Below are 101,663 nucleotides of genomic sequence, written 5' to 3'. Positions count from 1 at the left end.
TGTCTTAAATGTAATATTTCTCATTAATTATAGCCCCATTGCTGTATTTTAGGTACAGTTTGAATGCAGGATGAAGGTTTTACAAATAAATCTTATCTGCAAATAAATCATCAAAAAAGTAAAAAATAAACATCTAATCTGCAATATTTGACCTACTGAATGAGATGTAAAAGTAACTGGTCACCTTCAAATATAAAAATAATATTTTCATATTGTACATTTATGGGAAGTAAATTTCAAATGCAGGCAAATCAAAGTGACTAGCTGTAAAAAACTCTTACTCTGCCAGATAATTGTATGTAAAAAAAAAATGAAATGAACGTAACCTGCCTGAACCCTGCTGCCACCCTCAGCCTTCATGCAGGAGTGTCCCTGGTCTGGACTGGGCATTTGGGGCTGATGTGTCTGCGTTGCCCAGCAGAGAGCTGTAAGATCCTGATATAACTGAAATGAGGAGGCAACAACACTCTACACTGCGGCACCACCATCTTCAAAAGCAGGCGTGGTGGTGGTGGTGGTGGAGGGGGGGGTCGGATCAAGTTTGCTCTTTTGTTTGCTCTGTTTTAATGAAGCTTTGAAGCCTCTCCACTCGAGCAACACAAAGCCTCAGGTTCATCCTACTGAAAGTGACTTATATTCACCCTCCTGCCCCCCTGTTTAGCATCCCAAAGGCGACCACAGCCGACACCATTGTCACACCAGCCTCTGAACAAATAATTGAGATGCACCAGTGGAGGAGATGCGTGGTAGTGAAGAATAAGAAAACATTTGGGTGTCATTCAAAATACACTTAAAAATAATTACTCTTATTTTTTATTTTTTATTTGGTATTGTTCTCAAGCTTATGCTGAGTTTTTTATTCTCAAACTCCTCCTCGTCACGTTAGGTCTGATATATACACAGGAACACACACACTTGTTCTCTGTAGGATGCTGGTAATTTCTAGTTAAAGGGAACTGAGATTTGAGAGTGTGTTTGTGTGAAAAGCTATTCCTGCAGAAGTATGTGTGTGTGTGTGTGTGTGTAAGTTTCTTTAATTCCCTGATCAGCAGGTCTCAGTGTCTTTAATCGCCCTCACTGCATTAGCACATAATTAAATGCCACTAATTATGACACAATACGAGGAGTAATAATGCAGCCATTACTACCCTCCATGATCTTCAGTCTTCACAACAGCAATGTTATATGCTTCTGGAATTGTAATATCACAGGAGGTCTCCTGATGGGCACATGTGTTTACATGCAGTGTAACAGGAGTGTCTTTTTGAATGTAAAAATATATGTCTCATGAATTTACAGGCATAAAATCATATCGTCAAGCAGCCTCAGTGCTGCTATTCAGGTTGCCCTCTTGGAGATTTTAACATTACATATTCAGTTCCATATTTTTAGATAAATAAATGTAGTCATGTTAGATTTAATTCCTTAAAGTAAATTTGCTTGAAGTGCATACTTTTCTTTTTTCTGAGGCAAAGACACTATGGGAGGCATGAGGCTTGTTTTTTTCCCTGATATGAATTATTTTGAACTCATTCTAACATAAATTGGAGATAAAGCAGGACTGTTTTTCATTGCTGTTTTGCTCCAAAACATAAGGCAATTAAAAAGAAAAGAAAAGAAAAGAAAACCATCAGATTTTTAACAGTAATGAAGCAGTAGGTAAATTATGTGTCATGTTCATTCTTATTTTATTTAATCAGAGTTATCAGTGCTAATGTGTATTTCGGTAAAATGTGTAAAAAATGCAAAAATATTATTAAAAGCTAAAGTTCGAGGCATTATTATTATTATGATTATCATAGTAGTTGTAGAAGTAGAATTATGTGTATATTTTCACTCGCATCTTTTCTCCCACATCATTTGTATTACAATATATCTATTTTAAACTAGAAATATTATGTTTTCAGAACGAGACCCCGAGTCTCATTCAGGTTATCTAAATAAATGAAAGTAAAATTAAATAAATAAATTTAAGAAGCAGTGGAGAAACTTCTAGATTTGCTAAGAAATCGTAGAATTGTCCAGCCAGCAATGCTTATTCCAACCGAGTACATAGTCGTACTACAACTTAGATTTGTGCAAAAGATGATTGCTTTACTGTTAGAGATATTTGCAAGGAGTGTAACAACTGCTGTATATATGTGGAACTGCTGTGATTTCTGTTTCCAGAGCATCACTCAAGGTCTGGACAGCATTAAGGTAATTTCTAGTGTTGTTACTTACAGCAGTAAACAGAGATAACACATAACACATTTACCAACAGCTCTGTATTAATGATTTTCATTCTGGGCCATTAAGAAATGGAATATTCTTTCAAATAGTTTGAAAACATCTGAGGATCTTGATCTTTTCTCCTCAACAGGTAAAAGAAGACCTGCTCATAAATCAGAATGATTAAATAGATAAAATGTATATATGTTAACTGTGGCTTTGTTTTTGTACTTTTGCATGTATTATTAATATTGTTTTCAAATTGTTTATAACTTTCATCTCCCTTAAGGACTGCGGATGGAAATCAAACTCAACAGCATTCAGACTGTTGTGTTTCTAGGAAAGGATACTGTGAGGTGCTTAAAACACCTTTAAAATTAATGCTCTTATTGTGAACGCTTGAAGGAAGTTTTGTCTTGGTTGATCTGTTGTATTGACGTTGGAGACAAACGTACCGCTTCAAGTAGAAAGCCTTGTATTATGATTATTTTAGCTCTTCTGTCAAGTAAAAGTAGACGAACGGCTAAAATGCTGACTGTAAATCTGACAAGCAGACAAACCAGATTGTTCTGAAGACCACAATCATCTGGATGAAAGTTAACTTACTTTGCACTGAACGCGAGGCAGGTAGCCGGACCTGATGGCAGGAGACTACTGATGTTGTTTCCTTCAGCATGGAGGACTAAAACATCTTCAAAAAGCCTTTTGTGATTAGTTATGAAGTCCAAAATAAAATTAAGGCTTCATGCTCTTTGCTTGTGGAGGTGATTCCTGCTTGGGTCTGTGGCTGTGTTTGATGAACAAAAGTAAAGAACGAGTTTTTCTTATCACTCAGATCTTGTGGGGTTTTAAATGGTTATTTTAAAGCGGTCATACTAACCGACAGAAACATTATCATGGAAAACATTGAAACAAATGTCAAGTTGATCCTTAGTCTGTTGAATTGATAAAGCAGCAACAGCAGTCTGAGGGCTAATTCTTCACTTCTTTCTAATTTAGTATGATGACTCTCCTGCATGTAGCACTTGATGCATGGTGCCTTTAATATCTTTCCAGATCATGACAGCTCCAACAGAAAGCTGTTGTGATTCTCTATCATGGTGATTCATGAATTCAAAACCTGGTTTAGCAAAAAAAAAATAATGTTTTTTATAGTAATGAGAAAGTTGGCCCATGCGTCCGTTCTAGTGAAAATCTAAAGAATGTTGTAATTTTGGTGAAAATAAAGAGATCTTCTATGATCAGGGAAGCTCTGGTGCCACCAATTACCTGAAAATAATATGAACCAACTCATGGAAAAATACTTCATCATGTAAAATTAGGGTTTAAAATGAATAATATGAGGATTATGAATGAATAAAACATCTATGTCAGAGGTTTCACTGTCCGCCCTCTGAAACATAATGCGACGGTCATGCATAGATGATGGTGCATTAGTGGTAATTACCCACCCTTCGTAAGGGCCAGGGTGGCAAACTCTACATGCGTTTTTCTTAATGATCAGCAAGAGCTGGCCATCATGATGAGCAGCTTAATTCATCTGATCTGATCTGCCACTCACATCAACGTTCGTCTGCAGGAGCACACATACTTCAATATTATTCTTTGTTCCAGGCAGTAATTTGAACATCAGATGAGGGAAAAATTTTCCTATTTCTTTAAACCTATAATTGTCATAGTTTAGTCTCAGGCTGACAGACCTCAAAACATTAAAAAAAAATCTAAAGATAAAGCTGTAAAATTTTTTTTTAACTTTCTCAAGGTTTTAAAGAAAACATATTTTAAATTAGCAAAATTGGAAATGTGTGCATAAGTACTCGATATTCAGTTCTGGATAAAACACAAACTGTGTATTTGTTTCTGAGCAGGTTTCTGCTTAGATTTAAATGAGGAAACATTAAACCTACAATATCAGATCTCTTGTTTTTAGAGAATACTCAACCTACGTTGAAACAAAGCAAATACAGACCAATTTGAACAATATCTATAATAAAAACAAAATGCAATGGTTGAGGATTTTAAATCTCTGTCTCTTCAAAGTAAAATAAGGATGATGTTAATCAGTTGGTCATGTGCATGCAGACGTTTTGCAAAGTGGGAAAGTGCCGCACTGATTTTAGCACAAAGGCTGGAGCGCCCCATACAAGCAAGCCCAGGCTTTTTCACTTTTCGATGTCCCTATTAAAAAGGATGAAGAATAAGAAATGTTGTTTTCTCTTGTAATAAACACAAAATGCTCACAGAAAAGTGAGTTTGTCCAGAAATCTTGGAAGTTTTTTATCTTTTATTTAATACATTTTTTTTTTTTTTTGCAAACAACCTACAAGGGTTGGACAATGAAACTGAAACACCTGTTATTTTAGTGTGCAGGTTTCATGGCTAAATTGGACCAGCCTGGTAGCCAGTCTTCATTGATTGCACATTGCACCAGTAAGAGCAGAGTGTGAAGGTTCAATTAGTAGGGTAAGAGCACAGTTTTGCTCAAAATATTGAAATGTACACAACATTATTAGTGACATACCAGAGTTCAAAACAGGACAAATTGTTGGTGCACGTCTTGCTGGCGCATCTGTGACCAAGACAGCAAGTCTTTGTGATGTATCAAGAGCCACAGTATCCAGGGTAATGTCAGCATACCACCAAGAAGGACGAACCACATCCAACAGGATTAACTGTGGACGCAAGAGGAAGCTGTCTGAAAGGGATGTTCGGGTGCTAACCTGGATTGTATCCAAAAAACATAAAACCATGGCTGCCCAAATCACGGCAGAATTAAATGTGCACCTCAACTCTCCTGTTTCCACCAGAACTGTCCGTCGGGAGCTCCACAGGGTCAATATACACGGCCGGGCTGCTATAGCCAAACCTTTGGTCACTCATGCCAATGCCAAACGTCGGTTTCAATGGTGCAAGGAGTGCAAATCTTGGGCTGTGGACAATGTGAAACATGTATTGTTCTCTGATAAGTCCACCTTTACTGTTTTCCCCACATCCGGGAGAGTTACGGTGTGGAGAAGCCCCAAAGAAGCGTACCACCCAGACTGTTGCATGCCCAGAGTGAAGCATGGGGGTGGATCAGTGCCATATCATGGCATTCCCTTGGCCCAATACTTGTGCTAGATGGCTGCGTCACTGCCAAGGACTACCGAACCATTCTTGAGAACCATGTGCATCCAATGGTTCAAACATTGTATCCTGAAGGTGGTGCCGTGTATCAGGATGACAATGCACCAATACACACAGCAAGACTGGTGAAAGATTGGTTTGATGAACATGAAAGTGAAGTTGAACATCTCCCATGGCCTGCACAGTCACCAGATCTAAATATTATTGAGCCACTTTGGGGTGTTTTGGAGGAGCGAGTCAGGAAACGTTTTCCTCCACCAGCATCACGTAGTGACCTGGCCACTATCCTGCAAGAAGAATGACTTAAAATCCCTCTGACCACTGTGCAGGACTTGTATATGTCCTTCCCAAGACAAATTGAAGCTGTATTGGCCGCAAAAGGAGGCCCTACACCATACTAATAAATTATTGTGGTCTAAAACCAGGTGTTTCAGTTTCATTGTCCAACCCCTGTACAATCAGATAGACATTCTTAGTTTTGAGTCAAACCTTAAATATAATTTGTACATTTAATTCTATTTCAAATTGAATCAGTTTATAATCTGTGTTATATAACAGTCAGTCAGTCAGTCAGTCATTTTCTACCGCTTATTCCATAGTGGGTCGCAGGGAAGCTGGTGCCTATCTCCAGCAGTCTGTGGGCGAGAGGCGAGATACACCCTGGACAGGTCGCCAGTCCATTGCAGTGGTATATAACATGTTTTTGATATTTTATTTTATAATGTGTTTTTGTAAAAACAATCATGTGTTTTTTTCCATAGTTATAGCTATTAATAAACAGCAGCATGAGAAAGTATTTTCCCCCAATCATCGCCATCAAATACATTTTAATATCGGACTAAATATTGGACTATCCAAAAAACTGTTTTTAAAATGATGATTTTGGTTATTAAGGGAAAAATCTAATAGCTGGAAGAAGTTATTTCCCCCTAAACAATAACTGGCTTTGCACCTTTGGGTGGCAAAAACTTCCATCAAGAATTTTATGCACAGTAACTGGCAATGAGTCTTTACATCAATGAGGAGGAATTTTATCCCTCTCTTCTTTGCAGAATTGTTTTAATTCGGCCATATGGCATGATTTTTAAACAGAACTGCCTGTTCATGGATATGCCGCAGCAGTTAAGTCGAATTTTAATCCAAACTTTAACTAGGCCCTTCCAAGACTTTCAGTTCAGCTTTTTTTTATCTATCCCGAAGTAGACATGCAGGTGTGCTTTGGATCATTGTCCTGCTGTATAACCCAAGTGGCCTTTGGCTAAAGGTCCCAAACTGTTGTTCGGATATTTTCTTTCAGGATTTTCTGCTAGATAATCCTGATAATTCATGGTTCCATCAAATATGGCAAGTTGTCCAGATCCTAAAACAGAATGTTCAGACTATAACACCACCATCATGTTTGTATGTCAATATGACATTCTTTTTCTGGAATGCTGCATTAGCAGATGCAATGGGACGCACACCTAAAAATCATCTTTTGTCCTGCAAGTCCACAGATTATTTTACTGAAGGTCTTGCGCCTGTTGATGACTTTGACTCTGTAAGTCGGCCAGCGATCAGGGTTGGGTATGGCTTATGACATTAAACCAAAACCATGGTTAATCCGGGCTAACTTGTGATTTACCAAGGTTGAACAAATTTTTTACACTGGGCCAGGTTGGTAGCTTTCTGCCCCCTCAGTAAATGAAATTCTCATTTAAAAAAAAAGTTTTTTGTATTTATCCACAGTTATAAATGATCTGAAACATTTACTGTACGTGTGACAAAAAGTAAATACACTTTTTCATGGCTCTCTAAAGCTATGCGGCATCTGAAGAACTCAAATACGGGAAGCAGGCAGCCAGCATATGGCTTCCTCTGTTCTTATCGTGCTGTAAAGGCCACCTTTGAGGTCATCTGGCACACACCAAATGAAGTCAGCATCAACCAATGAGGCACGAGGTACATCTAAATAAATTAGTGTTTACGTTCCAATGAGGCTCATTTTTCAGATGAAAATAACAACCTTTATGTCCACATTTCTATATTAAAATGTTTTGTTTAAATGTTGTGTTTTCATTGCCTGTAAGTGGAAAATCACTACAATTAACAGCAATAAAGGTATGAACAAATCAGTGTACTTAATCTATATTGTGTTTCACTTAGTAAATTTAGTTACTGAAATAAATTTACTTTTTAATAATATGGAAATTTATTGAAATGCACCTGTATCTGAGGAAAATTTAATCAAGTTATCAAGTTGGTGAGCTTTCCTTGGATCGGTCACTCTGGACATCTGCATATTGCCATAACGTTCTTCTCTCATCCATCAGCTTTTTTTAATTCTAACTTTGACCTCTCCAGACGTTTCTGATATCCATCCTCCAATATATATCCTCTAGAGAAACTCTGTCCCTTTTCCTTCTTTATAACTTCACAATGATTCACTGATCTGGAGTCAAAATGTATCCATCCCTGTGTCTGAGGACAGAGCAGAGACGACGTACTTCAGAGCAAGGTCCCCCTGATGCAGCACATATCATCCTCAATCTGCCACCCATCTTTATTGGCTCAAATTATTACACCTAATTAGCCATTAAATCTCTTTTTGTATCAATGAAATCAGGTCAGTGGTTCAGCAACGCTGGCCTCCTTCCCAGTGTTTCTCCTCCCTGACTTCTTCACTTTTTCTGCACAGTTCTGGGAGTTCAGCGGCCAAAAACACTTCAGGAGTTTCAGCGGAGGTTAAGTGCTCTGTGAGAGAATAATTGTAATCTCATTCGAGTCTGCTATCAGACTAAAGTATGCCATCAGCACTCTCACAGTTACATTTGAGTCTTTTCTCATGCACACCATGTCAAAATGTGAACTTTTTTTATAACAATGCTTTGAGTTGTTTTTGTTAATTTTGATATCTTACTAACAAGACAGATAAGAGCAGCAACAACCAAATATTTAAAACATTTGTCTGTCTAAAATCTAAAAAAACATATTTGTTATTTCTGTGGAATTGCAGACAAAATCTTTAAATTATATATGCAAAAATCATACTCATATTTTGCCATTTATTTGTTAGAAAGGCAAGTTAAAAATCTTGTATCCAGCAAATGTTACACAACCTAAAATAGTGTCAATTACTATGCTCTAATCTCTTTATGGTGTCTGTACTGTGAAGATACATTACACTACTAAAAGTATCCCACCCCAGTGGTGCCATATAGGGGGAGAAAAGTTAGGACAATTCCAAGGGTTCCTGACTGACAGGGGCCCCAATAAATAGGTCAAGATTAATAAACATAATCAAGTATAGATATAATAAATGTAATGATGTTTTAGTTTTTACTTGTTTTTGGCAGTAAAGGTTAAATGTCCCCAGGACGAAAAAGTAAACATTCATATTGACCAAACACCCCCCTGAATCTGTTTTTTCCTGCCTTAGAGCACTTGACCAGAAGTCAAGAATGAAAGTGATTTCAATGCTGCCAAGAAAAATAATAAAATCAAGTTTTAAAAAAATTAAGGAGAAAAATGAGAAAGAGGAAGCTAGACTTCAGGGTTGTCATATGATCCAAAATCCCCTGTCCCAGCCATTCAAATGATCCAAACCCACCTTGTACTCGTACTCTTCGTCTTCCACTTATCCCTTACCGGGTTGCTGGGCAGCAGACTAAGCAGAGACGCCCAGACCTCCCCCTCCAGCTCCTCTGGGGGAAGCCCGAGATGTTCCCAGGCCAGCCAAGAGACATAGCCGCTCCAGCGTGTCTTGGGCTGTCCCCTGGGCCTCCTCCCAGTGAGACGTGTCTGGAACACTTCCCAGGGGAGGCATCCTAAAGGCATCCAAAATTAATGCCCCAGCCACCTCAACTGACTCCTCTTCATGTGGAGGAGCAGCGGCTCTACTCCGAGCTGGCCAACCCACCCAAACCCAGCCACTCATCCAAATCACTGAGTTCAGGTGTTTGAATCAATTCCATGTCCACAGGTGAATCAGATCCAGCACCTAGTCATGCAAACTGCTCCTATAAACATTTATAAAAGAATGGGTTGCTCTCAAGAGCTCAGGGAACTCCAGGGTGGTACCAAACCCTAACCCATGGTTATAACATGCCGCCTGTGCATTAGATCCAGTTGTAAAATTGCTTCACAAGCAAAGTATTCCAAAGTCATTTATTGGTTGAATTGTAACAAAGTGGAAATGACTGGGAATGACAGCAACTCAGCCACAAAGTGAGAGGCCAGCAGAGGCTCAGGCACAGAGTTCAGAGGTCACCAACTTTCTGCAAATAGCTGCAGACCTCCAAACTTCATGTGGCCTTCAGATTTAGATCAAGAACAGTGCATAGAGAGTTTCATTGAATGGGTTTCTATGGCTGTGCAACTGCATCCAAGCCTATCATCAACATGTTTAATTAAAATCTTCACATGTGGTGGTGTAAAACATGCTGCCACTGGACTTTATAGTGGAGTCATGTTTTCTGGAATGACGAATCATGACTCTCTCTGTCTGACAGTCCAACAATGAGTCTGGATTTGACAGTTCCCAGGAGAACTGCACCTGTCTAACTGTATTGTGTCAAGTGTAAAGTTTGATGCCAAGGGGATTAAGGTGTGGGGCTGTTTTTCAAAACTGTTTCAGTACGCAAAGACCTTTCGGACATTTTCATTTTCTTAGCTTTGTAGGGACAGTTTAAGGATTGTTCTTTCAATTCCAACAACTGCACAGAGATCTGACCTTGATCGGATGGAAAACGTATGGGATGAGCAGAGACTGCTGGCCAGGCATTCTCTTCCTACAAGATGTCTGACCTCACAAATGTTCTCCTGGAATAATGTTAGAAAATTCAGTATTCAGTATTTCAGTAAAATCAGTCCTGCAGTATAAAGCTTTATTTAAAAACATAATGAGTTTAACTTCAGCAGCAAAGAGAAAATGCATGAAACTGGGCAGAGCAACTGATTTTACTCAGAGAGAATACCTAAACATATTTTTTTCCTATTGGGCATTTTAACTATTTAGAGAAAATGTCTCCATTGTTAAGTTTTTGTGATAAACGGCTGATAGTTCACTTTTAGCCCGAGGCCAGCGGTTATAGTAACAGGATGAAATGACAGCCACTATAAGGGAAGACATGCTTTAGTCTTGATGTACTTGAGCAATGATGAAAGTGGCTTTTACATCTTAGCAGACATGAAAGCATGTAAGAAAAGAAGACAGTTTTTCATTAATCTGATGAAGTAGTTGGAAATATGTCACTGTTCTCTGTCCTCAAGACCTTTCGATTATCCTAGACAACCGAATGCTGAAAACGTGACAGCATTTCAATCTCTCCTCTAAATGCTGTGAAGCTCAAAAGGGATTCTCTGGAGCCACAAACCAAGAAGCAGTCGCTGCAAAATGGACCAGTTGAAAAGAGTTACCTCTCAATGCTGTTGTACATGTGGACACATACAAGAGCTCGGTGTCACAAAGACTGAGAAACCTGAATCTCAACTCTAAAAATTCAAAATGACTGTTTCATTCTGTGGTTTTATTTGAAGCATTTATATTTTGCACTAAATCTGACAAGGGTAGAAAGTTTATCAGTTTTTTAAAATCATTTTAAATTGTTGATGGTATTAAAGATCTTTATTTTTAAATTTCATCTGAAATATTCAGCAGTAACATGGTAACTGCAGAAAGATAGTAATAAGTGAAATCTGGCGATCAGATAATTTATGTTTTTAAAATGTTCTTATTTGGAAGATTTGGTGTTTGAAAATGTATTGAAAAACAAATCCAAATAAATAAATAAAAAACACTAAAAGTTAATCTGGGGATCATTGTATTAGAAAATATAATCAACTCCCTTCACCTGTTTATAAATTAACAAATTCCTTTAAAGAGGCCTCATATTTTAAACAACTAAATGTTCAATAAATTTAGTTGACTAAAACTTAAATGTCTACAGATGGTTAAAATGTGACTAAAACTAAATAACATTTTAGTTAAAAGACCAAATCTGAAACTACTTTAGTATTAGTTGTCATTAACACCGAATCATCCATCCTATTTCTGTACTCAGTGCATATATAAGCCTTTTAATGAGTGAGCAGTCCATGAGCTGTCATCACAGAGCACTTATTCCCAAAACCCATGTTTTTTGGACTTTTTGAGGAAAATACACAGAAAGAAGGAAGAATATAAAAGACATCATTTAAGGTATAATTTCAATCTTTGTTTAATTTTCTGAATCCAATCCAAAATCCAAAATCTTGTTAAGAGAGTTAAGAGAATACCCTATATTATGATTTATCCAAATTAGGCCTAAAACAATTCAGAAAAAGCATCAAGTTATTGTTTTAAAAATGAAGCGCTTGGCTGCAGTGTACTGTTCTCTCGTTAGCGTTAATTGCAGCTTTGACAGCAGTTAAAGGCAAGGTCTTCTTCTGACTCCTAATCATTTATCTCTCCATTAGAGATAGACCACTCCAAGTTTTTATTAGTGTAATAAAGTTGATCTTCAGCACCACAAAAAGCCTCCTGACCCAATGATCCTCTCAAGTCCCAGACTGAATGTATTCCTCGTCTTTATATTTCTCATATGTCTTACACACACACACACACACACACACACACACACACACACACACACACACACACACACATGACATGCGATGTATCTTAAGCTTAATTAAAATCGTTTTATGGTATTGTTTTCATTACAAAGTCAGTGATCCACACACTTCTAAGTTTTACTCCAACATTTAGACTGACCTAGCTCTTCTAATGCTACTTTGTAAAGGTACAAAACGGAAAAAAAAATAAAATAAAATAAAAAAATATATATATATATATGTCTTTATTTTCCCACAAATGTGCCTTATCACTCCGCCTGCGCCCTCTTGTGGATGAAGTGAGTCATTCAATGAAAGGAAATTCTATTTGAAGTTTAATCTTTCCTCGCAAGTGGACATGGCTTTGACTTGATATTAAACCACTCCTATAGGTTTATATGTTGTCTTTAGGCTTCCAGGATGATACCAAAAATCATAAACATACACCACCAGTCAAAGGTTTAGACACACCTTTGTCATTTAATAGCTTTTCTCATATTTGTATGACTTTCTACATTGTAGATACATAGAGAAGACATCAAAACAATAAAGCAAAAAAATATATAAATATGTAGCAAACAAATTGTGAAATAACTCAAAACATCTTTTACATTTTAGTGTCTTCAAAATTTGCTTTAATGGTTTTCCAACAGTCTTAAAAGACTTTCCAGAGGGAAGAAAAAAATAAAGACAAACCACTAAATGAGAATCACAATCAGTCAAACTTTTGACTGATTGTGTATGTGGGCTAGACTAACCCATTTAAATATCCAGTTATTTCATTGTTATTTGTTATTCAAAACTATTGCCAAAGGCATATAAAAGTCTGGACTGAATTTAATCTTAAAGGGAATCAGTTTATCCTTTGAAGATATGAGGTGGAATGCTATTAAATATATATTGAAAGCCATCACTGTATTTTTTTCATCTACTTTAGGCCAAATGTGTCACGGTGTGACATTTTGGACTTTGGTTTTGGTTTCTTGTGATGGTTTATTTTGTCTAGATGTTACTATTTTTGTTTTTTGTATCATGTTTATTAGTTTGTTTTTCTCTACCACCTCCTAGTGTTGTTGGTTTCCTCTCGCCCTTGTTCCTTTAGTGTTGTCTTACTTAGAATAGTTTCATGATTATTGTGTTTTTCATAGTTCTGTATCGTCCTTGGATTCTCTGTGTTTATTTATGTTAGGTCAGCTTCAGTTTTTGTTTACATCTTTGCTTGTCCTCACATTCTCTGCCTGGTTCTAGTTTATTTAGTCAGTGTGGTTTTAGGTTTGTTTACTTTTGTATCAGGATTCCTCCAGTTTTTTCCGTTTCCTTTAGTTCTTGGTTTATCTTGGTCTATAGTTTTCGTTTAGGTCTGTTTCACAGTTTTGTTAATTAGTCCCTTTCCTCATGTCTTAGTCTTATTAGGTTCACCTGCTCCCTCTGTCTCCCTGCATCCATGTCACACCTGTTCCCTGTTTCTTTGATTATCTGCCCTTTGTTCTCCTCTCATGTCTCTCTGTATATTAGTTGGTCTGTGCTCTTTGTTCCCTGCTGGTTCCCCCTGTTCGTCACAACCCCGTTCCCAACCATGACAATGCTTTGTTTTTGCCTCGTTTTGGAAACCTTTGCTATGTTTTTGCCTGGAGTACCTGCAGTGTCTTTGTAAGTCTTTGTATCCTGACTCTGATTCGTACCTGCAGTGTTTTGCTACGTTTTTTTGATCTTTGTAAATAAACTGAAGAATTACTAAGATGCGGCTGCCAAGCTCTAGTCTGTGTTTTGGTCCGACCCAAAATCAGAACGTGACAAAATGTATGTTAATGTTGAAAGGTTTGTCTGACTTGAAGTGTTTCCATGGTTTCCATAGGTCTAATAGATTTTTTATATTTCAGATTGTTTGAGTTTGTTTTTTGTGAATAATGAACCTTGTTTACCAACTCAAAGCCGTGTCCTGACTTCAGGTCAGCAGTGTGCCTCATCACCAGCTGTTTAAAGGTTAACGGCTCTTTGAGGCACTGGCTGTTGGCCCGCGTTGTTCAGGTCTTTGAACTGACTTTGAACAAGAGATCAGGTCTCTGAAAAACATTTTATATCAATGTCATCATAACCACAACAAGACATGCTGAATACTTCTGTGCTAAAAGCAGACAGTTTTGTTCTGACAAAAAAAAAAAAAACAATCTCCTTTAAGCATTACCAAGACATGGCCCTTGACTTTGACAAAACAGCAGACCATTAGAAAGGCAGCCCTGGGGCTAACTGTTGAGGAGCTGCAGAGCTCCACAGCCCAGGTGGGAGAAAATTCTGCCAGGACAGCTTTTAGTCATGCAGTGTACAAATCTTGCCTTTGTGGAAGAGTGTCAAGACGAAATCTTTAAGGGAAAGCAGTAAGACGCAGTAAGTGGACATGTAGAAGAAGGTACTCTGGTCAAATGACTTCAATGAAAACCACTTTGTATGATGCAGAATGAACCCTGCATATCAAACTCAATAAACCATTTCCATGTGCCATGGAGTTTCAAGGAAACTAGTCAGAACTGATGGGAGGGATTTCTGCAGAACCAGGAACTCGATGCAATCAGCTAGGTTTCCTTAGAAAACTTTTGACCACTTGTCATCAATAGCCTCAACCTGACTGCACTGTTTATAAGATCAAAGAGGAATCTATGTAATGGGCTTTGTATATCACTGGTTTTAATTTATTACATTTTTCTATATATGAATTGGATCTGTTGGTCTTGTAATGACACTTGTTTTGAATCGGCTCTAAACGAATGTATTGAATTGAATAAAGATTGGTGGAGTTAAATACAGGGCAATTCTTGAAAAAAGACTTGTTAGAAACTGCAAAAAAACTTGAGCCTGGGGCAGAGGTTGGTCTTCCAGCAGGAAAATGAGCCTAAACATACAGCCCGAGCTACAATGGAATGGTTTAGATTAAAGGATATTCATGAAATGAAATGGCCAAGTCAAAGCCCGATTGAGTTCAGATCATTTTACGAAGAAGAACAGGTAAAACTTGTAGTCTCTATATGTGCAAAGCTGCTAAGAGACATTCCCTAAAAGACTTGCAACTCTAATCGCAGCAAAGCATTGACTCAGGGGAACTGAATTCAAAAGCACACCATAAACCTTCCTCTGCTTCACAAGTATACACTACTTTCTGCTGGTCACAAATTTTAACCAACATTTATTACAGTTTGTAAAAAGAGTGTGTAAAAAAGTTTATTACTATAATTATTAGGCCAGTGTAAGCGCTGCGAAGGCCCAATGTAATTGTAGTGTTTATCATTTTTCTACACCAAAACGAAGCGCCATTTTGAAGGCCTAAACATATATGAAAACTCACAGATTTTGCACGCATCAGTCCTGGTGTAAAATTACGTTAAGGATTTTAAGAGTTTAGAAAAGTTGAATAAAAATAGCTCAACAGCGCCCCCTAAACTAAACTATGGTCCACTTGTATAACGTAGAGATTTGAAATTTGGTACACAGGTAGAACCCTCCAAACCAAACAAAAAAGTCAAAAGGAGGTATGTCCCATCACCAATAGGAAGTTGGCCATTTTGGGTCAAAAGTTCATTTTTGACATTTCATACATGTAGAACTTAGACGAATTCCTCCTAAGGATGTTGAGCTATCGGCTTCTAATTTAGTCAGTATGCCTTAAAGGCACAGAGGATTAAAAGTTACCAAAATCGTGAGTTTTTGAGCATGCTGAAGGGGCGGGGCTAGGTCTCAAAGTTTGCCTTTTCGCCAAAAAAATGCAAACAGCTCTAACTTACATATAGGACGGCTGAATTAGACCAAACTGGATATGATTGATCCCTATCAGGTAACCAACAATCCTATGTGGTCAAATGATGACATCATCAAAGCCAAGCACCCTAAGAGCAGGAAGTCACTTTGGAAAGGTCCCTCTCTGACCCGCTGACCCAATCAACTTGAAAGCGTGTCAGATGAGAGATAACAAGTTGGCCTCACTTGGTTTGGAACACAGAAACTGTAGGCTGGAGGTTGTGGCCGCAGTGGTGCAGCAAAGTGCAATGTTACGCCGTTGCCATACGTTTGCCTTTAATTTCCACATATTTGATCTGATCTGCACCAAATTCAATATTATGGATCTTGGTCTGGCCTCCAAAAGATTTCCAGTGATTTTTTTTTGTGGGTATGGCCTAATTCCTCTACAGCACCCTCTAGAATATTTAAAAAAAACAACCCCAAGCCATGTTTTGATCGAGGATTATGAAATTTGGTACACATATGCAACATCTCAGGACCTGCAAAAAAGTCTCTGGGCACCATGATCCAAAACCCACAGGAAGTCAGCCATTTTGGATGAAAGCCACCATTTTCTCTCATTTACACACGTATCTGAGCAAACTCATCCTACAGCTTTTGACTTGCAGACTTCAAAATGACTCAGTACACTCCTAAGGCATTGGGGATTAAAAGTTATCAAGCCTCAAAATCTGACTTCTCACCATAAAAACCAAAATTGTTATAGCTCCTACAAGGAAAGTCACAGAGATACAAAACCTTTTGAGATTGATCAATATTAGACCTTGAATGATATTCAATGGTCACATGCAAATATAATTGAAGCACCGCCCCCTGAGAACAGGAAGCCTAATGTTTCACTTTGGAAGGTCCATATTTGATAACCTTTACCTAATCAACGTGAAACTGTCCCCAGTGACAGATAACATGATGGTCTACGTAGGTCTCCAACACTGAGAGGTTTGGCCGGAGGGTGTGGTCATGCCGGCGTGGCAAAGTCCGATGTCACACCATGGTCTTACGCTTGGCTCTAAATGACACATGCATGGTCCAGTTTACTCCAAACTGAATATAGTTGATCTTTGTCAACCCACAAACACCTCTACTGGATTACATTGAAATATAGATCAACGGCGCCCCCAAGGAAACTTCAACCGCTATGTTTCCCTCATACATCATCGGATCCACTTCAAATTTGTCATGCATCATCGTGGACAAATGCTGAACTCGTTGGCAAAATCAATTAATGACATCACTTTAGCACCACCCACTAACATCCAAGTGAGTGCAGCTTCCACTGGGAAGGTCGGATTTCAGCCAAATTTTGAAAGCTTCTTGTCAAGTCATGACACAAGCTGAGCAATGCTAAGCTACGCGGGCCACCCAATGCTGCTTGCAGCTTTAATTTAGCATTATTGTCAGGTTTAAACAACCTAAAACTAAGATAAATCCATATACAATTATTCCAACAATCATTATTCCAAGCTCCTGTATTTTTTGCTATTAATTCATTAATATTTCCTCATGGATAAAGGGTACATGACTAATAGCATTTTTTCCATAACAATCAGCAACTTCAAATGTTTTTAGTGCATGCAGAAATATGGTCTTACTCTTTTTTCTTTTATATGCTGACATGGGTTCTGTTTATAATCCTGTGAAGCACTTTGTGGTACAAAACACTGTAAACGTCACCATTTTATATAATACTTTGTGATAATACTCATTTTCATTCTCCAAAGCACATTGAAGCATTGATCTGAAAAGAAATCGAATTCAGCAAAGCTGACGTAGCAAAATACACTTCAATGCACCTGATCTAATCTGACACCCACTCAGATTCACACACTTACAGACAGACCCTGTGAGGCAAATTGGGGGATGTATGCCTACTCAATATTTTCTGATGCATGGGGGAGCTGGCAAACCAGTGACGCACTAACTCGGACTAACCTTTAAAACCTGCCCCATGCGTCACACACATGCAGATCTCTGCTCAGCGAAAGGCGCATCTCAACATCACAGGTGGGAGAATAAAATTTGTTGCATTTTTTGGAAAACCTATGAACAAATATTTCTGTGATTTTGCCTAAATAACATGCTTTATATTTATCTTAGAGGGAGTAACGTGATTTGAGAACAAAGTCTAAATCAACTATGTGGGTCCTTGGGAAGGTCAGGGAGAGCATGGAGAGCATTCCTCTGGAGTTGGATTCTTACATTGGAATGAGGGATGATGATGCTTTATTCTCCTCAAAGACCAGCCTTTCTCAGAATCTCCACGCAAACATCATTACTCCCAACAACATCCCTGAGTTCTGCCTGCCTCCGCAACTTTGCAAGAGACATCCAAAGAGTGAAAAGAGTGAAGACCCATCAGTGCCTCAGAAGGCTCCAAGACGACCTTTGCCATTCTCTGCAGAGTGCTACGGCCTGGCTGGGATGTACGAGAGCCTGAACACTCGAAGGAAAGAGTCTTTGTTCCATTCACAAAGGCCTGTGTACATGTTCGAAAGACGCATCCCTACCACAAAGCACAGACAGATGGAGACAACCCCACAAAAGAAAACTTTTTTAGAGTTCCTCCCATTGTTTGCATTCAAAAGTCTATCAGAAGCAGCAAGCACAGAAGCTGAAATTCCTTCCAGTTCCAAACCACCCAGAAACGTCCAATCCAGAAGCCAGCATCTTAAAGAAACTGCATCCTGTCCTTCATTATTCGATATCATGGAGAAGAGCATAAAGGCAAAGAAATTAGGTTTAAGTTTGCCAACTTTTTCCTGGAGCCGGTCAACCTCGGAGAGAAATCCACCCACCCTGTCCCCACCTGTCCTCCATTCACTGGACTTCCTCCACTGCCAGGAGAGACTTCACCATGAACACATCCTTTCTTTGCAGGGCCGAGGCAGAGTTCGCTTTTCCACTGAGCACACCACATTCTCTAATGGTACTTCCACTATCAGAGTGCGTGTGGTGTCTGTGGAGGGCTTGTTGGATCAAACTGAACAACAAACCCTGAACTGTGCTGTTAATCTGTGCCTGATACCGGGGAAGCTGCAGCAGCAGGAGAGCGCCATCATCAGGAACTGCCGTTGCCCTGTTTTTAATGAAGATTTCTACTTCACAGAGCTGAGTCACAAGGATCTGCTAGAGCTGCAGCTCAGGTTAAAAGTGGTAGATAAAGCTGCAGCAGGAGCTTTCAGGAGGGGAACAGTGATCGGGATTATCTTTAAATCACTATCCCAGCTGTTATCCTCTGAGGAACAGGTGTAAGAGCAGATATGGATCCCATATGTTTAGGAAAAACATGAGATCCTATTTTTTTCTGTGATGACACTGTCATTGAAATTTTGTTACTGCTTTTATCACTTTTAGTCGTACATAATCACTTTTAATTATAGCTACTCAAAAGGTAACATAAACAAAATGCTCATAATTGCTCAAATACTAGATTTTTCTCAGGAGATCAAAAGACTCACAGAGGTAACACTGAACTGTATGTCTCCAGGTGGGGACACAAATCTAAAATCTGCTGCTCGGACTTTATAGCTGACAAGATTTTTCAAAAAGAACCTGATGTAAACACAATGCTGCAAACAGGGTGTTTGCTTTGTTTTAGATATGAAAACAACAAAAATGCTGATTTGTTTTGCTATGTTTGTGATGTTATGCTTTGTATTATTTCCTAATTTCTTTCATGAATGTGCACAAGTAAGTAATTTAACATTTTGTAGCACTTTTGATATACACACGTGGACAAAATTGTTGGTACCCCTCGGTTACTGAAAGAAAAACCCACAATGGTCTCAGAAATAACTTGAATCTGACAAAGGTAATAATGAATAAAAATTATATGAAAATGAACAAATGAAAGTCAGACATTGCTTTTCAAACATGCTTCAACAAAATTATTTAAACAAATAAACTCATGAAACAGGCCTGGACAAAAATAATGGTACCCTTAACTTAATATTTTGTTGCACAATCTTTTGATGCAATCACTGCAATAATATGATTCCTATAACTGTCAATGAGACTTCTGCGCCTCTCAGCAGGTATTCTGGCCCACTCCTCATGAGCAAACTGCTCCAGTTGTCTCAGGTTTGAAGGGTGCCTTTTCCAGACGGCATGTTTCAGCTCCTTCCAAAGATGCTCAATAGGATTTAGGTCAGGGCTCTTAGCCATTCTTGGGTGTTTTTAGCTGTGTGTTTTGGGTCATTATCCTGTTGCAAGACCCATGACTTGCGACTGAGACCAAGCTTTCTGACACTGGGCAGCACATTTCTCTCTAGAATCCCTTGATAGCCTTGAGATTTCATTATACCTGCACAGATTCAAGACACCCTGTGCCAGATGCAGCAAAGCAGCCCCAGAACATAACAGAACCTCCTCCATGTTTCACAGTAGGGACAGTGTTCTTTTCTTCATATGCTTCATTTTTCCATCTGCGAACATAGAGCTGATGTGCCTTGCCAAAATGTCTCATCTGTCCATAGGACATTCTCCCAGAAGCTTTGTAGCTTGTCAACATGTAGTTTGGCAAATTCCAGTCTGGCTTTTTTATGATTTGTTTTCAACAATGGTGTTCTCCTTGGTCGTCTCCCATTAACTCCACTTTGCCTCAAACAACATCGGATGGTGTGATCGGACACTGATGTTCCTTGAGCTTGAAGTTCAGCTTTAATCTCTTTAGAAGTTTTTCTGGGCTCTTTTGTTACCGTTCGTATTATCCGTCTCTTCGTTTTGTCATCAATTTTCCTCCTGCGGCCACGTCCAGGGAGGTTGTCTACAGTCCCGTGAATCTTAAATTTCTGAATATATGCAACTGTAGTCACAGGAACATGAAGCTGCTTGGAGATGGTCTTATAACCTTTACCTTTAACATGCTTGTCTATAATTTTCTTTCTAATCTCCTGAGACAACTCTTTCCTTCGCTTCCTTTGGTCCATGTTGAGTGTGGTACACACCATGTCACCAAACAGCACAGTGACTACCTGTAGCCCTATATATAGGCCCACTGACTGATTAGAAGAATGTAGACATCTGTGTTGCTAATTGATGGACACATCTTGATTTAACATGTCCCTTTGGTCACATTATTTTCAGGGGTACCATCATTTTTGTCAAGGCCGGTTTCATGAGTTTATTTTTAAAAATAATTCCGTTGAAGCATGTTTGAAAAGCAATGTCTGACTTTAATTTGTTCATTTTCATAGAACTGTTATTCATTATTACCTTTGTCAGATTCAAGTTATTTTTGTGCCCATTGTGGGTTTTTCTTTCATTAACCGAGGAGTACCAACAATTTTGTCCACGTGTGTAGTACAACTGTCCATCTGTTTTCTATAATGGTTAGGGTGAGGTATGGCAGAACAGTTGGTAGCACTGTTTCCTCGCAGCAAGAAGGTTCTGGGTTCAAATCCTGGCATGGGGTCTTTCTGCAAGGAGTTTGCATGTTCTCTCCCATGCAGGAGTGGGTTCTCTGATGGGAATACCACAATCTAAAAACATGACTGTTAGGTCAAACCTTGGGTATGAGTGTGTGAGTGCATGGTAGATTGTCCTGTGTGGCTCTATGTTGCCCTGTGATGGACTGGCAACCTGTCCAGGTTGTCCCCCGCCTCTTGCCAATTGACTGCTGGAGCTAGACAACAGCCCTCCCTCAACCCTGCAAGGATAAGCGGGTATAGACGATGAATGGATCTTTTCTGTTAAAATGTGCATTGTTAAATCTGTAGAAAACATTTTTTTCTAAGAAAGATCCAGTGTCTTGATCCAGTGTCTTAGATTCCAATCAATTGCCTAGCATTCTTATAAGTTTCTTTGTTTATCGATTCGATATCAGTATAAGATATTATGCAAACCATGATCTGATTAGACAAGAATCTTGTTGATTCTTGTCTAATAATTAATAAAAAATTTAGGGTTGGAATATTTTATCTCAGAACAAAAAAAAAAAAACTAAACTCTTGAAATAATGAATTCATTCCAAAGTTTATTAGAGATACATGGAAAACATTCACCGGATTGTGCAGCTCGGCTGGCAAGGTGTGGTCACAGAAAATGTATGCTTGTTACTTTTGTTTTTTGTTAATAAAGATGATGAGTATTTTTAAATGCTGTAAGTCTTTTTTTCACAACTGATGCATAACATCCCATGTCACTTCTTACCCTCTCCAGTAAACGGTGTGCATACTTCAATCTTCAGGCTTTGTTAGTGTAAGGCAAGCTTGTTTACCATATAATACCAAAAGAAGGTCTCTAACCTCTTACAGATCACAGTTCTGCTATAAACGGAATAATGTGTATAACAAAGCATTTCTGACATGAGAATGTGCATAAAATGAGTGTAAAGCAAGTTCTCTATCTCTAGTAATACATATGGAAAAATATGGAAATATAGAACTGCAACACTCAATATTCACTTGTCTTACTTTGTGGGCCTGCTTAACTAACTAACTAACTGAATGTAACTAACTAACTGAATGACTGACTAAACAGAATGAAATTTCCTGAAACAATAGTTCAATACATAATCAGCTATTTACTAATACAATCACTGACGCAGAAATCATAACATCAAATTTACGGTTATTTGAATGTTGCTTCAGATAACTCCAGTTTTAATTCTGACAACAGGCCTCCAGTTCTCAAAATCAGTGGCATTCGAATATATGCTACATCGACCTGCCATACAATGTTCTCAATCAGCATTTACGGCGTGACGCAACCTGCTCCCTGCCCGCTGCTATACGTCTTACTAAATCCGACGTGGAGCTTCAAGAAGTCCACAGGATGTAAACATGGTGATTCACAGATGAAAACAGCGTCAAAATGATCTTTGAAAGTGTGGTCGTTGACGTCCTCAATCGGTTTTTAGGGGACTACGTTGTGAACCTTGACAGATCGCAGCTGAAACTTGGCATATGGGGAGGTAACCGAACTTGTGTTTGTCTTTGACCAGCCACCTAGCCCAGCTAGCATGCTACATGCTAGTAAATGTTAGCCACCAGTCCTATGTGCTGGGAGGCTTTCCCAGCTGTCAGTGTCACTTTTTACCTCGTTTATCATTTACCAGTAGTATATTATCACTGATGTTTTAGATGAAATAAGAAGCGTCTTTATTTCTTTTTTAATGCAGACATTGTCTCGTGTTATTGTATTTAATTCGGGATATACTTTGGTCTTAAGTTTGTGGGAACGGATCAGTTAATGGTCCCGCCCTTCTTTAGAGCAAGGTTAAGGCTAGCCTTAGGTTCATTACGAGTTCTTTGACAGTTACCAATAACCTGTCGGACACATGATAGGATTAGAAAATATGTGTTTACAGCTGATTAAATGATAAATTGTTGGCTGCTGCAGACATGATCAGATGCAGAAATACAATTTTTGATGTTCTAAATATTTTTACTCTCCAATTAGATAAAGCCTGTATCTTAATTTTGATCTGCGTTCATCTGATTTGGATTTGCATGTAGGGATGAAACCGGATATTTACATAAGATGTGTCAAAAGACACAGCCGTTTGCTTTTCATCGTCTGACAATGAATCAGACAACTTGTTAAAATGCTGTTAGAAGTCACCAGAATCACGTCTGCTTGCTAAATGTGAGAATGGCAGATTTTTTTATCTTTTTTTTTTTTTTTTTTTTCAAAGTCAGAGGTTTACATACACTCAGCTTACTATTCGCTAAACCCATTTGAGAAATAATGATGTCATTACTTTGTAAGCTTCTGATTAAAACATTAATCACATGATTTGAGTTCCATCTGTGAAGTTTTTATTGCACGTCCTAAACGCACTAAAAATATATACAAGATATCATGAAAGAACTGAGGAACTCTTGCAATGTCTTGGGTTTCCATCTGCCTGTCGTTGCCAACGCTGTCTGTTCAAACAATTACACCCAAGTTATAAACACCACGGGAATGTCCACACATCATACCATTCAGGATAGAGGCAAGTACTGCGTCCCATGGAGGAAGTTGCTTTGAGAAGAATTGTGTAGAACAACCCCAGGACAAATACAAAGAGCCTTGTGAAGATTCTGGCAGGAGCTGGTAAGAGAGTGCCATTATCCACAATGAAATCAGTCTTGTACCATCATGTTCTGAAATGCCACTCAGCAAGGAAGAAGCTATTACTCTAAAATCATCTTGAAAAGCCATAGTATAGGTTGCAAATGCAATTTGGGACATATGTTTTGGTCTGATGAAAGTAAAATTGAAGTGCTCGGCTGCAAAGACCAAGCCTGAGAAGACCATCCCAACTGTGACGTACAGGAGTCGTAGAATCATGTTGTGTGGGTGTCCAGCAAAACAAGGGACTGGTGCAATTCACAAAATGGATGCCATCATGAGGAAAGACATTATGTAGAAATATTTAAGCACCATCTCAAGATATTAGCCAGGAAGTTAAACCTAGGCTGCATAGGGTCTTCTAAATAGACATTTAGTTACTAAGTGGCTGAAGAACAGCAAATCTTCACTGGTTATCACAAAGCCCTGACCTCAGGTCCATAGAAAACTTGTTTGCAGAGCTGGAATGGTGTCTGTCAGCAAGACAGCCAAACAACCTGACTCAGTTTTGTCTGAAGGAAGTGGGCAAAATTCAAGCAAACTACTGTGAGAAGCTTGTGTTGACCCATAATAATACTGTTTTAAAAGGCAAGTCTACCAAATAGTAAAGAAATGTACACATTACAAACTTCTGAATTGTAAGAAAATAACTATTAGCAAACAGTCTAATTAATAATAAAAGACTAATAGAGGTTTATACTGATTTAATGTCAGACGGTGAGAGATATTTTTATACAATGGATGTAAATATCTGTTTTATCAATGGTTGTGGTCCACAGTTTAGTGTATAGGACTAGAGCAGCAAATCGTGATTAAATGTTATGTCCGGGTATTAGAGCGTTTATTTGAGTCTCGTATCAAAACAGCAATTTTGTGCGTCTACATGTAAAATATTGCTGTCATTTTAGGTGATGCTGTTCTGAAAAATCTTGAAATAAAGGAAAATGCCTTGGTGAGTTACAGCTAAATATGTGACTGAAACCTGCCCAATATGACGCTCTCACATGGATGATATCGTTGTGTGTAATGCATATTTCTATTTCTGTATTGCAGAGTCAACTTGATCTCCCTTTTAAAGTGAGAGCTGGTCACATAGGTAAATTTGCTTGCCTCATGTGATTCTGTTGTAATCCTGTTTTCTTTTTGAGATGAGCATTTTCTTACTTTGTGGTTTTGGTAATAGGACGTCTGGAGTTAAAGATTCCATGGACAGACATCTACACCAAGTCAGTGGAGGCCACGTTAGATGGTGTCTATCTGCTTATCGTCCCCACAGCAAGTAAGATCCTGAAGTACTGGAATCAATACACAGTGAAGCATACCATCGTGTTATAATAATAATAATTATTATTATTACATCTTTTCACTACTAGATTTTTCAAAGGGGTTTACTCAAAAAAAGACACATTAAAAATAAATATTGAATAAAACTAAAAATAAAGGGCAATTAGCTAGCAGCTATAGAAAACTGATGCTTTACAGACCAAATATATATATCATACAAGACAAAAGCAGAGAAATAAACAAAATAAAATTAAAATACAATGAAAATACAGTCTAATTAAATCAAAAAAGTGAGTTTTAAAAGATTGAAAAAGGGAGGAGTAGGCATGAAGACATTAAAAACAAGTAATGAAATATTTAAATCATGTCTAGCTACAGGAAGCCAGTAGAGGGATTTAAGTGTTGGAGTAATGTTCTCTCTCCTTTTGCATGTATGTATGCATGTAGAAATTCAAACAGTGGTATCTGAACTCTATGGAGGTTTGCTACAGATGTCTTAGACCAGCAAGGATGACATTGCAGTGGTCCAGGCTATGTTTAAATCATTCTCTTGTCTCTTTTTTTATTTTCAAGTAAAGCACTTTAAATTACCTTGTGTATGAATGATGCTGTAAAAATACATTTGCCTTTACACAGTATACTCCAGACCTTGATGATGTTGTGCATGTGGCAATATGCTGCATTGAATACATTACTGATGTGGCAAATAAGGCTAAGGTTACTTTCAAAAGTGAATCTAAGGTTTCTGACCTATTTTTTTATCCTTTCAGAAAATAGATTTTAAATACATTATTGTATCCTTCTTGTGCATTTTATTTCCAATACAATCATCTCAGTTATGTCTTTAACTGTAAAAAATGTATGTCGTTAAGGCAGTTAAGCAAAGACCTAACAGATCCTGGAAGATGGGAAGTTAGAGATAAATATAATTGTACATTATCTGCTTACTGATGGAAGCTACGTTCTTTATTACAACATCCAGATGGAATAAACAAACGTTTAAAAAGGTTGGGCTTTGTATAAAGCCCTGGGGGACTCCACAGGAAATATGGAAATGCTATGAGAAAGATTCAGCAAGTGCAATGAAGCACAGAGGTTCTGTTAACAAAGACGATTTACTACTGTGTCAGAGAACCTGTCCTGCAAGATCAACCATGTCAAAAAAAGCACTAATATCCAGTAGCCTAACAACATTGAGATTAGCAGAATTTTAATGTATGTTTAAATTATTAAACAGTTTAAAGAGACCTATTTTCAAGCTGATGCTAAGATTTTCATTGTCTAGATTGCTTTCTGTAGAAGCAGCCTTAAAAAACAGGATTGTAGCAAATCACAATAGATTATTTGCTGTAATAATAGATTAATATGTATACAATCTGAAAATACAGAAACATCGATAATAATATATCTGGACCACTCACATAAACAAATGTTTGTTCATATTACAACATTTTACAACCAGTTTATGTTTTAGTATCAGGTTTTAATAATTAATGAACCCTGAAGATTTTAAAACATCATCTTCAGTCTGATGTATAGTTATGTTAATCAAGAGGTACAGCCCCTACTTGTGCCAAAATAGGCCTCTGACTAATTTATCCTTTCAGTACAGTTTTAGTAACGCATGACATAGCCTTTGCTTCCCCTTGTTTATATTAGCAAAGGGTGTAATGTTTTTGTTTTGTGTCGCTTTGATTCCAGGTATAAAGTTCGATGCAGAAAAGGAGGAGAAGCAGCTACAGGAGGCTCGTCAGAGGGAGCTTCAGCGAATTGAGGAGACAAAGCTCAAGGCTGCAGAGCAAGGTCAGAGTTCAGCTTTGATTCTTAAAGAGAGAGGGGGTGTGTGTGTGTGTGTGTCCCCAACAATTTTTATGTTTTGTGTAAAAGCATTTTCAACCGTTTCAGTGACATCCTTAGCTAAGCTTTGAAAATGAATGGAAAAAAACAGAACCGTTCTGTTATGATGTAGCTGGATACGAGTTCACGTGCAGCCCAGAGCTTTCCTGCTCTATTGTCTTTAGCATTTCAGATCAAATATGCACTGAGCGTGAAAAATACTATTCTTTATTTAGTATTTTGGAAAAAAAAGACCTAAACAATTATGTGTTTATTTTTTTGAAATATTTCTGTTGAACAATAGGCGACATGGATTATACCTTTTAATCATTTTCTTAGCCACTGATAAAATTTTTCCTTGTACAGGTCCTTCTCAAAATATTAGCATATTGTGATAAAGTTCAATATTTTCCATAATATCATGATGAAAATTTAACATTCATATATTTTAGATTCATTGCACACTAACTGAAATATTTCAGGTCTTTTATTGTCTTATTACGGATGATTTTGGCATACAGCTCATGAAAACCCAAAATTCCTATCTCACAAAATTAGCATATTTCATCCGACCAATAAAAGAAAAGTGTTTTTAATACAAAAAACGTCAACCTTCAAATAATCATGTACAGTTATGCACTCAATACTTGGTCGGGAATCCTTTTGCAGAAATGACTGCTTCAATGTGGCATGGCATGGAGGCAATCAGCCTGTGGCACTGCTGAGGTCTTATGGAGGCCCAGGATGCTTCGATAGCGGCCTTTAGCTCATCCAGAGTGTTGGGTCTTGAGTCTCTCAACGTTCTCTTCACAATATCCCACAGAGTCTCTATGGGGTTCAGGTCAGGAGAGTTGGCAGGCCAATTGAGCACAGTGATACCATGGTCAGTAAACCATTTACCAGTGGTTTTGGCACTGTGAGCAGGTGCCAGGTCGTGCTGAAAAATGAAATCTTCATCTCCATAAAGCTTTTCAGCAGATGGAAGCATGAAGTGCTCCAAAATCTCCTGATAGCTAGCTGCATTGACCCTGCCCTTGATAAAACACAGTGGACCAACACCAGCAGCTGACACGGCACCCCAGACCATCACTGACTGTGGGTACTTGACACTGGACTTCTGGCATTTTGGCATTTCCTTCTCCCCAGTCTTCCTCCAGACTCTGGCACCTTGATTTCCGAATGACATGCAGAATTTGCTTTCATCCGAAAAAAGTACTTTGGACCACTGAGCAACAGTCCAGTGCTGCTTCTCTGTAGCCCAGGTCAGGCGCTTCTGCCGCTGTTTCTGGTTCAAAAGTAGCTTGACCTGGGGAATGCAGCACCTGTAGCCCATTTCCTGCACACGCCTGTGCACGGTGGCTCTGGATGTTTCTACTCCAGACTCAGTCCACTGCTTCTGCAGGTCCCCCAAGGTCTGGAATCGGCCCTTCTCCACAATCTTCCTCAGGGTCCGGTCACCTCTTCTCGTTGTGCAGCGTTTTCTGCCACACTTTTTCCTTCCCACAGACTTCCCACTGAGGTGCCTTGATACAGCACTCTGGGAGCAGCCTATTTGTTCAGAAATGTCTTTCTGTGTCTTACACTCTTGCTTGAGGGTGTCAATAGTGGCCTTCTGGACAGCAGTCAGGTCGGCAGTCTTACCCATGATTGGGGTTTTGAGTGATGAACCAGGCTGGGAGTTTTAAAGGCCTCAGGAATCTTTTGCAGGTGTTTAGAGTTAACTAGTTGATTCAGATGATTAGGTTCATAGCTCGTTTAGAGACCCTTTTAATGATATGCTAATTTTGTGAGATAGGAATTTTGGGTTTTCATGAGCTGTATGCCAAAATCATCCGTATTAAGACAATAAAAGACCTGAAATATTTCAGTTAGTGTGCAATGAATCTAAAATATATGAATGTTAAATTTTCATCATGACATTATGGAAAATAATGAACTCTATCACAATATGCTAATATTTTGAGAAGGGCCTGTATACATATAAAAAATATATTGGAAAAGTCTAAATTCAAAACCAAAAAACTATTTTGGTTCAGGCAGTGCTGATTGACGACTTTACATATTTCACCAGCATGCGGGTGCTTTACTCTTAACAGCTACTAGTTTTAATTTAAACTGTACATATGTCTTTTGAGCAGCATTTTTCATATTTCTTTTTAAATTGAAATTTTATATATAATAGTAGCAGTTAAGCGCTAATTTAAAGGAGAGCAGTGTGTGATTCCTGGTTTGCAAAAATATCGAGGTAGAGCAAAATTATCTTAAAGAATGTGTCCATGCCAGGGAGCAGGTTTTCTCACATTGAGCTTTGAACTTCCTCAATAAAGCTTATTTTTGAGTCAATAAAGGATGGAGCCATCACTGCAGGGCTAGGTATGTTTGATTACCTCGAGTTAAAATACCTCGACCTCATGGAGTAATTGTATTTATAACAAAAATGTAAAGTAATGTAGAGCATGATCTTAAAGATTTTTAAAAGCGATAGTTAAAACAAATATTCACCATACTGCTACTAAAATAGCAGCAATGATTGTTACTTATGATAGTTTTATGTATTAAGTTTATTTATCATTTTGATAAAAAAAAAATTAAAGACCAAATACATTTGGTAGTAGTTTATTGCAAATAATGTTGTTTATTTCCTTATAGAGTAATACAAGTATAGCATGCTAATATAGCTGGTTAATTAGTCAGGCTATCTGCTCAACCAGAGGCTGCAGTCAGCTGTTTAACAACCTGAGGCCTGGCAACCGTATTTTTAAATCGGTGTTACCTTCAGGGTACGTTTCCATATGATGACTATTTGTTATTTTTGGAACTGGAGATATTTCTGAAGAGACACATTTGTCTGTTTAGTGAGGGGAAAATTGTAATACCTTTCTTTTAGCCAGCTGAATGGCAGTGCGCAGCAGCCACTGGGGAAGGGCAACATTGCGATTCTGTAAAACTCCAGTCACTCTGGAGCTTTCTCTGGCATCTCACAAGGTTCCTATTAAGGTTTCTAGATTGTTCTGGGATTTGATTAAATGATTTTCCAGGTCAGGAAAAGTATTTAGATTTCCAGACACCATCCTCTTTTACACCATCTAAATGTCTTTCTATCCACACTTTCTTTCTTCCTTCCTTCCAACATTTTTCCTTCCATCTTTCCTTTCTGTCTTGCTTCCTTCTCTTCTTCCTTCCATCCATCTTATTTCCTTTATTCTTCCTACCATTCGTCCCTTTTGTTTTTTTCTTTTTCCCTTCCTTCTTTGCTTTCTTTTCCTTCCTCCTGCCATTTCTTCTTTATAGTTATTCATTTTCTTTCTTACTTCTTTACTTCCTTTTGTTGCTTCTTCTTTCCATTCTTCTTCCCTTTCTTTATTTCTTTGCTTCTCTTTTTCCTTCCTTGCTCCCTTCTCCCTTACATTCCTACGTTTTGTCCTTCCTTCCTTCCTTGCAATATTTGTCCGTTCTTCTTTCTTTCTGTCCTTTTTTTCTTCCTTTCTAGCTTTCTTCCTGTAGGTTTCTGCAGGGACTGTATTTAAAGCTCGACCTTGAAAGGAAATTCATAGTGAACCTTTACAAAAATAGTACAAAAACTGAGGACTTTGCTAATTTGAGTCTGTAGGAGTCTGAAATTGTAAATAGTTTCGAAGCAATAACTTAAAAACCTCAGTACACCTTGAGGCTGGAAACCAGGCTATTCCTCTGCAGGATTTTAGACATCCTCTCCTAAGTTTCTCCAAGTAGGCTGCAGGTAAAACCTTAATTAAAAAAAACAAGTGACGAGGAAAATAATGTTTATATTTATTGTTGTTTGTGTTTGACAGAGAATCCAAAGCTAGAAAAGCAGGACACCTTTGTGGAAAAGCTCGTCACTCAAGTGATCAAAAACCTACAGGTCAAGATCTCTAACATTCATGTTCGCTATGAGGATCATGTGAGTATTTCAGCTGATAATCAGTAGCACTAATCAACAATGTCTCTGTTTATCTCTTAGTTGATTCTTTTGTTTTCCACAGATCACTAATCCAAACTGTCCTTTGTCATTTGGAGTTTCGCTTAAAAACCTCAGCCTTCAGGTAATCTGTTATATCTTATAATAATATAATATAATATAATATAATATAATATAATATAATATAATATAATATAATATAATATAATATAATATAATATAATATAATATAATATAATATAATATGCTTGTACAGACAGCTGATAATAACTGGAAACCCACTTTGCTGGATGAACACTCCAAGCTTTTCTTCAAGGTAATACATTTAATTAAACTCTTGTATACACTTTCATCACAAATGCTTCTTGAGTCATGCTGTGTACTGTTTGTTAAGCTTTGTGATAATTTAAGCCAGTCAGTTTAGTTCTATAAATCACTTTGAATTAGCTGTAGTTCATGGAACCATTTTTACTAGTTTCCTGACTCTGGGCTCTGGTCCAAACACTCAGCCCTTTGAATCATCACAGTGAACACCTTCATTACTCTTCATGACTAAGTTGTGTGTATTTTGATTGTCGTCAGTTGGTTCAGCTGAACAACTTGTTTGCCTACTGGAATGTCAACTCGGTTCTCTTCTCCAACCACAGTGCAGATGAAGCCCGGGTGAGTCACCGGATTGTTGTGCTGTGGGTTGTTAATTGTTACCTGGCTGACTTTACCATTGTCCTCTTTTTAAATTGGATTATGCAAAATTAAAATGGATTTAAAAAGGAGAAAAAGAAACAAAACCAATAATAGTCTCTTTTGCAAATTATCCGAAAACTGTTGGTAAACTTTTTGAATATGGCTGATGGAAAAGTAGGATGTAAAAAGGGACTAAAAAGTCACATGAAAACAGATAATGTGTTTTCTTTTCCGTTTTTACAGCGATGTCTTGAGAGCAGCATGGAAATCCGACCTTCTGTTCCTGTCAGCCATGACTTCAGTGAGTGACCCATTTCCTCCTTTTATCATCAAGTTATTATAATTGTGATTTTATGTGATAGACCAACACAAAATAGCACAGAACTGTAAAGTGGAAGATACATCTGATATATTCTTCAGTGTATATTGCAAATAAAAAATTGAAATGTTTGCTGTGCATATGTATTCTGCCCCCTAAATACATCTGTTTTGCGAGGGCCTGTCAGAGAACGTAGATAGAGCTTGACGCAACTGCAAACCAATCAAAACATGGCTGTTCATCTAAAGTGACCGGCAAGGCAAGGAGAGCATTATTCTTTGCCGCAGCCAAGAGGCCCATGGTAACTCTGGAGGAACTGTAGAGAATCCACAGCTTATGTGGCAGAATCAGTTGGCTGGCCTTTGTGAAAGAGGGGCAAGAAATAGGCCATTGTTGGAAAAAAAATAACTAAGAAGTCACAGGTTGCCACTAGCCAAGCATACCACATGCCATGCAGAAGAAGGTGATCGGGTCAGATGAGACCAAAGATGAGGTTTCATACAAAATATTATGTATGGTGGAAAGCCTACACTGCACATCAAACCATAAAACACCATCTGTACAGCGAAACATGTTTGTGGCAGCATCATGCTGTTAGCACGATGTTCTAAAGCAGAAACAGCAAAACTGGTCACAGTTGTTGGGAAGTATGGGGCAATCCTTGGAAGAAAACCTGTTCGAGGCTTCGAAAAGCTTAAGCCTGGGGTGGTTTTCCTTTCAGCAAGATGACCCTGAACATACAGTCAGAGCTGCAAAGGGATGGACATTTGACAATCTGTTGCAAGACTTGAAAATGACCATTCAGATGCTTTCCATCCAAGCTGACTGAGCAATTTGACTGAGAAGAATGGGTAAAAATTACTGCCGCTAGATGTGCAAAGTTGGCTGCGCAAAAGCCACACTTTGCAGATTTTAGTTAGTAAAAAAGTCTCCAACTTCACAGTTTTACACTACTTTGGGTTGATCTAATACATAAAACCCCAATACAAAGGGTTAAAGATGTGGTGATAACTTGTCAAAATGTTAAAAGGTTTAAGAGGAATAAGTACTTTTGGAAAACATTGTATGTATTTATTTCAAAGCGATACTCACCACCACTACTTTCACAGATTTTTAGAAAATCTTATCAGCCTTTTTATTTCCCTTGCAACCACTAGTATAAACATTTCTAAATTAGTTATTCTTGCAAAAGAGAATATGTTCCATATTGTTAGAAATTCTGATCGTTTATTTATATAAAATCCATTGCACTTAAAAAAACGTGTTTCCTGTTGCCAGTTTTTCGTCCCATATCAGCGAATGCCAAATTGCGAATGAATCCCAGGTCCGACGTGGATTTCTCTTCTCCTAAAGTGGACCTGATGGTCAACCTCAGCGAGGTGGCTATAGAACTCAACAGACCTCAGGTTAGTGTGTTTCTAGTCATGTCAAAGTTTGACTGGAAGATGCTAAGATAAATAAAGGAAACACCATTAGATGTTAAGATCTTTACAGTACACTCTGCTGCTTTGTAATCACTGACTTCCTGTCTTTCTAGTACATTAGTATTCTGGAGCTGCTAGGCTCAGTGGATATGATGTCACGAAATCTGCCATACAGAAAGTACAGACCTGAAGTCCACGTTCACGGGAATGCTCACATATGGTGAGACTACACCTGGGTGCATTTTACCACCACTGCCTGCTGTGCACCTAGTTTTACTGATACTAAAGATAATTGTGCGCTCGTATGTTCCTGTATTCCAGGTGGAAGTATGTGATCACAGGCATCCTGGAGGTGGATGTGAAGCCACATCTCCACATGTGGTCATGGAAACACATACGGTGCCACCGGAAATCGGTGAAGTGTTACAAAGAGCTCTACAAGACAAAGATCACTAACAAAAAGGCCAACGAGGAGCTGCTCAAGCAGCTAGAGGTGAGACCGAAGTGAACAGGGTTTAAGTTGGCAAAGACCCACTGATTGCTCAAAAATGCATTCTTTTGTTATTGATTGTTAGCAAGTAATGTAAAGTTAATGCTTGTGCAGGTTTCTTCTGTTGTTGCATCATTTTGTCATGATTTAATCGAAGAAAATAAAAGTTATAATTATGAGGCTTTGTTTTTATTCCCAGGGTAAAGAAAAGTCTTTAGATATTTTCAACATCACATTGGCCAGACAACAAGCTGAGGTGGAGGTAAGAACCTGGGGTGTTTTATGTCTTATCTGCTGACCCAGATCTATCTGGGCATGAATGTTAAATCAGAGTAGCTGTCATTTTATGCTTTATGAGACTTCCTAAGACTCCAGGAATATTCCTCAGTCATGAGTTTGAAAGGCTCCCAATGCAACCCTTTCTCGTTGATGTGTTGCACGTTTACATTTTGTCACATCCACTGATCAGGCGTAACATTATGACTAGTTGTAGTAAATATTACTGATTCTCTCTGCATCCTGAAAGGTGTTAGTAGGTGGGATACGTTAGGCAGGAAGTGAACATCTTGTCTTTAAAGCCGGTGTGTTAGAAGCAGGAAAAATACACAGCGTAAGGATTCCAGTAAGCTTGGTCAGTGTTATAATCTGTGTTTATTTTACTGGTGAAACAGTTCTTAACACAGGAAATAAAGCCTGTCTGTAGGCAGGAACGTCCAATTGAGCTACAGCAAGAGCAAGTACTAACGTTGGTTAAATCTAGTAGTCTAGCATCAGGCTCTGTTGTTGGCAACTTCTTCGGTCTTACAACAATGTGACTAAATGTATGTGTTCAAGCATTTGACTGTATTTGTTCCCCAGGCGAGCAAGGCAGGGCTGCGTATTTATCGTCCAGGGATGAAGATGGAGGAGGAGGCGTCTCAGGGTTGGTTAAGCTGGATGTGGAACTGGGGAGGAGAGGCTGAGACACAGACTAAAGAGGTCAAGACTGGAAGTAAGACCAGACTTTCAGTAGACTGTGTAGGGGAGCAAAAGTGTGACATTAGTTATTATATCATCAGTAGGGAATGTGTTGTTTATGTCTCTGCCGTTTACAATTTTTGTCCCTTTTATTTTCTTTGTGGCAGCGTTGGATGAGTTGTTAACCGTGAAAGAGAAAGCCAATCTGTACACTGCCATCGGATACAGTGAAACTGCAGCTAATCCCAACTTGCCAAAGAATGTGAGTCACGCTTTTTAACACCACAAACGCGCCCTTAAATTTGTAATGAGCTCCAGCTTCACCCCTCAGTCCCCCTCTAGTTGACCCATGAGCCACGCTGCTGTATTAAAGCCGAGTATGAAACTTCTAAAAAAAAACGTCAAGGGAAAAAGTCGACCTTGCTTGAATACTCACTAAGGTTTACTAAGAATTCAAGCATTATTCTTTCTTTTAAAGAAATACAGCTTAAAGAGCTAAGTATGATAGCAACCTTTTTAAAAGAGTTGTGTGTCAAAGTACAATTTCATTTGAAAGATTGTCAAAATAGCTCTAAAATTATACTGCATTTGTGCAGGTTAAAATTAAGACAGGTACAGAATTTAAGTTTTAAATGTTCTCAATTTCATTAAAAATTTAAAAGTTTATGACTCAGAAATAACAGAAAAATGCTTAATTTCAAACAAATGTTTTGGATATTGCAATGGAAGGTTTAAACAACGATATTAGACTATATTTGAATTTTTTCTTCTCACTGTTTAGAGTAAATATTACTAATAGACTTTTAATACGTCCTTAATTCAGCCCAAATGTCACTTTCTTACTGTACAATGTGATGTTTTTACCAGTTTAAAAACAGCATCAGAGATCCTTGAAACAAAAACATATCAGCCTGCATAAAAGTAAAGATTGTAGGAAAATTCTGAAATAACGATATATTATTTCCAAAGCATCTGTAATGTAGCAGGCTAACATAAGCAAGTACTTATGTTTCAGTTCAGTTGATTTTTGGTATATAGGTATTTGAAAACATTACTGAAAAGACTATTTTGTTGATTTCTTTCTATTGCGATAGTAAATAAAACGTTTTTACAGCACAACCAGTTGGGTTAAACATTAATCAGTCAACTGGAGCGTAAACGCCAGCTGCAGATCCTGATGGTCAAGTATGTATGCTTGTTAAAAATACAAACTGTAATGTCATTTGCTTTTAGTTTGAGGACATGAAGGTCAATTTCCACATGGAAAGATTGTCTGTGTCCATCAAAGACAAGAAGGATAAAAACGAGATCATCAAACTGACTGTGGGGGAGCTAAAGTCAACATTCACACAGAGACCTGGAGCACAAGCCATTAAGTATGTCTAAACTCTTTTTGGTCATCTTCTGTTTTCATTTGTATGTATTCTGCTGCAAATTACAGTTCTGATTTTTATTTTTGTGAAAGCATGGTCAGATCGGGTTTTTCCTTCCCTTTTGAACCTTTCTATTAGAGTCACTGCCCAGCTGAGTTTGTTTGAGGTCACAGGTCTGGCCACTAAGAGGCCAGCACCAACGCTCCTTTCATCAAGAAAGGCCGCCACAGGAGCAGGAACCCCTCTGCTTTGCATCCTGTTTGAGACCAACCCGCTGGATGGCAGCGCTAACCAGCGGCTCCACGCTGAGTCACAGCCGCTGGAAATCATCTATGATGCAGTGAGTGATGGCCTTCAGTGCGCTTGTGTTTGTATAAATAATATGCAGTCCTGTTGCTATGTGACAGCATCACATGACAGCATGTGATGCTGATGCTGTGGTTGCTACTGTACATCACATGCTGTCACGTGATGCTGTCACGTGATGCTGTGGTTGCTATGTCACATAGTGTCATGTAGCAATTACAAACGTGAATGTATTTTAATGTTCTTTTATGTGACAGACGATCACAAAGTAATAATAATAAGTAATGATAATAACGAGTAGACACTTTGTAGATCTACCTTTTGCTGCAGCTATAGCTGCAGGTCTTTTTGAGTATATTTCTACAAGCTTCGCACACTTGGACAGTTTGGATAGAAGGCATCTGTGAACAACAATTTTTAAGTCTAACCACATATTCTCAGTTCAATTTAGTTTTGGACTTTGACTTGGCCATTTTAACATGTGAATATATTTTGATCTAAACCATTCCATTATAGCTCTGGTTGGATGTTTAGGGTCAGCCAGTCTTTTTTCCATACCTCTATCAATTAAGGGTTGCCCTGTATTTATCTGCATTCCAGTGACTGTTACCCCCTTCTCTGTTTCTGTTGAAGAAAACCATCTCCAAAGCATGATGCTGCCACCACTATGTTTCACAGTGGAAATAATATGCTCAGGTTGATGTGCAGTGTTTGTTTTCTGTCTGACATAAAGTTTTGCATTTTTGTAAAACATTCAGTTTTTTAACCAGAGAACCTTCTTCAACACGTTAGCTGTGTCTCCTACATGATTCGTGGCAAACAGAATGCAGGATATCTTATGGCTTCTTTTCAGTAATGGTTTTTATCTCACCACTCTTCAATTGAGACCAGGTTCATAAAGTTCATCAAATATTAGCTGAACTATTAACAGACTCTCCCACCTGAGTTGTTGATCTCTATAGCTCCTCCAGTTACCATGACCCTCTTGGCTTTTTTTGTTTTTTATTAATGCTCTATTTACCCGGCTTGTCAGTTTAGGTGGACAGTCATGTCTGGGTAGTTTTGCAGTTGTGCTAAAACATGTCGGATAATGAATTAAAAAGAGCTCCCCGAAATATTCAGAGCTTGGGAAAGGGAATAGGTTTTGCTAGATTTTATTTAGGGATTTCAAGAGTAAAAGGACCTAAATGCAAACACGTGCTACATTTTTTGGATATTATTTTTAAGGTGATTTTGGAAACGAAGGATCCTTTGCCGTCTACTTCATAATTCTATGCTGCTTTATGGTGATCTATCACAGACAATTCTTATTAAGTACATTGAAGCTGGTGGATTTAATGTGAAAAGATATGAAACAGTGTAAGATGTAAGCATTCTGTTGTAAGGAACTGTAAAAGTCTATTTGGTTTGTTTGTTTGTGTAGATAACAGTGAACAGCATGTCAGAGTTCTTCAGGCCTCCAGATGAGCTGCAGCTGGATGAGCTTACCAACGCCACCCTGATGAAACTGGAGCAGTTTAGAGACCGCACAGCCACTGGTGAGTCGCACATACACTGCTCAAAAAAATAAAGGGAACACTCAAAGAACACATCCTAGATCTGAATAAATGAAATATTCTCATTAAATACTTTGTTTTGTACAAAGTTGAATGTGCTGACAACAAAATCACACAAAAATCATCAATGGAAATCAAATTTATGAACCAATGGAGGCCTGGATTTAGAGTCACACACAAAATTAAAGTAGAAAAACACACTACAGGCTGATCCAACTTTGATGTAATGTCCTTAAAACAAGTCAAAATGAGGCTCAGTATTGTGTGTGGCCTCCACGTGCCTGTATGACCTCCCTACATCACCTGGTCATGCTCCTGATGAGACGGTGGATGGTCTCCTGAGGGATCTCCTCCCAGACCTGGAATAAAGCATCCCCCAACTCCTGGACAGTCTGTGGTGCATCGTGACGTTGGTGGATGGAGCGAGACATGATGTTCCAGATGTGCTCAATCAGATTCAGGTCTGGGGAACGGGCGGGCCAGTCCATAGCTTCAATGTCTTCATCTTGCAGGAACTGCTGACACACTCCAGCCACATGAGGTCTAGCATTGTCCTGCATTAGGAGGAACCCAGGGCCAACCGCACCAGCATCTGGTCTCACAAGGGGTCTGAGGATCTCATCTCGGTACCTAATGGCAGTCAGGCTACCTCTGGCGAGCACATGGAGGGTCTTGCAGCCTTCCAAAGAAATGCCACCCCACACCATTACTGACCCACTGCCAAACCAGTCATGCTGAAGGATGTTGCAGGCAGCAGATCGCTCTCCACGGTGTCTCCAGACTCTGTCACGTCTGTCACATGTGCTCAGTGTGAACCTGCTTTCATCTGTGAAGACCACAGGGCGCCAGTGGCGAATTTGTCAATCCTGGTGTTCTCTGGCAAACGCCAAGCATCCTGCGTGTTGGGCTGTGACCACAACACCCATTTGTGGACGTCGGGCCCTCATACCATCCTCATGGAGTCGGTTTCTAACCGTTTGTGCAGACACATGCACATTTGTGACCTGCTGGAGGTCATTTTGCAGGGTTCTGTCAGTGCTCCTCCTGTTCCTCCTTGCACAAAGGCGGAGGTAGCGGTCCTGCTGCTGGGTTGTTTCCCTCTTACGGCCTCCTCCACATCTCCTGGTGTACTGGCCTGTCTCCTGGTAGAGCCTCCAGGCTCTGGACACTACACTGACAGACACAGCAAACCTTCTTGCCACAGCTCACATTGATGTGCCATCCTGGATGAGCTGCACTACCTGAGCCACTTGTGTGGGTTGTAGAGTCCGTCTCATGCTACCACGAGTGTGAAAGAACCACCAACATTCAAAAGTGACCAAAACATCAGCCAGAAAGCAGAGGTACTGAGAAGTGGTCTGTGGTCCCCACCTACTTGGAGTTATATTGTGTTGTTGAAGTGTTCCCTTTATTTTTTTGAGGAGTGTATATTCACAACATGTCATCAGGACCAGTCTCACCAGTATCTGAAGCCTGATCTCAACTCTCTCATGGCTGTGTGTTTACATTCCTTATTTTAGCTGGCTTGTTTGGTGTTTGTGCTACAGACATCCGGCATGTTTAAGCACTGAACAAGCTCAACTGTTAGATTATATAATTCCTGTTTATTATCTTTAAACCATTAGCTTCTGACTGTTGCAAGTTATTTCATAGTTCCCTTTTTATCTGATCCTTTCTTTAATCTTTCCTTTCTTTACTTCTTCCTTTAGTTATTTCCTTACTCCCTGGACCAACTGAATAGGTTAAGGTTTCTTATTCCTGATTGTTTCGTAGCTAAATATGAGGTGTCCAATACAGACCAAGCAAATATCTTTGCTTTTTTCAAATAAATGTAAAGCATGTAATAAAATTCAGTGTGTTGAGTAATGTAATAAAATAATAAGTATAGGACACTTTGAATGCAACATTTGTTCTGTAATTCTTAATAAAATCCACCCTTCCTTCAATCCTTTCGTCTTTCCTTTCTTCTAGTTATACATAATTTTTTTTTTCTCAACCATAAAAAAGAGCAGTTGTGTTCACATTGTGGAATCTAAGTTTTTTCAAACCTTCTCACTACGAGCAGTGAGTAATAAATTCACATTTCATTCTTCAGGTTTGATTTACGTGATCGAAACACAGAAAGTTCTAGACCTGAAGGTGAATTTGATGGCCTCCTACGTCATTATTCCACAAACCGGCTTTTACGACGAAACCCAGAACATTCTGCTGTTGGATCTTGGTCATTTCAGGGTAAGAACGAAACCCTAAATGTAGAGTAAATGTGGCTCAAAGAGAATCTTTGAACTTCATCTTCTTTGGCATTTAGATTTCCAGTAAGTGCAAGAAGAATTTGCCGCAGCTGTCCGTCGGTTCCAGCACCATGGAAGACATCAGGTCCAGAGCATATGACAGTTTTGATGTTCAGCTCAGCAGCCTACAGTTCCTTTACAGCCAACCAGGTACTTACAACATTATTTGTCATACTCATCATTATTTGTTCCACCAGCATTCGTCGTCTTCCAGTCACTGGTGTCGAGGTATTCCACAACTTTGAAAAGTTATGATTTAAAAACTGCTGAAATTTTCCGTCATAAAGTTCCTACTATTTAAAGTCTTTTTTTAATAAGATGCCAGAGAAGGTGATAGTGGAATCAGAGTTTGCTCCAGGTCTATTAAGCAAAGAGTGACTCACTTCCCCTCCCCCAACTGTTTTTATACTTTGCCAGTCATCTTTCTTAAATAAGACTACACACACCTTTCAATAAAAGATACTTATTTGACAATTTGTTAGGGCTGTAATGATACATGTATTTGTATCAAATAACCTTGGTACAGCCCATTTGGATATTTTTACTGAACGAATACAGCCTTGTTTTAATCCTGCATACATGCAAAATATTTATATTGGACTTAAAGTGCATAATTCTTCGTTCCACTGTGCAACTTTAAAATTTTGCCCCAAAACAAGGCAGAGAAGACTTCTAGCTATAACTAAAGTCTGCTGTACGGGATTACAGCACAGGAGCACCACAGGGGACTGTACTCTCACCATTCCTTTTCACTCTGTACACCTCGGACTTCCAGTACAAGACAGACTCCTGTCATCTGCAGAAATACTCGGATGATTCAGCAGTCGTGGGGTGGATCAGAGATGGACAAGAAGCTTTGTGGCATGGTGTGGAAACAATCATCTCATTTTGAACGTGATTAAAACAAAGGAGATGATTGTAGATTTTAAGAGAAACAGGAATAAGTCAAAAACTATTTCTATCATGGGAGAAGATGTGGAGGTGGTGGAGGAGTATAAATACCTCGGTGTTCACCTGGACAACAGGCTAGAGTGGAGATGCAATTGTGAAGCCATCTACAAGAAGGGACAGAGCAGACTGTACTTCTTGAGGAAACTTAGGTCCTTTGGTGTTTGCAGCAAGATGCTGCATATCTTCTATAAGTCTGTTGTGGAGAGTGTGATCTCTTCTGCCATCATCTGCTGGAGAAGCAGCATCAGAGCCAGGGACTTAAAAAAGCTCAACAAGCTGATAAAGAAGGCTGGCTCTGTTCTGGGGACTCCTCTGAAACTCTGGAGATCATTGTGGAAAGACGGATTCTTCATAAATTGAAGAATATTATGGAGAACCCTGAGCATCCTCTTCATGAGACTGTCCTACAACAACAGAGTGTCTTCAGTCAGAGGCTTCTTCAGATCTGCTGTAAGACGGAGCGCTACAGGAGATCCTTCTTGCTCACAGCCATCAGCATCTACAACGGCTCTTTGAGGAAACCTTCATAATATGAGCTACAACAACATTTAATTTCCCTTTGGGATTAATAAAGTATTTTTGAATTGAATTGAATTGAATTATTACAGTTTCTCATTCAACTAGAGAGACTGGGAGAAACAAAGATGGACTGAACCAAAGCTTTATGTCTGCCCTTTTATGCAGCAGTAAGGTACATAGCTCGCTCTACACTGAACTTAATTACTCACCTGAAACTATTATAAGCTGGACGTAAACATCTTAGTGGAGAAAAACAGACAAACGCAGCTGCCTGTAGCATTCAACCAGCCTTGGATGCCATGTGATTGTTTATAGCTGCAGACATGCAACGACACACCGGTACCGTGTTGAAAAGAGTGCGTCTTATGAAAGATGTCTTTTCCCACCAGTTTGCAAACAGCAAACTTATGTTTTATAATGCATTTAAGTAAAATGTAAACACTTCATTGTCTATATTTCAAAACAACTACACAGTGATTTACATATTTTTAGGTATCAAATGTCAGCACAGTCTTATAGAAAAATGACCAAACAACAACCCTGACAATTATCAAGTGGTTTTATTGCTGTGTAAAGATTTTATTAATTGACTACATCAAACCAAATCTGGAGTCATTTCTATGCTGGCCAAGCTATAACATATTTGTAAAATAAAATTATGGTCACAGAATTGAAAAATTAGTTGTTCATTATTGAATAGGGAAAAAAGAAGTTTGTCGTTGATCTTTATTGAAACTTGTGTTACACCCTTACTACTTGAAAATATTTCCAGTTGTGCAAAAACATGTAAAGACATGATGTGGAAACAGAGTCCATCTTATTTAACTAACACTGTTTCAGTAGTATAGTTGGAAAGCTATGAGCAGGATTTCTGTTAGGCAGCCGACTGCATCCTGGCTTACTGAGAAGATAACCCAACTAAATAATCAACTAATATCAGCTTATTGTACTCTGTACTATACTCTTAAAATGGCAGAAAGAGGTTAAACTCTGTAATACCAGATGAAATCTTCCAATGAATTCAACAGGTGTATATTCTACATTTTGTTTACTTATATATATATATATATCAAATGTAAACGGCACAACATTTATAACCATAATCATAAATAAGTTGTCTATTTTTTGCAGCAGTTGGAAAATAGTTTTGCTTTAAATAATAGCAATATGATCATGTTACACATTTTTGTTTTGAGATTCTGTGTAAATATGATATCATGAGAATTTGGTATTTTTAGGAAGGAAATGTTTAATCACGAACAGACATTACATTGATAATAAGATCACTATATTTGCTGGTGTCTGTGTTGAATCGGTACAAATAAAAGACTGTGATTATCTGCAGATGGTGACTGGAAGAGCGCTCGCAAACAGAAACGGTCTCCGCTCCACATCCTGGAGCCCGTGGATCTGAAAGTGGTTTTCAGCAGGGCCATGGTTGTGAAAGACTCCTTTATGCCAAAGTGAGTGTTTAGTTCTCCTTGCTTGGCTAAACGTAAAGGGATGAGCTGTATTTTAAAGTAAATGGTCAGATGGTAAGATTGCATTAAAACCATGCAGCAGTACACAGTGCAGAAATACAATTTTGTGGAATTGTATCAAAAAGAAAATGAAATGCATGAATCGACCAGCATGTTTATGATAGTATCAGTGATAGTCTTTTACTTAAGCTTAGCGTGTGTCAGCCACACTGTCAGTCCGGTTCCAGGGAGTATAATTTTGGTGCAATGCCTGTGCTTTAGGTTTAAAATGTTCGGGGAACTCCCGCTGCTCTCTCTTCGAATATCTGATAATAAACTCAGAAGTGTTCTGGAGCTGGTGGACAGTATCCCGCTTCCTGAAAGCAAACCTGCAGCACGCAGCACTGCTTCTTCTGCCAATACAAAGGTAAGTGAAAACCTGGGGCAAATAATAAAAACCAACTTTGAGAAAATCCAGTCAGACTAAATACTGGTGGCTTTACCGTCACTTTTAGGGTCTCAGTGAGATGCGCTTCATTAAACTTTTGTGGTTATATTTTCTCAGTCGAGGCAGTCGTTCACTCCTCAGCTGGCTGGAAGAAAACACCTGAGTTTAGTCGACCAGCGTTCCTCAGTCATTTTTGAATCCTGTGAGACCATCAGCATCTCCTCACTGGGTGAGACTCAGTTAAAATACTTACTTGAACAATTAGCAACAATATATTCTGATCCAACAAATTACTTTAGCAGTTTGAGCTCAGATTTTGTTTGGCATTTGTAAAACAAAATCTCAAATTGCAACTTGCTCCGCCATCAGTGTATTAAAATAAGCCTGTTGCACATTGTGTAAAGGCAAATGAAATGTACTCATTTCAGCTGACTGATACTACAGTTAGTGTTTTGTTTTGGAAATCCTCCAGGGTCACAGGAGGATTTGTTCTACGATGCTCCCAGCTCTCCGATCGGAGATAAGGCTTTCTTCCCGGACAATCCCTTGCCCCTACGCTATGCAGATTTAGGCAAAAGAGCGAATCTGGTCAAGGAAGATCCTCCGAAGAACATGAGTAACTTCCACATGAAATTCGAGATCAGTGAGGTAAAAAAAGATCTTAGTGCCTAATGTTGCTTTATTTTAGTGTCTTGAAAAATAGGTAATTTGAGGTTGTTTTCTGGTAACATTTTATCATAATTTGCAGACACTCAATACAAGTGCAAGAGTAGAAACCTTTTAAATCTTATTAGAGTGATTTGCTAAATAGACCTTTTAAATAGTAAATCTATTTTTTTCTCCATTAATTTCTCCTCTACCAGTAAACTTGCATCCTCATGGTGTTTTATGTTATTTTTGTACCTCACCCTGGATTTCTAACATACCTTTAAGAATGTGTTGGCTTTTCTAATGTTTATCTTCTTTGTCTTTCCATTTGTTTCCTGTGCCTTTGTTCTTCCATGTTTCAGTTGTCTGTGCAGCTGTGTCGTCTGACTGGAGCTCAGGAGGTCATCGTGCTCCAACTGGATATCGAAGGTCTGGGCACCGAGCTGAGGCTGTTCACCTTCAACATGACCTCAAACATCTTCCTGCGCGAGATCTGCCTGAAGTGTCCCGAATACATGGGTCGGTAAATAATTGCCGGAACTTTCTGTCAAAATTAACTCTTAGATTTCAGTTATTATTGAGTTTTTATGATGCTTTGTTTCATACCTCTGTGTAGATTCGGAAGACAAGCAAGTTCAGCTGATCACCACTTTAGACAACACAGAAGTTGACCTTCTGACCTTGGAGTATATCAAAGTACTTTTGTCCACTCACATTAGCAGATCTGAATACATTTAGTTGAAGCCAGACATTTATATACACAGTATAAAAAGACTCATAACCTTTTATTCTTACTGTCTGACTGTACCAGTTAGGATTACAAGCAATTTCTGTTTGCTAAATGGCAGAATAATGAGAATATAAATACTTTATTTAACTTCTGAAGTTTACATGCCATACGGATATTATGCATTTGAACAATTTGAGAAAACCCTGATGATGATGTCATGGCTTTGTGGGCTTTTGATAAGATAGCTTCAGCTTCACACGGCTGAAGCTGGCAGGAAATTGTCATTATCCACTGTAAAATGTGTTTTGTACAGGCATGGGCTAAATACTCAGAGTGGGAAGAGGCTGTTATTTCAAATACACCATAAAAAGCCAGATTACAGTTTGGAAATGCGTACAGACGTAAGGCAAATGCTTATTGGAGACCTGTCCTGTGGTCTAATGAAACTAAACTTAAATGATTTGGCCATAATAAGCATAATTACATCTAAGGGAAAAAGTGGAAACTTGCAAGCCCAGGAACACCGTTCTAAGTCTAAGGTAGGGTGGTGGTAGCATCATGATGTGTGGATATTTTACTACAGGAGAAACTGGTACACTTTTCAGAACATCATGAAAGGATCCTGTGTGGAAATATTGAAGCCATCAGCAAGAAAGGTAAAGCCTGGTAACAATTGGGACTAGCATATAGACAATGCTGCTTGTCATACAGCTAAATTAGGTTGTATTCACACCTGCCACTTGTGGTCCGCTTCAAACGGACCAGAGTTCGTTTCCCCCCTTGGTCCGGAACTTTTGTGCAGGTGTGAATACACTCAAACAAATCCTCAAACAAGACTTTCTTATTGAGGCGGTCTCGGTCCGCTTCCAAAAGTTCACTTATGGTCTGAATTCAAACCGTCCCAGATCTGACCCAACTACAGAAAACATATTTTTCCTTTTGGCACTTAACAAGCCACTGTAGCCGGTGGCAAAGGTGTACATTGTACTGAAAACATACCTTGTCAGCTGCATGTTGCTTAGCAAGCTGCTACCGGCATGTTGTGGGACATGGTCACAGCACGTCGTCTCCTCCGGCTTGCAGCACGCATTCTCCAACAGGGTTCCAAAATTACAAATAGAACGTCGCAAAATCTGTGTTGAATGAGCTGTTGTTGGTATTGCAGCTGTAATAACAACACGAATATGCAGAACAGAGGTGCAGCACGCAACAGCTGTTTTCCTCAATTTATGGGTATGTGCTCTGTCCTGCCCTCGTTATTTCTGTCCAATGGGACCAATGATAAGTCACCCCTGTGACTTTGTTTATAAGTGAATAGTTCACTTGCAAAAAGTACAATGTGAAATTAGACCGCACCAAACGAAAAGAAATACAGTCCACTTTTGGTCCGGACCAAACAGGCAGACCAAATGACTTTCCTGGTTTGAATACACTCTTAGTTAGATCAACAAAGTCAATGTTTTGCAGTGACCATCACAGAGCCCTGATCCCAGTGAGATAGAAGGTTAGTGGACAGTTCTGAGGTGCTTGTGTTAGCAAGATGGCCGACAAACCTGTCTAAGGTCCTATTTACACTACAGCAATCCATTGAAAATGGGATTTCCAAAAAAAACCCGTTTTCGATGGATCGGTTTAGGGCCTTAGTTTACACCAATTCTGTCAGGAAGAATTGGACAAAATTCCAGCAAATGATAGTGAAACATTTATGGAAGAACATCCAACACATTTGACCAAAGTCATACAGTTTAAAAGGCAATTTTACCAAATATCTATACAGTAACATCTGAATAAAATTAGGAAAAAACTCAATAATTATTTCTTCCATTCTGGAATTTACCAAGAAGAAATATTTTTGGTAATTGTATTGAGCTAAAACAGGTTAGATTTAGTAAAAAAAAAAAAAAAAAGGTTATGTGACTCTTTTTACAGTGTATATAACATCTGTTTTCAGCTGTGTGTAAATAAATAGTGACAAATAATATTCTCATTGTTAATTGTGTCCACCTTTTAGGCTGATAAGAATGGTCCCGAGTTTAAATCTCAGCACAACAATACAGAGCAGCTCATTAAGGTGAGAAGTAAATAGATGACAAATTTATTTTAGTTTTTAACATGAAATGCTGCGAATATGTTCAGAATGTTAATATTACTTAGTCATGTTAGATTTTACTCTTGTTCTATTTATAAAACCGGCTTCAGATCTAAAAACATAAATTCACGATTTAAATTAGAGATGCACCGATCAGGCCAATTTCACATTTTCTTTGAGATCTGACCTGCCAGTTCGGACTTTCTTGCTAAGGATTGTAACATATATTCAAAGTTCTGTCAACTTTGTTTTAATTAAACAACTAAATGTAAACATCGACCATAAACGAGAAAATGTGCAGCGTTGATATAGGTAGGAGTTTTGACTCCACCAGAAAATGAAAAGATCGCAAGATTATCTTTTTATCTGATTTCCTTAAACTACATAATTTATGCCATAAAGAATATGTTCCTGCTCTTAACTGACTTTCACAAAAGGCAAAACAAAGAGTAATTAAGAACATGGCATTTGTTGACATGTTTTAAAACTGGTACTTTTCGGTTTGATCCATTCAATGATCAGTATTTGATCTGCTTATCAAGAAGAAAACTGGTTGATTGATTGGTGTGACTCTAATTGTTGGGCATAAACCTTCCCCCATTACAAACTGTATATTAACGCTGTTTCCTTGTCAGGTGATGTTTTCATCCTTGGATGTTCATCTGCATACGGAGGCTCTCCTGAACACTATGAACTTCCTCAGTAACCTCCTTCCTCAATTCACTAAGAAGGAAGCAGGGCCAGAGGAGCTGCCCACCATCCCCGAGGAGGAGGAGGAGGAAGAGAAAAAGGGGGAAATGGCTGTAACCAAGAAAAAACGTATGTATTTTTACACACTGTAGTGTTTAAAAAAAATTGAGATGTTTTAATGATGCACATGATTAATGCCAAGCGTTGGTTATTGATTTTTGTTTTCATAAAGTTTCCCTCTTTGCCTTTAATCCCTTTACTTCCTTTTAACAGCTTCCAAAAGCTCAAAGTTTGCAGATGTGGTGAATCTGCGTGTGAAAGCCGACCTGCGCTGCTTGAAAGTGTTCATTCGAGGACAGAAAGCTAGGATCTCAGAGATAAGTGTCGAAGGTATGTGATGAATTATATCACACATCCATACTCCAGATCCATATCAGAAAAATATCTTGTTCTATTTCATCCCTACTGACCGCCACTGACACAGTTAGCTATCTTGGCGCCTGTGTGCAGAAGGCATTTACAAACATGGTTAAACAGTTGGAGAGAAACAAATATGTTTTACTTTTGTAAAGAAATCATTTTCAGTGTGTGATTGTCTAAACTCCTCAGGTCTGGTTACTGATGTCTTGATGAGAAAGAAGGACTTGGAGATCCTAGCCAATCTAAAGAGCATTGTGATCCTGGACTGCAACAAAGACGCCTTATACAAGAAGGTGCGAGCTGCTACTCTGACATTCCTATATCTGTATTGCTCTTAAAGAGATATTTAAAATTGCCATGGGAAATTAAGAAGATTATGAGATGCACCTGTTGGAGATACTTTGGCTGATTTCTGATCTCAGATTTTGTAAAGCTCTGTTACTGACTTTAGCTGCTTCTGTTTTCTCATAAAGAACTATTACATTCAACATCTTTTTTCTATAGTTTAGATGACTGGAAGTTTTACTGTGTTAATTAAATGTTCACAGTAAAATATATCAATGATTTCTCAAATACAGCCCAAATAACAATTACCAGATTGTTAGCAGTAATAATTGTACACATCAGTGTCTGTGTGTATTCCCTTTAGTTAGCTGACCTTTATCCTAACAATGCCGACATTTTAAAATCCAGCAAGTTTCTTAATAGACAGAATCTGACTCTTCAAGTAGATAAAAGAAAATAACCTTGCTTTAATAGGTTCAGCTTCTAGTTATCTTCTGTGCTCTAACTCGGTGCTGCTGCAGCCCGAATGAACAGCTCAGATGTCTCAGCAACATTAAACACACAAAAACCCACAAGAATGCCCAATGGCTTATATCCGTCGTTGTCCTCCTGAATCATAAAACCCATACAGATTATTTAAAAATGAAGATAACATGAACAATTTTCATGTTCTTAGGAGTACTTGAATCTTAAAAGACCAGCCAGTTTGGTATCCAGTTTTGAAGGTAACAAAAAGCAGCTTTTACCCATAAAGCTTGTAGGTTTGTAAATAAGGAAGCCTAAACTGGACTGTAAAAAAACTGTTTCCTGTTAAATAACTTCACAGGTTTTTTGGTTCCTCTGACTTCATTTTTACACTGATCCTGGAAATGGCTAACTCTTCACTTACTAACAATTTCTACATTGAAGAGTGTTAATACATATTATGGTTTGGTTTGTTATATAATCGGAAAAACCGGTTCCAGCTGGGTGGTCACTGGTCAGGGCCGATCAAGCTGAAAATTGTGTAATTCCAGTCACCAGCTGATTTCTCTGTGCGGCTCTAATATCAAACGATGGAATTAAATGTTTTTCATTTCACTTCCTCATGTATTTGTGTAATATATCTATTTTGACCCCTCAACATAAGAATTGTAGCTCCCTGATGATTTAGATTTGACTTCCATAAGGTTTTGTTTATATAAACTCTTCTCTGCCATGTTTCCCTTTTTCAGGCAGTCTCTATTGCAGATAAGCAAGTCTTTGCCTTCAGGATGGTAAACTACACCGGGGCAACAGAAGGAGACGCCTATCTCGACATGTCTAAAGTCGACACATCCGTCGCACTGGAGGTTGGGTGCATTCAGGTCATTTTCCTCAACAAGTTTGTCTCCTCTGTCCTGGTAAGGATCACACATGTTGAACTGATCTTGGGTCAGACTACAAGAGTATTGCTGGATTTTTATTTATTTTCCACTTTCCTTTTTTTCCTTTCAGGTATTTATTAATAATTTCCAGAAGGCTAAAGATGCCCTCACTGAGGTGACGGTTCAGGCAGCAGAAAAGGCAGCGTCTGGTGTGAAGGAACTGGCGGAGAGAAGCACTCGAATCGCTCTGGACGTCCACTTGAACGCTCCTGTAATTTTCCTCCCACAGTCTTCCTCCTCATCAAATGTCATCGTTGCTGATCTTGGTTTCCTGTCCGTCAAGAACCGCTTCATCAAGCAGCCGTTTAAAAACAACACTGCAATCCCGCCGGTTGTGGATAAAATGACAGTGAAACTGACTGACCTTAAGATGTACAGGTCCGAACCAAAACTACCACTACACGCAGATGGGGTTTAAAAACATTTTAAAAGCATTTTAAAAACCGTTGCAATACTTTTGCTTTCAGAACCAACTACGTAAATGGGAAATTTGAAGGAGAGACTCAGCTGCTGAAGCCAGTCAGCCTGGACCTGGAAATCCAAAGGAATCTTTCAGCCAATTGGTACCACAGCATCCCTGATATAGAGATCACTGCTCATCTAAAGCCTATGAGTGTAGGTGTTCATGTATAATGGCAAGGACATGTATCAAAAAATAATTTATCATAAATCAATAATCAATAATGGGCAAGGTGAAGACTTTATTTTAGACGTTTCCAGCAATTTGTTCATTTTGTTTTTTCTGAAGCTTACATTGAAAATATTAACAATTAAAATGTATTTGTTTTCTAATATTCTCCATCTGCTCCTGACAGCTGATCCTCTGCCAGGATGACATAATCGTGGTCTTGAGGGCTCTGAGCGAGAACCTTTCGGAGAAGTCTGACGCTGTTCAGCCTCCAGCAGTTCTGCCGACACCTGACCACTCCTCCGACTCCGTATCCATCAGAGAGTCCCAGGGCTCAGGAACCACTGGACCTGCTAGCAGTAAGCTTTTATCTTGATTTATTTGTGTGTGAATTAGTAATAAATAAACAAAAAAGATTTGCTTGCTTTATGTACTTGCGCATATGACTGAGAGGATTTTCATTTATACATATAGCACTTTTTCTAATGCCTGTGTTTTAGGAACTCATAAATAAATTTGATTTGAAATTTGAACATCATAATTACTTTAGTGATCGGTTAGGTTATCATCATCATCATCATACAATCCCTTGATAGCTTCTGAAGAATGAAAATGTGAATATTATTCTCAGTCAATTCTGTAAACCCTGTGACATTCTACCATTACAGCAGGCAACACGGTGGTGATAGCTGCTGTGGTGGAGACCCAGAAACACACCAAGCTAAAGACCACGCTCAAGCTGGACTTTAAGTTTGACTCCATGACGGTAGTTCTGCACAGCCCTAATGAGAATGTGGTATGTCGGGACAGATGCAAACATGCCAACACATAAAAACAAGCACATCTGATTAGAGATGCATTGATCAAGAATCTTGGTCCTTCATAACGTTTTAAACTGCTGACACATTTTAGCCGATTCTGATTTCTAAGGATGGATACCGAATTTGGTACTTTGGTACTAAATTTCGTTGGTACTACCGAGTTTCTATTCACATAAAATCAAACAGTACCATGTTTCGGTACCTAAACGCATCAATGTGACACTGAAGGAGTGGAAAAGTGGGTGATTTTCCATGCCAGACATGAACACAGCATTACCCGCACAAGAGCGTAATGACGTCAGTAGCTGCTGGTTCAGTCAACAAAGCATGTGTAATAGAAAGCGCTCCTCTTTTCAAAATACGATGCAGATCACGCTCGCTGATGTGAAATGCCTGTCCAATGGCAGGATTACTTCTAATCTGTGGAAGCACCTGGTTAAGCAGAAGATTTTTCTCAAGGGTGAAGAGCGCACAATTTTCATCAGCCTCAGATCTATGGCTACAACTCCTGCGTTCGGCTCTGTTAGCACGCCTGCATCTGTTAGTGACTCATCGTCTGCAGTCAGCAACATGGGAGAAGAAATGTTTGAAACAACTGAGATGTTGTTTGGATATATCCGTTAATGTTTATATATTGAGAAATAAATGTTAAATTGAAAAATTTTGAGATTTTATTATTAAATGAATTAACATTTATTACCACTTAAAGGTTTAAGAACAACAAAATATCTTTTTGCCTTCTTGTCATGAGGAGACATTATTTTTTTAGATTCATAAAGATTAGATCTTTATTGTTTTATTACCTATATTTAGCATCCTTATATTGGTTAGTGTTAATACAGCAGAGGTCTCTGTGCGTATATATCCTAAAGAAATTTTGATTCTCACCGTATCTCTGAAATTTCCAGAAGACTTTCAACAATTTCCAGTCCTTCATGTTCCCTGAAAGGACAGAGGTTGAAAGCCACGCTGGAATAAAACACAGCAACGTTTCTACACTCTGTTATCTGCTCTGTCTATCTCTCTCTCAGTCTGAATGAATCACACACATCTCTCAGTGTTTCATAGAAAGTAGCTTTCCTTTTAAATATCTTCTTGCATCTCAGTTCTCCCTCAAGCTGTATTTTTATACACACTACTAATACTTTTGAGTATTTTTTCCCTCAGTAACAGTTTACACACATAAAAGCTTTGGGATAGCTTACTGAATAAAGATTGGATTTTTGAGATCCCTAAAGGACCGCTCACTAGTCAAGGCAGATCTAACTGAAAATCATCCGATTCTGGTCTCCTGCAGATACCTCAATGCATCTCTATATGTAATACGTTCTCTATATACCTCTCTTGTGAGTAAATGTGGGGAAGGAGTCCAATTAAAATATATACTTTTTTTGTTTTATATATCCAGCTCTTAGACCCACATGATCAACAGCTGAGGTTGGCAGAGTTTACTCTGGGTACCATCTCCACTTCTGTCCACATGTTCTCTGACAGCTCCATGAAGGCATCTGTGCGACTCTCTACGTGCCTCCTAGATGACAAGAGACCAAGAATCAAGATGGTCACCCCAAGGTTTTTGTTATCATTTTTGTAATGGAGTTTTGTGAAGTACAATGAACGGTCAGGTCACTGAGAAACTAGGCCACTTGTGCCAGTCACAGAGATGTTCAATAGATTATTTTCTTGACATTATCTCAGAATAATGAATGAATATGTACGCCTATTTGAACTCAGGAATGTTTTTCTAAATCACAACAAAACTTTTCCTTTTCTAGAACTTAATATTGTGAATAGTGAACTTGCTATTTCTAGAAAACATGAAAAGATTTTAATATGGCAGCCGTTGAGGGTTCAAGGTCTTTACACACACGTCCTCTGTCCTCATCCAGGATGATGACACTGCGGCCTGGTGCAGAGCAGAACATGATGGTGGAGGTGAACTACCGTCAGGGAGTTGATGGCACCAATATAGAAACGGTGGTGCAGGATGTGTACCTGTGTGCCAGCATGGAGTTCCTGCTCACAGTGGCTGATGTTTTTCTTAATGCCAAACAGTATGGTTTTGCTCAGGGGGCACAGCCCAAAAACAACACTGGTGCTGGAGAGAAAAAGAATATTAACTCTTCTGTCACGTCGAAAGACTCAAGTGAGTTGATCGTATTGTTGTTTGGTGTCAGTTTATTAAAAATGTATCATGAAATAATTGTAATGTTTTTGTTTCTGCCCGAAACATAATTACTGATAATGTTACAATGTCCCTGATTAGACAAAAAAATATTTTTTCAGTGTCTTAAGTTTGATTTTGATTGTCGTATAAGTAGTATTTATTGGTGATTCAGGGATCGAAGGTTTTTGTCAGGTTCTGGCCTGCCATTTGTGATTTTTAGCAAGTTCTAGTTTCTCTTGTCACACACAACAGCGGCACAATATATTAAATAAGAGTTATCACAATATCAGTGTGTGCAGCTTCCCATTTACAGGGATTGCTTGGATACAATATTTGGAAGACTAACCTTTTAGGGACAGAGTATTAAAGCTCTGCCGGTCAATAATACAGTTGGCCTGTTGGATGGACTGTGGCGCTCTTGCACACATTTGATGTAGATCTTAGTGACTAAGATGTTAAATCACAGGGGGATGAGGTGGGGTCAGCATGCAGTCCTGTTAAACACCGTATGTGGGAGAGAGAAAGCAGTCAGCATTACACAGCTCTGCAGATAAACTGTGTAACTTTTCTTCCTTCCTTTCAACCATGAATACTTCCTTCCTTTATTTATCATGTACTCAATTCTGTCTCTGTTTTCCTGCCTCCCTCCCTCCCTTTCTTTCTTTCTTTCTTTCTTTCTTTCTCTCTCTCTCTCTCTCTCTCTCTCTCTCTCTCTCTCTCTCTCTCTCTCTCCCTCCCTCCCTCCCTCCCCCCTTTGTTATACTTTCCTTCCTCGTGTCCATCTCTTAATCTTTGTGTCCCTCCTTTCTAATATGGTGCTATTCTCTTCTTGTCCCTCTCATTGGAGGCTCCATTATTTTAAAGCCTCTGCAAAAATAGCATTTTTTTACATGGATGTGTTGGAACCCTGTATATCATACTTGCATGAGCTGCTCAGTTTGTTGTGAAGATGTTTATAGTGATTCTCCACCTTTTTAATCAACTGATGTTTAATTGCTGCTTGTTGTTGCTCTCAGGTACAGCTGCAGCTCCGGTGTCAAAGTTGGAGATGACCGTTGTCGTGCGTAATCCAGAGATCTTGTTTGTGGCCGACCTGACACGTGCTGACGCCCCGGCCCTGGTGGTGACCACACATTGTGAGGTGTCAATGATAAGTGGAGCAGAGTCACTGATGACCGCCATCATCAAAGATCTAAAGGTTTATATTTCTCCAAGGAATCATTTTATATGCAATGTAAAAATAAATAATAACTCTGGTATATGTGTGTCATTTCAGGTTGTGGCATGTCCGTTCTTAAGAGAGATGAGGAAGAACAATGTGACCACCGTTCTGCAGCCATGTCAGGTGTACTATCACAGTTCTCAACCCCCAGGGGCCCCTCAGGCCATGAAAGTTGAGATTAAGACTCTCTCAGTGAAGGTGTGTATTTAATTGTTGATGTCAAAAACATTTTTCCCCTCAAATCAGAGGGATAAAACTTGTGGGAATCTGTCTTGCCTCACATCCCTTTTTCATCCACTGCTAATCATTGATTCTTGGACAATTTACATGAAATTATTAATTCCTTCCAGAGTTTATTTGTTATGTCATTCTTCTCTACAATAATAATAAATAAAACTGGGGGATTTGTTTGAGGAATTTCCTGTTATTCTTGTTGTTTAATTGTCTGCCCAGGTATCTCCTGTTATCATCAACACAGTGATAACCATCTACTCAGCCCTGACGCCCAAGGCTGAGACCCCCGAGGAGCAGGAGAGCCCGGTTCCTGTGGACCTTTGGGAGAAACGGGGCTGGAAGGAGCTCAAACTGTGGTTCTTGGAAGAGGAGGAGGATGAAGACACAAAGTCTCTGACCCCACTGATTCCACAGGGAGAGTCCTTGAAGGTATTTGTGACTCGTACTGTTAAATATATTTCATTTTTGCCAAACTTTTCACTTTTATTTTATTTATTTATTTCCAGGATATTAATTAATTTAAAAATCTTGTAATTTCTGCATTATTCCTTTGCTATATACACCAAATAAATGTGTTCCTTTAGAGTCGAATGCTGACAGATGGACTGTATTACTGTCTTTTTCTCTGCAGTTGACCATAAATTCAATCTGCCTGACTCTGGAGGCAGGAGTGGGACACCTCACTATCCCCATGCTGCTCGCCAAGTCCTCCTTTCACGGAGATGTAAAAAACTGGTCCACTCTCATTAACCTCTACAGCGAGCTCACACTGGAGGTAAAATAAGGAAAAAGTTATTCTCACATTTTGCATCCTAAACTTTTCTTAAGGTTTTTATTGTGCTTGGGTTTTAGGTTCAGTATTACAATGAGATTCTGGGGGTGTGGGAGCCACTGTTGGAGCCCTTAGAGGATGAGACAGGCGAGAGTTTCAAACCTTGGACTCTGAAACTGAAGGTAGTGTGAATAATTCAGTTGATTTAAATCCATGTATAAACACATGTACCACGTCTTACAGTTAAATGTGTTTCAACCAGATGAAGAAGAAGCCTGTGAAGGACATTCGTTTGTCAGATGAAGTGGATTACAGTATTCCAGACTATAAGACAGTAACTAACATCAGCAGTAAAGACCAGCTCAACATCACCCTCTCAAAGTGTGGACTCACCATGCTGAGCAACCTTGGCACAGTAAGGGGAGCAGAAAAAGGCTTCCATTGTTGTTTTCTGCCTAAGCTTGTTGATCTTTTATCTGATTCATTCTTCAGGCCTTCGCGGAAGCTGCCAAACAGACTGCAGAATGTTTTCAGAACGATGAAGCTCCATTTGTTGTGAAGAATAGGTTGGGTCTTCCTGTGTCTGTCCGGTATAGTGATATGTTTTCCCCCGTCGGCAAGCAGAGCAGTGGACACACTGTGGAGCTGCAGGATGGTGAAAGCCTCAGTATGGACTACTCAGTCACAACACACTCTGATCAGTTCTCAGCTATGACCTCCCTGAGTGGAAAAGACTACTACATACAGCCTAGTAAGTTGCATGCTAATCTAAATGTTTTCATCCATTTGGTTGCATTCATTTAAACCCAAGGCAACTGTGTGTTTCTTATCATTGTTATCACAAACCTCAATGTATTTTATTGAGAATTTGTGATAGACCTGCACAGAATTGGGAAAAAAATTGCCAAGAGGAACGGATATCATGCAGAGTTTCCTACAAATAATGAAGAGTAGCATGTATGTGTATTCAGCCCCTTCTAAGGAGGTACTTTGTAGTATCACTTTATTTTCCAGTATTTCTCCAGCAGCTCTACACATCTAAAAACATACATATTTGCCCAGTTTTATAAATGAGTTTAAACTCTGTCTGATTTATCAGTGTGCATCTGTGAATTCTAATTTTGAATTGCTAATTCCATCCAACTTTCCATCAATTTCTCTGTCATTCTGTCACCACCATCATACCTGGTGGTAGCAGCATGATGCATATAAAATGGCTTGTTTTACTTTTTTTCAGCTCCAGTGGGCCATACCTCAACCAGTGTGATCCCCCTGATCAAAGTAGGCAGGGGGTTGTACAATGTCATGCACAAAGACTCAGGAGTCACTCGGTTCCTCGTCTGTCAGACTTCCTCAGTTGAGGGCAGCAAATACATCAAGATCCGCTCTCCTTTTCAGGTACATTGCAAATTATTATTATTACTATTATTATTATTGTTGTTAGTTTGTGTATATACTCCTGGAAACACGAATTCACGAGACCATGTTTTATTGTGCATGTGTATTTTTTTTCCATCTTCTTTGCAGATTATCAATCATTTCACAATTCCATTTAACGTTTTTGAGGGATCAACATGTCTGGGAAAAGCTTCTCCAACTGAGGAGTTCTGTGTACCCCTGGATTCATACAGGTGAGTGCCAACCCATAACCCCTCTTCACATTCACTTTTTTTTGTGTACTCTTCCCTTAATTGCACAATCTCTTGGTTGTCCAGAGCAAGATTGTCTTTCTCCATATCTGACCTCTGCTGCCCTCCTCAGGTCTGAACTGAGCCTGCAGCCAATAACAGAGGACACTGCTGAGGATGAGGGAACGCAGTTTGAGTTGTCAGAGGGCTTCAGTTACGAGGACATCTTCAACCATGATCCAGATACTCGACTCCAGCAGACCTGCCGTTGTCGTGGAGATGAGTTTGACAAGATGATGATCAACATCATACCTGTGAAGGACACAGTGACCTGCAAGGAGACAGGAGATATTGGGGAGAACTTTGATGTACCCTTTGTGCTTCACCTCTGGCCTTCTGTCCTGCTGCGCAATCTGCTGCCTTACCCCATTGCGTACAAATTAAAGGTAGGATGAAAGGAGGTAAGCTCAGTCTTACTAGATACACCCAGGCCTGACTTTTGCCAAACCTATAAAATCAATTAAACAGAACCTACTTGACAACATGAAGTAGCCCAAAAGATATCAAAAAAGCAGCACTTTGTCTCCCAATCTAAAGAAATTCATCAACCGATAAGAAACAAAGTCTTGAACATTTATCAGTCATGAAAGACTCTCAAAGCTATTCCTCTGACTTTGGGACACCAGTGTACCATAAAGTTGTTATCCACAAGTAGGAGAAAACATGGAACAGTGGAGAACCTCCTAGGGATTGACTGGCCCATCAAAACTACTGGAGAGAGTGATCCAGGAGGTCAGAAAAGAACTACATCTAAAGCACTGAGAAAAAGACTGGGTCCAAATGGCCTCCGTGGGAGAGTTCCAAGGCCAAAACCACTGCTGACCCAGAAGAACATAATGGCCAGGTTAAATCATTGTTTAAAAAAGGCATTTTTTAAATTTCTTTTTGTCTATAATTAAAATATGTTTGGCAAAAATACTTCTAACGGCACCGCATATGGCTTTGAACTTTATTGCATCTTGTATGTAGTGTGCAGGTCTATGCGGTAGAAACGCTCTTACTGGATTGAGACTAACCACTAATGGATGAATCCAGTAACACCTGCTATCTTGTTACAACATCATCAGCTGCCCAGCAGTTCCTCTGCAAAGCTCCTCAATTTTACAAAGTTTTACTTGTTAAAGATCAGTGAATTTGAATCAATATAATCCAGCATACTTAGTTCTCTCATAAATACATTTCTACCAACAGGGGAGTCGGGGATGTGCCCCTGAAGTTACCCTGGATCCAGGCCACTCTGTTCAGCTTCACAATGCGGTCATTAACCAGTCAAGTCTTGACCTCCGCCTTATGGATTATTTGGCTCAGGAATGGTCCTCTGAATACAGGTCGGCCTCGCATCTTATTTTATTTTTGGGAATTTAAATATGTTAATTCCCCTTTTCTGATTCTGCACTCTGCTACAAAAGAACATTATGCCACCTACATAACATCAGTAGGCAAACTTTATAGGAACACACCTGAGGTCACTGTTTTCTCTCTAAGTTGAAATAACTTCTTGCCTTGTAGACTCCAGAGTGAGCAGGATGAAATCACCTTCATTGTGTTCGAGTCTCTAAACAACGACGAGGAACATGTAGGAGATGGGTCGGAGAGGAAGAGGCCTCAGTTGGATATTGCAGTGCATGTCCAATATGATCTAGGTCAGACCGACGTGGCCATCCACTCTCCATACTGGATGGTGAATAAGACGGGGAGGTTGCTGCAATACAAGGTTGATGATATCCACCGTAAACACCCCCTAGACTACGATATGCCCCTTCTCTTCTCCTTTAAGCCTCGCAATTTTCTGCGAAATAATAAGGTAAAAAAAAAACCAACCTTTAATTAATTTCAATGTTTTTGCACACCGGAATATTTAAAACCTTATGCAGATCAATGCAAGTTTAACACATTGGTCTTTTCAGTTTTTTTGTTGTTGTTTCGGTTAAATAATCTGATGTCTGCCGTCATAGCTGCAGTCCTATTTTGCTAAGAGATATTTTTTGTCTCCTCTCAGATCCGCCTCATGATCTCAGACAGCGAGCCGTCAGATGATTTTTCCCTCGACACAGTTGGTAGCCATGGTGATGTGAAATGTAAGGGCAGATACAAAGACTATCTGGTAAGACTTTGTTCGTTGGTCTTCAAACATGAAGATTTTATTAAAGAATCGGGTGTGTTAAAGGCTTTTCTGTGTAGCTACAGGTGCATCTCATCATTCAAATTTAGTTTTAAAATTAAAATTTTAAATGTGAAACTCATACTCATTACACACAGAGTGATACATTGTAAGTAGTACGGCTTACAGCTTATGAAAACACAAAATTCTGTCTCAGAAAATTACATAACAGCCACAAAAAAGTTTTTTAATACAGAATCGTCAGCATGCAAGTTCCGCTGTAAAATAAAATGGGCATCTCCATAAGACGTGTCAGCTGAGGGAAGGTTGAATTTCTGGACTTTATAAAACACAGAGGACCAACATGAGCAGAAGACATGGCTCCCCAAATCATCTCTGACTGTGGAAGCTTCACACTGAACCTTAAGGAACTTGGATCATGTGTCTCTATGCTCTTCCTCCAAACTTGGGAAATTTGACTTTTAAATAAACTGGACAAACATAATTTAATCTTTAAAGACACTTTGGCCCACAAAGCGACAGTCCAGTCCTTTTTATTTTTATGCCAAGTAAAATGCTTCCGAAATTATGTCTGGTCCAGGAGTGGTCTAACAGGAGGAATGTGACAGCTGTAGCCCATGTCCTACATACATCCAGCTGCAGTTCACATGTAGTGAATATCTCCCAAACCCTGCAATGGGCTTTTATTCACAATCCTGTCAAAACTGTGGTTACCTTTGTTGCCTGCGTGCCTATTTCTACCACATGTTTCCTTCTACTTGACTTTTCATTAATATACTTAGATTTAGCACTTTGTGAACAGCCAGCTTGAGGGTCTGAGTGACTCTCTGTTGTAGAGATGAATTGTTAAATCGCAACATTTAACGCAACATTTAACTACGTGTGGAAGGAAACAACACATGTAGCCCAGCAGTCTAGCTGGCTAATTGAAAGCTGTTAGCTGGATGTTGACGACTTCCCAGATTCCTTGGACTTTTAGCAATGCATCCAAGGGTTTGCATAAACCAGTCAGAACTGTAAAAACAGGATGAGGCTGCCTGAAGCCATTTGACAAGTGTCAACATAGCTAAAAACATCAATATAGCTGATTAACTGAAGCAGATCGTCTGGCTAACCTTCATAGAGGCATAAGTTAAGAATAATATACCGGCTCTGAAATAAAACAAAAACCTTTTTAGACTCATAGAAACACATAGTCTGAAGGCTAGCTGTATTTTGCACCCATGTTGTAATAAGTCAAAGTTTCAAATTTGTTAATGTATATATAATATATTTTATATAATATTGCTAATATTACTAATACTACAAATAACACTGATATTAACATTTATGTTGCTGGCTTTACTCTAGTTCTGCAACATTAACCTGTAATGATACCTTTTCATATTTTAACATAATTTAACAAACCTTAATAATGATAACTGTGCTTAATTTAAAACCAAAATGATGATACAAAATATTCATTTTCTTATTTCCCAGGTCTGCTGGCCACCTGTCAAATCAACAGTCTTCCCCATGATTATTTGGCTATAACATTCCTGTATTAAAAATCTTTTTTTAATTCTTATCTTCTGAGAATGTGAATGTTGGGTTTTCATCAGCTGGAACCCATATTTATCAAAATTAGAAAAAGCAGAAATAAATGCTTGAGATGTACCACTTTGTGTTTAATGAGTCTACAAGTTCCTTCTTGGAACAGACTCATTTGAGATGAAATTGTAATTTATTAAAATGCACATGTGTGTTTTGTTTTGCTCTTAAAGAAATGCATATGATCATCATTTATTGTATGTTTGTTTGTTTGATGTCTGTCTGCTCCCAGGTTGGCGTGAAGATCGACGCAAGCAGTTTCAGTCTCACCCGTATCGTGACCTTTGTGCCATTTTATATGCTGGTCAACAGAACCAAGCACCGGGTTTTCATATGTGAGGATGGCCAAGAAAACTGGACTCAAGCAGAGCCAGAACAGGTCTACCCCAAACTAGATACTAGATTTTTCAACACCATTTTTCATACATCTATTGAATTATACTTATTTTGTTGTGTTTATGTATTCCTCATGAACACAAAGGTCAGAAGGTTTTGTTTACATTTTTTTGTATCTTCTTTATGGTTTTTGTTGCATTATAGAAACTTTCCTTTTTCTTTTTAGAAGTGAGTTTTGTACTTCTGACTTAAATGTATTTTTAGTAAAGTGTGTAATATGTTGTATTATTTTAATATGACATGATAAAAATCAGTTAACAAAATACTAGATAATATGTTCAGATATTATAAGGTTATTTTTAATATCACAGAATCATAGCAATTAAAATGCCTACTTGTTGTTCGTTTTATTTATTTTTGCCTTTATTTAGTCGGCTGTTCCTTTCTGGCCTGAGAATGACACCAAGCGTCTGAAGATCAAATTAGAAGGATGTTTAGCGCCTCCTCAGACTATTGATTTCACCAGAGCAGAGAACTGCCTGTTGCTCCATCTGGACAACTCTGTAAGTAAAAACACAATTATTTAATCAGGGGACTTAAAGGAAGCAACTTAATTTCTTTTCTCACTTTGTTATTTCAGGTGGGCGGGATCATTGTTGATGTAAACCTATCAGAGCACTCGGCCACCATCCGATTCTCCGAGTACCATGATGGGGCGGCCCCTTTCCTCCTCATCAACCATACCAAAGAACAAACTCTTCAGTTCAGACAGAGGTAGGGAAATCCATGACAGTGACTATAATAGTTTATTGACACATAATTTTAATGAATTAATCCTTATTTTCAGAGACATTCTAACAAAAGTTACAGCTGTTTTCCTCCATTTTGCTTTCCGTGAGAAACGTCCTCTTTTTCCAGTGCACGTAGTCTGGTCAAAGGTCGACTGCGTCTGACCCACAGTTGTAAAAACAAACATGGCAGAAAAACTCTCGTTCTAAAAGGCTTATGTAGACTAATGGTTGGGAGTAGTTCTTGTTTGATCAGGATAAATGGGATGTTTGAACGCTTTGTAAGAGAACCACACCATACAATACAAGCATCGGTCATGATGATTTGCATGATTTGCTACCTTGCTCTCACTTTGTTACACCTTTTAATGTTTATAGCTTGGGTGAAAATCCCTGTCTAGAAGTCTAAAGTGAAGGCTGAAAACATTTGAGGACTCCAGTGAATGTATACAAACTAACTATTTTTTGCAACATGCTGAGTTTTGATTGCAGTGAAAAAAAGAAAAGAGTGCATGATTAGATCATGTTCTGTGTTTGCATCTTTTAAATGTCATTGAGCCATGAAAGCTTTATTTAAAGTAAGTGCAGTACTTAATATTCTGTGCATGCATGCAGTGATGTGAACACATTGAGGAGTGGAGGGCCAGGACAGAACTTCAGATCTTCTCACCAGTCAATGACATGAAATGGGCTTGTTTTTATACTTTTATCAATAATTTCTTCATATGTAGCGTTTAACATTTTAGTTACAGATGTTCTGTGCGCTTGTTAAAGGAAACATTTTAGTTTTTTCAGCTCCAATAGAGATGCACCGATTGGGTTTTTCTTGACCAGTACCAGTTTTGGGTTCTTTGTGGTCTCACCTGCTGATGCCAATAACGATGGATTGCATTTGTTTTTCTTTCTGAGCATGATAGAAGTGTTTTTTAAACCGAACAGAAATTGAAATAATTGGAAAATTATCCCCACCTATGCATCAAATAGTCTGTCCCTAACCTTTACCTGTTTTCTGTTCAACTCTTAACACGTGCATCAAAGTACTTCCTGTTTGTTGACAGTTTACTGGCAGGAAACGGTGGAAGTTCATAGTTTTGATACACTGATTAAACTGGTAAAATTGTATTAATATTTTTCAGCGTTTGACTCCTAGTCCACAAAAACATCATATTCTCTGGCCAATTGATCGGTGTATCTCTGTTAAACAATTTAATTAATAGTAAATAACAATGTTTATTTTTGTTGATGGTGACTGGTTTATTTATTTTTTTGTTGTGTGGCTCATGCAGCACCCGGAAAGAGACCGACTGGGTGGCTGACGGGCTGTTCGACCTTTCCTTCTCAGTGGAGGAGGACAGGTAGAAAAAAATGAAACTCTTTTGACACACTCTGAGCTCAGGTTGAGGATTCAGGAATTAAAGAATTGGAGCAGCATGCAAAACATACTAGGAGAGATCCATTATATTTTAGAGGTAGACCTGTTGATTGCTTGAAAAAGTACTTCAACATGTCATTAGGCTTCTCATTATGGGGCTGTCTGTAACAGCAGGGCTGCTCTTTTCCGATTTTATTAGGGAAAATAGGAATATCTTTACTTTTGTCTTACAGACCCTTAGGTATTTAAATAGTTGGATTTGATTTGTTAGTTTTAATGTAAGAATTTGGTCAAATGTACTTTTGGAAAAGCATTTATAATGAGACTTCTATAAGCTGTAATACTAATGTGGATGTGCACTGACCTGTACTGCACCACAGTGCTTTTTTCCATCCAAAAAAACGTCTACATCGTGTTTGTATGGTAATCTACAAACAAATGACACAAATCTCTTGTGTCTCTACCATTTTTATCTGTTAACAAGAAGGCAATTAAAGAATCGATTTATTATTTTAAATAATTAATAAGGGCATATGTACAGAGACATGTCAATAAATAGGACTATGCTAAGAAAGTAAAACATTTTATTGTTGTTCCTAATGTAAAGCTGTAAATCAGAACATCATCAAACAGGTCATTTAGTTCTGTAATTTAATTCAACAAATGAAACTCATATATCAGAAAGATTAATTACACACAGAGTGATATATTTAAAGTGTTTTCTGTTAATTTAGTCAAATATGAATATGGTTTACAACTAATGGAATTTTTTTTTGGTAAAATATTACATAAATGAGAAAGAATACGTTTTTAATGCAGAAATGTTGTGGTATACCATGATGAGACCAATAAATAAAATGTTGTTTTTTTTAACTCCTCTCAGCTCCACTAACTAGCCTTTCTCTAATACATTTCCTTGTTAAGGGAAATGCACATTAGGTAATGTAAAACTACTGATTCCTGTCAAAGTCAGAATGGGTCTGTAGTCAAATAAATTATACAGTGTGAGCAGAGCAAAGTGATGAGGGCAGAAATTCATTTACAGCAAAGCAAAAAGATGAGAATCATTATGATGTTAAAAGGTTCTTCGACCTTAGTTCTGAGTGTGGATAAGGAGTTCGGGTAGAGATGAATAGAAGCCTGTTTTACCTCTGATTGTGCAACCTGATTTCACATCTTTGCAAATTTGTAACTAAGCTTTCAATATTTCTGTTCTCCATAGCCTTTCAGTAATTTTGAAAGTATTTCCTCTGCTCTGACTGGTTTGTTGCTAATCTTAAACATTTTGTAAACAGAGCAGTTTACACACCTAAAGCTAATAATTTTATTTTAATGAAATCTGTTAACTTGTAGCAATGACTTCCCTGATGTTCTGCCGGCTTGATGGGATTCTGCCTTTACTCCCAGTACTTCTCTCACAATTATGAGCATTCCTTTACAGTTCATCTCTGTTTCTAGATGGTGGCCTTCCCATTTATCTCTTGCTTTGTGTAAATCTTTTAAAAGATTCATACTTATTCAAACTGATTGTACACACAGTTGTAGAAGTTCACCTTCTTTCCTTTCTGGGGTTTTACATAGTTTGTGCTTATCTAGGGATTCTGTGCTTTACATTTACTTCTACAAACTTTTCCATTTTGGCTTCATCTTTAATAAAATATTAAATTAAGATTAGATGCACATTGTTTTAGAACCTGTTGAAGACCAGCCCATAAACCCCTAGAACTGTTAGAGGGTGTACTTTCTTTTTACAATAATTATTGGCAAACCTTTCCAGGAAAGACTGAGCTTTTGGTGTATAGATTGTATGTTCTGTTGTTTTATGCAGTTGTTTTCTCTTGTGTTGGTAGTTGCATGCGCTTTGTTGTATTTTCCTTTAAATTTATTCTGTTTTCTTATTTTAAGAGTGATTTTTTTTTTTTTTTACAGTACAAACTGATAACGTCGTTACTCTTTGTGCCTCTGGATTCATTTAGGTCTCAAAAGGAGGCAGAGTGGGAAGAACTAGAGGCTGGAAAAGCCGTGTACTACACCTGGACTGAGCCCACCGGGTCGAGAGAGCTTAGGTGGAAATGTGGCCAGAACAGTGGGGAATTAAAGGTGGAGAAGGTACTGTACCTGAGGTTGAATGGGCTCTTCATACCTAAGAAACAAGGGGGGACGTATATAATTTGTTCTGTAAATTGTTCTATTTAATGTTATCTATTTCATTTGTATTTATTTCTGTTAGTTTAGAGAATTATGGCTTATATCTAATGAAAACCCAGAATTCAGTTTCTCAGAAAAAATAGAATATTACGTAAGACCAACATAAAAGGACAAACATCGGCCTAATGAAATGCATGTACTGTACTGTACAATATAAATACTAGTTGGTGGAGGTTCCTTTTGCTTGAATTACTGCATCAATGCAGCATGTTATGGAGGCGATCAGCCTGTGACTCTGCTAATGTGTGAAGTAAGTCCAGGTTGCTTTGATAGCGGCCGTTAGGTCCTCTTTATTGTTGGGTCCAGTGTCTCTCATCTTCATCTCAACTAGGGGTGGGCAACTCCAGTCCTTCAGGGCTGAACTACCTCCTCGGTCTGCTGTCAACTTCTGCACAGACGTAGAGATGAGCCTTACATTTGATTCAGGTGTGTTGAAGAAGAGACGCATCGAAAACGTAACCCTTAAAGGATTTGAGTTGCCCACTCCTGTTTTAGAAGATATTCTCCTGGTTCAACACATCTGAGTCATATTTGTGGCTCCTTACCAGGCCTGTGCAGAACTTCAATGCAAATTTAGGAGGTAATTCAGGACATGGTTCACTTAATTAAAAAGTTTACTTTGTAATTGTGTGTTTTTGGAGATGCAGGTTTTTTTTCTTCATCCAGTTTCACTAGACAAACAGTCTGTTTGGACAATGTTAAACTTTAGATATAGTTCAATAACTTCCATGATGTTGGTGACTAGAGTAACTAGAGTATTTCTCCTTTTTCATCAGGAACTGATGGATGAGCATCTAAGCAAAGAGGGGAAACTTTATGTGATTCCTTTTTACGAAGGTAAGGTTACCGGATCCTACAATTTCTGTACCTCCTGGATTCTGCCATTTTACATTTACATCAGATTCCCACTGAATAATTCATTTTGTTTTTGATGTAAAGGTCTCCAGCGCGTTGTGCTGTTCACCGAGGATAAGCGGGTCTTCAAACAGCTTTTGGAAAACGAAAGCTTGCAGCGGGCTGAACAGGAAACCATCCTGTCTCTGCAGAATGTGGGCATATCTTTGGTGAACAACACCAACAGCCAGGAGGTCTCTTTCATTGGAATCACAAGGTGATGTCCCATTTCTTCTTCGTTTAACAAATGGTTAATTACAGGTCAAATCTGCAGGAGCAACGTACATAAAAGACACCTCTCTATACCTGTTGTCCTGTTTAGCTCCGACATGGTGTGGGAGATCAAGCCTAAGAAGAAGGATCGGTGGAAGACTCTGAGTACAGCAGAAGCTGAGATTTTGGAGAATAGCTACAAAGACTACATTGATTCCTCGCCGATAGACCACTACATTGCTGAACTGGAGAACCTTCAGGTTGGAGTACAAGTTTTGTTTGTTATTTAGTAAAAAATTTAATTATTTGATCAAACATTTAAAAATGGTAACAATCAGAATGATCTGTTAGATATCCATGTGGATTTTTAAAGCTTTTATTTTCCAGCTATTGTAGGAGGGTTGATTGATTAGGAGGATATTAATGATTTAAAATCTAATTATTAAACCTAATGGCTTTTTTTTTTAATCCTCTCTCAGGTCTGTTTCACTCCCAACGGTGCAGATATGCACATGCTGCAGCCAACCCAAGCTCCTCTGAGGCGGCACTTTCTGCCCGGGGTGAAGGTGGAGTACAGCATCTCACCGCGACAGAGATCCTACCGTGTCCAAATCCACCACATACAGGTGAAATTAAATATCTACCAACATTTACAACGCTAGCAGTTGTTTGCTGCTGAATTAATTTCTAAAATGTCTGTGTCGCTGTTTTAAGAGTCCAGCTCTTCTTACCTCTCATGTGTTCTGATAAAACGTTCTGCATTGCAACCAAAAGGTCAAGGGTCCTACAAACGGCCGGAATATGAAAGGAATAACAGCAGCAGTGTAAAGTATGAGGAAAAATTAGACACGCACCGATCAGGGCTTTAAAGGCTGATACCAATTCTCAGGTTTCCTTTAGGTCTGATCTGACAATCCCAAACTTCTTTCAATGTAGTTTAAAAAACCAAGACGGCTCTAATGTCAAGTTTGTATGAAAAGCTAAGAAAGGGGCTGCAGGTTCCTTGATTAGAAGTAGTGATTATGCATCTAACGCAAAACATAGAAATTAATAGATTATCTAATTTTATGCATATGTCCCTAACTATTATCTGATCAAAAAACAACATCAGAGAACATGCTGGTTATGTCCTTAAAGTGGGAGTTTTTTGTTTGATGCCTTTTTTTTATTTAGAGCAGATCAAAATAAAACTGGCTGAGATCTCATGGGTTTCCTGGGAACAAAAAAAAACTTGTTCGTTGTTACATTCTTGAAATCCCTGTCAGTCGAAACCCAGAATTTACCTGTAAGCTTGATATGGATTCTTTGATAAAACACCTTGTTGTTCTGGACATGTTTTCACCTGCGTTCCTATTAGGTTTTACTTCCTTTTCATCCATGCATTAGTTTTACAAATAACTTGTTTCTATTACAGATCCAGAATCAGCTACAAGGCGCCATCTTCCCTTTCGTTTTTTCCCCTGTTAAACTCCCAAAGTCAATCGCTAAAGATACAGGTCTGTTAATCCACCATCTGAGTTCATTAGTTATAATCTGGTCAAGATCCACAGTTTTGGTCTCTAAGTTTTATTTATTGTGTTTTTCTTCCAGAACCCAAACCATTAATTGATCTCAGCATTGTTACCAGAACTGCTGGACACTCTGACATCTCTCGCATCAAGTATGTTTAGTTTTTATTTGAATTCACATGAAGTATTTTTATTTGAAGCTAAAATGAAGTCCAGATCGGAGTTTGATTCTGGATGTTGATCTGCAAACTGAACATGTGTTATCTAAATGTGTGACCTGCCATGAATAAGTTTAAATTTGTTTAAATGTTGCATTTATTCCAAAATTACATCAAGATACAAGACAAGGGACTTAATCTGAGTGATTTTGCATGTAATGTATTTACGTTAATGTATTTATCCTACATCCACTGCCAGAAGCAGCTTATTTGCTTCCAGTTTCCCTAAAGTTGCATCTTTCCTCTGAGGTTCATTTTTACTTATATGACATCAGTCGGTATGTTTGTTAGCAGATAAGATGAGCTGGGCAGACACTTAAAAACATAATTGCCTATGATGTGTTACTGTACATTTTAGGTATTTAATACCTGTTTAAACAAAAATAAATTTCTATGGCTGAGCTTCCATAATCTTGATAGATAAACGTGCTTTCTCAGATTAATCTTCTCTGCCAACTCATTTGTTACAAACCATGGTAATGTGTCAACTCTTTAAAACACCACATGAATTGTGTTTTGACTTCAGGTACTTCATGGTTTTGATTCAGGAGATGAATCTGAAGCTTGATCTGGGCTTTATGTATGCCATCCTGGACTTCCTTACTCCTGAGAACACCGGTGTCATGATTTCAGAAGAGGTGGTCAGTTATACTCTCACTGATGATTGCTAAATCCTTAATCTCTGATTTAAATTTGTAATAGATTTAAATACATTTTTGTGTGCATACATTGTTGGGGAAATACCTAAATGTTTCAGAACCTAAAACACATTTTATTATGAGATAAAGATAACCTGAGTAAATAAACAAGCAGTTTTCAAATGGAAATTTCATTTATTTAAGGGAATCAAATGCTATCCAAACCTAGCTGGTCCTATTTGGAAAAAATCATTGCCCCCCCTGTTAAATCATGAATAAACTGTGAATAACTACATCTTTTGGCACAATTATACTAGCTCCACCTAGGCCTGATTACTATCTGATCTTTAGCATCAATAATTCACTTAGGTAGTACCTGTCTAACAACATGAAGTATGCTAAAAGATCCCCACAAAGCAACACACCAAGCCCTGAGCTGATCAAATATCTAAATAAATTCAAGCACACATGAAAAACAAAGTAATTGAAATTGATCAGTCAATGCCAATTTTAAGATTTTGAGACATCGGCGAACCAAATTGGGACCATAATCCACAAATGGTGAAATAATAAAAACAATGGTAAACCTTCCTCGGAGTGGGCTGCCTACCAAAATTACTCCAAGAGCGAAGGACTCATCCAGGATGTCATAACCCAGAACAAATAAAGCACTGCAGACCTCACATGCCTCAGTTAGGGTCATTGTTCATGGTTCTAGAATAAGAAAGAGCCTGGACAAAAAGGACGTCCATGGGAGTCACTGCTAACCAAAACGAACACAAAGACCCCTCTTACATTTCGAAAAAACATCTTGACGCCCCCCAAAACCTTTGGGAAAACATTCTGTGGGCTGACTAGAGTAGAGTGGAACAGTTACAGTAACGCAACCTGTTGCACCTTACTTAAAACATTCACAGTGGTTTACAGAAGGAACAACGTACTGACTGTCAAACATTGTGGTGGGAGTGCTATGATGGTCTGGGGCTGATTTGCTGATTCGGGAGCAGAACAAGTTGCCATAATTGATGGAACAATAAAGTCTGCTCTCTACCTCAAACTCCTAAAGAAGAATGGTCTGCTCATTTGTTTGTGACCTTAAACTCAAACAGACTTGGGATATGAAGCAGGGCAGTAATCAGACGTACATTAGCAAGTTCACCACTGAATGGCTAAAAACAAGGTTTTGGAGTGTCTGGACTTACATATAGTTGAGATGTTGTGTAATGATCTTAAACAGGAAATTCATCTTCACAATCTATCCAGTTTAGCTGGATTAAACCAGTTCTGCAGGAGAGTGGCTCCACAGCAATGTGACTGGCTCATTGCAAGTTTTCACAGGTTTGGAGGACATGACCTGTTTCACATAGGACCAGTTTGGTTTGGGTTGTTTTTTTCTCGTCTAATAAATGAAATCGTCATTTACAACGCAAGTGTATTTACTCAAGCTATCTTTGTTCAATATTAAAATTGGTATAATTTTAATAATATAAGTAGTATAATATAATCTGAAACATTTCAGTGTGACAAAAAAAAGCAAAAACAAATAAATCTCTAAAAGGGCGAATATTTTTTCATTGCATTTGTGTTTGTCCTCCAGGTGAAGCTGTTTTCTAAGGACATAGAGAAAATAAAGACAGAGCTGAACCATGTCTCTTCTACTGACACATCACCCATCAGCCTCTTTGAGTACTTCCACATTTCCCCTATCAAGGTGGGTAATATGCAAAACTACTTCATGCACATTTAATGTGCCAACGTAAAATTGGTTCAATATGGTTTTCTGCATCATACTTGATTTACGGACAAAGTAAATAGAAAAGAATAGTAAAACTTAATTACAAGACAAAGAAATTATGAAGTGAATGTAATTGTAAGAAGGAGAGGTAAAACCCGTGCTAAAGTTATCAAACCTTAAATACCAAATATTTCCCAGAAATCAAGATGCAACAGTAGAAAACCAGTGCTTTTTTTGTCGATACGTAAGATGCGACAAAAAGGAGAATTATAGGAACATTAAGGGAATTGAGTGGGGTGGACAATTCATCCTTGTGTGGTGAAACAAACGGGAAGTTGAGGACCTTAACTCACTCTGCTGTTTTATTAAATAAAACCCTTCATCTTCCCCATAGAAAGTACACTTGGCCGAGTGTTTTTTTGTTTCTCTCTATTTTTTTTTACCCATAATCATCAAAAGTAACAGAAAGTGCATTTAAATAAACCACTCTGGGTGATTTATACAATAAATGTGTTTCCATTTATGAAAGAAATTACTCACATAAATTAATTTAAATAATCACATTAAGTGAATTTTATTAAATGGGATGATTTGGCTTTGGGAATTGGATTTAAAGATCTAAATTAGATCTGGATCATACTGCCTTTATTATAAATGCAATATAAATAAACCAAATAAAAAATAAATAATAAATTGTTTCTGCTTTAATTTGCAGTTGCATTTGAGTTTCTCCCTGAGCACAGGAGGAGAAGATGGCTTAAAGGAGAAGAGGGAAACGGAAGTCATCCCTGTTCAGTCCCTCAACCTTCTGCTGAAGAGTATCGGAGCGACTCTCACTGATGTGCAGGATGTTGTCTTTAAGTATGAAGGCTCACGTATTTAATCACACGAACTACATCCAGCAGTTGTTTGTGTATTTCCCTGTGATTTGAAGAATCGGTTCTTCCTGACTGAATGTCTTGTTTATATCAGGCTGGCGTTCTTTGAGTTAAAGTTCCAGTTTTACACCACTCAGCAGCTTCAGCGGGAGGTCATCAAACATTACTCCAAGCAGGTAATGGACACAGAAACATCACTAAATAGGCCTGTGGTTAATTATTTTTTTCTTTAATTTTCTTTTTAAATTTAAAATCCAGCACCTATTTAACAATATGTAGCAAAAGGCCTATTTTCAGTGGGTCAGAAAACACAAATGAATTTTTTTTTATCAGATAGCTTTTTCTTTTCATGCATCAAAAGTAAAAAACAACATGGAAGCAGACGACTGGCACTCATGTTTATATTTATGTCTATTTTAGGCTATTAAACAGATGTATGTGCTTGTGCTGGGCCTGGACGTGCTTGGAAACCCATTTGGGCTGATCAGAGGATTGTCAGAAGGTGTAGAAGCTTTCTTCTATGAGCCTTACAGGGTAGGAATATCGTTCACCGAATAACGGCTTAATACACTAAAAGGAAACCAGCCACCATTCATACAGTACAGACCAAAAGTTTGGACACACCTTCTCATTCAAAGAGTTTTCTTTATTTTCATAACTATGAATATTGTAGCTTCACACTGAAGGCATCAAAACTATGAATTAACACATGTGGAATTATATACTGAACAAAAAAGTGTGAAACAACTGAAAATATGTCTTATATTCTAGGTTCTTCAAAGTAGCCACCTTTTGCTTTGATTACTGCTCCGCACACTCTTGGCATTCTGTTGATGAGCTTCAAGAGGTAGTCACCTGAAATGGTTTTCACTTCACAGGTGTGCCCTGTCAGGTTTAATAAGTGGTATTTCAAGCCTTATAAATGGGGTTGGGACCATCAGCTGTGTTGTGCAGGAGGTGGATACAGTACACAGCTGATAGTCCTACTGAGTAGACTGTTAGAATTTGTATTATGGCAAGAAAAAAGGAGCTAAGTAAAGAAAAACGAGTGGCCATCATTACTTTAAGATATGAAGGTCAGTCAGTCCGAACAATTGGGAAAACTTTGAAAGTGTCCCCAAGTGCAGTTGCAAAAACCATCAAGCGCTACAAAGAAACTGGCTCACATGAGGACCGCCCCAGGAAAGGATGACCAAGAGTCACCTCTGCTGCAGACGGAATGGACATTAGACCAGTGGAAATCTGTGCTTTGGTCTGATGAGTCCAAGTTTGAGATCTTTGGTTCCAACCAGCGTGTCTTTGTGCGGCGCAGAAGAGGTGAACGAATGGACTCTACATGCCTGGTTCCCACCGTGAAGCATGGAGGAGGAGGTGTGATGATGTGGGGGTGCTTTGCTGGTGACACTGTTGGGGATTTATTCAAAATTGAAGGCATACTGAACCAGCATGGCTACCACAGCATCTTGCAGCGGCATGCTATTCCATCCGGTTCGCGTTTAGTTGGACCATCATTTATTTTTCAACAGGACAATGACCCCAAACACACCTCCAGGCTGTGTAAGGGCTACTTGACCAAGAAGGAGAGTGATGGGGTGCTGCGCCAGATGGCCTGGCCTCCACAGTCACCGGACCTGAACCCAATCGAGATGGTTTGGGGTGAACTGGACCGCAGAGTGAAGGCGAAAGGGCCAACAAGTGCTAAGCATCTCCGGGAACTCCTTCAAGGCTGTTGGAAAACCATTTCAGGTGACTACCTCTTGAAGCTCATCAACAGAATACCAAGAGTGTGCGGAGCAGTAATCAAAGTAAAAGGTGGCTACTTTGAAGAACCTAGAATATAAGACATATTTTCAGTTGTTTCACACTTTTTTGTTCAGTATATAATTCCACGTGTTAATTCATAGTTTTGATGCCTTCAGTGTGAAGCTACAATATTCATAGTTATGAAAAGAAAACTCTTTGAATGAGAAGGTGTGTCCAAACGTTTGGTCTGTACTGTAGGTCTGGGCGTCATGTGTTGTGAAAAGTCAAAATGTCTTGTTTGCATTAATGTCACAGTCAACCTTCTGAATGCAAATTTGATTTCAAACAAGTGAATTGTTTCTTGAAAATTTGTTTTTGGAGTACATTTTTCCAATGGGAGATGAAAGGAATTGAATAATTTTCCAAATACATTGACAATGCTTTTCAGCATTCCTGTCTAAAAACACTGCTAGAAGTACAGTATGGTGAAATATTAATAAAACAATAAGTATTTAAGGTAACTCTCCAGACTTTTTACCGCTCTGGCATTGCATTCATCATTCGTCCATTTTCCTGTACTTCAAAATGTCCTGACTGTATGCATTATTATTATCAAAGTACCGATATTTGACTGCATGAGGCAGCAGCTTTTTTGATGAAGCTGTGCAGAGAGGCTCTGCAGTTTTCCCCACTTTTATGGCTCTGGAAGGGATTGCAGAGATTGTTGCAGACACAGAAAACAGAGGAAAACATACCAGTTCAGATCTTCTGCATTGGCTGCTATAAAATAAAAGCTTGTCCTTAAAGGGAAACATGAAGCAGTCTCCTTAGGTAAAACTCTTCTGACTTCGTGTCTTGTTCATAAGTGGACTAACACAAGGAATCTGACTGTAGTAGCCCAGGTCCTGGATCCGTATGTGTGGTGGCTCTTGAAGAACTGACTCCAGTCACCGGCCACATCATGTGACTCTGCCCCAAACTCCTGAATGCGTTTTGTCTTCACAGACCTCTCAAAATTGCAGTTATCCGTGTTGCTTTAGCATTTCTTTCCCCCACATTGTTCTTCCACTAAATTTTCCCGTAATATGCTTGGATGCAGTACTCTGAACATAAGGTGACATTTTTGTATTCCAAATCTTTTTTAAATTTATTCATCTTATGTAATTTGGTAATTTGGTGAGAAACAAAATTTCTGGTTTTAATCGCTCTGATAGCGGTAATTATCACAATAAAAAAAATAAGCACTTGGAAATAAATCCCTCTGTATACCAAATTTAATGAGTTTCACTTTTTGTATAAAATGTATTTGACTCATTTGGACCCAGAGAGTTGACTGTAACGTTTCTGTAATGGCTCCAAAATAATTTCTGGTTTCAAAGAAAATGAGCACAGATTGACCTCCTAGAACCTCATGATCTCAGACGATATCTTCATTTCTCTGTGATCATTTGTGCTGCTGGTTTTTCAGGGAGCCATCCAGGGCCCTGAAGAGTTTGTGGAAGGAGTGACTATTGGTGTGAAGGCTCTGGTTGGAGGAGCTGTTGGTAAGAATTAAACTCTGTTTAAACTAGTGGAGACTTTTAGTCCTGCAAATTAAAACGGTTGTCTATTTAAGATGCAACAATTACCTTGAATGATAAAGACTGTTCCTAACTTGCAACCTTCTGATTAGTCGAGATGTTTTACTGTGGAGTTAAAAATAGGATTGTTAAAACATACTTAATAGTTTCTACTGTCGCAGTGATCAAATAAACCATTTATTTGCCCTAAACAGTATCAACAAGTCAAGCATCTCTAAACGTGTAGAAAATATTTCTGTCCCAGTTAGAAATAATTTGGTTTTGCTTGACAGGCGCATTGTGACATGTACAAGTGACACAGAAACAAGTAGTGCCTTTTAAAAAAAAAGTGATAAACTTTGGTGTATTTTTTATTATAGGGGGTATAGCAGGCGCAGCCTCTAGGATAACAGGAACTATGGCAAAGGGCGTCGCTGCAATAACCATGGATGAGGAGTTCCAGCAGAAGAGACGAGAAACCATGAACAGACAGCCTACAGGCCTGAAAGAAGGGCTGGCCAGGGGTGGAAAAGGATTGGTTTCTGTGTGTAAAATGTTTTAGTTTTGCTTTATTCCTTTAGCTTTACTTTGAATCATCTAAGAGTAATGTTTCTGGCTTTATAAGTGCTGCAATATGGCCTAAAATGTTTGTTTTTCCAGGGATTCGTCAGTGGAATCACAGGGATTGTTACCAAACCTATTAAAGGTGTGTTTAGGATAACTCTCTTTGAATAGAAAAAGATGTTGAACATTTTTAAAAACATTATCTGTTGTTGTGCAGGGGCACAGAAGGAGGGAGCGGTGGGCTTCTTTAAAGGTTTTGGCAAAGGTTTGGTGGGTGCGATAGCTCGGCCGACGGGAGGCATCATCGACATGGCCAGCAGTACTTTTCAGGGAATCAAAAGGTATGATGACTCCTGTTTCTGCTTTTTGTTCACATGCTTACGGTTTCGCACTGATGAGGTGAATTCAACAGATTGATTGCCTTGTAGGACCCTGCATTTAGATACACTGCTTCTCAATCTGTTGTAAATTATTATTATTATTATTATTATTATTATAGGGAGAGACGCTTTTCACCTCAGGTGGTATATTTAATCAGAATCCGTTCATACATTTATACCCCTCTAACTTTTTTTGTTTGTTGGATACTCATACTATCTGAATGTTATTCTGCAGCACACTTTACAATTCTCTCCTCTGGCAAATACATTATTTCTGATGGTAATTTCAGAAAAAAATCTGTTTGATTTGAGTAAACGCATTTATTCAGTGGGGACATTAAAAAAATATTATTTTGAACATTTTCAATTTTCAGTCATTTTCTACCACTTATTCCATAGTGGGTCGCGGGGAAGCTGGTGCCTATCTCCAGCAGTCTATGGGCGAGAGGCAGGGTACACCCTGGACAGGTCGCCAATCCATTGCAGGGCAAATTTTTATACATTTTTAACTTTTTTCAGTGAGGGGAATTTTTAAATATTCCTGTTTGCCCTCAGGTATAAAATGGCGTGACATAGAGGCCCATTTCTTTTTGACAATCTTCAAAATAGAAAAGACAAGAGAACATCCAATTCGAGCAAAGCAGATGAGTTAATCTTCTTAAGTTAGGAAATGGCTACAAGAAAATATGTACGCACCTAAACTTGTCCACAGCTGCAGTCAGAGCAACAAATACAAAGTTTTAAGTAATTTAAACAAGTGACAAGCAAGGCTGGAGGTGGCCACAAGTTTATCTTGTCACCATGCATAGTGATCAGGATGGTAGGGAAAAACTTTAAAGTTCACTGTTGGAAAACAACATCAGTGAGTGTCATCATAGGGCTCACCAGGTCTCCATAACAATGTGCTTTAAGGCTCTTGGACACATCTTTACCAAGGTTGTCAATAACTGTTGAATGTACTAAAGATGTTGTGCATCCTTAAGTAATCAAATAATACATTTCTTTCCTACTTTGACCTGCCTACAGGGCAGCAGGGACCTCACAAGATGTCGTCTCCCTACGTCCTCCTCGCTTCATACACGAGGATGGTGTCATCCGACCGTATAAGGAGCGAGAAGGCATCGGAAGTCAGATGCTCCTGGTAAGAGTTCACTGCACATTGGAAAGCCTTTTATCGTATCTCTCAGTTAAATTTCTGTAATTTCTATCAGTTTGGTTTGGATCTTAAAATTCAGTACGGCACCATGTGAGACATTAACTGACTCTGGTTTGGGAAGTTAGACATCAAATTGGCCACGAGATTTTTCAGGGAAACATGAACACTTTTACGTGAGGATGATCTGAGGAAGATTTTTATCGTAATGCTGATCTGAGGCTTTTAAGGTTGTTTGTCGATACCGGCATTTTTACTGTATAATAAAGTCAATAAAATCAATTCCATGCCTATAATTAGGCACAGGTTTTGTGCTGCTGTATCGTAAGAGGAGTCCCTGCTTAACAACAGGAGTGTGCGCGCAAAGCAGACCAAGCTTACAACATTTATCGCTCATTTCCGCCTTTCTTGCATTATCACAGGAAATGACCCCAGTCGCTTGGTTTTAAGCTCTGCAGCACAATATTAAACTGGGCTGGCGGCACCAACCCCCAGATATGTTAGCAACAGTAGTTTAACACGTTTCTTCACAATGTTTTATTGCAGCTTAGAGCTTCTACTGTGTGGCTGATGTAAAACCTAGAGATCCAGGCAGGAAGGTGAAGTTGGTGGCAGTCAGCTACTTCGATATAAACTATTTAAACACACTGCTACCTGAAAGCTGGGATCAGCTTAGGATAGCCATACCTTTAGGAATCGTTTTACCACACAGTAAATTTCATGAAGTTTTCATGTTTGACATGAAGTAAAAGAGAACCTTATCTAAAAATAAACTGACAAAATGATGCTTAAACGAAATGATCAAAGCTGCCAACATCTAGCAGTTGATTTGAAAAGGGTTTTCCTAAAAAGTACAGTTAATAATTAATAATAATATCTGTAAGTTCCTGAATCTGATCAATACCTCCACCTGGTTTATGTGAATTCTGCCGCTCATAGTTCATATCATTTTCCTCCGTCGCCCATCCTTTCATTGATCCTTCCCTTCTCACTTCATCTGATTCAAACCAGGGATTTATTTGCTCCCCATCTGTTTCAGCAGCTTCACAAGTCTGAGGATAGATTCGTGCTTTTAGTTGATTTTGGTGACATCCTTATGTTATATTCAGCATGAGTAAATGATTTTAATGAAAAATGAAGTGCAGCATCATGTTTTCGGTTACTTTTATCTGATGAAAGAGGCTCTAGATACATAAAAATAATGAAAACTCGGATTATGGATAGATGACCCCATAATGATTAAGCTGTTTGCAGGCATTTATGGTTCTCTGAATCTTTGAAGTGGGTATTATTTGTGAGTTATTCTGCTAAAATTAAACTGCATAATGTTTTTTCCTTTATATGAATGTGTTTTATAGTAGGAACCAACTTCTAGATTGGTTTGAACCTTTTCCAGAGTTTCTGTCTCAGTTGAAACAAGCTCCAGTCTTTTTGATCTGACTCTCCTTCCTCTCTCTTGTCATGTCCACAGAGGCGATTGGCTTACATTGAATGGAGTAAAACTAATTCAGAGCATGAGGATGATGAGTAAAACTGTTAAAATTGGCCGTAGAAGTGATGTAGAATTGTCTTGGTGCCTGTCTGTAGTCTGTGTTGGAGATTTGCACATTATTATCTCTGTTAGTTTATACTGTTGAACATTTAGGCGACTGTGGCTCAGTAGGAAGAGTAGTCGTCTTGCAATCAGAGGGTTCGATTTCACCTTCCTCCTGCCATATGTCGATGTGCCCCTGGGCAAGGCACTTAACCTCAAGTTGCCTACCGATCTGCGTATCGGTGTATGAATGTGTGAGCGTTAGTGAGTGCGATTGGGTGAATGTGGCTCTAGTGTAAAGCGCTTTGAGCGGTCTGTATGACTGGAAAAGTCCAGAGCTTTTATGAAGAGAAGATTGTATTTTTCTATTTTATTTTTTACATGTTTGTTCTGTTTTCATACTGAGTCAGTATCTTTAATTTAATCACCCTCCATCCCATTCTTGTCTGATTTTTCCATGTTGTCTCTGTCATAATTTTAGAAATCCTTCATTAACTGTAGTTTTGATTTAAGATTTTGTTGCTAATAAAGGATTGTTTAAATTCTAGCCTCATTTGTCTGCTTCATCTTATCTACTCTCATCACCCCATTGTTCCTTTTTCGTTCCACTTAAGTTTTCTCCACTTTTTCATTCACTCATTTTGCTGCGGATCATGGCAGCTTTCATATTTGAAATGAACCCTCATATAATAATTTCTGTGTTGATTCTTTAGTTTTTGTCCGAGTTTAAACGTATTTTCTCCTTTAAATTATTATTTTTTTCTTGCAGAAAATTGAGAACGGACGCTTTGCCAAATATAGATATTTTGCTCATGCCATGGTTAACGATTCAGACTTCTTCATGATCACCAAGAGGTAAGTAACTCTGACACTTTATCAGACACTCCTTTTTTACTTAACTCAAAATACCTACTTCATTTAGTACCATCCAGCTTGTTAGCTTAAGAGGTATTCATTTGGTTGTAGTTCATAACTTCACCACTTGATGTCCCTAGAGCCTCTCTCCATTGTAATGGTGCCTGCGTTGCTGTACAGTTTAGGTTTTTGCCCTCAAACGCTCTTAAAATGTTTTAACGTTATTAACAGTAATGTATAAACGTAAAATGTACGTATTTAAGCACAATCCCAAAGGAAATTAATTTTTGGTTGATTATTTCTGTGTTGTAACAATGTTTCTTGGCAACAAGTTTGATACCGTTGTGGAACGCCTGGTTATTTCTCTTTCAGTGGTGCTACATTGAGCAGCAGAGTTGAGTTTGTGGAAAAACTTGTCAATTCCCATTTAGCTGATTCTCCTTTCAACTCATGTTTCATGCTGTTTATTGGATGATTGAAGGTTGGAGAAACAAGTCACATCAGTAATTTAATAATTTATTCCTTTAGCAAAGTAGTAGTGCATTGAAGAGCTGTCTACAGCCACATGTTGGCACCTCCTCCTCATACTGGTTACCAGCTTGTCCACTCACTGCCTTGAGATGGCATCCCATTCCTCAGCCGGCATTTGTTGTAAGTCAGCCAATGTGATTGTGTTGGTCACTCTGGCACCAACAGCACAGCCAAGGTGATCCCAAGCTATTGCATCTTCTCTACTCCCAAATTCTGGAGGTTGTCTCTGATAAACCCCACTCTCCTCGGAAAAGGGCAAGCATTGACATTTGAGGATTGACTTTTGTCCCTAAAAGTGGAGATATGGGATATTGCCAGTGGTTTCTTAATCTCATCTCAACAGCCCCACAGCACCACACCATCTCCACCTGCAGCTGTATGGCACTGGCAGAAGAGATTTATCACGCTATGCGAGGCCCAACCCACATATTCATCTCTGCAGCTCAATTTTGAAATTGATTTTCCAACAAATGTTGCACCGTTCAAGGGGAAAATTAACAAGATTTATTGCCGAGAATCTTTACAACAAAGAAATTATCGACCAAGCTCAAATTTCCTTAATAAGACTAGGCTCAGCTTTCACCAACATATAAAGTATAAAGCTCAAGTGTGAGATTTTTAAAATGTTTTGCCTTTACCTGTTAGTGCCTTTTTTTTCCAAAATCCTTGCTTGGTGTTATCTCCCTGGCTTTGTACCATCTTCAGTATCTATAATAATACATTTTGTTTGAAGACGACATTCGAGTCACTCAAGGAGGCCGAACAAATAAGATATAAAAACAGTAGAAATATAAACAATAAAAGCAAGACAATGACTGGCACAGTAACAGCAAACTTGATATCAGAGATTACAAAAAATAAACGAGTGGGTTTTGAGTTGAGTTTTAAATGAGGACAGAGGGTCAGAATCACAGATATGTTTTGGAAGACAAGGAGGTATGAGAGAGAAAGCTCTGGACCTCATGGTTGTCAAGGGAGTATGACAAAAAGAAAGCATGAAAAAGAGCAAAGAGTTTGGGCAGGTGTGTAATAGCAAAGAAGATCAGTATGGTAAGGAGGTGCCAGGTTATGGAGAGCTTGAAATCAATGGCAATATCAGCTATTTAGGGTTGACATTTGAAACTGTCCTCCTACCGTTTCCAGTTTTAGAGATTAACAAAGCATTCATGCAGAATTAGCATTTAGCACAGTTAGCATTTTTACCATATTAGCAATTAGCACAGTTTGCATTTGTGTATTTTTAGCAATCCCCAAAAGATTATGAACATTTCCAGATCTACCATGTTCCTTAACAGAGGTTGGAAGCTGAAAGGGATAAAACCGTTATATGTTTAACCTTCTCTGTTTCCACTGAATGCTCGCTAGCTGTTTCACAGCAGTAGCTTGAATGAACAGCATCAAATATCTCTTCTAAATAGCTCCTTACAGCTTTTGGGCTTCTTCTGACTAGTTTTAAACCCTTCATTGATACTACGCTAATAATGAACTAGTTCATTTTTTTGTTTGGTCTGCCTTGCAGAGGAATATTTTTTGTGACTAAAGGCACGTTTGGCCAGCTGACCTGCGAGTGGCAGTATCTGTTTGAAGAATTCACAAAAGACCCAAAGATTGTAGGCGAACGTCGACTTCGGATTGAAGCCAAGGTACAAAAGGAAGCTAAAACATTATGTTTAGTTTTGTTAAAAATTCTCCACAGGCTTAAGCAAATCTAATTTAAACTCTAAATATGCAGGAAAGAGTGAAATCTGTCTTCCATGCCAAAGAGTTCGGGAAGATTATAAACTTCAAAACGCCAGAGATTGCTGAGGTAAGCTGACAGTTTTTAAGAGAACAGGCCGGTTATGTTTAAGATGAACTTATGATGAATGAATGGATTGCAGTAAAACTCATTTATTCTATTTTCTTTTTCAGTGGGTTCTTAATAAGTTGCAGAATGCCAGAGATGGTTTACCTAAATTCTAATAAAGAATAAGATGTGCTAAAAACACAGATGATCTGTGTGTCAGTGCCTTTGCTATTTACTGCATGCCTGCTTTGTGTCCCTACATGTGTAAGCAATGCACAAAATGTTGTTTTTTTATGTGGACTTTTTGCATGAAGTTAGGAATGAAAGATTGAGTGGGTTATATTATCATAACATAAAAAGTGCTATTAGTGTGTTTCTGAATTACACAATTTCATCACAGAATCTCAGAATGCATTTAACCAAACTTTGTCATTGCTCTAATTGCACTCATTCTTTTTGCACAAACATCGTTTTATTGGTCTTTTTGACTGAAAGAACATTAAACCAAGAGTTTACCTACACTTTTTGTAACATTCAGTGTAAAACGCCAATGGAACTGGAATATTTTATTTTTAAACCTTCAGGGTGTCTTTAGTTCTGTTTTTCACTGTCAAACACATAACGTCACTCATTTATTTCCTCTTCATTATTGTCAACTATATTTTTATTTGTATATAGAAAGGTAGAAATATCACTGCAACATCTTGAAAGTAACCTGAATAACACTGAGGCCAAATTACCAACTGCACATTCAATGTCTAAAGCTGTGTTAATTTGTACCAGATTATATAAAAGGGAATCAAGGTGTTATTGTAACATTACTGTAGTTCAGTGTGTTTATTTTATCTCTGAAAGTTTTCATTTTTTTATACATATTTTCAAAATAAAGACTGTTCAGTTGGAGTTTTTCAGATGCATGCTATTTTTATACTATATCTGCTGGATGTTCATTTATTATTTGTAATCATGCTCACATCAGTCTGTGGAAAGCAGAGATGGTAATGTTGCTTTTCTGCTTTTTTACCAAACATGCAATGCAAACTTTACAAAATATGCAGAGAAACATTTATTTAAAATTAAAGAAATTCTAATTATTATCGGCTGCTGTTTTCTCTGGAGTCCAGGTTTTCTGTTCCTGTCCACGAATAACAAGAGTAAATATTTCTGATGCCATTTTAACTTTGTTTTGGTCGTTTTGGTTAGCAGAATGTCTACTGCTGTGGTTTTATTCATGCTGTTTTTAAAGAAAAAAATAAAACATGTTCTTCAAATTTCAGTGCCATCTTTATTAATCTGCAGTACCAATATCAACATTTTTGTACTTTTCAGTTTTTACAACAATATCCACAAATAATATTTAAATTTCTACTTAAATTAACCAGTTCAGCTTCTATTCGCACATCTCAGATTTTGTACATTTAAACATTAAAAACCTTCTAAATAAATTAGCCTCTTGTAGGGAAATCAATGCCTAAAGGGCTCTTTGTGGCTGCTAAATGATAGTAAATTAGTTAAAGCCTGTCAGATAATTGTGATATATATGTTTTTAAAGAAAGTTATTCACACATTAGGTCCACAAGTTACCTCTCTAAGATTCACATTCCTTCTACAACTTTAAAGTAGCCTTTACAGCAGAACAAAATAAAAGATAAACTTCATCTATACAAAGTTACGGTTTAGGCAGAATATCCTACGCAACTCATTGTTTATGCTTTGCGGGTTCCATCTGTTCAGCTTAAATGGATCTTACACTTTTTGGATAGTATTTAATCCAGGAAAGCTTTTATGTCAAGTATGGACAAAGAGTTGATTGGCATTTCCTTCCGTCGTAGCTACACCAGATTGAAGTCCTTAAGGTTGGCTGTGAGGATGGTGTCTTTCACGGCCACAAAGACGAAGCGGATGTTTTCGGTGTCCGTGGCGCAGGTGAAGTGGGAGTACAGCTTCTTGTCTTTAATGGGATTTTGTTCTTGGTACATCTTGAGGATGAATTCTTGAGCTGCTATCGGGTCCTGCTGAGGTCCTGCAACGGAGAGTCGAGGGTTTGTTTAAGAGAAACACTCATTAAACTATGAGTTCAGCAATCATGATTCTGAAAACACAGTTCATGTTCTTTTTTGACTCAAATGCAAGCACTGCTTTTATGCCATTTCGTAACCATCTAAACTCTAAACTGTCAGACAGCCAGTTATGATGAGTAAATATAAAATCTAACCTGTGAATTCAGGGAAGTAGGTGGCTAGGTGAGAGTACATGATCTTCTCCTTGATGATGTCGGTCTTGTTGAGGAAAAGGATGACGGAGGACTTCTCGAACCAGGGGTAGGTAATGATGGTTTTGAACAGGGCTTTGCTCTCCTCCATGCGGTTCTAAGGAAGATACAACAGTGGGCGTAAATTTTAAAGCACCTAGCTTACACTTAAAGGGCATTTATATGTCCTCGTCTTTTAGAACCAGAACGCATAAAACTCCCCAAAGTATGAAACCTAAATACATCACAAGCAGATAAATCATTTTAAAACGTTTCTGGAATAAAAAGTCTTAAGAACCACACCCTTTAAACCGGATGTGCTCTTCTACATATGGATGACGTCGCATTTGTTACTGCATCCTCTGAAAACCAAAAAATATTATTTTGTATGATTATGTGGAATGGTTGTGTGGATGCATATTGGCAACACAGAAAAAGAATGGAGTGAGGATTTATGCTACAAGGATCTTTGACACGGAAGCTCAGTGGAAGTTAACTGGTGAAAAGGATGAATTTCTCCTCATCCATGCCCCAGAATTAGGAAAAATTGGAATCTTGGATTTGAGGAAAAATAAACCCGGTTAGACATGGGGACAAGGATACAACTCAGTGTTTGTGGGGCTTTGCTGATAGCTCAAACAGGGAGTCAACAGCCAGAACACCAAGATGACCAGCTATCGCTTTTAAGCATAAAATTAAGAAAATTCCTTCTTTCATTGTGCTTTTCACTTTTTTGTGTCCTGCTGTAGTTAATGACTTGTGTTAATTTAAAAAACACTCTTTGCAAGCTTACCTCCTTCACCTCATGACATTTAGCTACAGCTGCCCTTTTTTCTCCGTGTCTGAGCCAAATGAAGAAGAGAACATTTCCAGCTGCCATCTGAGTGTGTCAACATCCCTTCCAACCATACATGTGTAGCATTAGTATTAAGGGACTTTTAGGCCCATGTGTTTTTACCAACTGAGTTTAAGTTGATAATAGTAGAATAGTGTTTTGAAGATGGTGGATAATGCAGAGAAAAACGAGACCTTTATGATCAATGCATGGCTCGCTTGTATAAAGTAGGCTATTTTTGGTGACACTGTTGGGAAAAATGATGGCACTATCTGGGCATCAAAGTTACAGTGCTGGGTGGAACCAGAGCAGAAATTGCATCTACTCTAATGCTGCCAGAATTCTGATGTTTAAAATTACAGTTTTTGTCACAGGCAGCCATTTCCTATTGTGCTGAAGCACAGGCAGACTAGACTCATGACTTTTAATTCTCCCCATTGCCAGTTTGCTAAATCTCCAAGCTAATAGCCCCAGACAATATTTCTCCTGACATCCTCCTCCTCACTGGATAAATAACCTTACAAATCTTCACTTTATGAACTCAAACTTAAGCAGGAGACTTTATCATTATTTCCCTTCCCTGGAGGACATTATGTTATGCACTGATGCCTAGGTTCAGCATTTCAAATGTAACCTCTGTGTTTGCTTTTTCTCTCTCGATATTTCCTCAATTTTGGAGACGGAATTGAATATAACAGCTGTGAAGTACAAGCCTGGACTCAACTGAAAAGAAAAAGTTGTAGAAATGCGTTAACGTTACTTTGCTTCTGGTAGGATTCTCACCTCATTGTCGCACTCCGCCAGCACCTGGTCGTACTCACTGAGTGCCACCAGGAAGATGATTGAAGTGACGTTCTCAAAGCAGTGGATCCACTTTCTCCTCTCTGACCTCTGACCTCCAACATCCACCATCCTGCCAACAAATGAGCCACAATGAGAACACAGCAACCCCCAACAATGCAGTGAGATATTTTAAACCCATCGCTTTAAAGAGCTCAATGTCCTGTCTTACCTAAAAATGACGTTCTCCATATCAAAGGGGTACTCAATGATACCCGTTGTGGGCACTCGGACTCGGAGGATGTCCTGGAGGTCTGGCAGGTAAGAAGGTTGGCCAATCCGATCCAAGTCGGTGAGATAGCTGAAATTATTTACAGCAATGACATTGTCAGATGAGAGGTTGTCGAGGTAAAAAAAAATCAGATGAGGCTTTTTAAAAAGCCAGAAATGCAAACAAAAAAGAGCACTGACACAAAGCCAGCATAAAGCTAGCAACATGACATCTTTGATTAAAAGGCTGTTTATGGAACCTTCTGAGGAAACAAACAGGTAAGAGCACTGTTGCATTACAGCAATAAAAGGAGAGCACATTTGAGTTAATAGAGGATTTGCATCTCCAAAAATAGAAAAAAAAAACACAGGCTAAAATAAATAATGCTTTTCTTTTTTCATCGCACTAGTTCAACTCAGGTTGTATTTATTAGGAATAATATATGTTCCACTATGAGTGGGCACTTATCTGCATCACCAGAACTTGGCCTCACATGTCCTATTTAAAGCTCCTGTGTGTATTTTCTTTCAAACTGGAACAAACGTAACTTGGTTATGTAAGGTAATACCAAAACCCATAACAGAGCTTTAGGAATTTTATTTCAGTATGTTGCTTTGGTAACATTTCAAATTTAGATCTGATTTAAAAGAAAAGGGGGGAAAAAGATGTATGTTTTCATTGTTCTGTAAATACACATAGTCAAGTGCCTAAATACCAAAAAGCTGATACAATCGTGCTTTTTAAGTATCCATGACATTGCCTTCTCTCCTGAGCACTTGCACCACTTTCACACCGACTACAGTCTGCTCTGTCATCTGTCACAATTTGTGCCGTGCGGCAATTCACACCGGAAACATTTTAGGATCCATTCATGCATCACTGCTCTGTCATCTGAAACTATTACCCCCATTAAAATTCTGCCAAAAATAGACTCGATCCGTACTTCTGACGGACGATGGCTGTCCATCATTCTGCAGCAACACGTGTGAATTACCACAGAATGCCTAGAATGGTTTCTATTTGCGAAGATGAGAAAATTGCACAGATGTTGGCGTCTGTGTGAGTGAGGTGCTGGGTTTGCTGTCATGTGCTGTAAAACAGCTGAATTCTCACTATTTGGTGGAGTCGGACAGTTGGTACTCCCTGCGTCGGTCGTAGCACTCCTGGATTCCAGCGTCGTTCCACAGGTTCTTGATAGCCACCAGAAGGTTCTGATCCAACTCCTCCACCTTGTCTATCTCAACTTCCAGGACTGAGTTTGCATTGTTCTGTGGAAGAAAACAAAAATTGACATATGATGATATATATTTTTTTTCTAGTTTTACTGGTTTCTAACCCACCTGGTTCTGCGGATCAGAGAAGGATATGCGGAGCGGTCCCATGGCCCGGATCATGGTCTGCATTGATGTGTAGATGTTCTGGTAGACCAGCTTAGCGTAACTCTTCTTGTCCTCATCTGTGTATCCTCCTCCGTGGATGATCCTCATCTGTTTGATAAAGGTGCTCTTTCCACTCTCACCGGTTCCTGTTCACAGACAGAAAGAACCTGTTTTCATTTGTGCCACATTATTATTATATTTGCATTTTAAACTGCTGTGGGATGTTGGGTGTAAACCTCTGAAAGCTGCTCATATCCTTTACATTTTGCCTTAATTTTTAGGAAGTTATGTTCACGTTGCAGGCTTCTGGTCAAAAACGTTAAAGTGGTTTTACTGTGAAGCCTTGTGCCAGACTCATCTTCTTAAGCCATCTCAACCTGGAAGTGATTGACTAAAGCTATGAAATGTATACGTCAAGCACAAAAGGAAGAATGTACAATACAATGAACAAAAAGAAACCAGTATTTCTAAATCCACTGTCTATTCACTGATGTTTTTTCAGGATGTTATTGTATTTAGATTAACATTAATTATACCCATCCACCTCTTTTGTCTACACATAATAGAGTCTAATTGTAGAATTTAATTGTGAATGGTAATAGGTTTACTTTAACTTTTTAAGTTCTTGTAATAAAATGAACATTGTTTAATTTTGATTGTTTTACATGAATTAACTGAAGTACATTTTCAGTCAATTGCTAAATATCCGACAGTTTGTTACAGCAGGAAATATTGCTAACAACATGCGCTGAAAGTATTTTTTGAATGGAAATATTTTGTTCATAAATATGAGTGTGATTTCTATAGTTTAAAGATGTGCTGCACTCTGGTCCATCCAGCAAATAAAGTTAGAGCAGAAGGTACAGTACAATGAACATACAGTAACAGAGAGCTTAGATGTTTTTAGAGAGACTTTTAAAAAGTGTGGAGAATAGTTTTCAAGATAATAGAAGGTGAGTGAAGCTCATAAGTCATATAATAGATTTTGTAAAAAAAAAACAAATCGCAGCCTCTGTGTTTTCCTTTACAAACTCAAACATTTACTGCATAAATTGAAAAATGCTCCAGCAGATTTACATTTTCTGTGAATCACTACACTATTTTGTTGCATAACCACTGCTTTACATACGTGTTGCAACGTTTGGTGTCTGTGAGCTGGTTTTTCAGTCCAGGACTGTTACAATCTTCTGCTACAATCTTCTTTTTGATGGCCTCAGACAGCTCTTTCTATTTTTCCATGGTGTTCACCTTCACATCCAACATCAGGAGCACATCAACTTAAATATCTGGGGTTTAAACAGGGCAAACCTCCTTCTAAATGCAGAGTAACAATGTTATGATGATGTGGACCTGATGTAATACACCTGCGTGGATTTTAGGTATTTAAAGTAGAAATAAATGTGGGCGGTATCCTAACCCTCGTCAGAAATAGCATTTGCATTACATCTTAAAAAAAATTTCAAAAAGTATTTTCTTTAGTTTAGTTATATTACTTAATTTTCTCAGGTATTTTAAAATTTATATTGAATATCAATATGCCCAAATATGTTAGAAAAACACCTAGGTCATAGTCACATGACTATACATTTATAGAGTCTTTATCTCAGGTGAAACAAATAAGCTGTGAGGTAGAGTTAGAGGAGTATAAAGTTAAATATTTCCCTGTGAAATGCAGAGGAAAGAACAGTTCAAGTTCAGCAGCCAACATTCACAGAGTGACTTTACAGTTTCTACTGCTGTAATAAAACGCCTCATTGTGTTTCTGAACAGCTTGTTACCTAGTGCCAGCTTGAAATAAAAAAAACAAAAAACAAAAGCAGGTAAACAAGTTCAATGACTGCGCTTGACTGCTAACTTGTCCATCCTGGAATCTGCAGGCAAACTCAACTATTTGAATGCAGATTTGACTGCCAAAAAGACATCTGTTTGTTAATATGTGGGTGAAGAAAGTAATTGAGTCGTGTCCTTCAAGCTGCAGGTGGTGTGAGTGCCAAGTAAGAATGCTATTATGTGCATTACTTACTTAAAGGGAACATATTATGCAAAGTCCACTTTTTTAGCCCTTAACTTCATTTTGCTGTGTACTTGGAGTCTGTAGGTATGATGAAAGTTAAATTTAGTCTCTCCAGGTCCTGTGTAGATATCTTTATGTTCTGTCAGTCAGTCATTTTCTACCGCTTATTCCATAGTGGGTCACAGGGGAGCTGGTGCCTATCTCCAGCAGTCTATGGGCGAGAGGCAGGGTTCACCCTGGACAGGTCACCAGTCCATTGCAGGGCAACACACAAACAACCAAGCACACACTCATTCATACACCTAAGGCAATTTAGAGTGACCAATTAACCTAACAGGCATGTCTTTGGACTGTGGGAGGAAGCCGGAGTACCTGGTGAGAACCCACGCATGCACGGGGAGAACATGCAAACTCCATGCAGAAAGACCCCAGGCCGGGAATTGAACCCAGGACCTTCTTGCTGCAAGGCAACAGTGCTACCAACTGCTCTTTATGTTCTGTTTTGGCCATATTTTTCATCTGTTCAGTTTTCTCTATTCTCTGTTACGTTTTTTTGAACCATTGTGTCACAGTATTTGCTGCAGAACATCTAAACTTCCAGCCAACCCATTTCGCGTATCCGCCATATTTATTTCTCACTGGGATTTTGTAGTCCAATCTCAAGTATGCCGAAGCTGCAAGTAGATAAGTCTAAATACTCAGTTGTTGGGTGTATTGTCCCACCCAATTCATTACACTGTCCCCCAGCATCATAACCTCTTCAAAGTGCCTGGTTAAATTTTATTTTTCGTGGAAATGTTCCCACATCAGTGGGGAAATTCCTCTTTGTTTTGGCGAGGCACTTCCAGGACGAGTTAGTCGGCAATCTTTGCCAGTATCAAGAAGGATTTTCTGAAAGACTTCATCTGATTAAGGGGTCAGTTCCTTCTGACTATGGAAACAACGGACGCAGCAAGCGGTAAGCTGTAAATAACACTAAAATGACAACAAATTTTATTTTAGACATGAATTTATTGTGTGCTCATATGATGTCCTGGCCATTGTTTTGATAGCAGTAGCATCATGCCTTCTGCTTATGTTAGTGCTGTGTCCTACTTGAGGACATAACCATACTGAGTGTTTGAATAGTATTATTAGGTAAACAGTTTTGCATTGTTTTTGCCATTTTGTGCCGCTACATAATTGTATATCTGTTATCAAACTACAAAAATGGATGAAGGGGGTGGAGTGGAGCGCTCTATGACCTGTAGGGGGGCCTCAACAGCATTTAAAGAGAGAGCACCAAAACGAGTTCCTCTCAGACTCACCTGAGAACGGGTGAAGGCGGAGCCTGTGGAGCTACAATAACAAGATGTTCAGACCAAACCATTGCAGTTCCAATTTATATAGACCATATCTGAATGATTTAAATGTGATAATTTCCGCTTTAATACCATACAACCTCAGCTGTCATTGAACAGTTTTTCGTATAGGCAGAGGGAGAGCTCAACTACATTTTCATAACAGGCCTAACTGGTTATTTTAGTTAGAGATGATACTTATGAAATCCAATACATTTGAAAAGGGAGGATTTTTACTGGAGAAGGCACAGTCAATGATTGATCCTGTACTGAAAGTGGTGAATGTTTTTATATACGCTCAGATTTTGTAACAAACTCAGTTTGATAATTGGGTGTTTACAATTTTTATCAATCAAATCCTTAGATTTAAAGACGATAGATCCAGTGGATCTGCGTTTCTGCCTGTGTTCGGTCTTCGAGGTTCCTGCGGTTTCCAAGGGTCGTGTCCTGTTTTGCATGGCAATAGGGAAAGTCCAGTCTTTACATCTCAGCAAACAAACTTTAGCCAAATCCTCTGCATTTGAATCTACCTTGTTTACAAGTCAAGTTTCTTGGAGATGAGGTGGAAGAGAAGGCAAATTCTAATGCTTCTGCTTTAATGACATCATTCAGGAAAGTCAGAGAGTTCAACAAGCTTTGTTCACTCTCTCTATGACACGGGTCTCTTACTATGTTGAATTATTCATCACTAAATAACTGAGGAATATACAGAGATTATTTAAAAAAAATTAGAAGCTTTATAAAATGTAATAAAATGCTTTGAATTACATTTTTTTTAAAGTTAACTTAAAAAAAATAAAAAAAACCTACATAACAGATATCTGATTAAGCCCAGTCTTCTTGCCCCGGGCAGATTTATATTTAAAATGATTTTCTTTTAACCAAGAGGTTAGTTTCTGGTTGAAAATGAGACAGGTATCTCTAAAAGGATAATAAAACAACATAAAAGGAGTATGCAAGTATGCAAGTGGTCTTCATATAATTTATCTTTGATGTGAGCTCTAAGTCTTTGACGTTGGAAGGACTCCTTGCCAACACCCTAATCGATAAATCCCTACATAAATCCTCCATCAGATTGAATTGTTTCTTGCTTAACTGTTAATATTTATTATTCTTTATTTGTCTTTGTTTGAAATTGCTCTTAAAATACCATAATTTATCATTCGAGCAGAATATACTCCTCACCAGGACAGTCAGGTGCCGAGTCAGTAACAAACCCTGGATCAACCAGAGTTCCTGAATATTATTCATGGGTAGGACACAAGGAGCGCTTCAAGAAATGTGCACAGAAAGCTCAGAATTGACCAGATAAAGGGAACAACATCCAGCAGAACAACCTACAGTTCAAGGTAAAGGTGGATCAGACTGATAGGAGCCTTCACAACTGCTTCTTCATCAGTCTGGTGTAAAGGTAGACCAAAACTAGATACACATCTAACCAATGCCATAAGCAGCGCTGTGTGGTCCTGAGACTTTGCCCAGATCAGTAGATTCCTAAGAAACTCTCTAAGCTCTAATTAAATCAACAGATTACATTCTCCGGTGTTCTGGTAGTTCAAAATATTATGTAATCTCCTTTGAATACGTTAGACCTGCTGCTAAAGCACCACACAACTTGAAAGTCTTGCAGAAAGAATGTTGGCCAACCTAAATAGGCAAATACAGAACTTTCAAAACCCAGTGCCAGCTGGTTGTCCCTAGTTTTCTAATGTTTAATGCATGTGCAGCCAATGGGAAGTTTGAGCCCCTTTTCCTTTTGAGAATAGGAAGGCATACATGCTTTGTGTGAGACTACTCAGCACTTTATCCCACCACTACTTTTAAATTATTTTCTGCACTTTCATGGGTTGGAGGGAGAAGGAGGGGTTTGCCCAGGGCACCAATTGTGACTTACCCAAGAGACAGACTGAAGCTTTCATCAAGGACCATGATATGACATTTGAAGGCTGTTCTGTCCTAAGAAAATGATTGGAGGATGACAGATCCTTAGTTCTTTAACTAGACAAGAGATTGGACCCAAAATAAAAACAGACTTTGTGCACAAGAAAAAGCGGATTCCTATTCGCAAATGAGGCAATATGTAACATATTTTGTCTGTCTGTGGAGGAAGTTGCAGTTTTCTTTGCCACTGTATAATATTGATAACATCTTTCCAGTGATTCTAAGAACCTGAACAAAGCAGCAACACTGAAATCTCAACATCTGTGAGCATCAAGAGGAACACTGCACAAGCTGCTCAACATCACAGACAGCAACGCACACCTTCTGCACAATAAGGTGATGAATCCAGAGTACCTTCAATATGAGACTCACTCAGCTCCTCTACAGCTACTCCGTTGTGAACCTTTAGTCTTTCAATTAAACACAATCACAATTGGAAAGCAACTACACTAATTATTTCCAAAGTGCTTAGCAGCCTTAAGTGATCAAGAGATCTGGAAAGAATTGCAATCCCTTTTTTACTGCACGTTTGTTTTAGAAATGTTCACTCTCAACATTTCTCAAACCATAAAACTGCTGAAGTCTGGAGAGAAATTAAGATCAGATAGAGATCAGGTCCAGGTTGAGCCCAAATAAAACACTCTAATAACTAAACAACACAAACTGGCATGTAATGTTGTTTCAAGCCAAAGTAAAGAGACCAGGCTAAATTCACCTGTAAATTTAGTTGGATATTTTCAGCACTAAATGAGGACTAAACTCATTCCCAGTGGGCAACATGGGCAGCTTTCCAGGTCGGCATTAGAAGAGAGGGCATATGAGCAGCAAGTAACAAAAAAACAAACAAACTCAGTTGCACCTTAATTGAGTTTCTGTTTTTAGCCCAGTCAGTGTGTTGAGTAAATGTACTCTGTTTGATGCTGACATTAGAAGAAGCAGGGTAACCGACTGGGCTAAAAAGGCTTTTTCCTCCACTCCACATCTTAGAGGATTTTCTGAATTTTGATTGATTTTCAGGAAGCATGGCCATTCTGTAGTATCAATCAAACTGAGCCCACATCGGATGGAGAGCAAGTTAGCCTGCAACATCCTCCCCCTATTAGCAAGAAACAACCTCATTCTTAGTCCTATTTTTTGGTTGGATGCTGAAGGTGGTACTTGCCCAGGACTGCACTTCTGTAAGAACCACCACTGCTTATTGTCTGTTGGTTTTTGGGAGTTTCATTGGCTTTACTGTAAAACTCAGGCCCCCTGGTTATTTGCAGACGTGTCAAAACTTAAATGATGATCATTAGGATTGTTATTTTTTTGTCTTAATACATGCATTTGGAATGTAACATGTTAATGTTTTACCTCATTTGGAGTAAAATAACTGACAGGAGAGTCTGAAATTTTAAAGATAATAAACTTTTAAACAGAGACTTTGACACAGAAGACATTTTTTCCTGGAGATTAAAGTTGAATGAGGCTGGTGCACTTGTGCTCTGGACCTAAAACATCCTGACGTCTGCATTGTTTTTGATAGTTATGGTTCTATTCACGTTCTTGTAGAAAAAAACATTTGTGAATAACAGGTAGGAAATCCCGTCACTGAGACAGATTGCGTGGTAAGGCTAAAACACACGATCAATCATTTAAAGTGTAATTAAATATTTACCTACATTGTAGTGCAGGTTTACTTGGTTCTGTCTTGTGTGTGTGTGTGTGTGGTGTGTGTGTGTGTGTCCAGAAGCATGCGATGTACCTCAGTTTCTTTGTGAAAAACTGACTTGTTTTACATCCACGGATGTGTCACAACTTCACCCCTGCACACATTTCCTTGACAGAGGAGGGCTGGTACTTTGAATGAGCATGTTGTTAACACCGCGGAGATAAGAACTACTACTGGGTGGCCAATGTGCAAATGAAACTCGCTCGTCAGGCGGGACTTTCAGGCAAATGGAGAATGCAAAAGAAGAAGCCAGTACAACAAACTGATTTTTCTACAGTCCAAGAAGAAAAACATACCTTCATGTCTGATTTACATAAATTCATCTGACAGAGCTCAAATCCATCAATGGGCCTGCACCATCTAACACACCAGAAGTATTGGGATAAAACATGTACTGTATGTATTTCATTCCCTGCTTTAATCATTTTAAAGCACCGCTGAGGTATCGCACCATCAATATTTCTGTTGTTTCATCATTTTAATTGCATTTCTTTTTTATTTTTACTTTGTTTTTCAATCGTATTATTGATCTATTATCTTGCCGTAAATATTTATATTTATCTGCTTAAATAGTACCTGTAGTCTTTTAAAATCATCCGTAACATTACAAATCAAGTCAAACATATCTGTTCCAGCAGAGAAGTTTTTCTTCTTTAAAAAAACGAATCTTTGTCATTTTAATCATTGGTTATTTAAGTTTCATTTATGAAAGTGTTTTGGTTGATGGTTTATTTGATTACATTTTTAATTTGGTTTAAAATTTTGTTTTTATTTTTAATTACTTTTGATGTTTTACATTGCGTTAATCTTCTTTATTTCAGTAATGTCTTGAGCTGATGTCATCTTGTAAATGAGATTTTAAATTACAACGGGTCTTTACTGATTAAATAAAGTATAAGTAAAGAACACATAAATTCAGTTTGGTGATGTGTAACAATGATTTTTAAATGGTTTATTTCATGCAAGAAAACACTAATCTTGTTTTGAATTTCATTTTGTAAGATTTGCTCCCTTTTTTCCATGTTTTTTTTTGCATTACCCTGGATCTGCAGTTGAAAAGCACAAAGACTTAAGATAAACTTATTGACATTTGGCTTTTTCAGATGCAAGGCCACTGAAATAAACTGCTTTAATGATGCTTGTGTTGTTTTTTTTCCCTGCTTTGCTTCACTCCACTTGTGCTCTCTGTAGGCTTGAATAATGGCGACTGTGACCATCTTAATGAAGCCCACTGAGAGCCCAGAGTGATTCTGACCAGGTAACGAAACAAAATACAGGTGAGATGCTGAACAGTACTGATATTTTAGTACCAATGACCAGGTCAGTGAGTTTAGATGGTAAAATACAGTTTTTAGCACATTGGAGGTTTGTCCACTTTTTATTTTTATTAAATGTCTAATCTGTAAAGTGGTCTTTGTGTATCTTTTTTTTTCCTTGAAAGCTGTTCTACCTGTTCCTCTTCCTCACATAGCTTCTCTGGCTACTTCATCAGCTTTCTCCTTACTAATAGGCAGCACCTATCAGTAGCGACACAGATAGTTTTAGAGTGTCTGACCTCCTCTGTGCCAGCCTATAATGATTTCTAACCAGTTTTTGTTCAGCTGCCATTGGCCCACTCTGCTTTAAGAGTGACCCTTTCCAAACGAACAGTGGGTGCTAATTTGTGGTTCATGCTCTGCTCTATGGTGGAATTTGCATGAGCTTTGCATGAGGTGCGCCCACACCAGCTAGTTATGCTTCCAAACACAGCATGGAGCAAGGTGTCAGCCAGGCTGCGGTAGCCCTCAGTCGCTCCCACACCGCTGCAGTAAAATTCAGCGAAACTGTTGCAACAAGCCTGTTTTCTCTGTGATGCTGTCATGCTGCTGCTTCAAAAAGTGCACAAGAACAAACACTGGGATAAGAGATGGGAAGTCGAGAGTGGACAAAGAAAACTGTGTGCACTCACACAAAATATTAATTAAAATTAGTCTCTGATCACCGGCTGCACTATAGTGAGGGGGGAATTAAATGTTAGCCATTAAACATATTTAATGATCATTTTATTTAAATTTAATGAGTTGTAATGTGAAAAATAGTATGAATTTAATAAAAGTTAAAGACCTTCATAAGACTTGAGCAGGTTTCTGCGCTGTAGTAACTTTAACTGTTTTAGCGATGGTTAATGCTACAGTAGAACATGCTACCAAGTTGAGCTCCTTAATCCTGAGGCAGCCGCTGCTAATGAAAGGCTCGTCTCAGGGTAAGGTTCAACACTATGTTGGAATAATGTTAAATAATTATAACAATTTAAATAACGTTTTATGCATTAATCCCAAAAGTATTAAATATCAACCATTAATTCATATTTGATTTCAGTTAGTTTTTAAACATAATTGATATTAATTAAATCTTAACATAACAAATAGACATTTCGATTAGAATTTAACTGATAGTTTTGGTTTACCATCAGCTATTGTCATGTGTTCTGTGTGGTGTCCATCAGTGGACAGTAACACTGATAGTTCAGGGACGGCTAATCCTAGAGTCAAACCTACGCCAAGCAGAGCCTCTCATTCCTGGGTCAGTTGTTGCCAATAACCACCACATCTCAGCTGTGATCGTCAAGAAAACGGTTTTAAATAACACCTAGGTAGATTTATAAAGGTTTTTACTTTTTTAATAAGGTTTTATCCCTTAAACACAAACTAATTCTTATTTTTTGTTTCTTTTTAACATCGAGGACAGATAGCACTGTAAAAGGGTATTAAGCCAGAGTACCTGGAGAGAACCCACGCATGCACAGGGAGAACATGCAAACTGAAAGACCCCCAGCCAAGAGTTGAACCCAGGATCTTCTTGTTGTAGGGCAACAATGCTACCAACTGCACCACCATGCAGCCTGAGTCACTATAACAACTTGGGGAAAAAAATGAATTTTTGTAGGACTTGTGGTTGAGAAGGTTTCTTCGTTGGGGCAAGACTTAAAGTTTATAACCAGCATCGGCTATGGGTTCGAAAAAATCGCTAATGCTAAATCTAAAGCAAAACATGCAAGCAACTGGAACTTCTTAACCCAGAGATAGTTGTTGCAATTGAACAAATATCTGTGGTTGTCAGGGAAAAGATCAACATTTACCTCATTAAAACAGATTTATAAAGTCTATTACTGTTTCACTGGCTCCAGCTGTTATTTCAGTTTCTTATTAAGATAGGAGAACAAACCAGATGAGCAAATTGATCTTACTAATTAGTTTTAAGGTAACTAATTTGAGTAAGTACATGTTGAAGTTATTGATTAAATCTAACCAAATGTATGTGCATTGTTTCATCAGTTTTATTTATTAAACTCTCTGCATTTCATCCCCATCAATTACACTGAACCCCAACTAAAAATGTACTGTTTCCAGGCAAATGATCTTATCTATGAAAGTATGCATTAGTCTTTACTATTTTCTTGGTTGGCTATAGTCTTTCTAGTCAAGTTCACAACAGTAAAAGATAAACGGCTCATCCCCGTTTCTCCACTTCCTTCCGGAGCGAAACATAAATTCCTGCTACGCGCATATCCCTGCAGTAAAGGCTTTGAAAAGTGTTATTAATCAGACCACCGACTTTTATCTCCCTCTTTAGTGATTATTTTCTGCATTTCTCCATTAATGCTGCTGAAAACCAATTATTTAAATAATACTTGGTGCGTAAAATCCATGTTTTTGCGCACTGCTGCTATGTTTTATTTTAGCAGCGAAAGTACAAAAATATAGCTGAGCCAAAAAGGCGTTAAGATGACTCTATTCATTATATAGCCACATATATTCATCCATAAAACATAATGTTAACCACTGACACGCAGCCTCATCACAACTGTGAATTTGACGTGATAAAACCAATTTGGATCATTTTTTTAACCAGCTTAATTATGTTTTTATGAATTGGTTCCCAACTTTAGCACAACTTTCCATAAAAAGAACCAGCGAGTCCAGGTGTGGCCAGGAAGCGGCGAGGTAAGTTAAAAGCCTTTATAATTCACTGACCGTATGTCACACCCACGGGGACATTTTCTTAAACTCAGTCAAATGTCAACTATTGGTAATGTTTTTAAAACCTCATCGAACTCAACTTTTATGGCCTGAAATGAGACAAATGGTCCATTTTGCTCGATTTTTTTTTTTTCAGCCCGACTGTGGCAGAGTGATCTGTAAGTATTTCCTGCCTGCGCTCTCAGGGCCTCTGGCTCACATCTAGGTGATGCTCACCCAACAGCAGCAGCTTCAGCTCCCTGCGGGAGTCCTTCTTGTCTCTCCGCAGCTGCTCCTCTATCGCGTCGTTGATCCTCCTGGTCTCCCGGTCTTCCGCCGACACACAACACCCAGCCATCCTCCCCAACAATGAGCCACAGGCCCCTATGGTAATGAACCGTCTGTGGTCAAAGTGAAAAAAAGAAACGGAAAAAGGTTTTGGGGTCTTTGAAAGAGAAAAACAGGGACCCAGCTCACAGCTTCAGCGGGAAGGGGTGCAGAACATCTTCTGAACGGATGGATTTTCTTTAGAATAAAACATAAAGTGTCTTATTGGAGGTGAGAAATGTTCCTGTTGTCAAAGCTGTGTGTATATTTAGCGGAATTAACCAAAAATCCTTTTCATGGAGGAGCTCTTTCTTTCAGGTCCCTGAGCACAAAGTGTAGTTGTTAGTCTGAACCAGAGAGATGGTTGGTGAACTTTTTCCTGTCCAGTCAGGGGGGCGTGGCACTGGCCGCAAATAGAAGAGGATAAATGGGAAGTGAGCCTTCAAAGGCAGCAGACTTCACACCTGTGCCACCACTGCATGGATAGCTCAGAATGCTGTAGTGACAGCATAAATCCATCATGCTCGGGGCTGCATGCAGCTTTCAGACATAAGCTCACCGAAAGAGACACAGAGGAGCAGGCTTACTCCAACCACACAGCAAAGTGAGGGAGAAAAGACAAAGTTCATCATCACTTCTTAAGAGTGTCTTCAAACGACCGCTAGGGGTCAGTCATTAGAAACGGAGGAAATTTGTGTTTTTCAGACTATTGCCTTATGAGAAACCTCACGTATACGTGATATTCATAGTTTCTGTTTCCCATAAACAACGAATATCACATAAAACCAAAAGTGACACATTAATGTTAAGTTATGGCCAATGCAATCATTGGGAAGACTGCTGACCTGAAAGTTGTCCAGCAGAGAGACACTAACTCTCCACGTGGAAAGGAAGCCACAAAATAATGTATATTAATATTCAAGCAAATTAATGGAAAGGTAAGTAAAAGGAAAAAGTATGAAAAAGGGCACAACGCAACTAAGATAACCGTAGCCTTAAGACGGTTTTTAAAGGAAAGTCCATTCAGGAGTTTCATGGAGAATCACAAGGGGTTGACTGTAGCTGGAATCAGACCTTCAAGAGCAACCACGCAAAGACACATCCAGGAAATGGCGTACAACTGTTGCATTCCTCGAGCCACTCCTTTACCAGAGACGTCATCATAAGTGTCTTACTTGGTCTAAGGATGAAAAGGATTAAACTGTTGCTCTGTGGTCTAAAGTCCTGTTTTGGGATGAAGTGAATTTAGTATTTTATTTGGAAATCAAAGTCCAAGAGTAGATATGCACATAATCCTAGCTGCCCGAGGTCCAGTGTGAAGTTTACAAAGTCAGTGATGATTGGGGATGTTGGTCAATGTTTTATCAAGGCCAAAGTAAGTGCAGCCATCTACCAGCAAATGTTACATCCCTGAGCCTCAGTCATGCTTCACTGTGGGCATGGTGTTCTTTCCATTCTTCCCCCATCCAGACAAACTGCTAATACATTGGTTTCAGTTTTTTCCCCCACAACAGATTCCCCAAACCTCTTTATGTCATTTATATGGTTGTGAGAAAATTGGAATTAACTTTTGTTGTGGGTCAGTAGTGATGTATGTCTTAGGGTTCTGGCATGGAGCCATTCAGCTATTAGTATGAGCCTTATATGGAAACAGAAGCTTCAGTGGCTCCTGATACCGAATCTACAGTAACTAGAAGTTGTTTGCAGTCAGTGGAGGGTTTCTGATCACCAGCCTCCTCAGGAATCTGATGGCAGCCATTGATATCTTCCTTTTTCAACCATATCCAGGTGGCATAGTCACTGTTCCTTTAACTTTAAATTTGTAAACCATGTTTCCAGCTGCATCTCCAGCAACACTCTGGGCCTTTGTTGTGCTTTTCTATCATTTTCCTTGTTTGTCCAGGCCAATTACGCCATGTCTGAACTTTTCTTCTTGGCAAAAGTCTAAAAGGCAGTCAAATGTCACCATCAACAGTCCAGATTTTGAGGTGATGCAACTAAAAAAAGCTCTTGATTGCTTGCATCAAAGACAACATCTAATTGGAAAAACATGTTCTTCTGTTCAGGAGGGTTGGCTAATATTAAGACTACGGTAGCCATTGAAACTAGGCTTTGGTGATGAATTTGGATAAAACATTTGTAATATTAGTTTTATTTTACTCTTTAGGCAGTTTTTTTTTTGTCATTTCTTTGACGCAAACACCTGGAGGGACATTTTAATTTCGCCATAAGACTTGATTTTCAGTGGGAGGTGGATAATTTTAGGTTCAAGGGAAAGTGGTCTGTTTGAGTTAAGCCCTTCTGTACGAGAGATTGACATACCAGTGTTACATGGCTTAATTAATACAACAAATTCCTTTAAAAAAAAAAAAAAAAGGGGGTTCAGGTGCTGTGTTGAAAGTATGAGGAAGCAGCCTAAGCCCCTAAAATTAACCTTAAGAAATTCTGAGGAAATAGTTATCAAAGTCTTGCTCCATGAAAGCAAAATGCCACTGTCACCCAGCAGGCCTCCTCCCACGGTCCAGAAACATGAATTTAAAACCGTCTGGTGAGTCGAAGCTGGTGTTGGAAGTTGTATCAGGCGTGAACCACTGATGGACTGGGAATCTATCCAGAGTAACACAATCTAATAAGGCCCAGTTTTATCCTACATAATGCCCAGCAACATTCCCAAAGATCATTCATCAGTCACAATTTTACCAACTCTAACTATTTTAACAACTGTTCATGTTTTTCACCTAAATTCATTATTTCTTTTGACCTGAAAAGCCCTATGATTTCAAATCTAGTTTCTCTGAAGTTACACGACCACATTA

The 101,663-nt window shown here is 38.5% G+C and overlaps 3 protein-coding genes across 6 annotated transcripts; 2 read left to right on the top strand and 1 right to left on the bottom strand.

The window, feature by feature from the left end:
• The first annotated feature begins 17,800 nt into the window (after positions 1–17,800).
• Positions 17,801–19,439, top strand: LOC124878584 (C2 calcium-dependent domain-containing protein 4C). The gene has a single exon (XM_047382599.1). It carries the CDS (start codon positions 17,836–17,838, stop codon positions 18,949–18,951), a length of 1,116 nt encoding a protein of 371 aa, XP_047238555.1. The 5' UTR covers positions 17,801–17,835; the 3' UTR covers positions 18,952–19,439.
• Positions 19,440–22,456: 3,017 nt separating this feature from the next.
• On the top strand, positions 22,457–83,271 carry vps13a (vacuolar protein sorting 13 homolog A). Of its 4 annotated transcripts, none has more exons than XM_047380755.1 (76): positions 22,458–22,612; positions 24,666–24,709; positions 24,811–24,853; positions 24,941–25,036; positions 26,743–26,844; positions 30,690–30,799; positions 30,882–30,941; positions 31,074–31,133; positions 31,400–31,480; positions 31,745–31,802; positions 33,099–33,226; positions 33,358–33,464; positions 33,566–33,737; positions 33,934–33,996; positions 34,593–34,725; positions 34,859–34,953; positions 35,925–36,067; positions 36,203–36,404; positions 37,794–37,908; positions 40,022–40,158; positions 40,235–40,367; positions 43,033–43,150; positions 43,430–43,574; positions 43,713–43,824; positions 44,068–44,243; positions 44,606–44,762; positions 44,860–44,939; positions 46,985–47,044; positions 47,698–47,881; positions 48,026–48,142; positions 48,362–48,465; positions 49,672–49,839; positions 49,934–50,241; positions 50,331–50,478; positions 50,679–50,850; positions 51,160–51,287; positions 52,721–52,884; positions 53,202–53,458; positions 54,496–54,677; positions 54,756–54,899; positions 55,155–55,364; positions 55,567–55,710; positions 55,788–55,889; positions 55,970–56,122; positions 56,200–56,458; positions 56,945–57,105; positions 57,235–57,338; positions 57,469–57,781; positions 58,587–58,723; positions 58,905–59,199; positions 59,395–59,499; positions 61,340–61,486; positions 61,875–62,006; positions 62,084–62,217; positions 63,518–63,586; positions 65,580–65,712; positions 66,588–66,648; positions 66,751–66,922; positions 67,028–67,178; positions 67,398–67,544; positions 68,333–68,414; positions 68,509–68,578; positions 69,171–69,282; positions 70,880–70,993; positions 71,733–71,878; positions 71,990–72,071; positions 72,316–72,429; positions 75,107–75,182; positions 75,578–75,741; positions 75,858–75,903; positions 75,979–76,102; positions 77,168–77,282; positions 79,598–79,683; positions 81,734–81,857; positions 81,947–82,021; positions 82,126–83,271. In XM_047380755.1, exons 1-76 carry the CDS (start codon positions 22,513–22,515, stop codon positions 82,174–82,176), a joined length of 9,816 nt encoding a protein of 3,271 aa, XP_047236711.1. In that variant the 5' UTR covers positions 22,458–22,512; the 3' UTR covers positions 82,177–83,271. The 4 variants fall into 4 exon arrangements, with proteins under 4 accessions (XP_047236714.1, XP_047236711.1, XP_047236710.1 ...); XM_047380754.1 differs by having other exon boundaries at positions 69,171–69,285; XM_047380757.1 differs by lacking the exon at positions 63,518–63,586 and having other exon boundaries at positions 69,171–69,285.
• On the bottom strand, positions 83,266–99,175 carry gna14a (guanine nucleotide binding protein (G protein), alpha 14a). Its single transcript, XM_047380759.1, has 7 exons — positions 98,758–99,175; positions 87,478–87,662; positions 87,251–87,405; positions 86,099–86,227; positions 85,870–85,999; positions 84,216–84,369; positions 83,266–84,023 (listed from the first exon to the last, which is right to left on the bottom strand). The coding sequence occupies exons 1-7, from the start codon at positions 98,876–98,878 to the stop codon at positions 83,833–83,835; spliced, it is 1,065 nt and encodes a 354-aa protein (XP_047236715.1). The 5' UTR covers positions 98,879–99,175; the 3' UTR covers positions 83,266–83,832.
• Between the last annotated feature and the right edge of the window lie 2,488 nt (positions 99,176–101,663).

This window comes from Girardinichthys multiradiatus, chromosome 12 (assembly GCF_021462225.1).
Source record: "Girardinichthys multiradiatus isolate DD_20200921_A chromosome 12, DD_fGirMul_XY1, whole genome shotgun sequence".
NCBI lineage: Eukaryota > Metazoa > Chordata > Actinopteri > Cyprinodontiformes > Goodeidae > Girardinichthys > Girardinichthys multiradiatus.
This window is presented reverse-complemented; position numbering and strand designations above follow the sequence as displayed.

What these genes read in the sequence shown, in the direction of transcription:
- LOC124878584 (XM_047382599.1), top strand. Translation starts at nt 17,836, where the DNA reads ATGTGGGTCCTTGGGAAGGTCAGGGAGAGCATGGAGAGCATTCCTCTG.
- vps13a (XM_047380754.1), top strand. Translation starts at nt 22,513, where the DNA reads ATGATCTTTGAAAGTGTGGTCGTTGACGTCCTCAATCGGTTTTTAGGG. An exon ending in TGCTGAGCAACCTTGGCACA is followed by an intron (nt 56,123 to 56,199) that starts GTAAGGGGAGCA and finishes TTCATTCTTCAG; the next exon opens with GCCTTCGCGGAAGCTGCCAA. An exon ending in TGTGATTCCTTTTTACGAAG is followed by an intron (nt 66,649 to 66,750) that starts GTAAGGTTACCG and finishes TTTGATGTAAAG; the next exon opens with GTCTCCAGCGCGTTGTGCTG.
- gna14a (XM_047380759.1), bottom strand. Translation starts at nt 98,878, where the DNA reads ATGGCTGGGTGTTGTGTGTCGGCGGAAGACCGGGAGACCAGGAGGATC. An exon ending in TCTCTGATCCGCAGAACCAG is followed by an intron (nt 87,406 to 87,477) that starts GTGGGTTAGAAA and finishes TTTCTTCCACAG; the next exon opens with AACAATGCAAACTCAGTCCT. An exon ending in TGGCGGAGTGCGACAATGAG is followed by an intron (nt 84,370 to 85,869) that starts GTGAGAATCCTA and finishes TATCTTCCTTAG; the next exon opens with AACCGCATGGAGGAGAGCAA.